This window comes from Salvia hispanica, chromosome 4, assembly GCF_029641045.1.
Source record: "Salvia hispanica isolate PSC_SH4W2 chromosome 4, Shi_PSC_v1, whole genome shotgun sequence".
Taxonomy (NCBI): Eukaryota; Viridiplantae; Streptophyta; class Magnoliopsida; order Lamiales; family Lamiaceae; genus Salvia; species Salvia hispanica.
The window spans coordinates 59,671,632-59,814,996 of record NC_142695.1 but is presented as its reverse complement, the minus strand read 5'-3'; the positions used below and the strand labels follow the sequence as shown (position 1 = coordinate 59,814,996).

Sequence of the window (143,365 nt, the reverse complement as noted above, 5' to 3'; positions counted from 1 at the left end):
TCCATTCCCGGGGCTTGTAGGGTTATTAGCCTCTCCTTACAGCGAATCGTCGCAAAGTTCGCGGTTAACCAATCCATTCCTAAGATTACGTCAACGTCTCTCATCGCTATAACTCGCAGATCGTAGGCAACTAGTTTAAGCTCTCCTAGCGTGATTTCTATGTTCGTGCAAAAACGGGAAATCTCTACTATCCCTCCTACTGATGAGGACACCATCATCCTAAGTTCAGACTTCCTAGTAGGCAAACTTAAGGTATGCACACATAACTCAGAGATGAACGAATGAGATGCGCCCGTGTCAAACAAAACAACAATAGGGGTATTGAGGATTTCGCCTATACCTGCTAGATTTCCACTCTCGGGCTTTCCTTGCTCGATCGTGGGCTGCTTCTGACTAATGGCGTACGCTTTAGCCGGGGCGGGAAGTCTTGGGTGGACAGGTTGCTGCAGCCGCAGTGGCTGATTCTGGTTTGCTCCCGAGCCTGTAGGTGGCGCCCTCGGCTGCTGACGGAAACTCTGATGGTTCTGCCTCGACCCGGTTCCTACGTTCCTACTCGGACACTCACTAGAGAAATGACCGTTCCCTCCACAGTTGAAGCACCTATTCGAGTTCGGTCCTCTAAACTGCCCGAAATGGTACTTGGCGCAAACGTTACACTGTGGTGGTCTGGCACGGGGGTCGCTTCTCGTATTGAACGAAGTTTGTCCTCCTCCGTACGGCGGCCTGTTCTGAGCGGGGCGGTATCGTTTATTGTCATAGTGAGTCCTACTCTCCTCCCATCTCCTCTTATCATGGTTAGGACGTGGCGGGGGTAAGGTCATGGCGGTGTTCCCCGTGCTCCTCTCCTTTGGCATTGCTGCCTCTACATCGAGTGCGAGGGCTAACGCCTCGGCGTACGTAAGGGTTCCACGGACTGCCAATGCCATCCTAATCTCGTGCCTAAGGCCCTCACGAAACTTATCGGCCAGCTTCTCATCGGTGTCGGTCTGTTCAGGCGCATAACGGGTCATGTCACAAAGTGCGCGGTTGTACTCGGTTACGGACAGACGTCCCTGGGTGAGGTTGTGAAACTCGGCGGCTTTCGCCTTGCGGTAACTCTTGAGTACGTATTTGTCGTAAACTTCAGTCTTGAATTCTTCCCAAGTCATCTCGTCTATGCGATCCTGGGGCATGGTCTTTAGCTTGGTATCCCACCAGAAATCGGCGGATCCGGTCAGCTGATGCGTCACACAGATCATCTTCTCCGCATCGTTGCACACTAAGATCTTGAAGATGCGTTCTAAGGCACGTATCCAAGTTTCAGCTTTTGCGGGTTCACCAATCCCGTCGAAGGTAGGAGGCTTTTGGTCAAGGAACAGCTTCACGACTTCCCTATCTACTCGTGGTGGTGGTGGAGGTGGTGGTGACGGCGGCCTAGGTTGCGTCACACTTTCTTCTACCGAAGCCTGGGAGGCAGGTTCCTCGTTCCTCAAGTTGCGTCTAGGCGGCATTCTGATTTATCACTCTCGAGTTGTTAGCGCACTTATTTAAACCTCAAGGTAGCGTTAGGGTACTTTGAAAGGAAAGAAAAAGAAATTTTTAACTCATTCACAAGTAGGGTCTAAAGAAAGACCACACACACAAAAAAAAGTTGTAAGGAAATTTGTCGTGCAAAAGAGAACATAATAAGGTTGCACCATAAGGCGGAAATCACTTGGAAGACAATAGAGCGAACAATTATATTCATGCGATAAGGATAGAAAAGAGTGAAGACGGCTCTTCGCCAGATTATAGAATGAAAGGTACGCATTCCCCATTAAATTTTCGAAAAGCGGTCTCAAAAGGTCTTGGTAGAATGAATGGAAAAGAGCGATACAATCACGAAAGAAAATAACAACATAAATAGGAGTTCTAGAACTCAAAAACATGGGGAAAGGAAAAAAAACAAAATTTCCATTTGGGCACTAGACATCTCCGCACTCGTCCTCTTCGGGTTCTCCCGACTCTCCGACACTCTCCGCGTTCGAACTCCTCTCCTCTCTCGAATGATCCCATCTCCTCGTCTTTCTTCTCGTCGTTTAGGGGCGAAGGGGTCGAAGTAAGAATCTCTTCGGCCTCTCTTATGATCCTTCGAGGGGCCAAAACGCGCATCCTAAGGATCCTTCTACGGGGAACGCGAGCAACGTGCGGCTCCTCATCGTCGCGATACTTCATCCGACGTTCTGCTCCTGGCGAGTACCTTTGCGTTGGCGGATGGAGTGGAGGTCCGTCAACGGCGGCAGACATGGCCGGAAGTAAGACTCCTATTAGGCCGACGAAATCTCCTCGAGGCGTGTATTTGGGCGGGCTAAACCAAGTGTAGGATACTGAGGCTTGAGCGGTCCACTCACTCCAAGGGGAAGGTAGTATATGGATAAGTCGCATGATTCCCTCGTGATGGGTAGTTCCGTACGCGTAAGCGTCCAGCCAATGACCGTAGAAATCGGTGACGAAGTTCAAGAGGAACTGCTCTTCGTCCCATTCCAGCTCTCTATAGCATTCTACCGGAAAGTTCCTATTCTTGGCGTAGCGGTGACGCATAAGAGCATGATATGGTTGAACCATCTACAAAAGGGGAAAAGGAACAAGTCAGCACCGTCACAAAAGGTGGAAAAGGATAGAAAGTGGGTGATCTCAAATGGTGCTGCGAAAGTGTATAAAAGTCAAAAGGTGATGGTTCAAAGCGTTGCGTCCAAGGTTCTCGTCCTTAAGATAACTATTCGTGCGTTCTCCATTCGCGTTTCGTCGAATCCCCATATACACTAACGGCCTTATACTAGTCATTCCGCGTTTCTATTGTTGGTACAACCGCTGTGATCGTATAGCTAAGGCATGCTAGGTTCAAAGTCCAAGTCTAAGTATCGCAACATTTCAACATAATCTCATGCAATCACATTCGCATTTCAAAATTCTCACAAGTTCTCATACAACACTCAACAATTCACCATTCAAGAAGCATCGCTTCACATTCATAATATCTCCAAGCTCATAGGGTTCATCATTTAAGAAGCATCGCTTCACAAGCACAACAATATTCTCAAACTTAAGGCATGCTTCTCACAAAAATAACACTTTCAACCAAAATTTCCAAGAGCATAAAGTTTCAATCATAGAAATATTTGTACCTCTTTCTTCGTGGTTGAACGAGACGAGTCGCGGTGTTGAACCTTTCCGTATTCAGTTTATTAACAAAAGATTACAAGGACAACTTAGACTTTCGAAAAGACTCTTGGGTACAGAGCGGAAAGAAACTGAGGCTCTGATACCAACTGTAACAGCCCGCCCTCCTAGGGTACAATAAATGCGGCGGCTGCTACCCAAATAGACTCCAAAGAAGTAAACATAGGCTAGGGTTTCATTCAAAGAGTGTTGACCAAAAGATTAGAAAGAAGTATCAGAGTATTTAAAACAATAACTTAACCTAGGAGTTTAAAAGAAGAAGGAAGGTATCATAAATAACGATCAAAACATCTGAAGAGTACGACGAAATATCCAAGACTAAATCACAAGAAAAGGCTAAGGCCTCAAACTGAAGGCAAGATGCAAAGGTTCCAAAAACAAATTCCAAAGTGTATCAAAATTCAGCGGAAGATGACCAAGAGAGAGAATAGCTATGTATGAAGACACAACTATGCTTGAAGTTCATAACCACCATCTTAATTAATTAACAAGCTCAACACCCGCCACCACTCGCCATCGTTCAACCTGCACATAAGGAAAACACATGCAGGGCTGAGTATTTTGAAATACTCAGTGAGCTCATTGCCAAAACGTTTTATAAGTTATGCCACCCTTACCAAGTGAACTCGAGTTATAAGCAGTTATAAAAGAAATATCACGAGTATCACAAATTATATTTTCATAGACTGGCCAGTCAAAATAATCTCCCATTTTCTCATCAAAATAACGATCACAATATTCCATGGTGCGACGAAAGTGTGGCCACACTTTTCGCCCACGAGATCGGGCGACTAGCAAGGACGGCTCCCGATCCCATCGTGTACACAGCCTGGTAGGGCTTGCGGCCCATACTCAGACCCGAATTCGTATAAGCATATCCAATATCACATTAAAACAAACATAGGCATGGCATAACAGTTAAACCACCCTTATAACACCAAACAACATTTTGATAAAATAATAGAGAGTTTTTAGAGTAAAGCCCACCTCGACTGCTTAGTTTTCAAGTAGTTTCGCTTTTCCGTTATCAGGCTTCGCAACCAAAGTTTCACCTTTTAATCACATAGGCACATATCACAAATTAGGTTTAATACTATTCTTACTCATGCATGTCTCAATACTCCTTTTTCCTCTTCCATTGATTTATCTTATCATTACTAATTAATCAAGATCATGTTCATCACACAAGAATATTTAACCATCAAACACACTCTACACAACACAACACACACACACCACATGTCACACACACACACGCCGCACACACATACACGACACACACACATACATATTCCCACACCCCTTTTATCTCTCTCACTCAACCAAAATGCATGAGGGTTCAAGAAGACCGATCAATCGGTTAGAAGAAGAAAAAGAAGAAGAAGAAGAAGAAGAAGAAGAAGAAGAAGAAGAAGAACTCATAAACAAAATACCTTTTTAGAGAAAAACAATCGGTAGAAACAAAGTAGAGACTTGGTTCTTCAAGAATCTTGGCGTTCAAACTCTAAATTGTTCTCAAAGGATGACAAAATATTGGTGTGTGGAAGAAGAAAAATTGGAGAGAGTGAGGAATGGTGGGGGCCGAAAATTTTGGGGTCTAGGGTTGGGGTCTTCTCTTATTTATAGTGCTCAACAAGATCTTTAGGTAATTAGAATAGCATATTTGGTAAGATTTTATTCTACACAATAATTAAAATAATATTGTGAAGTAGAGAAGAATAATTAACAAAAATAGATCCTAGGGCAAATCTCCCTAGTTTTCGAAAATTAGGCTCTCAAAATAGCCAAGGCTTTGTTTTGGTATATTTTACGGAGTAGAATAAAATATCACGGAGCAAAATAAAAATAAGGATTCTCCCAACTTGGGATGGTAATAGGCGTCCCTATGCCTATTTAAATAAGGCATGGATTTTCAAATATTGCCTAGAATAAGGTAAGGCAAGATCTCTTGAAGTATGGAAAGATTTGGTAGAATAATTGAATTCTAGGTATGGAAGGAACTCAAGTAAGGGATTAACTAAAATAAAATAATTCCTTCCTTCCCACAATAGGTGATTTTCGAAAATCACCAAGAAACAAAGGGGCTCGATTTTTCTCTCTTCAAAAGGAAATATTTGGGTCTTGGATTTAATTTGGATAAATATCCCAAGAATTAAATTAAATCCGGAAAAATAGAATTTCTTCCTCAAAAATTCAAGGGGGTCGAAAATCTCAAGAATTAGGGTGACAAGCATTTATGGAAATTTTCTCTAATATTCTCACTCACCCTTAGACAATTAATTTACCACATAATCTCATAATTTAATAAGTCACATGCCACATCATGAATTAATAAGTTTGACTTTTCAAACTTTCAACGCAAAACCCTAGATTCACTTTGGCCATAGCATCACACGCAATAAATGCATTCACGACTCCACGTCATCAACAATAAATTCTAGGGCTCTAAAATTAGGGTTCTAAATTCCGAGATGTTACAAAAAGAGTAGAAAATGCAAGGACCAAACTGCTTATAAAAGACCTTGTGATTGGACTCACCTTTCTTGCTTTGATTGCTTGCTTGATATGTGATTCAGCAGGCCATTGATCAAAGCAGAATTCGATGTTAGAGAAGCTTTCAATATGCTTAAAGCCTGCACAGCATCGAGAATTTCATCTACGCTTGTGGTTATGAATATGAAATATTTGTGGATGAATGAAACAATAATACAAGTAAATTTACCTCTTCCAAGCCAATTTCAATGTCTACTTCCTTCACATCACATACTGGAATCATCTGCTCATTGAGACTGCAAAGGATTGACGAAATATAGAAAGGTATTACAGTTAAATCATCCATCACCTGATATGTTCTTCCCCCTTTGATGTAATTTCCCTTGCCTTGAGGAAAATTATCAAACGAAAACAACGCGATGTTGTCATAGGAATCAGACAAGCTTTCCTCAGCGAGGGGTAAAATTTGGTTTGTGGACACATAACCATGAGGTAGCTGGGGTTTGAGTAACTTGTCCTTGACAAGACAAGTCTTGAAATACTCATCATCGATATGATCGGACACACTCTTGTACAAGTTGTCAATACTCATGATCAAAGACTTGCTTGCAAGAAGGGACTCAACTCCTCCCAGTGGGATGCTGAGCAAACTAAAGAGGAACTCGATGAAATCTTTCTTTGCTTGAACGAACAATAACTTATTTGTCGATTTGAGTAACGTGGCATTCAATATCATCTTCTCGTTGTTGGGGAGGTCTTCCTTTTTAACCTGAGGTATTGAAGTCCTAGATTCAGATTCTAATGTCCCAGAGTTCGTCTGCTTTGTTTTATCGAGCAAGAGGTCTGACAACGGCGTGTGTGAAATCATCGATGCTCTAAGCAAATCCATAATCTAACAAGAAATATATATCAACAAGTGACCACAAACTTGAACAAAGTTATCTAACTCAAATGCAAGATCAAGATCAAAACTCACCTCATTGAGCCCGAGAGCTACATTCAGTTGCTCTGCACTTTCAATTCCTGTGATGTTGAGAATGTTGATTGTTTGCACGAGCCCAATCGCATTAGGCACTATCTGCAAATCATCCGTGATGACAAAAGTTGTTGTTTCATCGGTGAAAAATCCACCTAGTCCCACCTTTGAACCTACAGCTCTTACCATTTTCTCACTACCACACATTTTGCAACTACTTTTATCATAGTAGATGCTTTTACTCCAAAATTTACTACTAGGACACTTCTTACAATAGAAATATTCCGGCAGACAATCACTTATTTCAAGCTTTGCTCTTTTATATGTTGATAAATCAAATGAACTCTTTGGATTGAGGAGACTCAGCTTAGCACCCTCTGTCCAAAAATCGGAACTATCAAGATTCACGACGCTATTGTAGATATTGTTTAGGCATCCGATGATAGGCGTCTCGTCTCCATAATGTTTCTTTAGAACTTTCACAATGCTTCCCAAGGGTAATGTCAAGAAGCTTAACAAAACATCTACAAAATCGCAGTCGGATTCTACAAATAGAACCTTAGTTTTCTCTTTGTTTACCATCACTTTGAGTGAGAACTTCACTTCTTTGGCATCCGACATTTTTATTGATTCTTCATATGAAAAAAATTAATATGACGGTTAAAGGAGGATGAAAACAATAAGGAAACTACTGAAATTTATTGAGACCATATCTTTTTACAAAATATGGCTATAAATGGATTCATATAGTAAGAGCATGTTTGGTCATAGAATATTAATTAAACTTTGATTCCTAAAATATTAAACTTTTGCAAACAATCTAGATTTTGATTACAATATAGAATTCCAAACTTTTGCATGTAAATTCCTAAATTTTTGCTAGATTCTGGATTTGCACGTCAGCTTTAAAATATACCTATAAATTATTAAACTATTCATTGTTCTGATTTTGCAAACAATCAAGATTTTGATTCCAATATAGATTAATGTAAAACATAATTCAACGAATGAACCTAAATCGTGACATCGTTTGATGTTCCATAATGCGTACATGAGTCATTAAACTATGTTAGCGCCAAAATCTTGATTAAATGCAAAATTAGAACAAAATAATTGGGTTTCAAAATTAAAAAGATAATTAGTTCATTAGTATACTGGGCTAAAGTTTTAATTTATAGGCAAATTATTTATATCATACTCCCTCCGTCCACGAAAATTTGTCCCAATTTTTCATTTCCGTTCGTCCCCCAAAATTTGTCCCATTTCACTTTTACCAGTTTTGGTAGTGGACCACATATTCTACTAACTCATTTCTACTCACGTTTTATTATAAAACTAATACTTTAAAAGTAGGAGCCACAATCTACTAACTTTTTCAACTTACTTTCCATTACATTTCTTAAAACCCGTACCCGGTCAAACCGGGACGAATTTTCGTGGACGGAGGGAGTAATTCATAATCATAATTGTCTAAACAAGAACAATTAGCTGCGGTTGTTTTTTGTTAGTTTTGCTAAAAACAAAGGTTTCGATCATGTAGAATGATGACTTACCTAAGCAGGCGATGGCTGAGCGCGGCGGAGGGGCTCTAGGGCTCGGCTGCGGGACGGCGGCAAGCGGTGGCGATTGGAATTTCAAAGTGAAGTGGAAAGGGCGCCTCCTCTTATGGGACCAATATATCTATAAATATATATGTGGAATTTAATTTCCTTATTAAATTAACAAAACCATTCAAATATATATGTGGATTTTAATTTTCTTTATTAAATTCAAATCTTTATTATTTTTTTAAAATGTAAAATAATTAATATGTACTCTAGAGCTTGAAATTTAGGGAGACGATAAAAAACATTGATTTAAGTTTGAAAAATATAGTATAAGATGAAGTTAATGTTTAAAATTATGATATACTCCCTCCGTCCGACAAAGATAGTCCCACTTTGACCCGACACGGGTTTTAAGAAATGTAATGAAAAGTGAGCTGAAAAAGTTGGTGGGATATGGGTCCTACTTTTAAAGTATTAGTTTTATAATAAAATGTGAGTAGGAATGAGTTGGTGGAATATGAGGTCCACTACCAAAAATGGTAAAAGTGAAATGGAAAAATGAGACAATCTTTGTGGGACGAAGGAAGTAATCAGCTATTAATGAAAGTTATGGCCTATGGGATTGACCATAAACTGACCAAACTTCACAATTACTACTTTTTCTTTGCCAATTTGCTCTTTAATTTTTATGGATTGTAGTGTTATTATTGATCTAATTTTAATTTTATGGTGTTCACAGTTCATTTGTACGTACATATTCATGGATACTGGCAATCTTATGAGACTATCTAAATCTCATTTTTTTGGACCAATTGGATCTGGTGATTCGAACCTTTGCAAAATATTGGGATTTGGATTAGGTCCTAGCATGATCTGGTACAGACCCGGCCCATTGTCATCCCTAATTCTACGTAATCAATTTATGATATAGTAAAAAATAGGAGTTCTTTGTCTTAAATCATAATTTTTGGTTGACTTTTGGTCAATTTCATAAAAAATTGCGATTTAAATGACAATTTTTCCATTTATTTAAAACTAGTAGTACAAATACAGTTCATCTTGGAGGACATTTGTAAACAAGAGAAAACTAACAAATTAAGCTTTCATTTTTATAAAATTATAAAATTAAAAGTATCAATAATAATAGTTATAGTGGAGAAATGATAAAGTAAATTTTGCGCACTCGTTTTAATCCCGATCTCTCTCTTCTTACCATCCACGTCCACTGCTCGAACACATCTCCACAATGTCTTTCCTCTGCCCAAACATCAGACCCCTTTGCCCTCATCGGTACACTCGTGTGCGAGCTTGTGGTTGTTGTTGGATGTGGTGTAGGTGAAGTGACATCCGTATCAACACGCCATTCAAATAGATATCAACTTTAAACTATGGACTGATATCCACTTCCACTATTTTGGAGACTAGGTCTGAATTTCTGATCTTTGTTGCAATGTGTTTGGTTGTTACCATTTTAAACTTCTTCAGATTGTACGTCGACCGGATATCTTCTGGGAGGGTCTCCAGATGTGGACAATTTATGATTTCGAGTTGCTCGAGGTCAACCATTGCATATTCTCCAAATTGCATTTTTCTCAGATTCCACAACTCACTTATGCACAAGATTTCAAGCTTGTTCCTCTTGAACACCAATTCTCGACCATTGTATGCATTCCGCAGTTTGAGGCGCCTTAGGCTGGACAACCCCATTAGTACTGGCATCGGGTTTTCATCAAGACAAGTATTTACCAAAGCCAAGTACTCTATCCCACAGGGGAAACTGTTGGCACTTGGTAGCCTAGCTAGGCATCCGTCGAGCCTCAGAGTGAGTATCTTTTTACGCCTATGTAGATCACGAATCTCGTCCAAACATTGCATCTTTTTGAAGCGAAAACCTCTCAAATTAAGGTGATAAAGGTTTCTCAACTTAGCTAGTGATGCAAAGAGCTTGCTTAGATCCGAGTTTTCATCAATTTCTTCAATACCCAATTTATGTAGACGAATCATCTTCTCCAAGTTCGAGACTTCATACGTCCAAGAATATATAGAGATGTAGGTTAGGGTCTCAAGATTTTGTAGCGCGTCTACTAGCAAAGGCGTTCTGCAAATCACATCAGACATGTTGAGAAGACGAAGGCTACCCATTTCCTTGATAATATCCGGCACCTCAACAGCAAAGTTTTGAGCTATATCGAGAACCTCAAGTTTTTTCAAGCCGCCCAACGAGTGTGGGATTTTGGTTAGGTAATTGTTCCTCAATCCCAAATACCTTAACTCCATCAATGTACCGATTGCTTCTGATAAAGTCTTCACCCCAAAATCTTCCATGTTGAGTATTTTGAGGAGTGCAAAACCCTTCCAATAAGACTGTTGTACGTCGTCCAAGTATCGACCACCGCCATGTAAGATGAGAGAAACAAGATACTTGTCTTGATTGAATTTGCATACGCCACAAATGAGGTGTAAGATTAGAGAAACAAGATTTCTATCTTGATTTGTGGACTGATTAAACTTGTCTCTGCCACATTGGATAACACGATGTCGAGGACTCTGTGAGGGTCGACTATTTCCATTGCTCCTTATGATCTCAAAGCCCATTTCCTCCTCTGCTTTTTTGATGGATAGCATGTGTAGTAGAGGATTCACGCGACACCTTTTCACTCTGTTGATTTCTGGGTACGGGTGCACGGCTTCAATAATGGATTGACTAACTAACCTGGCACATGGTGCAATTCCTGTTTTTTACTTCATTTGCAGCCCAAATATAGTGCAACTTCTCTTCTCTCAATATTGCATTTTCCTTAAAAAGGGACATATGCAAGAAACATGCCTTGAGTTCTTCGTCCAAGTTATCGTACATCACCTCCAATTGCTTCAATGATCCACTCAAATCAATTGAATCAAAAAGTGTTTCCCATTCAATCCCCGAGAGTCTTTGCTTTGCTTTCTGCCTTGCAACATCTACTATAGCTAGCGGCAAACCCCCACATTTTTTTAACATCTCCCTGCCCTTCCTCTCCAAGTCCTTTGAGAATTTGTTCTCATTACTTGTCAATATATTAACTGTTTTCAAAAACAATTTCCAGCTCTTATCAGCATCCAAAGCTTTCACCTCATGAGTATAAAACTGTTGTTGTTGAATCTGATTGCAACTGGTGATCAGCAATCTACATCTATGCCCTGATTAAATACCATGTTAAGAAGCTAATGCAATGAGGGAGACAAGAAATGCAATTGAAGTGTGAAATTTGGAAGTCCTACATTAGGCATGTATTTAAACTTCTTAAGAATACTCCAAATTTTTGTTTCGTAATGTATTTTGAGATTGTTCATAAAAGTGCTGTCTAAATTAGGTGTAGTACTACTATTTAGTCTATACTTCTACCAGTTTTGATATACACAATCAAGAAAAGGTTTTGTTGTGAATTAGACTATTTAAAGGGCGCTTCACATCCAAACTTATTAGGTCATGTTTGGTATACGATGGAATTAAATGATAATGCAATAGAATAAGGGCGGGAATGAAATGACAATTTTTTTGTATTTTATTTATATTTTCATTCAATTCCCTCATTCATTATGTCATACCAATCAAATTGATAGAATAAAAATAGGAATCACATTTCATTTCATCATTTCATTCCAATCTACTAAGCATGCCGTTAATAGTTATGAATTGCCCTTTAAATATGAAATTTCACAATCAAGAATAAGTTTGGTCGTGAATTTAAGGGAAATTCATGTCAATCAAGAATATATTTGGGTCATGAGTTTAGTATTGAATTCGCGAGTTAAGGATAAAAGGTTACTTTACTTTAGGCCAAAAAGTCACTACTTTTTAGAAATCTAAAAAAACTTTTTGGTCCTACTCATTATGTGCGTTAACTTTTTTTTTCTAAACAATATGTTTCAGTTCATATTTAACGCTTCCGTAAAAAGGGTCAACTGCATTTTTTGACCTAATTTATTGAGTTAAATATGAACCAAAGTATATTGTCTAGGATCAAAAGCTAGCACACTTAAAATGTATAGGACCAAAAAGGATTTTTGTGCAAATGTATGAGATCAATTTTGGACTTTATAACACGACTGACCATTATTTTTTGACATAATCATTTAGTATGAACCAAAACATATTGCTTAAGACCAAACATGTCTTTTTGACCAACTTTGGACTTTAGTCTTTGATATACTAGTTCAACCTATTATACATCTAAAATGATGTTAATTTTATGGGTGACAAGAAGAATATGTAAAAACAACTTAAATTATATAATCTAGTTTGATAGATATCTATGCCTTTATCTGAAAAGTAAAATAAAATTCAAGCATGCATCCAAACATAAGAAATAAAGAGAAACATACTTGTGTGTGAAAGGGATGCCATGTTTAGCAAGAGGGATTTCAAGCGCATTTCCGGCAGCACGTTGTCGAGAACTATAAACCATGGCGGCATTTCCACCAGGTGCCGGAGAAGCATCTGCTGTAGACTCTGGTTGCCCATCTCCTCCAGCAACAACGAATCTTTATCTCCGTCAACTTCCACCAACTGGCGTATCAGTTCCACAAGCACCTCATGTTTACTTGTGTAACTAGAAAGGCTTATCCATGCGCGGTGCTTGAATTTTCCAACGATGGCCGGATGCTTGTATACTTGTCTCGCAAGAGTTGTCTTTCCCACGCCAACCATGCCTTTGATAAGAATCGGTTTAGCAATAAGCCACATCTCTTCACTGAGAATCACTTTAAACACAAGCTGTTGCACGTCTTTCTCCAAGCCCACCACGACACCTGATCCATCTCCTTCTTCTCCGGCAGTTTGTGAACTACTCACCGCCTCTCCAATTCCAAACTCCAACATGCGCTTTTTTATCTTCCTCAGCCCGCGTAGGTCCTTGGAGATCATATAAGTTTTCAGCCACGTTATGTGTTCTGCTGAAACTTGAGCCATCTCAGCAAAGTCAGCTAGCAAACTATGTTGCCTGCTCTTCTCTTCAGATTTATTGTCTCTCAAGAAGTCCGACATCATTTTGAGCTCTTTTATTAACTCTTTCTGGGAATCTAGTGTTTCCGGTTGAATATAGATTTTGGTCCTCGGCATTTCAGCCAGAAAGCTCTCCAGTTCCCCTATCACCCCTAAGATGATGGCCTCTGACATGCTTATAGGCAAACTGAACGTACGAAAATTGACCACATTTACTTTTCTATTAATTTTTTCACAAAATTAGCTAGCAAGTACTCCATCCGTTCCCTCATAGTTGAGGCGAAACTTTTTGGCATGGAGTTTAAGAAAGATATGTTAAGTGTGTTAAATAAATAGATAAAAAAGCAATAGAGAGAATAAAGTACAGAGAAATAAGTTACTATATATGGAAATGACTCAACTATGAGAGAACTTCCCGAAATGGAAAAATGACTCAACTATGAGGGAACGGAGGGAGTACATAATTTACACTCCCTCCGTCTCATAATAGATGTCACACTTTCCATTTTAGTTTGTCCCATAAAAAATGTCTCATTTCCATTTATGAAAAAAGTTCACTCTCACATTAATACAAAAATTATATTCTCTCTCTATTTAACACACAAAACAAAATCTCCTAAAATCTCATGTCGTCGCACAAGTGTGACATCTTTTATGGGACGGAGGGAGTACATTTTTTTTTTCGGCAAAATGAGGTTTCGAGTAAAGTGGAGAGTGAATAAAGTAAAAAAAAGAATAAAAAAAAAAACTTATCTTAGGAACAACCCTAAAAGGAATACAAATCACTTAGCAAATATTAGTAAATATCAGATGCAGTACAAATTAAGTTCGTGGCTTGCATTTTAACTTGTGAAGAAAAGCACAAGATAAATTCTAAAATAACTCTAATAGATCCACTCGTGCTAAACTCAGTCTAATATTACAACTCTTATGTTTTGGTCAAGATTTATGGATCTAGATCCAGATTTATGTCACACTAGCTACTATTATAATAAATTGGTTATACTTATAAGTTACAAATATATTAGATCCAGATCCAGATTATTTCCATTTCAAATTTAATCCTAAGCGTACTCAAATCAACATAACATCGTAATTAATTAACTATCATTTAGATCAATATTAACACTATATTCCATAAGTAATTACATAATTCAAAATATGTCATAAAATAAAACTGATGATATAAACTCCAACCCTGAAATGAAAAACGGATGCTCTTTCTTGAAACAAAACTGAAATTAGTTTGCCCGTGTTATTGACCTTAGAGGTAGTGTGGTTAATTCCTAACCCAAACGTCTCGAGTTCGAGGGCACCTTGATGCACGTTTAAATTATTGTTTATTTATCATATGACTATCCATCTAGGACGAAGTCATGAGATTCAATCCCTAGATATAATCTTGAAAACCGAACAACATGTAAAAGCTTTGTGATCCTTATTCCTTGGTATAACTCTACTTCCAAATCAAATAACATTATAAATATAAATATATATGATCTAAACTAAATGGATCCGGGTTGAATCTGGATCTCAAGATTATAATCAAGATCCAAATCATATCTGAAAATGAAGCAACAAATAAAAAACCTTAAAAGCAAGTTCCCAAACTTAAAAGGCTTCTATTTGAGATTTATATGTAAATCTCCTCAACTCACCCAAGCAACACAAATTTATGAAGGAAATGATTTCAAAAATCTATACAAAACAACATAATCATGGTGAATTATGAAACGATTCAAAGAAAAGGAATTACCTTGCGATTATTTCTTCTAATCTTCGTCGGCGACTGTGAATTGAATGGAAAAGTGTGTGATATCTTTCACAGTCTGGATGCCGATTTCAAATACAAATTCGTTGACTTAATATGGTCAAATTGATAGGGGAGAATATAAAAATAACAGTAATAAACTATAATACTAGTAATCATGTGAAAGGAAGAAAATAAATGCAGCCCTGATTATTTATTACTCTCTCCGTTCCATAATAATGGAGGCATTTCTTTTCGGCACGAAGATTAAGAAAAATTATGTTAGGTAAGTTAAGTAAAGTGAGAATAAAGTGGAAAATAAAAAAAAATAGAGAGATGAAAAGAAAAAAAAAATAAGAGAGAGTAAAGTAGGTTTGGAAAAATGTATTGACTTTTACTAAAAAAAGAAATGACTTTATTAGTCTGAAACGTACCAAAATGGCAAAATGACAATATTACTATGGAACGGAGGGAGTAAGTGATATCGAAGTGCATAAATTAGTCATTAACTTTAATTTTAAAATTAATAAATTTCAATAATTAATTAATTAGAATAAATATTTTATTAATCATTATTTAAAATTATTGTGTTTTTTTATTTAAAATAATACTCCCTCCGTCTCGCTTTAGCAGTCCAAGTTACTTTTGAGCACTCGTTTTGTAAAAATGATAATAAATAGTTAAAGTGGAAAAATGATAAAGTAAGATAGCAAATGATGTAAATAAGACTCTGACATACTTGGATTTGACATGGTTTTAGAGGGTGGTTTTGTATGAATTTGATCATATTTTGTTTACTATTGGGCATGTTTATATCCACTTCTCTATTATGTTGGTATGTTGACCATTTTGTTAAGAATGTGTAGAGAAAGGTACAAAATATGTGGATGTGCAGCAGCCTTGGTTGAGACAGTATTAACTGGAGATTTTGAAGTCCAATGAGTCCCTAATGCATATCAATATCTTCATCTTCGAAAGAGCTTCGAGTGGGTATCTCGCACGCCTCAATCGGAGTTCGGTAGAAGAAGTTATGACCATTTTACAAACACTGCGCTGTCCAGGAAATTACACCCGGCCGGGTGAATTAACCACCCGGCCGGGTGAATTTTACTCTTTATAATTCTACCCGGCCGGGTATGAATTTTACTCTTTATAATTCTACCCGACCGGGTATGTTATTTTGGCCTATTTTCTTGCCAAAAACGCGATTTTTTATGGGGGATTAAAGGGAAAAATGCCTAGGGTTCATGAGCATTCTACACTTACCGCCTCCAACACTCACACACACCTCCAAGAACACTTTGAGAGAGAGAATTGAAGATTGAAGACTCTAGATCGGAAGATTGAAGACTTCATTCCTAGATTCATTCCACAGGAGTTCTTAGTATCCATCTCTTATGTCTTTCAGTGAATTCTTTGTTTAAACGTGGCTTTTGTGAAGAACATGAGTAGCTAAACATTTCTTGTAGAATTCTTGGTGATGATGCACTAATTTCATAGTTTTTATCCAATTAATTTTGTTCTTACCTTGCTCTTGTAGTTATTTGATTATTCTTGGGTTTATTCATTTCAATTGCTTGATCACCATTTGATTGTTTAGGATTAATTAGATTAATCTGGAGATGAAATAATTAATCTGGAAATAAGAATAATTCACACCTTAATGCAATAAAACTCGGGAGAGTTGAGGTTTTGAGTGAGGTCTTTGACCTAATCGAGCTTTTGGGAGTTAGGGGTTTTAGGATTAGAAGGGGACTTCAATCCTAGCACCTAATCTGCAGGTTTCTCACCTCGGGAGGGCGTTTAATCTTTAATTGTGGTCGACTTAGTAACTCTAGAGACACCATAAGGTAAGGTAATTTGATTGGATAAGAGCTTGGAATTGTGCATCGGATCCTTGAGTTCTACAATTTTCTCTATATTATCTTTTCACTCCGTGTTTATTTGCTTTTATTTGTTTATTTACTTACTATATTATATGCTTATTAGTGTTAGAAAAAAAAACCAAACCTTTCCTGATTCTCTAGACAGTAGTCAACATTTGTTCGTGGTAGTTAAGTTGATACAAATTTGTCTATGTGGGATACGATACTCTTGCTTGCTAATTGCTACATTGTCCCCGTACACTTGTGGGTACTACTTGTGTTAAAATAAGTTGAGTCAGACTCTTCTCTATATTATTCTCTCTCTTACTTTATCATTTCTCCACTTTAACTATTTATTACTCCCTCCGTCCCACAAAAATAGTCCCACTTTGACTCGGCACGGGTTTTAAGAAATGTAATGAAAAGTGAGTTGAAAAAGTTGGTGGGATGTGGGTCCTACTTTTAAAGTATTAGTTTTATAATAAAATGTGAGTAGGAATGAGTTGGTGGAATATGGGGTCCACTACCAAAAATGGTAAAAGTGAAATGGGACAAACTTTGTGGGACGGAGGGAAATGAAAAAATGGGACAATCTTTGTGGGACAGAGGGAGTATCATTTCTACAAAACGAGTGCTCAAAAGTAAATGGGACTGCTAAAGCGGGACAGAGGGAGTATTATTTTAAGCCTTAGAGCATCACCAAGGGAAGAGGTAAATGGAGAGGTAAAGAGGATATAACTACCATATTTACCTCTTCTTCCTAAAAGTTTATTCTCCAAGGGAAGAGGTATTTGAGAAGGTATTATACCTTCTTTCATTTTGAGAAGGTATTTTTACCTCTTTTTGACACAAAAGATAAAAAGTTATTATTTTTATTTGCCTCTCAATTTACCTTCTTCTCTTGAAATTCTTTACTTTATGAGAAGGTATAATTACCTTTTTGAGAAGGTAAATGAGAAATATACCTTTTCAATTTATCTTTCTCCCTCGGAAATGAGGTTATATTAGTTCTAAAGCAAATTTCGAAGCATATTCTAGTTTGCATTACACTTTATTTGTAGGATAAATATGCTTCTTTGTGTAAATTGAGGCCGAATTATAGTGTTTTATAATCTTTTCAGGAGAAGGAGAAAAGTGATAACGACATGTACTTCAGCTTGTTTAGTTCAGATTAGTTCATTTGAATTGGGTTTATATGTTATGCATTTACTTACTTGTAGTTAAACAGTTTGAATAGGATCTTCTAATAAGATGAATTGGTGTGACATTGTTAAGATTGTATAAAGAGTAAAAGTCAATTTTAGTATCAAACATATGAATAAAATATCAATTTAGCCTAAAATATTCACTTTTTAAAAAAAATGGGTCAATAACAATTGAAAATATCGCCGAAGTAGTCTTTTTTTTTTACAGTTCCGTCAAAAAAACTAACGGGTAACGCTAATTGCACAGTGACATGACTGTTAGTTTTTTGACAAAACCGTCAAAAAATAACCACTCCGACAAGGATTTCATTTGTTATGTACATATTTTCCAAAAAGTGAATGTTTTGGACAAAATTCGTATTTTGGTCATACGATTAATTTGGACTAAAATTAACCCTTACTTTTATATGAATTTATTTGTCTCTTGCTTCGTAAAACAACAAGATCCAAAGAAAAAAACCGACAAACAAAATCAAGAATAGGATAAGGATTAACAAATGAAATTAGGAAACTAAACAGACATCATCCTAAGCTAATAAGGTCTTGCTTCAGCTAAACATAACTGTGAAAGATAAAGCGGCCTTCTTGCTTGACGTTGGGGTCGAATTTGCTGGTAGTTGATGTGAGAGCTGATGAGCCGATAAGGATTAACACGAATATCAACTTCAAATTATGGACTGATATCCACTTCCACTATTTTGGAGACCAAGCCTGAATTTTTGATATTCGTTGCAATGTGTTTGGTTGTTACCATCTTAAACTTTTCCATACGCCTCATCGACCGAATTTCTTGTGGGAGGGTCTCTAGATGTGGACAATTCATGATTTCTAGCTGCTCGAGGTCAGCATCTTCACATTCTTCAAATCGTACTTCTCTCAGATTCCACAACTCACTGATGCACAAGATTTCAAGTTTCATCATCTTGAACACCAATTCTCGACCATTGTATGCATTCCGCAGTTTGAGGCGCCTTAGGCTGGACAACTTCATTAGTATCGGCATGGGGTCCTCATCAAGACAAGTATTTACCAAAGCCAAGTACTCTATCTCACGAGGGAAACTATAGGCAGTTGGTAGCCTAGCTATGCATCCATCAAGCCTCAGAGTGCGTATCTTTCTACGCCTATGTAGAACACGAATCTCATCCAAACAAGACATCATTCTGAAGCGAAACCCTCTCAGAATAAGGTGATTAAGTTCCTTCAACTTAGCTAGTGATGGAAAGAGCTCGCTCACATCCGAGTTTTCATCAATTTCTTCAACGCCCAATTTATGTAGACTAGTCATCTTCTCCAAGTTCGAGGCTTCATATATCCAAGAATATATAGACATGAAGGTCAACGTCTTAAGTTTTTGTAGTGCATCTACTTCCAAAGGTTTTCTGCAAATCACATCAGACATGTAGAGATGACGAAGGCCACCCATTTCCTTGATAATATCCGGCACCTCCACCATAAAGTTTAAAGCTATATCGAGAACCTCAAGCTCTTTCAATCCCTCCAACGAGTGTGGGATCTCTTCCACATAATTGTTTCTCAATCCCAAATACCTTAACTCGGTCAATGTCCCGATAGATTCTGATATAGTCTTCGCCCCAAAATCTTCTAGGTCGAGTATTTTGATGTGTTCAAAATTCTTCCAATAAGACTGGCCTGCGTCGTCCAAGTATCGACCACCTCCATGGAAGATGAGAGAAACAAGATACTTGTCTTGATTCGCAGAGTGATTAAACTTGACTCTGCCACAATGAATAACACGATGACGAGGGCTCACTAAGGGCCGATTATTTCCATTGTTCCTTAAGATCTCAAGGCCTATTTCCTCCTCTGCTTTTTTGATGGATAGCATGTGTAGTACAGGATTCATGCGACACCTTTTCACTCTAAACCTTTCTGGGTACGGGTGGACGACTTCAATAATGGATTGACCAACTAAACTGGCACATGGTACAATATCTGTTTCTACACCATTTGCAGCCCAAATATGGTGCAACTTCTCTTCTCTCATTATTGCGTTTTCCTTGAAAAAGGACATATGCAAGAAACAAGGCTTTAGATTTTCATCCAATTCAAGATACATCGGTTCCAACAACTTCAATGTTTTACTCAAATCAATTGAATCAAAAAGTTCTTCCCATTCAATCCCTAAAAGTCTTTGTTTTGCTTTCTCCCTTCCAACATCTATTATAGCAAGCGGCAAACCCCCACATTTCTTCAGCATCTCCCTGCCCTTCCTCTCCAACTCCTTTGTGAATTTGTTCTCAACACTTGTAATTTTATCAACTGTTTTCAAAAACAATTGCCAGCTCTTATCAGAATCCAAAGCTTTCATCTCATGAGTGTAAAACAGCCATTGTTGAATCTGATGGCAACTGGTGATCAACAATCTACATTTATGCCCTGATTATATACCATGTTAAGAACTTAATGCAATATGGGAGACAAAGAAGGATATTGAAGTGTGAAATTAGGAAGTCCTACATTGTGCGTGTATATATACTTCTGAAGTATTAGTTTTTGTTTCATAACATATTTTGATTGAGTTATTTATGGACCGAAACATGTCAGAACCAAAAGCTAACACACTTAAAATGTGTAGGACCAAGAACTTTAGTCTTTGATATATTAGTTCAACCCAATTATATATCTAATATGATAAGTTTCGTGGGTGACAAGTAGAATTATATTAAAACAACTTAAATTATAATCTAGTTTGAAAGATTTCTATGCCTTGTAAAAGCATTTCAGAATCTATTTCTATCTATAAAGGTGAATAAGTTTAAGCATGCAGAGTTGATTCTAACATAAAAAGTTAAAGAAGCATACTTGTGTCTGAGAGGGATGCAAGGTCTGGCAAGAAGGATGTGAAGCGCCTTTCTTGCAGCACGTTGTCGAGAACTATAAACCACAGCGGCATTTCTTCCAGGTGCCGGAGAAGCATCTGTAGGAGACTCTGGTTGTCCATCTCCTCCAGCAACAACGAATCTCCATCATGTGTCACCAACTGGCGTATCAGTTCCACAAGCACCTCATGTTTACTTGTGTCACCAGAAAGGCTTACCCATGCACGGCCGTGCTTGAATTTTTCAATGATGGCCGGATGGTTGTATGCTTGTCTCGCAAGAGTTGTCTTTCCCATTCCAACCATGCCTTTGATAAGAACAGGTTTATTAAGAAGCCACTCTTCTTCACTAAGAATCACTTTAAACACAAGCTGTTGCACGTCTTTCTCCAAGCCCACCACGACACCTTCGTCTCCAGCACTTTCTGAACTACTCACCGCCTTACCAACTCTAAACTCCATCATGCGCTTTTTTATCTTCCTCAGATCATCTAGGTCCTGGGAGATAAAAGTTCTCAACCAAAACTTGTGTTCCGCTGAAACTTGAGCCTTCTCAGCAAAGTCAGCAAGCAAATATTTTAGCCTGCTCATCTCTTCAGATTTATTGTCTCTGAAGAAGTCCAACATCATTCTGAGCTCTTTTATTACCTCTTTCAGGGCATCTAGTGTTTCAGGCTCGTAATCAATAAAGTCATCGGTCCTCGGCAACTCAATCAGATAGCTCTCCAGTTCCCCTATCGCCCCTAAGATGATGGCCTCTGACATGCTTATTGGTAAACTGCACGTACGAAAATTGACAACATTTACTCTGCAATGGTTATCTCAGATTTTGCTTCAGTTTTACCAAATGGATATTTTGGTAATATTAACTCTGAAGATAAGCACTAGTAGAAAGCTAAAATCAAAAATTTTAAAACAAAAAATCAAAACTATTGCTCCATGTCTCTGTCCCAACTAAGCTAGTCGTATACCTGTTTGAGATATCCTAACTAAACTGAATCATTTCTTTTTTAACAAACAAAAGATACATCCAATCACTTACTGTATTTCATCATTTACTTTACTCCCTCTCCATCTCTTCTACTTTTCAACACAAATTATGAATATCTTGAATATCTATGCTCAAAAGTTTTGACTCAAATTAATTGGAACGAAAAGAGTATTTAAAAACCAAATTCGGTTGGGGTGTTTCAAGCTCTCCACTAGGCTCAGGATGACAATGGGTCAGATGTAGATCTACTCTTGCAAAACTCAATCTAATACAAGTCTTTTATGTTTTCGTTAAGATTTACCGGATCTTAAAAAATAAGACTCGGGTCGAGATCCAATTTATCCATGTGTCCCCCTAAATGTGGACTTGGATCCCAATGAAATAGTTTGTACTAGTAGTTTTGAAGTCTTACGTTAAAGTCATACTCCCTCCGTCGCCCCGATTAAGAGTCACACTTGCATTTTTGCACTCGTTTTTTAAAAATGATAATAAATAGTTAAAGTGGAAAAATAGTAAAGTAAGAAAGAGAATAATGTAAAAGAGACTCTTCTCTACCTTATTCTTTCTCTTATTTTACTATTTATTGACTTTAACTATTTATAATCATTTTTATAAAACGAGTGCAAAAACGCAAGTGTGACTCTTAATCGGGGACGGAGGGAGTATTATAATACTATAGTTATAAGTTTCAAATATATTAGATCCCGATTCATAAGATTTGTAGGGTCTGCGAATATATTAGATCCAGATCCAGATCTAGATCCGGATTATTTCTATTTCAAAAGTAATCTTACACAAATCAGCATAATATCATAATTAAGTAATTAATTTATTATCTGTTAGATCATTATTAACACTATATTCCATACAAATTACATAATCCAAAATATGTCATAAAATGAAAGCTGATGATATAAACTCCAAGTCTCCAATTATGAAATGAAACACAAAAGCATATAATCTACTTAAAATAAAACTGATAATTTTTTTACTGAATTAAGATTCTAGAGTTTCCCTTTAATTTTTTTAGATACTTTAATACACTTAATCAAAAGCTTTGTGATCCATATTCCTCGGTATAACTCTACTTCCAAATAAAATCAACATTAAAATATAATCTAAACTATATGGATCCAAATCGTATCCTGAATTTGGTCCTTCAAATGAAGCAACAAAAAAAAACCTTAAGAATATAAAGCAAGTTCCCAAACTTGAAGGGCTTTTGATTGAGATTTTGTATATGCAGCACAAATATATGAAGGAAAGGATTTAAAAAATCTATGTAAAACAACATATAATCATAAACATAGTGAATTATAAAACAATTCAAAGAAGAGAAAATACCTTTTGCGATTATTTCTTCTTATCTTCGTCGGCGACTGTGAATTGAATGGAAAAGTTTGTGAGATATTATCTACAAATTCGTGGACTTAATATGGTCAAATTGATTGGGAATAAAAGAAATTGATTGGCTCAGAAGTATAATATTATAAACCATGTGAAAGGAAGAAAATAAATGCAGGCACCATTATTTATTAACTAATATCGAGTGCATTAATTAGTCATTGACTTTAAAAATTACCAAATCAAGATGATTCAGCCACACCTAAGCCAGCATAATTATAATTATACCATCGACCATGAATTAATTCATCAAACAGTAAATTTCATTGTGATTAGGTAAATATTTTTTTCTACACCATTTATTGATCGATGAAACCTCTAAACTTATATGTTTTTAGATATAACTTGTCACACGTCGCGGTCCATGTGTATAAACTTTCCAAGGTTGACTGCTATCAAAAACTGGTATATTTAGAAAGCCTTAGTTATGGAGGAAGAAATCATCTCTTAATACGACTTGGGAAAGACCCAACAATAAAAAGGAGTTATTTGAAGACACACAACATTGGAAAAGAAGCACAAAATACAAGCAACAACTTCAAATTATGGATCAACTAATTCCAAGGAAAATATACTCAATTGAATGGTAGAGTGTAAATCTTTCTAGAGTTGAAAGAGATTTAAACTCAATTCAGACAAGTTTTAGCAAGTTAATTATTTAGGAGTAATAAAAAATTAATCAATCAACCACTACCTGGGATAGAACAATAAACTAATAATAAAAAAGTTTAGTCAGCTTATATTGGGGTTTTCGATGGCATAATTTAATCTAAAGTCTCCTCGAAATTTAGTGTGAAGGATTAATCATCTTAATGAAGTATGCAGCATCAAGTTGCATGCCAGCTATTTTGTTAATTCTTTTGTCCTAATTAAATACTACTAGTAGGATTTGATCAAGTCTCTCCAACTTCGAAGAAGAATCTCACTCTTTTCAAACAAAATATTACTCACTCCAGCCTCTAAAAATGAAATATTTTAAAATGACAGTAATTTTAATGTAAAACGATTAAAAAAAATTAATAGCAAGAAAAGTGTATTAAAAGATTATGGATTCTACTTTATAGGAGAGAATTTTTTCTTAAAATAGAAAGTTTTTTAGGATAAATTAAAAAGGAAAAGATATCTATTTTTAATAGACGAATCGAAGGAGTACTATTGTTAACATAAGAAGTGTCAAATATTAGTTCTAAAGATTCCATCATTTTGAAAGTTGAGTCATTATTATCTAAATTCTTTGGCTTTCACAGCTCTTAGATTAAGAAGACAATGGTGCAATGACATGCAGTGAGCTAAAGTTGCAAAATGGAAATAAATGTTATTTAAAGATAAAAAAAAGTAAATTAATTTCGATTAAGATAAAAAAATCAATTATTTGAAAATTTAAAGATGACTAGTCTATTTAAAAAATAATAATTTAAATTTAAAATGAACTCCAAGAGGCCTTTCACTTCAGTTACTACTTTACCATCAGACCACTCACACTTACAAACTCTTCTTCTTCCTTTTTGGATGAATGAATACAGATTTAAAGGCTGCAATATTATAAATTTGAACAGCTAATCTTTTATATGAGGCATTACACACTATCGTCCCTCAAATATAATTATGCAACTCGCTTGAATTAATTGAACTAATCAAACTTACCTAATTCAAACGTGCAACAAGGTGATGGTATAGGCTTACTACCATCTTCATAGATCCAATATTGTTGCATGCTAGACAATGTAAAGTCCTCAATAGATAAATTTACACCGAAATAGAATTTAAAAAGAAATAATATAATGAAATTATGAAAATTATTGAAAAAACTAGAAAATCTATCGAGTGATCAAAAACCATATATGAGTTTGACTTGTCAACCCGTTTTGCAAGCATCGTGCAATTTTTCATTCATTCCCACACAAATGCATTTTGGGCGTTGTCGATTGATGGAATTGCTTATCACCCCTAACACTTGCTGACAAAGTAGGAAATATTAAAGAATATGATGTCAATTAACTATTTTAATTCAAAACAAAGTGATTATACTTATTTTGAGATGAATTTAATTTTTGGACTTGGTAAAGTCTCAATCTTCTGATTATGCCCCAATTCGAATAGGACTGACTTGATTTTAAATAGGCCGGCCCAATTGACATCCCTAATTTCTACCCATAACATAACAGATTAGGCCTATATCATGGCCCAAGCCCAGCCAACCAAAATTATAGACGTGTAATTCTCATCACTTGATTTTTTATTTACAGTATAATTTAATTTTTTGATAAATTCCCAATTTGATTATGCTCCGATTCGAATAGGACTGACTTGATTTTAAATGGGCCGGCCCAATTGACATTATCTATTTCTATGCAATTCACCCAAAACAGGTTAGGCCTATATCATGGCCCAAGCCCAACTAACTAGAATTATACACGTGTAATTCTCATTGTGAATTTTATTTACACTATAATTCTCATTTGGGGAGGCGCCACCACCATAACTCCGGCATCATCTGCTGAAACAATAAATTTCATTGTGATAAGTTAAGTCTTTGATCTACATCATTTATTGATCTATACCTCTTGATTCAGATGTTTTAAGCATGATTAATCAACAATAACCATACACAATTGTACTTGTTTAGATAATTATGATCATAAACCCTAAACCCTAAACCCTAAAAAAATGGCTCAAGAAATGAGTAGTTTCCTTATTGCATTCATTCCCCTTTGAATTTATTATCAAATTTCTTAGTATTACTTTTACATTTTACAATCCTAGCTATGCTAAAAGATTCTTGGATGTGTAAAATCACCAAAAATGTCTAATGTTGAAGAAGTAAAGATCTCAATGAAGGTGATGATAAATAAGGAGAAAACTAAGGTGCTATTTGCCGAATCCAATGGCGATTTTGTAGATATTTTGTTAAGCTTCTTGACATTGCCATTAGGGCGAATTGTGAAGGTTTCGGTGAGGTGAATCTTAATCTTTCATTTGACAATTTCCATCAATTTTGTGGTTACTTGTTCATTAGTGTTTCTTGTTAGATTATGGATTTGCTCAGAGCATCTATGATTTCCCAGACTCCGTTGTCAGATGTCTTACTCAATAAATACATTCTATATTTCGTTGATCCTTTGCAGTCTCGATCAACAGATGATGATTCCTGTATCTGATGTGATGGAATTGGAGATGGAAATTGGCTTGGAAGAGGTAAGTCAATTTGTATTCTTGTTCCATTCATCCACAAAATAAAATGAGTTTGTATTTCTGTCACAAGTTAAGATGGAATTTCTAATATCGAATTCTGCTTTGACGAAAGGTCTAGTGAATTGCTTACCAACAAACAATCAAAGGTTCCCTTCCGACTTTCATAGTATTTTAAGCCTTATACTAGTTCAAAAGCAAATTTCGAAGTAGAGGGAAAAAAACAAGATCCAGGGAATAAAACCGACAAAGAAAATCCGGAATGGGAATAGGATTAACAAATGAAATAAGGAAACTAAAGCAGCCTTCTTGCTTGACGTTGGGGTCGAATTTGCTGGCAGTTGATGTGAGAGCTGATAGCGAGCTTGTGGTTGTTGGATGTGATGTCAGCGAACTTCGACCGAATTATGGACTGATATCCACTTCCACTATTTTGGAGACCAAGCCTGAATTTTTGATCTTTGTTGCAATGTGTTTGGTTGTTACCATCTTAAACTTTCGCAAACGACGCATCGACTGAATTTCTTGTGGGAGTGTCACCAGATGTGGACAATTCATGATTTCTAGTTGCTCGAGGTCAGCAATTTTAGCTTCATCAAATCGTACGTTTCTCAGATTCCACGACTCACTGATGCACAAGATTTCAAGTTGACTCATCTTGAACACCAATTCTCGACCATTGTATGCATTCCGCAGTTTGAGGCGCCTTAGGCTGGACAACTGCGTTAGTATTGGCATGGGGTCCTCATCAAGACAAGTATTTACCAAAGCCAAGTACTCTATCCCATAAGGGAAACTATCGGCACTTGGTAGCCTAGCTATGCATCCATCAAGCCTCAGAGTGCATATCCATTCACACCTATGTAGAACACGAATCTCGTCCAAACAAGACATCATTCTGAAGCGAAACCCTCTCAAAATAAGGTGAGTAAGTTCCTTCAACTTAGCTAGTGATGCAAAGAGCTCGTTTACATCCGAGTTTTCATCAATTTCATCAATACCCAATTTATCTAGACTAGTCATCTTCTCCAAGTTCGAGACTTCATATGTCCAAGAATATATAGACATGAAGGTCAGGGTGTCAAGATTTTGTAGTGCATCTATTTTCAAAGGCATTCTGCAAATCGCATCAGACATGTAGAGATGACGAAGGCTGCTCATATCCTTGATAATATCCGGCACCTCCACCATAAAGTTTAAAGCTATATCGAGAACCTCAAGCCTTTTCAAGCCCCCCAACGAGTATGGGATCTCTTCTACGTAATTGTTTCTCAATCCCAAATACCTTAACTCCGTCAATGTCCCGATAGATTCTGATAAAGTCTTCGCCCCAAAATCTTCCATGTCGAGTATTTTGAGGAGTTCAAAACTCTTCCAATAAGACTGGCGTACGTCGTCCAAGTATCGACCACCTCCATGGAAGATGAGAGAAATAAGGTTTTTGTCTTGATGTGTGGAGTGATTAAACTTGGCTCTGCCACAATGAATAACACGATGACGAGGGCTCTCTAAGGGTCGATTATTTCCATTGTTCCTTAAGATCTCAAGGCCTATTTCCTCCTCTGCTTTTTTGATGGATAGCATGTGTAGTAGAGGATTCATGCGACACCTTTTCACACTATACATTTCTGGGTACGGGTTGACGACTTCAATAATGGATTGATCAGCTAAACGGCCACATGGTGTAACTCCTGCTTCTACACCATTTGCATCCCAAATATGGTGCAACTTGTTTTCTCTCATTATTGCATTTTCCTTACAAAAGGACATATGCAAGAAACAAGACTTGAGTTGTTCATCCAAGCCATTATACATCGGTTCCAACAACTTCATTGTTTTACTCAAATCAATTGAATCAAAAAGTTCTTCCCATTCAATCCCTAAAAGTCTTTGCTTTGCTTTCTCCCTTCCAACATCTATTATAGCAAGCGGCAAACCCCCACATTTTTTTAACATCTCCTTGCCCTTTCTCTCCAATTCCTTTGTGAATTTGTTCTTAACACTTGTAAATTTATCAACTGTTTTCAAAAACAATTGCCAGCTCTTATCAGAATCCAAAGCTTTCATCTCATGAGTGTAAAACAGTTGTTTTTCAATCTGATGGCAACTGGTGATCAGCAATCTACATTTATGCCCTGATTAATACCATGTTAAGAACTTAATGCAATATGGGAGACAAAGAAGGATATTGAAGTGTGAAATTAGGAAGTCCTACATTGTGCGTGCACATATGTTTCCGAAAAATTAGTTTTTGTTTCTTAACGTATTTTGATTGAGTTAAATATGGACCAAAACATATTGTCAGGACCAAAAGCTAACACATTTAAAATGTGTAGCACCGAAATAGGGTTTTATGTAATTTTATGACACCAATTTTGTACTTCTGTCTTTGATATATTAGTTTAACCAATTATATACTACTCGCTTCGTCCCACAAGAATATACACTTTGTGTTGGGCACGAGTTTTAACACACAATTGGTAAAGCAAGAGAGGTAGAAAGAAAAAATAATTAAAATATTGTTAGTGGATTATGGGTCCCACCATATTAGGGAGAAAAAAGTTCCAGAATTAGAAAGTGCATATTCTAGTGGGACTAATTTAAAAGAAAAGAGTGCATATTCTTGTGGGACGGAAGAAGTATCTAATATGATGAATTTTGTGGGAGACAAGTGGAATTATATTAAAACAACTTAAATTATAATCTAGTTTGAAAGATTTCTATGCCTATTAAAAGTATTTTAAAATCTATTTCTATCTAAAAATGGGAATTAAGTTTAAGCATGCAAAATTGATTCTAACATAAATAGTAAAGAAGCATACATGGCCTTGAGTGCCGTGCAAGGTCTTGCAAGAAGGATTTGAAGCGCATTTCTGGCATCACGTTGTCGAGAACTATAAACCATTGCGGCATTTCTTCTAGGTGCTGGAAAAGCATCTGTTCGAGACTCTGGTTGTTCATCTCCAACAAATGTCCATCAAGTGTCACCAACTGGCATATCAGTTCCACAAGCACCTCATGTTTACTTGTGTAACTAGAAAGGCTTATCCATGCGCGATGCTTGAATTTTCCAACGATGGCCGCATGGTTGTATACTTGTCTAGCGAGAGTTGTCTTTCCCATACCAACCATGCCTTTGATAAGAACAGGTCTATTAATAAGCCACATCTGTTCACTAAGAATCACTTTAAACACAAGCTGTTGCACGTGTTTCTCCAAGCCCACCACGACACCTTCGTCTCCTTCTTCTCCACCACTTTGTGAACTATTCTCCGCCTTACCAACTCCAAACTCCATCATGCGCTTTTTTATCATCCTCAGCGCATCTAGGTCCTCGAAGATACGATATGGGCTCAGCCATGTTATGTGGTTCGCTGAAACTTGAGCCATCTCAGCAAAGTCAGCTAGCAAATTTTTTAGCCTGCTCGTCTCTTCAGATTTATTGTCTCTGAAGAAGTCCGACATCATTCTGAGCTCTTTTATTACATCTTTCAGGGCTTCTAGTGTTTCAGGCTCGTAATCAGTAAATTCATCGGTCTTCGGAAACTCAATCAGAAAGCTCTCCAGTTCCCCTATCACCCCTAAGATGATGGCCTCCGACATGCTTATTGGCAAACTGCACGTACGAAAATTGACAATATTTACTCTGTAATGGTTATCTCAGATTTTGCTTCATTTTTCCCAAATGGAAGAAAAGAACTAAGATAAATTCGAAAACAACTCTTTTAAGTAGGAAGATAAAATAAAAAAATTTTAAACAAAAAATCAAAACTAGTACTCCATGTCTGTGTCGCAACTAAGTTAGTCGCATTCCTGTTTGAGATGTATAAACTAAACTGAATCATTTCTTTTTTTAACAAAAAAGAACATCAAATCACTTCTACTGTATTTCATCATTTAATTTACTCCCTCTCCATCTCTCCTACTTTTCAACACAATTTATGAATATCTTGAATATCTGTGTCCAAAGGTTTTGACTCAAATTAGTTGAGACGAAGGAAGTATTTAAAAACCAAATTCCGTTGGGGTCAGTGGCGGATCCAGGATTAAAAACGGTGGGGTGGAATAAAATAATAAAATAATAAAATATTAAATATATTACTTCAATATGTTTTTTTAGCAAAATGAAAGTCTATTACAATTCAAGTAGCTCTAGCATCTGTTAACCGAGACAACTAATTTCTACGGGTATGCATATCTTGAAAACGTTTCAAGATTCTTTCATTAGAAACACGAGCAAAGATGGATCTTTCATTGTATACTACCATACTGTTATTCAACCACTCATCTCCTATCCTATTCCGCAAGTTGACAAATTTCATTGCTGAAAATACTCTTTCAACAGATGCAGTCACTACGGGTAAGATCAATACCAAACTCAATCAGACAATAAACCAGATTGGGCTTTTGTTTATTAGAGTTTAATTTAATTGAATAGGTAGATACCAGATTGGGCTTTTAATTCTTTTTTAATTGGGCTTGAGTTGAGTTTTAAAATTTTATTTCAATTGAGCTTGAGGCGATAATGGTTATTTTTTTTTGGTCAACGGGGCAACAGAGGGGGCGGATATGGAAAATATATATCCAGGATAGGGGAAAATTATTCGCCACTAGTTGGGGTGCTCAATCTCGCCACTAGGCTGAGGATGACAATGTGTCAGATGTAGATCTACTCTTGCAAAACTCAATCTAATACAAGTCTTTTATGTTTTCGTTAAGATTTACAGGGTCTTAAAAAGTAAGACTCGGTCGAGATCCAAAATATCCATGTGTCCCAATGAATGTGGACTTGGATCCAAATGAAATACTTGTACTAGTAGTTTTGAAGGGGAGAGAAAGAAGTATGTTAATCTAAATTTTAATGGATCTGGATCTCAAAAATGATATATAATCAAGATCCAAATCATATTTGAATTTGGTCCTAAAAATGAAGCAACAAATAAAAAACCTTAAGAATATAAAGCAAGTTCCCAAACTTGAAGGGCTTTTGATTGAGATTTAATTATATGCTATGTAATATAGGAATAGTAAATCTCCTCAACTCATTTCACCCATATGCAGCACAAATATACGAATTAAGGAAAGGATTTCAAAAATCTAAGTAAAACAACATATAATCATAAACATGGTGAATTATGAAACAATTCAAAGAAGAGAAAATACCTTTTGCGATTATTTCTTATTATCTTCGTCGGCGTCTGTGAATTGAATGGAAAAGTTTGTGAGATTCTGGATGGGATTTCAACTACAAATTCGTGGACTTAATATGGTCAAATTGATTGGCTCAGACAAGTATAATATTATAAGCCGTGTGAAAGGAAGAAAATAAATGCAGCCACCATTATTTATTTAGTAATTAAGTACTCCCTCCGTCCCGATTAAGAGTCATACTTTGACCGGGCACGAATTTTAAAAAATATAAAGAAAAGTTGATTGAAAAAATTAATGGAATGTGGGACCCATTTTTTTTATATTGGTTTTATAATAAAATGTGTGTGAATTGAATTAGTGGAATATGACTATTTATGGTGATAATGAGGTGTGACTCTTAATTGAGGACACACCGAAATGGAAAAATGTGACTCTTAATCGAGAACAGATGGAGTGATATCGAGTGCATAGATTAGTCTTTAACTTTAAAATTTAACAAATTAAGATTACTCAGCCACACCTAAGCCAGCATATTTATAATTATACCATCGACCATGAATCTCGATTGTTCCTATTTTTGTACAGATGATGCCAAGCACATCCTGCTTAATCCAATTTCTACATTCTACACCTATTGTAGAAGACTGAAGCATACGTGATGAGTTTGACTTGTCAACCCATTTTGCAAGCATCGTGCAATTTTTCATTCATTCCCACTCAATTGCATTTTGGGCAGTGTCGATTGATGGAATTGCATATCACCCCTAACACTTTGACGTGGATCCATGTATTTTGTGATCCATTTCCCAAGGATTTATCCAATTTGTAGGCGATTGATCTAATATTTTTGTGAAGTAGATTTTCTATTGTATCAATAATGGCAACCCAACAAGAATTTAGGAAACTAAGATGATCAAAACAAAAAGTAACATTGGATAGAGTGGAAATTGTGATACATAGTCATTGATGAGGCAAGCTAAGACACTTACAACATACTAACATACATCCATGGCTAGATCTTCAAGGGAACCACAAACCTCAAAGCATACCTCTACTTGATCCATGCTCGAACTAGCAATTGATGGATTCAAGCAACCTAAATCTAGGAATTGGATAGAAACCCTCTCCAAGAGGAAACAAAGCTCTCAAGCATATAATTCTGCAAAAACCTCCAGGAAAAAAAATGACATCAAGAGGTATTTATACTATGGGTCCAAAAATAGAAAGTTGGCCCACAAAATCTAAAAATCGGCATAATCGCCCGGTCGGGCATTTTTCACATGCCAAAATGCCCGGCCCGGGCGTTTTCCCTGTCCCCGGGCGATTTTCACAAGCGAAACGCCCGGTCGGGCGTTTTTCCCGAAGCTCCCGGCCTTCTCTGCGCGACTTCCGTAAAACCGCCATAACTCCCTCATTCGGACTCCGATTGGGATGTGAAAGATACCCACGCGAAGCTGTTTCCAAGATGAAGACAATGGTGGTAGTTTCATAGCTTTCGGATATCATCTCAATAGGACGATTTCCAGTTGAATCCAACTGGTCGGCCCTCGTTCTTCAGCACGATCCTCAACTTTGGCTTATCCGTCCTCCTAGGCTCCTCCCGCTTGGACTTTTGAATGAAAGTTGCGAGTCCATCCCGAAGCCGCCTCGTCATGGGTCCAACACGTGAGGTCGTATCACACTTGGTGACAAAGTAGGAAATATTAAAGAATACGATGTCAATTATCTATTTTAATTCAAAGCAAAGTGATCATACTTATGTTGACATGAATTTAATTTTTTTACTTGATAAAATCCCAATCTAATCATGCCTGACATCTCTAATTTCTAACTATTATGCAATTCATCCATAACAGTTTAGCCTATATCATGGCCCAAGCCCAACTAGCTAGACTTATACACGTATAATTCTCATTACAGTGTAATTATCACCTCCACTCCTCCTATTCCACTCCTACTCCACCTCTCACAACTCCGGCATCTTCTGCTGAAACAATAACTTTCATTGTGATAAGGTAAGTCTTTATTCTAGTATCATTAATTGATCGATACATCTTGATTCAGATGTTTTAAACATAATTAACCAACAATAACCGTGGACAATTGTACTTGTTTAGATAATTATGATTATGATCATAATCCGTTTATGTTTATGGCTTCATTTGTACAAAATGGCTCAAGATATGAGTGGTTTCCTTATTGCATTCATTCCCCTTTGATCTTATTATCAAATTTCTAACTATTAATTTTACATTTTACAACCCTAGCTTTGCAAAAAGATGCTTGAATGTGTAGAATCACCAAAAATGTCTGATGTTGAAGAAGTATAGATCTCACTGAATGTGATGATAAATAAGGAGAAAACTAGGGTGCTATTTGCGAATCCAATGGCGATTTCGAAGATATTTTGTTAAGCTTATTGAAATTGTCATTAGGGCATAAGAGAACACCTGTTATAGGATTTCTCAATCTTTCATTTGACAATTTCAATCTTTGTCAATTTCCATCAATCTCAATCTTTCATTTGACACTTTCCATCAATTTTATGGTTACTTGTCAGATGTCTTAATAAAATAAAACAAGACAGATGAACTCGACAGAGTAGAATATGAGCCTGAGACTACACTTGCTCTTGGTTATCTCCATGAATACTGAGGAAACTTACCAGCTGGTTCCTATCAAGCGTCATTTTCTTTAGACGATTTCCTGAAGGCCAGGGAAAGTTTAACAAGGGACCAAGAACGTATCAGGTGATGGATGATATAACTGTAATACATTCTATATTTCCTCGATCCTTTGCAGTCTCGATAAACAGATGATTCCTGTATCTGATGTGATGGCATTGGAGATGGAAATTGGCTTGGAAGAGGTAAGTCAATTTGTATTCTTGTTCCATTCATCCACAAAATAAATGAGTTTGTATCTATGATCACAAGTTAAGAAGAAATTCTTGGTTGCAGGCTTTAAGCATATTGAAAGTTTCTCTAACATCAAATTCTGCTTTGACCAAAGGTCTACTTAATTGCTTTCCAAGCAAACAATCAAAGGTTCTCTTTCGACTTTCATAGTATTTTAAGTGTTATACTAGTTCTAAAGCAAATTTCGCAGTAGAGGGAAAAAAAAACAAGATCCAGGGAATAAAATCGACAAAGAAAATCCGGAATAGGAAAAGGATTAACAAATGAAGCAAGGAAACCAAAACAGACTCCATCCTAAGCTAATAAGGACTTGCTTCAGCTAAACATAATTGTGAAAGATAAAGCGGCCTTCTTGCTTGATGTTGGGGTCGAATTTGCTGGCAGTTGATGTGAGAGCTGATGAGCGATGTGGTGTAAGCGAAGTGACCTCCTGTTAAGAGGTTTGAACTCTCAACAAGGATACGAACGATAACGTGGAGTCGCAAGGACGTAGAATCTCGACGATCAACCCAAATTGACAGATTAGTAGAGAAAATAAAAGACAAAAAATAAGGCAAAGTTATTATTTCATAGAAGGGAATAGAGAAACAACACGGCCTTTAAATACTAAGGACCCTAGGGTTGATTCGACCTACGATTCGGGAAAGAATCAACAAAGAAAACCCGAAAAGGAGCTTTAATTATGCTCGACCCAAAAATAGTGTTTAATTTGAAGGAAACAATCTAAGCAGAAAATAATCCAGGATATGAACTAAATAAAGTCTTCTAGATGCTTTGGCTTCTTCCGAGCTCGTTAGAGTCATGATGGCCTTGCATCTGTTGATTTCTCTGGAGCCAATCTCTCCACGGTGTCGTAGACGCTTCCGGCTCCAGCTCCGGCAATGACGACTCTTCTAACTCGGCTGCAACCACTGATCTCATATCCACTTCAAATTATGGACTGATATCCACTTCCACTATTTTGGAGAGCAAGCCTGAATTTATTATCTTTGTTGCAATGTGTTTGGTTGTTACCATCGTAAGCTTTCGCAGATAACTCATCGACTGAATTTCTTGTGGGAGTGTCTCCAGATGTGGACAATTCGTGATTTCTAGTCGCCAGAGGGAAGCAATTTCACTTTCTTCAAATCGTACTTTTCTCAGATTCCACAACTCACTGATGCACAAGATTTGAAGTTCTCTCATCTTGAACACCAATTCTCGACCATTGTATGCATTCCGCAGTTTGAGGCGCCTTAGGTAGGGCAACTCCATTAGTATTGGCATTGGATTTTCATCAAGACAAGTATTTACCAAAGCCAAGTATTCTATCCCATAAGGGAAACTATCGGCACTTGGTAGTCTAGCTATGCATCCATCAAGCCTCAGAGTGCTTATGTTGTAACGCCCACGTAGAACACGAATCTCGTCCAAACAAGATATCATTCTGAAGCGAAACCCTCTCAAAATAAGGTGATCAAGTTCCTTCAACTTATCTAGTGCTGGAAAGAGCTCGCTTACATCCGAGTTTTCATCAATGTCTTCAATACCCAATTTACATAGACTACTCATCTTCCCCAAGTTCGAGGCTTCATATGTCCAAGAATATATAGACATGAAGGTCAGGGTCTCAAGATTTTGAAGTGCATCTACTTTTAAAGGCTTTCTGCAAATCACATCAGACATGTTGAGAAGACGAAGGCCACCCATTTTCTTGATAATATCCGGCACCTCCACCATAAAGTTTAAAGCTATATCGAGAACCTCGAGCCTTTTTAAGCCCCCCAACGAGTGTGGGATCTCTTGTACGTAATTGTTTCTCAATCCCAAATACCTTAACCCAGTCAATGTCCCGATAGATTTTGATAAATTCTTCACCCCAAAATCTTCCATGTCGAGTATTTTGAGTAGTTCCAAACTTTTCCAATAAGATTGGCGTACGTCGTCCAAGTATCGACCACCTCCATGGTAGATGAGAGAAACAAGATACTTGTCTTGATTCGTAGAGTGATTAAACTTGGCTCTGCCACAATGAATAACACGATGACGAGGGATCTCTAAGGGTCGATTATTTCCATTGTTCCTTAACATCTCAAGGCCCATTTCCTCCTCTGCTTTTTTGATGCATAGCATGTGTAGTACTGGATTCATGCGACACCTTTTCACCCTACGGAATTCTGGGTATGGGTGGACGACTTCAATAATGGATTGATCAGCTAAACTGGCACATGATTTATTTCCATTTCTTAATCCACTTGTAGCCCAAATATGTTTCAACTTTTCCTCCCTCATTATTGCATTTTCCTTAAAAAAGGACATATGCAAGAAATACGACTTGAGATGTTCTTTCAAGCTATTATACATCGGTTCCAACAACTTCAATGTTTTACTCAAATCAATTGAATCAAAAAGTTCATCCCATTCAATCCCTAAAAGTCTTTGCTTTGCTTTCTCCCTTCCAAAATCTATTATAGCTATTGGCAAACCCCCACATTTCTTCAGCATCTCTTTCGCCTTCTTCTCCAAATCATTTGAGAATTTGTTGTCATCACTTGTAAATTTATTAATTGTTTGCAAAAACAATTGCCAGCTCTTATCAGAATCCATAGCTTTCATCTCATGAGTGTAAATCCATAGTTTTTCGAAAATCTGATGGCAACTGGTGATCAACAATCCACATTTATGCCCTGATTATATACCATGTTAAGAACTTAATGCAATAAGGGATACAAAGAAGGATATTGAAGTGTGAAATTAGGAAGTGCTACATTGTGCGTGTACATATACTTCTGAAGAATTAGTTTTTGTTTCGTAACGTGTTTTGATTGATTTAAATATGGGCCGAAACATATTGTCAGAACCAAAAGCTAGCACACTTAAAATGTGTAGGACCAAAATGGTTTTTTGTGCAATTGTACAAACCAATTTTGAACTTTCGTCTTTGATATATTAGTTCAACCAATTATATATCTAATATGATAAGTTTCGTGGGTGACAAGTAGAATTATATTAAAACAATTTAAATTATAATCTAGTTTAAAAGATTTCTATGCCTTGTAAAAGCATTTCAAAATCTATTTCTATCTATAAAGGTGAATAAGTTTAAGCATGCAGAATTGATTCTAACATAAGAAGTAAAGAAGCATACCTGGCTTTGAGCGGCGTGCAAGATCTAGCAAGAAGTATTTGAAGTGTATTTCTTGCATCACGTTGTCGAGAACTATAAACCATGGCGGCATTTCATCCAGGTGCCGGAGAAGCATCTGTTGGAGACTCTGGTTGTCCATCTCCTCCAGCAACAACGAATCTCCATCGAGTGTCACCAACTGGTGTATCAATTCCACAAGCACCTCATGTTTACTTGTAAAACTAGATAGGCTTATCCATGCGCGGTGCTTGAATTTTTCAATGATGGCCGCATGCTTGTATGCTTGTCTCGCAAGAGTTGTCTTTCCCGCGCCAACCATGCCTTTGATAAGAATAGGTTTATAAATAAGCCACTCCTCTTCACTAAGAATCACTTTAAAGACAAGCTGTTGCACGTCTTTCTCCAAGCCCACCACAACACCTTCGTCTCCTTCTTCTCCAACACTTTCTGAACTACTCACCGCCTTACCAGCTCCAAACTCCATCATGCGCTTTTGTATATTCCTCAGCGCACGTAGGTCCTTGGAGATATCATTAGGCATCAGCCGCGATTTGTGTTCCACTGAAACTTGAGCCATCTCAGCAAAGTCAGCTAGCAAATTTTTAAGCCTGCTCACCTCTTCAGATTTATTGTCTCTGAAAAAGTCCGACATCATTCTGAGCTCTTTTATTACCTCTTTTAGAGCTTCTAGTGTTTCAGGCTTGTAATGAATAAAGTCATCGGTCGTCGGCAACTCAATCAGAAAGCTCTCCAGTTCCCCTATCACCCCTAAGATGATGGCCTCTGACATGCTTATAGGCAAACTGCACGTACGAAAATTGACAACATTTACTCAGAGTTTGTGGCCTACATTTTTACTTCTACTACTATCTATACTGGTTATATCAGAATGGATACTTTGGTAATATTAACTCTGAAAAAAAGCACTAACATAAATTCGAAAACAACTCTATCAAGTAGGAAGCTAAAATTAAAAATTTTAAAACAAAAAATCTAAACGAGTACTCTTGTGTCCGTCCCAACTAGGTTAGTTCGTATTCCTTTTCGAGATATCCTTACTAAACTGAATCATTTCTATTTTGAACCAAAAAAAAAATTCCAATCAGTTCTATTGTATTTCATCCTTAACTTTACTCCCTCTCCATCTCTTCTACTTTTCAACGCAATATATGAATCACCGTGTCCAAAAGTTTTGACTCAAAGTAGTTGGGACGGAACCAAATTCCGTTGGGGTGCTCAAGCTCTCCACTAGGCACAGGATGCCAATGGGTCAGATGTAGATCTACTCTTGCAGAACTCAATCTAATACAAGTCTTTTATGTTTTCGTTAAGATTTACCGGGTCTTCATGTTTTGGCTAAGATTTACTGGGTCTTAAAAAATAAGAGCCGGGTCGAGATCCAAAATATCCATGTGTCCCCATGAATGTGGACTTGGATCCAAATGAAACAGTAGTTTGTACTAGTAGTTTTGGAGGGGTCGGTTCAGTTTGCAAGATTGTATCTCAAGATTAAATAAATATGTAGTGTGTTTGATTCATGAGATTGTATCCCTCAACTCAATCCAAGATGGATAATCAAGTGATAATTAATTATGGCCAACCCCATCCAACTAAAATAGTCTCATAATTCTAGATTATATCTTGGTATTATTTTATCTAGCAAACCGAACACCACCTATAAGTTTCAAATATATTAGATCCCGATTCATAAGATTTGTAGGGTCTACGAATATATTAGATCCAGATCCAGATCTAGATCTGGATTATTTCTATTTCAAAATTAATCTTACACAAATCTGCATAATATCATAATTAATTAATTAATTATCAGTTAGATCATTATTAACACTATATTCCATACAAATTACACAATCCAAAATATGTCATAAAATGAAAACTGATGATATAAACTCCAACTATGAAATGAAACACAAAAGCATATAATGTATTTAAAATAAAACTGATAGGCTTTTTTAATGAATTAAGATTCTAGAGTTTCCCTTTAATTTTATTAGATACTTTAATACACTTAATCAAAAGCTTTGTGATCCATATTCCTCGGTATAACTCTACTTCCAAATAAAATCAACATTAAAAATATAATCTAAAACTATATGGATCTGGATCTCAAAAATTATAATCAAGATCCAAACCATATCCTGAATTTGGTCCTAAAAATGAAGCAACAAATAAAAAACGTTAAGAATATAAACCAAGTTCTTTTGATTGAGATTTATATGCTATGTAATAGAGTAAATCTCCTCAACTCATTTCACCCAATCATGGAGCACAAATATATGAAGGAAAGGATTTCAAAAATCTATGTAAAACAACATACACATAATCATAAACATGGTGAATTATGAAACAATTCAAAGAAGAGAAAATACCTTTTGCGATTATTTCTTCTTATCTTCGTCGGCGACTGTGAATTCAATGGAAAAGTGTGTGAGATCTTTCAGAGTCTGGATGGGATTTCAACTATATATTCAAAGGAAGGTAAAGATAATACCTTTTTTTGTGAATTTTCTTCTTATCTTGGCCTGTCTCGGTTCGATCTTTGGATTCAATCAGAATCTTTTTTGATATATCTTCGAGCTATTGAATGGTATAGTGTAAATCTTTCTAGAGTTGAAAGAGATTTAAACTCAATTTAGTCAAGTTTTAGCAAGTTAATTATTTGGGAGTAATAAAAAATTAATTAATCAACCACTACCTGACGAAAAACAATAAACTAATATTAAAAAAAGTTTAGTCAGCTTATATTGGGGTTTTCGATGGCATAATTTAATCTAAAGTCTCCTCGAATTAATCTATCTTAATGGTGCATGCCAGCTATTTTGTTAATTCTTTTATCCTACTTAAGTACTCCCTCCATCCTAGAGAAGTTGGCATACTTTGAAAATGGCACGGGATTTTAGGAGGTTTTGTTTTGTGTGTTAAATAGAGAGAGAAAATATAATTTTTATATTCATGTGAGAGAGAACTTTTTCCAAAAAGGGAAATGTGACATCTTTTATGGGACAAACTAAAAAGGAAAGTGTGTCAACTTCTCTGGGACGGAGGGAGTACTACTCTACTATTACTAGGATTTGATCCGGTCTCTACAACTTCCAAGAAGAATCACACTCAATGGAGATATTTTCAAACAAAATATTAGAGCATCATCAACTAGATATTTTCAAACAAAATATTAGAGCATCATCAACTGAGGACGTCCACCGGGCGTCGGACCGGCGTGGCCGACGTCCCACGGACATCTGCACGGCGGACGGACTTCCCAGGCGGACACGGGAGTTCCGCGGTCGAAGATTCCATTGCGGAAGACACCATTTTTTCTGAAGAATTCGCCGCGATATACCTGATCCATGCATAATATCATGAAAAATGGACACAAATTTTTGACTGTTACTTAGTATCGGCAATAGGTCTGAAAAAGTATCTAAAAATATCAAATTTAGATATTTGTACCCTGTCGAAGTAAGGAACCATGGCATATACGTTTGGAATAGATTCCATTTTGAGAGAGTTGAAAAAGCACTATCTCCTTGAAAGGTTCTATACATCTGCCCTTTCTCAACGCATTTCTTTAGACAAAGACTCCGATAAGTGATTGTCTGATAATGAGCAAGGAATACCCGTCTTTCTGCTAAAGAGGATGTATTGAACTCATAATTCAATAGATACTTTTTATGAATGTCAACTAAGTATCGTAAGTAAATTGCTCCCGGTTGTTCAATCATTTGATAACCAGAGTCATTCTTTGATAAATGATCACTATGAGTCAGACTCAATAGAATGGCGCGACGTCCGTCGCGAAGGCTACGGGACGTCCGCCACTGTGGCGTGCGGACGGAGCGGCGGACGACGGATAAAATTTAATTTGTTTTTTTTTCAAATTCTATATAGACTGCTCGTTCAACTTCATTTCATTCGCACCACTTGTATTAACAAGTTTCTATCTCTCTCTATATTCATTTCTTTGGCGAAATATGTCGCATTACGATAGTGATTCCCCCGTCACGAGTGAGTCACAAACGCAGAATATTTCTTTCCCCCCCCCCCCCCGTGTATTCCATCTCGATTAGGGGAAAATGCTAGCAGAAGTGCACTGATGTCCGGGATGATGCCCGTAATGTCGATGATGATACAGCAACCCCAAATGGGGGGATGACGCAGCAACCCCATATGGGGGGATGATGCAGCAACCCCAGATGGGGGGATGATGTCTGGGTATTACAATATGCCCGGGATGATGCCCGGGTACTACAATATGCCCGGGATGATGACGAACCAGATGCAACAGATGCCCCAGGTGCAACAGATGCCGGGGATGATGCCCTAAATGCAACCAGGGGGATGATGCCCAACTGCAACAGGGAACCACTGCCGTTGCGGGAGGGAGCAGGCAGGGTGTCCCTCAACCACACGGGGACAACGTCTATCGTCTCTATATGGATTTCTTGTGCAGTGATTCTCCCGTCCGTACTTCGCTGGAGACTCGTACTGCCCTGGAGACTCAGTTCCCGGACTCCGAGTTGTTATCTTTTGATGATTTGGGGATCTCTCCGCGGAATACGCCAGCCACGCAGCCAGCAGCGCCACCGGCGAGGACTCAGAGGCCGGGGAAGAGCAAGGCCACTAACTCGCATGCGGCGACCGATAGTGTGGCGGAGGAGGAGGTAGGCGACAGGAGAAAGAGGACCGCCTGGAAGGTTGAGGACTGCGTCGCGCTGGCAAAGGCATGGATCAGTGTAGTCGAGGATCCATACGTCTCGGCCAACCAGGTCATCGACAGAACGTGATACCGCATTAGCCAAAGCTACCTCGAATGGAAACCGGCCAACGGGAAGGCACACGATGTAGAGCAATGCCGGAAACAGTGAGAGTGGCTGAGGAAACAACTCAACCGATTTGTCGGCCTCTACCAAAAGAACCTCCGGTTAGCAACCGGCGACATGACCTCCGAAGATGTGAAGCTTCTGTCTCACCAGCAGTTTCCCGACAGTGAGAAGGGGATTGGAGAGTTCAAATATTGGGATGTTTATCTTGAGGTGGAGAATTCCCCCAAGTTTATGGCAGGTGTTGAAACTGGGTGGCCGAAGTGGACGAAGATCAACGCCTCTGGCGAGTACAACAGCAGTGCCAGTTCACACGAACTCCCCGAAGCCAAGGCAGAGTTCCCGACACCTCAATCGTCTTCCCGATTGGGCATAAGGCCGCGAAGCGGTTGGCTAGGGGTAGTTCCAGTGCCTCGCAAGAGGTCCAATCGGAAGTTCCTTCGCATATCACTCCCCAGCTGACCAATATCGCCGAACTGCAGATGACGCAGTTCATGATCGAAACAACGGAGAAGTGGCATGCAGCGACGGATCCCATGTACAACGAAGAAATCTGAGGTTGCCACCCATGCCGACACCACAACCGCCGAAGGGGAAGATGAGTCTGATGCCGGGGAATGAGATGGGGGAACAATTTGTCGAAGCTTGAGTTTTTTTTTGTTGGTTAAGTTTTTTTTTTAATAATTATTTTTTTTAAAAATAAAGTAGTTGCATTTTCTCCGTATTCGTGCCGAAATTTTAATACCGTACATTGTTTAATTCCGTAAATTGTTAATTGGGTGCATTTGTGATTTTTTTAATTGCAGGAAGTCCGCGCGGGAAGGCTATTGGATGTCCGCCACTGTGTAGGGAAGGCTATGGGATATCCTTGATGACGTGGCAGGAGGTGCTTTTGGGATGTCCTTCGGGAAGGCTATGGGACATCCGCATGCATTGAGGATGCTCTTACTCACTCCGAGCCTCTAAAAATAAAATATTTTAAAATATCGAAAATTTTAATGCAAAATCGATAAAATTGAGATTAATGGCAAGAAAAGTGTATTAAAAGATTATGGATCCTACTAATTTATTGGAGAAAAAAAAAATTCTTAAAATAAAAAGTTCGTTTTAAGGACGGAACTAAAAAGAAAAGGGTATCTATTTTTAATAGAAGACTAAGGTGCTATTTGCCGAATCCAATGGCGATTTTGTAGATATTTTGTTAAGCTTCTTGACATTGCCATTAGGGAGAATTGTGAAGATTTTGGACAAACTTCTTAAACACACTCTACAATAGCGTAGCGAATCTCGATAATTCCCATTTTTGGACTGATGATGCCAAGCATATCTTGCTTAATCCAATCTCTTCATTCGACACCGATTGTAGAAGACTAAAGCTTGATATTAGTATTGATTGTTGTCTTGAAAATCTATTTTGTGAGCAGTGCTCTAAGCTTGTTGATGTGTAATTTTAGGTCTATCAACACATAATAATTTTGCACTCAAGTTCAATTAATTAACCCAAATATTAGCACTTTACTGCAAGATTACAGCTTCGTGTATAGTAATTTAAGGTGTCGATCCACAGGGAAGGCAAGTTTGTCTAACTCGAACAAAATAAAAAACATTTAAGAAGTAGGTTTTTGATTGGAGAAAGATTTTAAAACAAATTAAACAAAGTTTAAATTTCAAATTACACAAGAGAGAGACGAAAGTTACTCCAAACAATTGTAGACAACAAGAGGATTTATCTTTTATATTCGATTCTATCTCATAACATTCGGGACAATTAAGAGCAAACTATAGTGTAGTCACTAAACATGCTAAACACAAATGGTCAAAGAATAGCTAAACACATATTCTTAAAACCAAGTTCCACAATTCTAAAAAATCCTACGGAAGCGCGAGATTCAAAGAACGATTTCAAAAATGCTCAACATCCAATATCAATTTGTCATCTAAACGAATCCAATTGAAAATCCAAGACTACTTTGATCCATCTTATTTCAAGCTAAAGAGGCATAAAAATAAGATTGCAAAACTATCACTAAAGATGCACCTTGAGATAGATTAATTCAAAGAAAAAGTAGTAAAAGCGAGTATGAAATAAAAACGAACAGAGGATAAATCACAAAATTACATTGCCTAACACATGTTTGGAGCAACACAATATTCTTAGCCTAACATGATCAAACTAAGAACAAAGATAATGGAGATGAAAATCCTTGAAACCATGGAGCTTGAAGATGATGAATTTGACTTTGGAGAATTCTTCTTTTTCCAACTCCTTCACCAACAACACACGTAGCACTTCAACTCAAAATTCTCACCCATTTGTTTTCTTACCCAAAATCGTACACCGCTTAATCTCCCAATATGATGTGTGGAATTCTCTCCAGATTCGTTCCCCCCTTTTCTCTCTCTTCGTCTTCTTTTTTTTATTCCCAGCCAACCGCCCAAGAAACTGCAGAGATGCAGTTAGAATTGCTCTACCCGGCCGGGTATATTTCGAAACTAAAAATTCACCCGGGCGGGTGTCAGAAAATCTACCCTCTCTGGACTCCGAACGCGTTCTGGAACTGACCCGGGCGGGTGTTAAACTGTGCTAAATTGACCCAGGCGGGTGTTGAGCGCTGAAATCCTTATGCATCCTGAAACTGACCCGTTCGAGTGGTAGTTGGTGCAAAATCTCGCCCGGACGGGTTCAATACGCCCACGCCTTGAAGAAATGGCCCGAGTGGCGGTGCGATGGCTGCCTGGACGAGAGGTTGCTGCTGCTTCAGCTCTGAATTTGGAACTCTTTCGCAGTGCACGCCAACTGTTTGGTGAAATGACACAATGAGAAAAAATACTTGTCTTTTACATAGCAGACCAAGTGTTTGATGGAATGTTTAAGTGAGCTCCAGTCAGCTTTTTACATCCTAAACTTCAATAAAAACATGATTTGATGAGTTATAATTTACATAATAATGTGTATTCCAAGGGGAAAGATATAGAAAATATGCTTCGCATCACTTGTATTCACGGGCATGGTTTATGATGAACGTGCTGTTTGAGTTTGCGGATTTGTTATACAAAGAGATGCAAGTCGGAAGCTATCTCAAGCGGATCGTAGCAACGGTTTATTTACTGTAAATACGGCAACATTCATCATCAGTGATGATCTGCAGATAGTGTCTGACGCAAAAGGGCTCGTGCAAACTTTAAGCATACTTAACATAACAGGAATAGAAGGTGCGGAGTTCGTGAATGTGACTTTTGGACTCAATAAGGTGAATCACAATCTCTCATTGGACAATTTCCATCAATTTTGTGGTTACTAGTTCATAAGTGTTTCTTGTTAGATAATGGATTTGCTCAGGGCATCTATGATTTCCCAGACTCTGTTGTCAGATCTTACTCAATAAAACAAGACAGATGAACTCTATAGAGGTAGTAATAGAGCTTGAGACTACATTTGCTCTTGTTGAAAAGGAAGAGAATTCCAACTCTAATAAGATGATATTGAAGGTCACGGTACAGAAATCGACAAATAAGTTGTTGTTTGCACATGCAAAGATGGATTTCATAGAATTCCTGTTTAGTTTGCTTGTTATCCCACTTGGAGGAGTGGAGTGGCTTCTGTTAAACAAATCTTCTATCAAAAGTATTGACAACTTATACAACAGCATTTCCTGTCTCATAGACGACAACCATTTCAAGTCTTCATGTATGAAAAACAGGCTAATCAAACCCAACCTACCATATGGTTATACATCTGCAAACCCGATTCTACCTCTCACTGAGGAGGAAACCTTTCCTGATGATGCCTGTGAAGACATCTCAGTGTTTTCTCATATAATTTTTCCTCAGGGCCGGGGAAAATATATCAACGGACCAAGATCATATCAGGTGATGGATGATCTAACTGTAAAACCTTTCCATGTTTCCTCAATCCTTTGCAGTCTCGGCCTGCAGATGATTACAATATCTTATTTGGAGGAAGTGGAGATAGAAATTGGCTTGGAAGAGGTAAATTCACTTGAGTTCTTGTTTCATTAATCCACAAAGCGATATGATACTTTATATTTATGATCGCAAATTGAGATGATATCTCGGTACAGGCTTTAAGCATATTGAAAGCTTCTTTAACATCGAATTTAGCTTTGACCAATGGTTTGCTGAAACACTTATAAAATGAGCAATCAGAGCAAGATATCCGAGTCCCATCCCATGTTTTCAATCCCTTTCAGTAATAGCTTTGTTCCTTGCATTTTCTACTTCTATTAGTTACCACCTTAAACTTCTTCAGATACTCCATTGACCTAATTTCTTCCGGTAGGGTGTCCAGACGAGGACAATTCTTGATTTCTAGTTCCTTGAGAACCTGCAATCCACCTTTTCCGACTTGTAGTTTTCTAAGATTCCACAACTCGCTGAAATCATCTGCTTATTGAGACTGCAAAGGATTGATGAAATATAGAAAGGTGTTACAGTTAAATCATCCATCACCCGATATGTTCTTCCCCCTTTGATGTAGTTTCCCTTGCCTTGAGGAAAATTCCCAGACGAAAACAATGCGATGTTTTCATATGAATCGGACAAGCTTTCCTCGGTAGGGGTAAAATTTGGTTTGTGGATATAATCATGAGGTAGCTTGGGATTGAGTATCTTGTTCTTGATATCCGAACTCTTGTAATACTTATCATCGATAAGATCGGATACACTCATGTACAAGTTGTCGATTCCTTTGAAAGACAACTTGCTTGCAAGAAGGAACTCAACTCCTCCAAGTGGGATACTGAGCAAACTAAATAGGAACTCTATGAAATCTTTCTTTGCTTGAACAAACAATAACTTATTTGTCGACTTGTGTACAGTGGCCTTCAATATCATCTTCTCGGAGCTGGGGGTGTCTTCCTTTTTAATCTGAGTTAGTGAAGTCCTAGATTCAGATTCTAATGTCACAGAGTTCATCTGCTTTGTTTTATTGAGCAAGAGGTCCTAAGCAAATCCATAATCTAACAAGAAATATATATCAACAAGTGAACACAAAATTGAACCAAGTTGTCAAACTCAAATGCAAGATCAAGACTCACCTCATCAAGCCCAAGAGCTACATCTCTGCAGTTTCTATTCCTGTGATGTTGAGAATGTTGATCGTTTGCACGATCCCGATTGCATTAGGCACTATCTGTAAATCATTGGTGATGACAAAAGTTGTTTCATAGGTAAAAAGTCCACTGCTACGATCAGTTAGTGGCAGCTTCAAACCTACAGTTCTTACCATTTTCTCACTACCACACATACCACAACTAGTTTTATCGTAGTAGATGCTTTTACTCCAAAATTTAGTGCTTGAGCAGTTCTTACAATAGAAATATTCAGACTGAGAATCACTTATATCAAGCTTTGTGATAGGATGTATCTTCCTATTACTGGTACAAGAGCACACGCACAAGAAATTTATAGAGAATGAGAATTGCCCTAGTTGAGGTGCTAGGGTTTCCAAGGTTTTGGGAAAAGAAATTTTATTTCATAATTCTCAATGACTCGATCTATTGGGAATTCTATAATTTATAGAATTCCCCCTACTTGATTCGGACTTACGACTCGGAAAAGAATCAAGTAGAAAACCCGAGAAGATTGACTCAAATCTTAACAAAATCGTTTAATAATTAAATAAGCATGAAATAAAGAAACAAATCTAAAAGTATCTTCTAATGCGACGTGTAGTCGCGGTATTTCGCGGGCTGGCCCGCGTTTCTCTTTGGTCTGTCCTTCTTCGAGCTTGGTCGTCCTTTTGCCCCATGCTGATCTGCTCCACGAACGGCTTGCTGGGCAGCTTCTTGTATCGGTTGAGGGGTGACTGTGGTGGCTGGACTTGGTGAATTCATGGAGTCCCTATCAACTCCCTCTCCCATAGGAGCCACCTTGTCCTCAAGGTGGAGGTTTGGATAATGAGTGCGCAGCTGGTTGACCGGTTCCCATGTTGGCGAAGAAATAGGGTCTGATGCCCAGTAGACCAACCACTGGTCTTGTGGAATGTTATTCACCAAAACTGTTCGAGTCCTCTGCTCGCACCGGATAATCAATCGGTCTGCCGTGGTTAGTCAATGGCGGAACCGAGGGAAAAGCACTCTTAGATAAGGGGGGTATGAAACGACGGAGCAGAGAAACGTGGAACACGTCATGAATCTTACTGTCCACCGGCAGTTTAAGACGGTATGCAACAGCCCCTATGCGTTCTATCACCTCAAAGGGGCCATAAAATCGCCTCCCCAACTTAGCCGAAATCGGCTTCCCTACCGAGTGTTGCCTGTAAGGCTGAAGTCGGAGCAGTACCTTATCACCCACGTTGAAGTGGACGTTCTTTCTATGCCGATTAGCGAAGTCAGCCACTTCGCGTTGGGATCGCGCCAATCGATTCTTCAAGGATCGCAAGACAGCCTCCCTTTCTAGCAGCATATCCTGAACAAAGGTATTATGAGACGGCCGTGGGTATGTAGCAAATAAATCCGGTGGGTCTCGACCATACAAGGCCTGGAAAGGAGACATCCCAATACTCACGTTGACACTGCAGTTCATCGCTAACTCCGCCCACGGAAGCAACGGAAACCAACCTCCTGGCTTCTCAAATGTAAACGCTCGAAGATATTGCTCAAGAGCGCGGTTAGTGACCTCGGATTGGCCGTTTGTCTGCGGGTGATAGGCTGTTGTAAACTGGAGTTTGGTACCATTCAATGTAAGAAGCTCGTGCCAGAAATCACTCATAAAGATGGAATCCCGATCTGATAGCAACTTTTCGGGGAACCTATGCAATTTGATCACAGTATCAACAAAAAGGCGGGCTACTCTCGGTGCGTCAAAACCTGTCTTAAGCGCCCCAAAGTGAGCGTACTTGGAGAGCCGATCCACTACGACCATTACGGCTGTATATCCATCTGAAGGGGGTAGGCCGACTATAAAATCCATGGAGGCTGCCTGCCATACTTTGATCGGAATAGGTAACAGCTGAATGAGACCGTTAGGCTTATCGCGGATGTACTTCATCGATTGACAGACAAAACACGCTGCCACGTAGTCCGTGATATCAGATCGCATCCCCTGCCAATAAAAAGACTTAGCCACTCTCGCAAAAGTCCGCTTCATGCATGGATGTCCAGCCGAAGGGGCTGCGTGGCACTCCTCAAGGATCGCCGATCGAATAGTTGAATCGCGAGCCAGGTATAGGCGATGTTTATGATAAATGAAGCCTTTAAATGCTGATACATGGGTAGGTGCTTGGTTCGCAACGAGCGCAGAGTGCAGCGCAAGTAGTTCGGCTTTGGAGCCGTTTTCCTGGCGCAAGACCTCAAGCAAGACCGGGGCTGGCCGGGTAAAGAGAGTTAGGATGTGTGGTTCCACACGGCTGATTTCCTCGTCCCGGCGTGACAGAGCATCGGCTACCTTGTTTGAGGCACCCGACTTATATTCAATAATGAAATTAAATCCCATAAGCTTGCGAATGTAGAATTGTTGGTCTGGTGTTTGCACGATCTGAAAGAGTAGGTCCTTTAGACTGCGTTGGTCACTACGGATGATAAACTCCCGCCCGAGTAGATATTGACGCCACTTTTGAACGGCCTCTACGATTGCATACAACTCTTTGTGGTATGTGGAGGCTAACCGCCTACGAGGGCCTAATTTCTTGCTGAAATAGGCAATAGGGTGGCCTTCTTGCAACAAAACTGCCCCGATCCCAAAGTCCGAGGCATCCGTTTCGACCACAAACGGCAAGTTAAAATTGGGCAGCCGTAGCACTGGGGTTGAACTCATAGCCTTCTTCAATTTATCAAAGCTGAGTTGCGCCTCTTCGGACCACCCAAACGAGTCCTTCTTTAAGAGCTCCGGGAGAGGTGCTGCTATGACCGAATAATTTGCCACGAATCGCCTATAATATCCGGTTAAACCCAAAAACCCGCGAAGTTGTTTCACAGATTTGGTGTTGGCCAAGCCTGCATCGCTGCAATTTTCGTTTGATCCGCTTGAAGTCCACCCGAAGCAATAATATGACCAAGATAGTCAATAGTAGTAACTCCGAAAGCACACTTGGTTTTCTTCACAAAGAAAGAATGATCAGTCAGAATCTGCAAAACTATACGCAGATGCATCGCGTGCTCCACCGCGGACTCACTATATACCAATATATCATCAAAGAAGACGATTACAAACTTCCGCAGATGAGGCTGGAAAATGTTATTCATAGCAGCTTGAAATGTGGACGGCGCGTTAGTGTGACCGAATGGCATGACAAGGAATTCGAAGTGGCCATCGTGGGTTCGAAAGGCCGTTTTATGCACATCATCTACGTGCATCTGAATATGGTGATAGCCGCAACGCAAATCCAATTTTGAAAAAATTCTGGCCGCATGTAACTCGTCAAAAAGCTCATCTGCTGTGGGAATAGGGAAGTGATCAGGAGTCGTGGCGGCATTTAGTGCTCTATAATCGACGCAGAAACAGAATGTACCATCTTTCTTCCGCACAAGGAGCACCGGCGACGAGAACGGGCTGGTGCTATGCTGAATTACTCCTTGGGCTAACATTTCTTGAATCTGCTTTTTTATTTCGGCCTTTTGAAAATATGGGTACCGATAGGGTAGAACATTTACCGGCTTAGCAGAACTCGGGATGAGGATGCGATGGTCCCAACGCCGAGGCGGTGGAAGCCCCTGTGGAACCTCAAAAACTGGCTGGAATTCCTGAATAACCGCAGCAATGCATGGATCTAGTGGTGTTGTGGTTGCTGCGGCGGTCTCTGAAGTAGGCGGTAAGAAAATAATTTCGAACACCTCCGAATCAAGTTCTGCGCCCATCAAGGAGAACAAGTTGTTGTAAGATATCCGACGAGGCTGTCCTCCTTCGCCCTGTAAGATAACCTGCTGGTCCTCCCAATCAAATTTCATAGTCAGGTTGCGGAAGTTTTTAGTCACGTCTCCCAACTCCTGCAACCACTGCACACCCAAAATAACATCGGGCCCTTCTACTTGTAAGATAAACAAGTCTATGTTGAATTTATGGTCCTGCAACGAAATCGGAGTATGAAGACAAGCATAAGAGCATTTCAAGCTCACGCCATTACCAACAAATACACGAAACGGAGAAATAGGGTGAACAATTAAACTTAGCTGTTCAGCGACGGCGGGCTTGATGAAGTTATGGGTACTGCCGCCGTCAATCAGTACAGTCACTTTTGATTCATCGATGTATCCTGTCAGTCGGATTGAGCGTGGGCGTATGGCAGGGCCGATCACATGAATACTAGATACATCCCCTGTAATCACCAAAGTCTCACCCCCATCATCATTTGGTTCGCTTGTCTCTCTAGGCTGTTCCTCTGCGTCCGATAGATCGTCGGCATCATCCTCGCCCATAAGCGCATAAAACCGTTTGGCGCAAACATGAGCGCGGGAATACTTTTCTGGGCACCACCAACAAAGGTAAGCGTGTCCTTTCGGCACGCTCTGCTGCAGATATCCGGACAACAGGCGGTGTACCTGGTTGCTGCCCCTCACGATTCATTTTCTGTGGAGGAATCTGGACTCTTGGGGTGTCAGAGGGTCCCTTGTAAGGTCGCTGGTCCTGTTTCGACCAGGCTGGTTTCGGTGGCAACACCTGGTTCGACAGAGCAGCGTGGCAAGCCTCAACCTGTTGTGCTAAGGCGAAAGCCTCTTGGAGAGACTCTGGTTGTTTCGTCAGGAGTTCATGCTTAAGAGCGGGTTTGAGACCAGCGATAAATAGTGATGTGAGCGTCGCATCGCCCACGTTCGAAACCTTCATAAGATCGGACTCAAATGCTGTTTGATAGGCCTCGACTGACGTCGTCTGCTGCAGATTAGCAAGTCGACCTATGTAATCCTCATACAAGTCTGGAGCAAAACGTTGCTTAACGTCCCTTAAGAAGTCATGCCACGTTCGTCCCTCGTTATTATCCTCCCAATAACTCATCCAATCGGATGCCGGATGATCAAAAAGGAACGATGTCAGATATAAACGGTCCTCCAGCGGCATAAAGGAGTGATTGTAAAACTTCTGAATCTTTCTAATCCAATCCGTTACGTTTTCGCCATTAAAACGCGGAGGATCCGACTTCAACTTTGGCCATGTTTCCGGATCGTAGCTCGTGGGTGGGATCGTAAGGGATGGTGGGTTTCGCCAACCTCGTGTAAGGGATGGTGGGATTCGCCAACCTCGTGTCTGTGGCTTGGCAGGCGGTTTATCCTGAGTGATAACTGCACCGGTTCCCTTCATAATCGCCTCGGTGAGTTTAGTAAGCGAGTCGTTGATATTTTTGTTCATCACAGTCTGTTGCCTAGCGAAATTCTCTTGTTCGTATTTATGGTTCATCATTGTTTTGTCCGTTTTTGCAACACGGATCTGTATATCATACATCAATTGCCCCAGTTCCTGCATCGTATACTCCACCGGCGGCGGCACCGTGCCATCGTCTGTTGCGGCGGATGCCATCACCTTCGTAGGGGGAAGAGTTCGTCAATGAAGCACCACTTGATAGGATGTATCTTCCTATTACTGGTACAAGAGCACACGCACAAGAAGTTTATAGAGAATGAGAATTGCCCTAGTTGAGGTGCTAGGGTTTTCAAGGTTTTGAGAAAAGAAATTTTATTTCATAATTCTCAATGACTCGATCTATTGGGAATTCTATAATTTATAGAATCCCCTACTTGATTCAGACTTACGACTCGGGAAAGAATCAAGAAGAAAACCCGAGAAGATTGACTCAAATCTTAACAAAATCGTTTAATAATTAAATAAGCATGAAATAAAGAAACAAATCTAAAAGTATCTTCTAATGCGACGTGTAGTCGCGGTATTTCGCGGGCTGGCCCGCGTTTCTCTTTGGTCTGTCCTTCTTCGAGCTTGGTCGTCCTTTTGCCCCATGCTGATCTGCTCCACGAACGGCTTGCTGGGCAGCTTCTTGTATCGGTTGAGGGGTGACTGTGGTGGCTGGACTTGGTGAATTCATGGAGTCCCTATCACTTTGGTTCTTCTACATGATGATAATTCAAACGAACTCTTTGGATTGAGCAGACTCAGCTTAGCACCCTCTGTCCAAAAATCGGAACTATCAAGATTCACTACGCTATTGTAGATATTGTTTAAGCATCCAATGGCAGACCTCTCGTCTCCATAAGTGTATATTAAGAACTTTCACAATGCTTCCAAAGGGTAATGTCAAGAAGCTTAACAAAACATCTACAAAATCACTGGATTCTGCAAATAGCACCTTAGTTTTCTCTTTGTCTATCATCACATTCAACGAGAACTTTACTTCTTCAGCATCCGACATTTTTATTGCTTCTACATGTACAAGAATTTGATATAATAAAGGTGGATGAATACAAAAGGAAACTACTGAATATTTATAGAGCCAATGCTTTTTTATACACAAAATGGCCATAAATGGATTAATATCACAAGGGGTATTTGCTTGTACATTCCTAAACATTCGCTATATTTCTGGTTTTAATTCATCTATAAAATTATCAAACAATTCATTTGTTCTGATTTTGCAACCAATTGCGATTTTAATTCTAATATAGCTTGATATAAAATATAATTCAGAGTTGTTTTACTGCATAAAACGTCACATCATTTTCGTCTACGTTCCGATAATGTCATGTAAATAAGTCATTAAACTATGTTAGCACAATTTATGCAGCAATTTCCCCAGTGATTCATATATTCATACATTGATTATTAATTTGTACTAAGAAAATTTTCTACTAGGATTTCAAAATCCCTCTATTTCCAATTCTTGTTTTTAGGGACGGACGAAAAAGGAAATAGGTGACAAATTTTTAGGGACGATGGGAGTTGAAAATACCAAAGAATATACAGCAATCGACTAATTCTCACTTAAAAATAAAGTTATTATAATAGTTATTTTGAGATGCATTGCAATTTGTTGACACCATAAAATTCCAATATGATAACGCCCCAATTCAAATAGAGCTGACTTGATTTCAAATGTGGCGACCCAATTTCATATCTCTATTTATTACACCATTGCAATCCACTCGCACTAGGTTGGGCCTATATCAAGGCCCAAGCCCAACTAGCCTCTGACTTGTCAAACCTTTTGTAATTAATCTTTTTATTATTGCCGATTAAATTCTTCGCCTATGAGTGTGATTTTAATGATATGAAGGCATTTTGAACAACTAATTCATAGACTTAATATGGTTGCATTACATGGAGAAATAATTTTAAATAGTGCAGCTGGCTGGCTTAGACCATCAACAACTGTACTGGAAAACTTAAAATGCATTAGAAAAATACCTCCAATGGTAATGCAAAACCAATCTCATTATAGGTTTTTGAAGAAAAAATATTTATCTTTAGGTTTGCACTAAAAGTATATTAAAAATACTTTTTATAGTTTTAGTTATTACATTCAAGTTTAAATCAATTCATATTTATCAAAATAGAAGAAGAGAAGATAGAAAAAGTAAAATACAGATATTGAAAAACTTACAGAGACATTTCAGCGGCGTGAGGAAGAAGAAGCTTGAAAAAATAACATAATTCAATCTTATTTATATTTGATTAGTTACTAAATAGTGGGCTTGCCCATATTATTGTTATATTATTCAACATAATTAAAAAAAAATCTATTATTTTAAGAGCCGTTACTTTTCAATACAGAATCAAAATGTGAGTATTAGATAGATTAAAAACTTACCGGTACATATATATATATATAGAATCAATATTTTTTCAGAATTTTATTAGATAGATTAATTACTTAGCGGTACATATAAATCTATGGAATCAATTATTTTTATGATGCAATAAAAAATAAAAATACTTATCCTGAACTTCGAAATGCACTAGTTGACCATTTGTGAGAACAATATGCAAATTTCGAACATTGAGTTTTAGTTATTTCACGTGTATGTCGTAGTATGTTTATGTACTTGTGGTATTTTTAAATGAATTTTAATTTTGAGTTTTAGCTATTTTATGTGTACATTGAAATATTTTTTTATAGTATTTTTATTGTATTTAATGTTTTTGAATTTTATAATTTATTGTTTGATAAATAATAGATTTCATATTTAGTTATATTAATTAATAAATCTTATATTTTACTTATTTAATTTAATTTAAGATATTGACAAAGTGTCATGGGGTTAGTGTGTAATTTAGATAAGATATATAGGTGTGAGTGAAAAGTATAAAAAGTTAATGGGTGAGGAATATTCTTTTAGGTTTGAGTTGTAGTATAAATGGTTGGAGCAAAATCAATATTTAGTGTGACATTTACACTAAAATAGGTTTGAGTTTAGTGTAATAGTTGGAGATGCTTTTAGAAAATAATGATAAAATAATTAAATCATGGTTTCCAACAAGCAATTACTCCTCTGTTTCGCCATAGTTCAGTCATTTTATCATTTCGGAAAGTTTCTTCATAGTTCAGTCATTTCCATATTTGGTAACATTTTTCTCTTTCTTACTTTACTCTCTCTTACTTTATTCTCTTTACTTTATTCACTTTATACTTTATTCTCTCTACTTTTTCCTCTCTCTTACTTTTTTATCTATTTATTTAACACACCTAACCAATGGTGGATCCAGGAACTAATTATCGTGGGGTCGAACCATATAGTAAATATTTAATATAAATATTTATATAAAAAATATATTTTAATTTAAATATCGTAACTCATACTAGTATCGATATTCTAAAATAAAATATTCACCCTATCGCCTAAAAATAGACTATATCGCCACTCTATAAATAGACACTTCTAATTTTTTTTTAACTATTTTTCTCTTTTTTGAGACATGCCTTATTTTTCGCAAACAATATTTCAATCACTTTTATTTCTATATCTCCTCTATTTTACTAATTGTGCATTAAAAATCTCATGCCATCCCAAAATGTGTTAATGGGACGAAGAGTGTGTAATTTTTCCGTAACATTTCCAAATTTGAAATTTCAAAACTAATTTTAATATGAATAATAAGGTTGAAAACTTAATTACTCCCTCCGTCTCAAAAGAATATACAATTTGGTTTCGGCTATTCGGCACAAGTTTTAATACAAAATGGGTAAAGTAAGACAGAGAGGTAGATATAAAAAATAATTAAAGTATTGTTAATGGAGAATGGGTCCCACCTCAATAGAGAGAAAAATTTTCTGAAATTGGAAAGTATCTTCTGGGACGGAAATAGTATAAACTAAAATTAGATGAAATTGAGATATATTTATTTTATATTATATTTATTAAAAGTATTATGTGTTTATTTTAAATAAGTTGATTTATAGATACATAAAAATAATAATACTAGTACTTGACTACTTGTATATAACATTAATTGAAATTTTAGATTTGAATATATATTAAATGACTTTCGAGAACTAATATACAAATTAAGAAAGAAAGAAAAGTTAAAAGCCCATTCTACATTTAGTTAATTCAATTTAATCTAAGTTCAATTATGCAGTCACGTGTCATCTTTATTGATGCCTTTTAATTTATTTAATTTTAGTTTACAAGGTAAATATAGGGAAGATAATTATCTCTCTTCACCCACTACACAACCTTCACCCAATACACAACCTACCCATTTCCATTTCTCTCTCTTCAAAGAAAAACGAAAAGGCAGGCTCTTCTTTACTCCATTTCTTCTTTCTCGACTTTCGCCTCCCCTGCCGCATCAAACGTCGCCCTCCCTCATTTTCTTCCTTTCTCTCTGCTCAATCTCATTATCTCACACTAGTGAGGTGAGGTCGGAGACGCGAATGCCGTAGGGTCGGAGGCCGATGGAAGGAGCTTCCCGGCGGCACTCCGAGGCTGGTGGTGGGGTCGGCCGACCCCGCCCGACCCCACCTGGATCCGCCGCTGCACCCAACATTCATTTCTAAAACTCCGTGTCCAAAAGTTCCGCCTCAACTATAGCGAAACGGAGGGAGTAGTTAATTAGTTTTCACATTAATAAACCTTTTTACGAATTTCTGACGGTGCAATTTAATCAAAGTCAAATTTATGTTCATAAAATAAGACTGATTGTCACACCTAATCCAGCATAATTATAATTTAGAGGAAAGTTTTGTAATGCTCTCGCAAATCTAAAATTAATTTGTTGATGTGAAACAATGAATGAATCAATTCATATTAGAGCATCCACAACAGTAATAGGTCAGCCACTCTCTCTCCCTGCCACGTCAGCAGCACTAAAAATTCACCTACCACATCAGCATAGGCCAGCCATAAGCCAGCCATAGGCCAGCTGCAATAAAAATAATTCAAACACAACTACATTTTACGGAATAAAATTAACGATTAAATTATGGATTAAAATTAACGATTAAATTACGGAATTAAATTTACGAGACATATACGGGAAAATTCATTCATTTCATCCAAAAAAAAAAAGGGCTTCCACACACGAGCCCCGCCACTCTCTACTACTCGTCGTCGCCGCTGCCATCCTCGCCGCCGCCACCTGGGGTATCTGAGCCCGCGTCTGAACCCCCCACCAGTGCCCTCGAGGCATCCAAATCCACCCACATGTTCTCGAGCATCGAGTAGAGGAACCTCTTCTCCGTGGGTCGGTTGCGGCCTTCCACTCTTGGAAGACCGCGAACATACGTTCCTCCGTCTTTGCACCCGAGAATAACCTATACGCGCGTGGGGGTGGGGTGGCCGAGATGACCTCTTGGGGCGATAGGGGGGATCCTCCCCCGCTGCCCGTTGCGCCCGCTTTTGGCCAACCGGGCGAGGGCGACGAGCAACGGATGGAGGGGACGGAAACTCCTAGCATACGGGGGGAGGTTGTGGGATCCGCCGCTGCTGCCGCTGTAGTCGCCGGAATAGTTCAGCCTCTGCTTCTTCGGCCACCCAGCGTCGCACCCCGCCCGGAACTTCTCGGAGTCCTTCAGCAACACATAGCATTCCCAGAAGAGGAACTCCTTATACTTCCCCGACAAGGGGAACTGACTCTCCGCTATCCTCCGGGCGTCCTCCTCATTCTGCCCACTAGTCAGCTGGCGGAGGGCGTTGGCGTACAACCCCGAAAAACGGCTGACCGCGACCCTAATGCACTCCCACCCCTTCCGACACTCATCCCCGCTGAAGTCCTTCCTGTGCGGACAGTTCCTTCTGTACGCAGCTCTAATCTTCGCCCAGCGGATCGTCGCACACCGTTAAATCCATGCCTTGGCCACCCCGGCCTACTCATCCTCCGTACACTTCCTCCGGGTGGGGGTGTCGTCAACAGTGGGTTGCGACGACTCGCCGACCGCCTTGACCTTCCCCTTCGTCTTCTTCTTCTTCTTCGGCGCGGCCCAACCCGCTGGAACGGGAGTGTCCAGATCCCCGAGATCGATCCCCATATCATGCAATGACAGAAGGTCATCGCCAGTGAACAACGTCTCCACTGGGGTCGATGTGTGAGACGAAGCCGTCAAAAAATCAAGAGAGGGACGATAGACCGTGTCCCCCTCCCCCCCCCCCCCGGCCCCTGCATACCGGGAAGCATACCGTGCTGCATCCCTCCCTGCCACATCATCCCCATCATCCCCATCATCTGCTGCTGCATCTAGGGCATACCTCCCCACCCCGGCGCTGACTGCCCGCCGCTCCCCTGGCTCCCTTGCCCCCCGCCCGGCATCCCCCACGGCATACCCCCTGCATCCCCCCGGCGCTCCACCCATCATCCCCATCAACTGCCCCCAAGGGACGTTAAACCATCTGCCTGCCCATCTGGCCCCACCCAGATCCCACGGGCAATGGCGGATCTAGAAATTAAATATCGTGGGGTCGAACCATATTATAAATATTTAAATAATATTTATATTAATTATTTTTATAATAATATATTTTAATATCAATAATTTATGGGAGCATGTATATTCTTAAAACCACATACTTCCTTCGTCGCACCCTTTGAGTACGGATTTAAGAAAATGATGTTTAAAGAATTAAGTAAAAATAAAATAAAATAGAAGATGAGATAAAGCAAAGAAGCAAAAAGATAAAGTAAACAAATAATTATGTTATATTTTGCCAAAAAGAAAGACTTATATTATTTGGAACATCCATAAAAAATACGAGTCACTTATTGCGGGATGAAATGGGTATACTTTTTTCCGTAACATTCTAAAATTTTAAAAATAATATGTATAATAAGGTTGAAATTTAAATTATAAAATTGAAATTAAAAGAAATTAAGAAATATTTACTTCATATAAATATGTGTTTATTTAGATAAATTTATTTAGTGATATGTTTAATGGAATTCTGAGAACTAATACAAATAAAGAAACAAAAAATTCAAAGGCCATTTAACAATTAAAATACATAATTTAAGATATCTAATCTTTTAAATTTAACAAATGATGTCATTTAATTCTAGGTTCCTAGGTAAATATTGGGAAGAAAAATCAATAATGACAACATCTTTCTCTCTCCTCACCCACAACTTCTTTCTCTCTCTGCAGCCAAAAAAAATTGATGCCTCCGCCATTGATGCCGCCTCCGCCATCTGCCACCTGCGACATCTGCTGCCTCCGCATTTTGGACTTCGTCCTACTTCACCTTCTTTCTTTCTCTCTGCATCAGGTGAGGGCGGAGACGCGAACACCGTAGGGTCGGAGCTCGAAGAAAGGAGCTTTCCGGCGGCACTCCGGGCAGGGTGGTGGGGTCGGCCGACCCCACTCGACCCCACCTGGATCCGCCACTGCCCACGGGTACCGTGGGAGTATGAGAGCCGCTCGTCGCCGGACTGGACTCGTTGTTGTTGTCCATCGCTCGATGATGCTCTTGTACAGAAAGTTAGAGAGAGATAAAACTCGTTAAAACAAGTGGTGCAAATGAAAATGAAACTAAAATCGCGTATATATAGGTATTCAAAAAATAAAAAATAAAAAAACGAAAATAGGCGCAGGCCGATCGGCACGCCACAATGGCGGCCAGCGCATCGGCCAGCGCCCCTGAATTGGCTAGCCCACGCCGATTTTCTGGCCGATTCGCCGCTGGCCGACTGCAATGGTTCGGCTAGCGACGCGAATCGGCTAGCCGACATTGTGTATGATCTTATGCTTCTCATAAGAGCATCTCCAATGGTATTTCGGCCAGAAATCGGCCAGCAGTTTCTTCCCCTGCCACGTCAGCAGCACTAAAAATCCACCTGCCACATCAGATTTAGGCCAGCCATAGGCCAGCCGCAATAAAAATTATTCAAAATATACTACATTTACGGAATTAAAATTACGATTAAATTACCGAATTAAATTTACGAGACATATACGGAAAAATTCATTAATTTTATTTAAATAAAAAAAAGTACATTAACTAAAAATCATAAAAATAACATAATAAAAAAAAATCTGGGGTCCCACACACGAGCCACCTTGAATCTGTTTCTGTTTTAGGTCTTAAGTTTGTATTGGGCTAGTTGTTGTTGTCCATCGCTAGATGTTGCTCTTGTACAAAAATTTAGAGATAGAGAAAATCGCGTTTATATAGTTTTTTAAAAATTAAAAAAAAGAATTAAATTTTTTTTAAAAAAAGAATTAAAAAAAGAAATAAAAAAAAAAACAAAATTCGGCGCTGGCCGATCACTGGCCGATCGGGCCGCCACAATGGCGGCCAGCGCATCGGCTAGCGCATCGGCCAGCGCCGAGCGATCAGCCAGCCCAAGCCGATCGGCTCGCCGATTTCGCGCTGGCCGCCTCCAATGGTTCGGCTATCCGATCGGCCAGCGCCGCGAATCGGCTAGCCGGTCGCTAGCCGACCATTGGAGATGCTCTAAGGGTATATTAATGCCCAACAAAAGCACTTAATTAATGCTCCCTCGTCCCCCTTTAGTAAAGGAGATTTTGGAAAAATGAATTAAATTCGCTAACTGAAAGGTCGGGATTTTGCACGCGTGTCGTAGGCACGTGTCCCTTCCTATTCAACAAGATTTATTAGTTCCCTCTTTCTAAAATACTATTAATTAGCATATGGTAAGTTAGGGTGTCGAACCCACGTGGAACGGTAGCATCCGTTATGTATTTCCACACTTAGAAGGATTTTGGCGATGCCGCCACGCTCTAAATTGGGGGTGGGAACTGAACTACGAAATATAAATAAAACTTAAGCTAAGATTGAGAACTAAACATGCAAATAAAATACAATAAGAAGAAAGCAATTAAATTGGAACGCAGACTGGGCAATCTGATAAACTGGGCAACTTAGCAGTGGCGAGAATTAGAACTATTTCGGAAATAAAACAGAGCAGCAACTTGCATGAGCATCCTAAGTTTAGAAAGCAAAAGGAACTAAGTTAAAAGCTAAGGAAGAATAAAACTAAAAGGAACTCCTAAAGGAAAGCTAGAAAACTAGGAAAGTGACATGTTCAAAAGGTGAACTTTAAGGCCCTAACTAATGTGACTTAAAGCTTAAATGAAAAGCATGTGGTGTGCAGATATTATCTAATCTAAATGGCTGCCAAAAGTGAAAAGAAAGCATGTACTTGTTGTCTCCCTAAACCCTATTACCCAAGGTGTAAAACCAATGGATAAAAGCCTACAACTAATGGTCCTTTCACTTAACTTCTTCTAAAAGCTGATATCTCTCCTAAGTCTACACTAAGGCCACGAAAATTAAGTGAGAGGAATGACTACTTGGCTGCTACATAATTAAAAATGCAAGACAAACACAAGATCAACAAGTAAACTACCTAAACATGCATTGAAAACACCAAACTAAAAGCTGAAACTTAAAGCACTTAAACATGATAGAAAGAAGCTTCAAGAACTCTTAAACATGGTGAAGAGAAACTGATTTTAAAAGCTTGAAAAAGGTTTTAACTAAACAAGAACATAACCAACACTAGAACTAAACAACAAGCTAAACCGGAAATCAAACAAGAACTAAACTTTAAAACACATTCAATACATAAACACTAAGAGCAATTACTACTTGAAATGAGCCTTTAAAACAAGTCCAACAACAACAACAACTAAGATTTAGAAAGGAGCAAAAGTACTACAAAGTTAAGAACAAGCTAACTAGAGAAAGCAAACACTACTACTAAATTACTACTACTTCAACCCATGGTGAATTAAAGATCTTGGCAGCCTTGAAGTTGAAATCTCTCTTCTTAAGGAAGAGAGAAAAGTTTCCTAGAGAGAGAAATAGCTAAACTAAACTAAAGCTAGAGTGATAAAGTGATAAGTGGTTGGTGACTAAGTCTTTTTAATACATATATCCAATAAAAGATATTTTCCCTCTTTTTTTACTCTCCAATGGCTGATATAGGCGTGTGTAGAAAGTGAGAATTGTCCTTGACAAATGTGTGGAAGTGGCTTTAGTCAGTTTCCCGTCAGGTTCAAACTGGCCAGTCCAACAGCTTGGCCAGTTTGGGTCTTCTTTGCCTTCTTCCTTCACTTTCTTCCTCTCCTTGTCATTTTACCCTCTTTCTTGCATGTTTTCCTCTCCATGCCTTCATTAAGCAGCTTTCCAACTTAATGCTCCATTCCCTGCCAAATAATATCTTTTTTCATGCAAATATTCAACATATAGTGCAAATAGTGATCAATTCCGAGCGACGAAAACTAGCCTATCACTAACCTGTCGAAATATGAGACTGGGATACGAATTTTATCAAGGAACCAAGAACTTATCAGGTGATGGATGATTTAACTGTAATACATTCTATATTTCCTCGATCCTTTGCAGTGTTGATCATCAGATGATTCCCGGATCTGATGTGATGGAATTGGAGATAGAAATTGACTTAGAAGAGGTAAGTCAATTTTTTTTTTCCATTCATCCACAAAATAAAATGAGTTTGTATATATGTTCACAAGTTGCGATGAAATTTTTGGTAGCAGACTTTAAGCAACGTATGACCAAAATATGAATTTGCCCAAAACATTTACTTTTCTAAATATGTCCATAACAAATGAAAATGTCACCAAATTAATTTTTTTTTTGGCGGTTCCATCAGAAAACTATTGGGCAACGCTAATTGCAAAGTGGCATGACCGTTTTTTGACGAAACTGTAAAAAAGGACCACTCCGACAAGAATTTCAATTGTTATGTAGTACCTGTTTTTCAGAAAGTGAATGTGTTGGACCAAATTCGTATTTTGGTCATATATTTAGGCCATAATTGACATTTACTCTCTTTCTAAAACAACAAGATCAAGAGAAAATAACCGACAAATAAAATCCGGAATAGGAAACTAGAACAGACTCCATCCTAAGCTAATAAGTACTTGCTTCAGCTAAACATAATTGTGAAAGAGAGTATTTGAATTCTTTTTCTTGCGGTTGATGTGAGAGCTGATGAGCGAGCTTGTGGTTGTTGGATGTGGTGTAAGCAAAGTGACCTCTTGTTAAGAGGTTTGAGCTCTCAACAAGTATACGAACGATAACGTGGAGTTGCAAGGACGTAGAACCTCGACGATCAACCCAAATTGACAGATTTGTAGAGAAAATAAAAGACAAAAAATAAGGCAAAGTTGTTATTTCATAGATGGGAAAAGAGAAATAACACGGCCTTTAAATACTAAGACCCTAGGGTTGATTCGACCTACGACTCGGGAAAGAATCAATAAAGAAAACCCGAAAATGAGCTTTAATTATGCTCGACCCAAAAATAGTGTTTAATTTAAAGGAAACAATACAAGCAAAAAATAATTAGCAAAACTATATTATGGAAACTAACTAAATAAAGTCTTCTAGATGCTTTGGCTTCTTCCGAGCTCGTTGGAGTAGTGATGGCCTTGCATCCGTTGATTTCTCTGGAGCCGATCTCTCCATGGTGTCGTATGACGCTTCCGGCTCCAGCTCCGGCAACGACGACTCTTCTAACTCGGCTGCAACCACTGATCTCGTATCCACTTCAAATTATGGACTGATATCCACTTCCACTATTTTGGAGAGCAAGCCCGAATTTTTGATCTTTGTTGCAATGTGTTTAGTTGTTACCATCTTAAACTTTTTCAGATAACTCATCGATTTAATTTTTCGTGGGAGGGTCTCCAGATGTGGACAATTCATGATTTCTATTTGCTCGAGTTGATCAACTTCAAATGCTTCAAATCGTACTTCTCTCAGATTCCACAACTCACTGATGCACAAGATTTCAAGTTGCCACATATCGAACACCAATACTCGACCATTGTATGCATTTCTCAGTTTGAGGTGCCTTAGGCGGGACAACTGCTCTAGTATTGGCATGGGGTCCTCATCAAGACAAGTATTTACCAATGCCAAGTACTTTATCGTACGAGGGAAACTATTGCCACTTGGTAGCCTAGCTATGCATCCATCAAGCCTCAGAGTGTGTATCTTTTCACGGCTACGGAGAACACGAATCTCGTCCAAACAAGACATCATTCTGAAGCGAAACCCTCTCAAAATAAGGTGCTTAAGTTTCTTCAAGTTAGCTAGTGATGGAAAGAGCTCGCTTACATCTGAGTTTTCATCAATTTCTTCAACACCCAATTTATACAGACTAGTCATCTTCTCCAAGTTCGAGGTTTCATATGTCCAAGAATATATAGACATGAAGGTCAGGGTCTCCAGATTTTGTAGTGCATCTACTTTCAAAGGCTTTCTGCAAATCACATCAGACATGTTGAGAAGACGAAGGCCACCCATTTCCTTGAGTATATCCGGAACCTCCACCATAAAGTTTAAAGCTATATCGAGAACCTCAAGCCTTTTCAAGCCCCCAAACGACTGTGGGATCTCTTCCACATAATTGTTTCTCAATCCTAAATACCTTAACTCGGTCAATGTCCCGATAGATTCTGATAAAGTCTTCGCCCCAAAATCTTCCATGTCGAGTATTTTGAGGAGTTCAAAACTCTTCCAATAAGACTGGCCTACGTCGTCCAAGTATCGACCACCTCCATGGAAGATGAGAGAAACAAGATACTTGTCTTGATTCGTAGAGTGATAAAATTTGTCTTGATTCGTAGAGTGATTAAACTTGGCTCTGCCACACTGAATAACACGATGACGAGGGCTCTCTAACTCTAAGGGTCGATTATTTCCATTGTTCCTTAAGATCTCAAGGCCTATTTCCTCCTCAGCTTTTTTTATGGAGAGCATGTGTAGTAGAGGATTCATGCGACACCTTTTCACTCTATACCTTCCTGGGTACGGGTGGACGACTTCAATAATGGATTGATCAGCTAAACTGGCACATGGTGTAGTTCCTGTTCTTACTCCATTTGCAGCCCAAACATGGTGCAACTTCTCTTCTCTCAGTATTGCATTTTCCTTAAAAAAGGACATATGCAAGAAACAAGACTTCATATCTTCATCCAATTCAAGATACATCGGTTCCAATAACTTCAATGTTTTACTCAAATCAATTGAATCAAAAAGTTCTTCCCATTCAATCCCTAAAAGTCTTTGCTTTGCTTTCTCCCTTCCAACATCTATTATAGCTATCGGCAAACCCCCACATTTCTTCAACATCTCTTTCGCCTTCCTCTCCAACTCCTTTGAGAATTTGTTGTCATCACTTGTAAATTTATTAATTGTTTGCAAAAACAATTTCCAGCTCTTATCAGAATCCAAAGCTTTCATCTCATGAGTGTAACAATCTTCTTCAATCTGATGGCAACTGGTGATCAACACTCTACATTTACACCCTGATTATATACCATGTCATGAACTTAATGAAATAAGGGAGACAAAGAAGGATACTGAAGTGTAAAATTAGGAAGTCCTATATTGTGCGTGTACATATACTTCTGAAGAATTAGTTTTTGTTTCGTAACGTATTTTGATCGAGTTAAATATGGACCGAAACATATTGTCAGGAGCAAAAGCTAACACTTAAAATATGTAGGACCAAAATGGTTTTTATGCAATTGTACGAGACCAATTTTTAACTTTATATTAGTTCAACCAATTATATACTATCTAATATGATAAGTTTTATGGGTGACAAGTAGAATTATATTAAAACAACTTAAATTATAATCTCGTTTGAAAGATTTCTATGCCTTGTAAATGCATTTTAAAATCTATTTCTATCTATAAAGGTGAATAAGTTTAAGCATGCAGAATTGATTCTAGAGTAAAAGTCAATTTTGGTCCTCAACATATAACCAAAATACGAATATGGTCCAACACATTCACTTTTTGAAAAACACGTCCTTTTTTGACTGTTCCTTCAAAAAACTAACGGTCATGTCCCTGTGCAATTAGCGTTGACAGTTAGTTTTTTGACGCAACCGTAAAAAAAAGGACTACTTCGTCGACATTTTCATTGGTTATGGATCTATTTTTCAAAAAGTGAATGTTTTGTACCAAATTCGTATTTTGGTCATATGTTTAGGACAAAAACTACAAAAAATTTAAAGAAGCATACTTGTTGAGTCTGAGATGGATGCAAGGTCTAGGAAGAAGGATTTGAAGTGAATTTCTGGCAGCACATTGTCGAGAACTATAAACCATGGCGGCATTTCTTCCAGGTGCCGGAGAAGCATCTGTTGTAGACTCTGGTTGTCCATCTCCTCCAGCAACAACGAATCTCCATCAAGTGTCACCAACTAGCGTATCAGTTCCACAAGCACCTCATGTTTACTTGAGTAACTAGAAAGGCTTACCCAAGCACGGCCGTGCTTGAATTCTTCAACGACGGCCGCATGCTTGTATACTTGTCTCACAAGAGTTGTCTTTCCCATACCAACCATGCCTTTGATAAGAAAAGGTTTATTAAGAAGCCACTTCTCTTCACTAAGAATCACTTTAAACACAAGTTGTTGCACGTCTTTCTCCAAGCCCACCACGACACCTTCGTCTCCTTCTTCTCCACCACTTTGTGAACTACTCACCGCCTTACCAACTCCAAACTCCATCATGCGCTCTTTTATCTTCCTCAGCACATCTAGGTCGTCGGAGATATAATATGTCTGCCACGATTTGTGTTTCGCTAAAAGTTGAGCTATCTCAGCAAAGTCAGCTAGCAAATTTTTTAGCCAGCTCATCTCTTCAGATTTATTGTCTCTGAAGAAGTCTGACATCATTTGGAGCTCTTTTATTACCTCTTTCAGGAATTCTTGTTTTTTAGGATCGTAATCAAAAAAGTAAACGGTGGTCTTCGGCAACTCAATCAGAAAGCTCTCCAGTTCCCCTATCACCCCTAAGATGATGGCCTCTGACATGCTTATAGGCAAACTGCACGTAAGAAAATTGACAATATTTACTATGTAAATGGTTATCTCAGATTTTGCTTCAGTTTTACCAAATGGATATTTTAGTAATATTAACTCTGAAGAAAAGCACTAAGATAAATTCGAAAACAACTCTATTTTGCATAGAAATGAATTCAGAATTAGCATATCTAGACAAATGGATTGATCTAATCTATTAATCCACTAGTTTACTTTGATAGAATTAATCAATTTTGAGCTTCACCATCTTATCATTCAAACAGTCATTCCTTAAACGAGCCCTAATTAAATTTAACATTGCACGAGAATTTTTGCAATGTTGTTTTGTCAGTTAAATAAAAAGAGAATACAGTAGGTAAATATTGATAGTAATGTACCGTACTTGATATTCATCGCTCCACAATCTTCTTTGACAGTGCTCCTATCTCCGAGTGGATGGACATCTGTGGCGATGTCCTCAACATTCATCGCTCCACAATTTTTCTTGACATCTGTGGCGATGTCCTCAACATTCATCGCTCTACAATCTTCTTTGGCAGTGCTCCTAGCTCGGAGCTGACGTCGATAGTATGTGGCTATTAATACTCCCGCAACGCCAACACCAACGCCGATCACAACCCATTGATGCACTGATTTCGGCATTCGAGTTTGGAAAGCTATGCGCAGGAGCGAGGATACGGTTTTTTGACTTTGCAGAGGATTGTTGAGTAAGGAGTGAGAACCTTTTGAGAAAAGCGAAAATATGTAGGAATAAAATATTTGTGGTACCTAAATGATCAACTCTTGCATAAAATTCAATTACACAAACTGTGGTAAATGATGACCATTATTTGAGCACACCAAATCATACAACCATAAATCATTATATAGAACAATTCGAAATAGAACTGAAATATGTAGGGGAGTGTTATATTGCTAACTCAATGCTTAATTACTAACTACAACTCAATAATAGCCATTAGATATTCAAATTAAAGGCCTGGATCATTAACCACAAAATGTCAATACGATCAACAAAAATCGTTAGTAAGGCTATAGGATTAATTCCAATAAAAATCAATAGGGGTATTAATGTCAAGTTAGTTATAACTAACTTTAAAAGAAATCCCAAAACTTTAAATTCATATAACATATATCAAATTAAAGATAATTTTATAAGGATTCCAACGATATACTACATGCATATATTCCGACGTCAAAATTTGAAAAAAAAAATTTAGAATTTTCGTATTTTTCGTACACAGGTTAATGTCAATGCAGCTAAGATAATATGTCAATATAAAGCATATACAATGTCAATCCTAAATTTGTGTTAACATTCTCAAAGCATTGTGTTGATATTTTCAAAACACTATATTGACATTTTCATCCAAAACCCTAATTTGGCGTTTTTTTTTTATCTTTTTTCGATTTAATTAATAAAAACGAAAATTACACGTGACAAATTGTAGACCACACGTTTTTTAAAATCATGTGGCCTTAAATTAGTTGTAGTTAGCAATTAAATGATGAGTTAGGAATTGATCACTCCCCGAAATATGTATTTGTTTGGCCTTAAGAAACACCCCAAAAATCCAATCTTCAGACAAACTTTTAACAATAGAATCCTCAAATGCAACATTATCCAATCTTCAGACAAACTTTTAACAATAGAATCCTCAAATGCAACATTACAATAAATCAATAATCCATATCCAATGTGTCAAAAAATAAAGACAGTCAATTTTGGTCATAAACATATGACCAAAATACGAAATTGGCCAAAAAATATTCACTTTTTTAAAAATTGGGTCCATAACACATGAAAATGTCGTTTTTTGACGGGTCAATTTTTGGTCATATACATATGACCAAAAGGCTAAAGTAGTCAATTTTTTACGGTTCCGTCAAAAAACTAACGATCAACGCTAATTGCACAATGACATGACCGTTAGTTTTTTGACGGAACCATAAAAAAGACCACTCCGTTAAGGATTTCATTTGTTATGTACTTGTTTTCCAAAAAGTGAATGTTTTTTTACCAAATTCGAATTTTGTTCATATATTTAGGACCAAAATTGACTCTGAATCTGGATCCAGATTCCGATCCAAATCTGAATCTGGACCAAAATATTTATACTTATTCCGATCCTGCATCAGATCAAATCTAATTTGGCTCTAATAATGAATATGGATCCACAGATTTGTACTATCCAAGATCCATTAATACTCAAAATCTAAAATTTAAGGAGAGTTACATAGATCTGATCATAGTCCAAATTTTTGAAGAATCAAATTCTAAACAATTAATGAAACTGGATCAAAATCTAAAAAAATAATGGGGGAAAAAAAAAGGAAAGAAGAAAAAGTTCCCAAATCTAAAAAGCTTTTAACCTTTAATTTATCTATTGTAGTTAAGATTCCTATGTTATTGAAGTTGGAAAATCTTCTTAACTCGTTTCACCCAAGCTCTTTGTACAGGCTTTAATTTGAAAGCTCAGTTTTATGAAGCAAATGAATTCAAATAAAACAACACAATTATGAAAATATTCAGAGAAGAAAATACCTTTTGTAATTATTCTTCTTATCTTTGCGGTCTGGATTCAATTTTCCGATTTAATTCTTTTCCTTATCTTCGCATATGAGTGTGAGTTTAAAGATATGTAGGAATTTTGAAAAACTAATTCATAGACTTAATATGGTCAACCCAATTATGATTACATGGAGAAATAATTTTAAATAGTGCAGCTGGCTGGCTTAGAAAACAGTGATAATATAATTAAATCATCGTTTCCAACAAGCAATTAATTAGTGTCCACATTAATAAATCCTTTTACGAATTTCGACGGTGCAATTTAATCAAAGTCAAATTTATGATCATAAAATAAGATTGATTGTCACACCTAATCCAGCATAGTTATACTAGTAATTTAGAGGAGACTTTGGAAATGCTCTCGAAAATCTTAAATTAATTTGTTGATGTGAACATGAATGAATCAATTCACATTATGCTCCTCGTAAGGGTATATTATTGCCCAACTAAAGCACTTAATTAATGCTCCCTCGTCTCCTATTAATTAGAGAGATTTTAAGGAATTAAATTAGCTGATCTTTCGAAATATGGGATCGAGACATGCAAATTTTATCAAGGGACCAAGAACTTATCAAGTGGTGGATGATTTAGCTGTAATACATTCTATATGTCTTCGATCCTTTGCAGTCTCGATCAACAGTATCTGATGTGATGGAATTGGAGATGGAAATTGGCTTGGAAGAGATAAGCTAATTTGTATTCTTGTTCAAACATCCACAAAATAAAATAAGTTTGTATCAATTTTCACAAGTTAAGATGAAATTCTTGGTTGCAGGCTTTAAGCACATTGATAAAGTTTCTTTAAGATCGAACTCTGCTTTAAGCACAATGAAAGTTTCTTGGTTGAGGTTGTATTAGATTGAGTTTAGCAAGAGTAGATCTACATCTGACCCATTATCATCCTGAGCCTAGTGGAGAGCTTGAGCCCCCAAATAGAATTTAGTTTTTAAATACTCACTCCATCCACTTAAATTGAGTAAAACTTTTGGGCACAGACATTCATAAATTGTGTTGAAAAATAAGAGAAATAAAACAAAGTAGGAGATATGACCAAAATACAAATTTGGCACAAAACATTCATTTTTTCTAAAAACGGGTCCATAACAAATGAAAATGTCGCAAAAACTTTTTTTACGGTTCCGTCAAAAAACAAATGGGCAACGCTAACTGCACATAGGCATGACCGTTAGTGTTTTTACGAAATTGTCAAAAAAGGACCACTTCTATAAGGAGTTCATTTGTTGTGTACCTGTTTTTCAAAAAGTAAATTGTTTGGACCAAATTCGTATTTTGGTCATATGCTTAGGCCAAAATTGACCTTTACTCGTGTATATTTGTCTCTTGCCTCCTAAAACAACAAGATCCAGAAAAAAAAAAAAACAACAAAGAAAATCCGGAATAGGAAAAGGATTAACAAATGAAATAGGGAAACTAAAACAGACTCCATCCTTAGCTAATAAGGACTTGCTGCAGCTAAACATAATTTTGAAAGATAAAGCGGCCTTCTTGCTTGACGCTGGGATCGAATTTGCTGGCATGATGAGCGAGATTGTGGTTGTTGGATGTGGTGTAAGCGAAGTGACCTCCATTTTAACACAAATATCCACTTCAAATTATGGACTGATATCCACTTCCACTATTTTGGAGAGCAAGCCTGAATTTTTGATCTTTGTTGCAATGTGCTTGGTTGTTACCATCTTAAACTTTTGCAGACGACGCATCGACTGAATTTCTTGTGGGAGTATCTCCAGGTGTGGACAATTCATGATTTCCAGTTGCTCGAGGTAATCAATTTCATACCCTTCAAATCGTACTTTTCTCAGATTCCACAACTCACTGATGCACAAGATTTCAAGTTTTCTCATATTGAACACCAATTCTCGACCACTGTATGCATTCCGCAGTTTGAGGCGCCTTAGGTTGGGCAACTCCATTAGCATTGGCATGGGGTCCTCATCAAGACAAGTATTTACCAATGCCAAGTACTCTATCCAACGAGGGAAACTGTCAGTACTTCGTAGCGTAGCTATGCATCCATCAAGCCTCAGAGTGCGTATCCTTGTAAGCCTACATATACCACGAATCCCGTCCAAACAAGCCATCATTCTGAAGCGAAACCCTCTCAAAATAAGGTGAGTGAGTTCCCTCAACTTATCTAGTGCTGGAAAGAGCTCGCTTACATCCGAGTTTTCATCAATTTCTTCAACACCCAATTTATACAGACTAGTCATCTTCTCCAAGTTCGAGGCTTCATATGTCCAAGAATATATAGACATGAAGGTCAGGGTCTCAAGATTTTGTAGTGCATCTACTTCCAAAGGCTTCCAGTAAATCACATCAGACATGTAGAGATGACGAAGGCTGCTCATATCCTTGATAATATCCAGCACCTCCACCATAAAGTTTAAAGCTATATCCAGAACCTCAAGCCTTTTCAAGCCCCCCAACGAGTGTGGGATCTCTTCCACATAATTGTTTCTCAATCCCAAATACCTTAACTCGGTCAATGTCCCGATAAATTCTGATAAAGTCTTCGCCCCAAAATCTTCCATGTCGAGTATTTTGAGGAGTTCAAAACTCTTCCAATAAGACTGGCCTACGTCGTCCAAGTATCGACCACCTCCATGGAAGATGAGAGAAACAAGATACTTGTCTTGATTCGTAGAGTGATAAAATTTGTCTTGATTCGTAGAGTGATTAAACATGGCTCTGCCACACTGAATAACACGATGACGAGGGCTCTCTAAGGGTCGATTATTTCCATTGTTCCTTAAGATCTCAAGGCCTATTTCCTCCTCTGCTTTTTTGATGGATAGCTTGTGTAGTAGAGGATTCATGCGACACCTTTTCACTCTATAAGTTTCTGGGTACAGGTGGACGACTTCAATAATGGATTGATCAGCTAATCTGGAACATGGTGCAAAATATGTTTCTACACCATTTGCAGCCCAAATATGGTGCAACTTCTTTTCTCTCATTATTGCATTTTCCTTAAAAAAGGACATATGCAAGAAACATGCCTTCAGTTCTTCATTTAATTCATGATACATCGGTTCCAATTTCTCTAATGTTTTACTCAAATCAATTGAATCAAAAAGTTCTTCCCATTCAATCCCTAAAATTCTTTGCTTTGCTTTCTCCCTTCCAACATCTATTATAGCAAGCGGCAAACCCCCACATTTTTTCAACATCTCCTTGCCCTTCCTCTCCAACTCCTTTGTGAATTTGTTCCCAACACTTGTAATTTTATCAACTGTTTTCAAAAACAATTGCCAGCTCTTATCATAATCCAAAGCATTCATCTCATGAGTGTAAATCTCTTCATAGTCAATCTGATGGCAACTGGTGATCAACAATCTACATTCATGCCCTGATTATATACCATGTTAAGAACTTAATGCAATAAGGGAGACAAAGAAGGATGTTGAAGTGTGATATTAGGAAATCCTACATTGAGCGTGTACATATACTTCTGAAGAATTAGTTTTTGTTTCGTAACGTATTTTGACTGAGTTAAATATGGGCCGAAACATATTGTCAGAACCAAAAGCTAACACACTTTAAATGTGTAGGACCAAAATGGTTTTTTATGCAATTGTACGAGACCAATTTTGGAGTTTAGTCTTTGATATATTAGTTCAACCAATTATATGTCTAATATGATAAGTTTTGTGGGTGACAGGTAGAATTATATTAAAACAACATAAATTATAATCTAGTTTGAAAGATTTCTATGCCTTGTAAAAGCATTTCAAAATCTATTTCTATCTATAAAGGTGAATAAGTTTAAGCATGCAGAATTAATTCTAACATAAAAAGTAAAGAAGCATACTTGGCTTTGAGAGGCGTGCAAGGTCTAGCAAGGATTCGTAGAGCATTTCTGGCCGCACGTTGTCGAGAACTATAAACCATGGCGGCATTTCTTCCAGGTGCCGGAGAAGCATCTGTTGGAGACTCTGGTTGTCCATCTCCTCCAGCAACAACGAATCTCCATCAAGTGTCACCAACTGGCGTATCAGTTCCACAAGCACCTCATGTTTACTTGTGTAACTAGAAAGGCTTACCCAAGCACGGCCGCGCTTGAATTTTTCAATGACGGCCGCATGCTTGTATACTTGTCTCGCAAGAGTTGTCTTTCCTATACCAACCATGCCTTTGATAAGAATAGGCATATGAATAAGCCACTCCTCTTCACTAAGAATCAGTTTAAACACAAGCTGTTGCACGTCTTTCTCCAAGCCCACCACGACACCTTCGTCTCCTTCTTCTCCACCACTTTGTGAACTACTCACCGCCTTACCAACTCCAAACTCCATCATGCGCTTTTTTATCTCCCTCATGCGATTTGTGTCTCAGCAAAGTCAGCTAGCAAATTTTTTAGCCGGCTCATCTCTTCAGATTTATTGTCTCTGAAGAAGTCCAACATCATTCCGAGCTCTTCTATTACCTCTTTCAGGGCTACTAGTGTTTCAGGCTCGTAATCAATAAAGTCATCAGTCCTCGGTAACTCAATCAGAAAGCTCTCCAGTTCCCCTATCGCCCCTAAGATGATGGCCTCTGACATGCTTATAGGCAAACTGCACGTACGAAAATTGACAATATTTATATCAGATTTTGCTTCATTTTTACCAAATGGATATTTTAGTAATATTAACTCTGAAGAAAAGCACTAAGATAAATTCGAAAACAATTCTATTATGTAGGAAGCTAAAATCAAAAATTTTAAAACAGAAATTCAAAACTAGTACTACATGTGATGTCCTAACTAAGATAGTCGTATCCTTTTTGAGATGTTCTAACTAAAATGAATCATATCTTTATCTAACAAAAAATAAATAAATAAATCCAATCATTCTACTATATTTCACCTTTTAATTTACTCCCTCTCTATCTCTCCTACTTTTGAACACAATTTAGGAATATGTAAGGTCTACGAATATATTAGATCCAGATCTAGATCTAGATTATTTCTATTTCAAAATTAATCTTACACAAATATGCATAATATCATAATTAATTAATTATCAGTTACTAGATCATTATTAACACTATATTCAATACAAATTACATAATCCAAAATATGTCATAAAATGAAAACTGATGATATAAACTCCAACCATGAAATGAAACACAAAAGCATATAATCTACTTAGAATAAAACTGAAATTGAATAAGTAAACTTAAAGTGGTGTAACAAGACAGTGATCTAAGAAACAGGAGTTGATGTGAACGAAATTAAATGATGTTCCAAACCAAGCACTGATCTAAGAGTTTTCCCTTTAATTTTATTAGATATTTTAATACACTCATATTCCTTGGTATAACTCTACTTCCAAATCAAATCAACATTAAAAATATAATCTAAATTTAAATGGATCTGGATCTCAAAAATTATAATCAAGATCCAAATCATATTTGAATTTGGTCCTAAAAGTGAAGCAACAAATAACAAACCTTAAGAATATAAAGCAAGTTCTCAAACTTGAAAGGCTTTTGATTGAAATTTATATGCTATGTAATATAGTAAATCTCCTCAACTCATTTCACCCAATCATGTAGCACAAATATATGAAGGAAAGGATTTCAAAAATCTGTTTAAAACAACATATAATTAATTATGAATCAATTCAAAGAAGAGAAAATACCTTTTGCGATTATTTCTTCTTATCTTCGTCTGAGATCTGGATGGGATTTCAACTACAAATTCGTGGACTTAATATTGGTCAAATTGATTGGTCAAATTAATATCTTCGTCGGCGACTGTGAATTGAATGGGAAAGTGTGAGAGGTCTTTCAGATTCTGGATGGGATTTCAAGTTCAAATTCGTGGACTTATGGTCAAATTGATTGGGAAGAAAATTAAAAAAAATTGATTGGCACAGACTTTACATAAATTAGTCTCTTTAACTTTACGTAAATTAACAAATTAAGATGACTCAGCCACACCTAACCCAGCATAATTTAATTAATTGGGAGCAATAAAAAATTAATCAATCAACCACTAACTGACAAAGAACAATAAACTAATAATAAAAAAAAGTTTAGTAAGCTTATATTGGGGTTTTCGATGGCATAATTTAATCTAATGTCGCCTCGAAATAATAACTATGGTGGATTAAGTGTGAAGGGGAGGAGCTTGGAGTATCAATCATCTTAAACTCCTATGCAGAATCAAGGTGCATGCCTGTCTCTCCAACTTTCAAGAAGAATAATCTCGATGAAGATATTTTCAAACAAAATATTACTCACTCCACGCAAAAAAAAAAAAAAAAATTTGAAATGACAAAAATTTTAATATTATAAAATTATTCAAATAAGAGATTGATAGAAGAAAAGAAAAATAGATTATGGGTTCATGTCTTATTAGAGAGAGAAAATTTTAAAATAGAAATTTTTTATTTTTATGATGAATAAAAAAAGAAAATTTTTATTTTTAGGAGATGGATAAAAGGGATACTATTATTAAAAAAATGTCAAATATTAATTCTAAAGATGCCTTCGTTTTGAAAGTTGAGTATATATAAATATTACTACCTTGTAATTCAAATCACATTATGAACTTTTTGCTAAGTTTGGTTGTTACCATCTTTAACTTCCTCGTATGCTTTATTAATTGTTTAGCATACAAAAATAATACAAAAATAATATGCCATCTGCTCCTAAAAAAAGAGACAATATTTGAAACGATGTGAGTTTTAATGCACAATTGATAAAGTAAGAGAGAAATAGAAAAACAAAGTGGTTGTAGTATTATTGGAGAATATTTTTTAAAATAAAATTGATTTATTTTTAAGGGACGTTCTAAAATGACAAATATGCTTTATTTTTAAGGGATGGAATGTAACACCCCAAGTTTTTGACATCTTTTAAGATCTTACAGAAGAGACGCCGAATGGCTAGACAAATTTTTTTACAGATAATCGTTAAGACGATCAAAGGAGAATTGGACATTTAAGATTGATCAAGAGTATTTTCAAATTTCGTTTAGTACAAGAGAAGTTAAGCCCAAAATAAATAATGGATCAAGAACATGTTTCAGATTATACAAAAAAAAAATGTATATAGATTACGGGCCTCTTCTTATCCAGCCAAAATGTCTTTTCTTCGGCCCACTCGAAACTCGGCCCAATAGCTTGAAGATCAGCCGCATAGGGCCTCAACCGATCAGCTCCGAGACCCCACTCCATATGTCCCATTTCAGCTACCAGTTTGAGTTGTAACAGCCCCCGCAGGAAGAAACAAACTCCATTAAAAGTCATAACAAGAAGAGAACAAATATAGTTGTGATCCTCAGGAATCAAATCTGCAGCCAAAGTACTACACAATTAATATCAAGGAGGAACCAACAAGGATAAAATAAATATGACAAACCTCTTGCCTGCCAATAGATTTTTAGCTCCAACCTCAGCCCCTCTTGCACCGACAGCTTCAGTGTGTCCTACACATCAAACAAAATCAGTTAGGGGACAGCTCCCTAAAGTTATGTAGTACTTACCCAAAATGAGCTTGATATGCCTAAAGAAGGCTTGAAAAGGGGAGTCAACTCCTAGCTCAAAATAGTTGATCCCCACCTGCACAAAATCTGCTCCCAACAGACTTAGCAAGAAGCCAATAGAGCAGATTTGCTCTCTGCACACACCCCTTGACCAAATCCCAACCAACTCCAGAATTTAGTATATATATATATATATGTGCACAGCTCTAATCGTTTCCAGAGTTACACAAATCCTTCTCACCACCTTTAAACACCAAGAATTTCGAAGGAGCAAGGAGAGTGAAGGGAGTGGCAGTGAGCCTAGAAGTGTCTCAACAAACAAGAGGAATCCACAAGCAAGGTAATCAAAATACTCCCCTCTGCATCATATTAAAACCTCATGCTCAAGAACTTAGGGCTTTAGGATTTCCACATCACACATTTTGGTACAAGAAATATTATAAGCTGCTTTAGCCCAAGATCAGTAACAGTTTATCATGGCTACTGCCTAAGGAAGATCAAAGCTTTAGCACCCCATAGTCAAGAATTTCTTTACCACAAAGCTATTGCCAGAAATGAACTCAACATAATGAACTAGATAATGAGAGTTAGAAAGCTTAGCTTTAGGCCGACAACCGAAGGGCTGTCCGGCGACGAAGCGGCGGCGACGGAGGCTGTGGCCGACCGCGAGCAAAGGAGCTCCGGAAATCCGTCAGGACGACGCGAATTCGACGGAGAAGAGGAGGATGGGAGAGGCGGCAGTAGCGCTGGTCTGAGAAGCGGACCGAGCAGCGCCGGCTGCAGTTGGAGACGTCGGCGACGGCGACGGGAGACAGCGACGAGCAGCTTCCAAGCTCTCGGACAGCAGCTACCCCGAGCGCTACACGAGGACGAGCAGCCTGGAGCGCTGCGTCGCGGCAAGAAGGAGGGAGGCGATGCCTTTCGGCTCTCCGGTCTAGGAATTTCAGATTGGAAAGGGAGTTCGCCGGAGAAGAGCAGTCGACGGCGGAGAGAAAGGGAAGAGAAGAGGGATGGGATGTTTAGGGATTTTTGTTTTGATTTAGGGGATGAATTTGTGGGGGAAAGGAGACGGCGAGGAGGCACTGCGACTCCGGCGATGGAGCGCCGGCGATTCGAAGAGGCGACGCAATTCCGGAGAAAGGAGAGAGAAGGAGTTAGGGATTTCAGTGATTTTGGGGGAGGAGGACCGATGAAGTGAGTATAAGTGGGTTGCTCATATTGTTGATTTAATTGGGCTAGTTGTTTAATTGAGATTTGGGCCAGGGAGGATTTAATTTAGTTGAGGATTGGGGCAAGAATGGTGAGGGAAATTAAAATAGACCCAAACAAAATTGTAAGTGGGCTGCTCCTTTTAATTTGATTGGAATTTTGGGCCAGATTAAATTATTTATGATTGGGCTGAAATTTATGGAATTTATTTGGGAGCCCAGTTAAATGCGCAATTGTTTGCAAGTTTCGAAGACGAAAAATGTTGAAGGGTCTGCTGTTAAGGAAATAGAAAGAAAGAGGGAGACGACGTTCTCAGGTCACAGAAATAATTAAACCTAATAAAGAAGTTCTATTAATTAAATTTCTCAATTTAATTAATATGCAAGTTCTAGAATTTTTCAAGTAGTAAGCAAAGAATAAAAGAAATTAATTAGGGCATGCATTCCTAAGTATGAGATTTTGTCTCGAGTCTAATTAGTATGTTGTTATGTTATGTTTTTCACAAAGGACTATCTCCGCAAGTTAAGATCAGAGCGAGAAATTCAAGTTAAGGAAATTAAGCTAATGAGGTGGGCTTTCTGTTAATGTTACAGTTTTTACGAGAAATATATTTTTAGTGAGCTTTCAGTTTAAAGTATGTTACAGTTTTTATGAGAAGTATTATGTTTAAAGTACAATTTTTATGAAAAGTGCTATTGTGATATGATATTACGTGAGCCTTATACGAATGCGCTTTCAGTTATTTATGTTCCCCGAATGTTTTGAAGTATGAATGCTTCCAGTTATTTACATTCTCACTTTAAGTGAATGCTTTCAGTTATTTAAGTTCTCAGTATGTTTTTGTCTTGCCAAGTTTTGTTTTGAACTTTGCCTATCTGTTTGTCTAGCAAGGGCGACGTCCCTACTAGACCAGGAGTTCGTGAATTTCGGTTCACCAGGAATTAGTGAATGCGGGTTTGTAAGTGGGACGAGCCCATACATTCCGATTCACCAGGAGTTATTTCAGATATGGCATTAGTTCCAGGAAAAATAGACTACAGTCAAAGATTTTACTTAGAAAATGCTTTTAGTGTCCTCGGGCCTTTTAAGATAAAACCCCGAGCTCACTCAGTATTGGCTTGACAAAACCAGTTTTCTTTTCAGTAAAATATTTTTCGGCACGTGTCCACTGAGTACACCAAGTACTCAGCCCTGCATATGTTTTAAAAATGTTCAGGTTGAGCAGTGATGACGGCGGGCGGTGTTGAGCACAGACAAATGAAGATCCTTCGATAGAATAGCACTTGGATGCGTCGTGTCTCCATACACGATGCCATCTGCTCTTGACTCTTCCGCTGCAGATTAAAAGTCGAGTTTACATTCTCTGTATTATGCACTCTGATATATATTATTCCAAGTTATTTCAGTTCAAGTTCAGCTATGTCACAGTTTTCCCCTTTCTTCCCCCGCTTCTTTTATCCTCCCCTAGTTGCGATCAACCGGACTTTCTATCCTTAGAAAGTGCGGTCGTGACATGGAAGGAGTGTTAAATGGGTGGCTTAGACAAGTAGATTCAGCCACTTGCTATTGTTATTAGTAGATAGATTTATAATTTTATAATGTGTAATCAAATTAAATCCCAAATTGATATAAAGTCCAAATTTTGATACAAATTAAACTTTTGCTGCCATTATGATGTTGAATATTGGTGGACTATATTTTGTTGGATTTGTGTATTTATTCAGTTGGGCTGACCCTGATTGATTTAATGCAGAGGCCCAATGTTTGAGGTCCATCACTTACCTAGCTGCACCGATGGCTGCCACATGGATGTTTCACCCGGATCTTGAGTTGGGGCCGTTGGATCCAGGGTTGTGTATTAAGTGAGCATCGCCTCACTTCAGTCACTTATTCTAGACACTTCTCGCTCTCTCTCTCTCGTTCCTGAGACTCTCTCTGCAATCTCTCTTCATTCTCTGTCTTCACTTATCAGGCTATTTCGCCGGTGAACTCCTCAAATCTTCAGTTTCCTCCGATTAATCCTTGTTTTAGTAGGATCTATCGATATAGATCTTGAGTTTGGAGACTTTCTCAGTTTCCTTCGGAGTGTTCGGTCAATTCTAACCTAGGGTTGGAATCTGACGAAGTTTGGTGTTGAAGAAGTGAGAACTTGTGAAGACCTTGTGAGTTCTGTGAGTTTAGGGTTGTGAGCTGAATAGGCGGATAGATTCTGGTGGTTGTGAGCTGAATAGGCGGTTTGGTGGCAGTCGGTGTAGCTAGGGTTTCTGACCTAGAGTTTGACGGTTTCCCATCTTGTGACTTGTGGTAGAAGCGTGTGGGGAGGTCCTTGTTAGGTTTGGTATACTGAAAAGCATGTTTCGAGCAAGTTTCGCTCGAATAGAATCTTGCTTGTATACGTAAAACTCTATAATCCACTTTTAACCCGATTCAGTATTATTCGAGCAGTTTCGCACGAATAGAATCAATATATTATTACATTGTGTTTGCTTGTGCATTTAGAAGATGTTTTATAAACATTTGAATGTATAAGAAGCAAACAAAGTCTAAGTCTTTTGCTTAGTAGACTGGTTGTGGGCGTCGTCCACTTTAAGGTAACACAGTCGGTTCTATGCAATGCTTTGCAAAAGAAAAAGAAGAATTTCACAACCCAGATAGGCTTAGACTACCTATCGTGAAAGGTTGCAATGTCAGTCCGATTATTTCTAAGCCTTTCTGAAATAAGATGACGTTGGTGTGGTAAAGCACTGAATGGATCTAACAGCAAGACGTGTCTTTATGCTATCTACTGAAAGACTAGGTCTTGATAAATGACTATTTCTTAATCTACATACGTTAGCATTGAGCATACGGTATTGATTATGCACTACTTTGACTTATCAAATGGTGCGGGTTTTTCGCAACCCAATAATCCTGATATATTGGGTAGTGGTGATTAATATGTACCGGTGCTAGGATTGCTATTGTGTTGAATCGTGCGTGAGGTGAGTCTCATTTGATAATGTCCTCAAGAGGAGCTTGAACAAGGTTTTATTATTCGGAAAACTGGCCAGTTGGAGTTTTATTACTCTATGAATAATAAATAAGTGTTTCTTGCTAAGTCCACTCTTGGAAATTAATAAGATGTTAATTAATTAAGTCCATAGCAGACATTAATTAATTAATGGACATTTATATTTTAAGCGCGGGAAATAAATAATATAAATAATGGAAACCCGGATTACTTGTAATTTCGGATTTGGATGGGGAGTGCAATATTACTTCTGTAGTGGCTGCTCGTAATATTCCAATATAAGCTTGTATTAAATTGTGGGTTCAATTTAATTAGTAAAAAGCTAATTGGGCAAGCCCATATCCAAAACCTTCTATAGATTCCTGTCTGGGCCCAAAAGGAACTTAATATAAATAGGAGAATAAAGGAGACAGAATGATCACAATTTTGATTCTCAAAATTTTCGAAAATTTTGAACTCTCCAGCTGAAGGAGATTTCGAATTCTACTACTATTCCCAAAAGAATTTCTTCTGTCTTCTTTATTTAAGTCCTAGTATTCTAGTGAGATCAGCCCACACTGATATTGGAATACAGTTTGGGAACCAGAGAGAAGATCCGTGGTCTAGTATTGAAAATCATCACGTGGAGAAGGCGCAAGCAATCGTCGATTATTTGGAGAATCAAATCGGTAACTCTAAACCGTAGAATTCATGTTTAGGATTTACTTTATTTGAGCATGAATTATTTGCGTTCTAGCATGCAATTATCTGTTTAACATGTGAATTGATTGATCCCATAATCGGTCAAATAGATCCTTATCTGATTTATTTGTTTTGTACAAGTCTTCCGCTGTGCAAGGGGCTCCAAACCCCAACAGTCCTTGGCCTGGTAGTCACTGTTGTGACCTAAGCTATATCCTTACTTGTTCTTTCTTGGTTACTGGTTGTCTATTTCTCTTGTTTAGATCCGAGAGGATCTTGTTTTTGGTTTACTAATACTTCTACTTAGTGTGCAGATAGTCGAAAGAGCTGGAGCCTCAAATCTGGTAGAAGACTTGAGAATAGCTAGGGTTTCGATTAGTCAGCTCTATAATAAGTAGACTTGTATTCGTGTTTTTCCTTTGTATCTTGGCTTGCATTTCTGAGATTAGTCATCTCAGATCAATATCAATAAAAGAGGTCACGGTAATTAGTGAATCCCGAGTGATTTGATCCCGATACATGAGTCATACTTTGATAACCATATATGAAATTAACCCCAATCACAGTAGTACATTTAATTGTATAATCTTTTATTGAAAGCGGTTACATAATAACTCCAAGATTCATGTCTTCAAATTGTCACGGCCTCGACAAGCACCATCTTTACCCATTCTTTGCATTTGTTGGGATCGGAATAGCAATCCGTGTCCGAATAGAGAAGATGTACGACACGAGCAAGATTGACAACACGCGTGAGGATTGGCATGGATGCCGGTGTTGGCTCAAGGCATTCTTGATTCATATCTTTCCATGCGTTCTTCACTCGTTGTTTAAGTTGAGCACGACCATCATCCTCCGACACGCCATATTGTTTCATGTAGCAATGTATTGCTGAGGGTTTCTCCTCATACTACATGAATTAAATCCATAAATAAGAGACAATGCAAATGTAACATATGCATAACACGTGCATATGTTATAGTACGTGCTTAGCGCCTAAGCACTAAAGCGCGCACACACATGCTTAACACAACCTATAAGAATTTTTTGATTTTATATACGATACACACACACATATATATGTACGACATACCTCGTCTCCAACTAAGTCATCCATTAATCGACCAACTACGGATGATGCTCGGACTATCAGAGGTTCCGTTGTAATCCAATCGAAATCTCTTTGACTAACTTGATCTCCCATACCCACCAAAGAAGTTGTTGATGCCATCATGTAACCAGCGGACTCGAGGGACACCTTCATATACTCGTCTAGTGTTGGAATATAATCGTTATACAACCATTTCGCCTCCTCAAAATATGCCATTGCTAACTTTTTCATCTGCAAACAAATTCAAAAAACTCGTTAAATAAAATGTGGGTAAATTGTCAGAAAAACCATGAAATTTGGTCACGAATATTGTTTTTAATATTAATGTTGCGGGATTCGTTAAATTTTGACCAAACTTCATGACTTTTTGACAGTTTAGTTTACTATGGAAAGATGAATACTTCTTGTATTGCATATTGGACGCGGTATGATTCTTCGATTTTCTCCATTTCATCTTCTATCTCAGTATAAGTATCAATAAGGCTTCGGTAGCACATTTGGATGTATGGTGGTGAATCCTCCAACGTCTCATTAGCATCCCAACTGAAACAAGAAAATAAAACACATTTGTTAGGTCAAATTTATTCAAAACAATTGTAATAGTAAGTAAAAACTAACTGAAAATTTGCATCCAACCATTGAACACTGTCTGTTAGAATCTGTAGTTCATCTAGCGTTGCATATTCATATGTGTCGTCAAGAATCGAAGCCATACAAATGGCTTTCAGTAATATTCTTCTTGCTTCAGCATAGCTTGGCTCAAAGAAGACTCCTACCATCCACAGGTACAATTCTGTAACCCTATCTCTTGCATAAGGCATTTTATTCTTCACGTCCAATTTCTTCCACCACCTATTTCAATTAAATGGAATATAAATTTAAATAACTGCAATCAAATTATAGAATTATAATAAAATGAAATCACAATAATTAAATATAAGTACCTTGTAGCATCACTGAGCTCTCTCTGGTGCATCTTCTGCACTAGGTTGAAATCCAATTTCGCAAAATTCAGTAGTATTTCATTATGTGACTCGTCTTCTTGGTACCCGGAAATGAACTTTCTGGCACCTAATCTTGTGACACTCAAGGGGTTTGGAATCCTCAGAGCTTCGTGAATACGTTTGGAGAGAGACACATCAGCCTCCATATTTTGGAGTGAAGCATGAAGATGAGATGAACAAAACCCTATTGCTTTGTCCAGAATTTCCTCGTCGTGTTTGAGAAGATGAGCCGCCTCGTATAAGCTCAACAAACCTTCAACGTTGTTTTTCAATGACGCCCCATAATTTCCTTCACCATCAGTGAATTTGCGAAACACATCTGTTGAAGTAAACTGTCAGTAATCATATTTCACAACGAAAGGTGTGGTTGTAGCATGTAAGAATCTTACCACATGGGACGTTGTAACCTTGTTGTCTAAGCAAACGAAAGCGAAGAGCCACAATGCATAGATCATCATTGTCTTTGCTATTTTGCTGCATGTAACTGTCATGAATATATTTCAAGGATTCTTCAATTTCTTTTTCGAAATGATATTCCACTCCCAAGCGCTGGATCTCATCGATGAGTTCCAGTTTAGACGATGAATCATTTGGAGTTTGAGTTAGCATTTTTCTGACCAGTTCTTTCTGCTTTGCGAGCTCTTCTTTTTCAGCATCAGTGATTTTCTACAAAAATAATAAGTACATTAGAATTATACTATAACACACTATATGAAATAACAATTGTTTTGTATTTAGATATATACCGTGTTATTGGAATCATATTTAAGAAAGAAGTCTCCCCAAATGGAAGGATGAAATGTCGCAGATTTACGAATTTCATCTAAGCTCTTGCCGTTCTTGATTGGAACAAGTGGTGAACACATTTCCATCGTGTTACTCTTTGTTTCTAAGAAAATGCTTGTGTGTGTGAGTGAGAGAGATAGATAGATAGCCGATGATTTGGTGTTTCATTTGAAGAATGTGAAGGTATTTATAGGTCTTCGTCGGCGTAAACTCTACTCAAAATAACTTTTTTTATTGCTTCAATAGATGCTTATTTTCATAGTGTTTCTTTCTTGGCTAGCGGTAGTTTTGTGGCGTTCTTTCTTATTAATTTATCAATAAATTAGGTGCATGTGTAAAAGATATGATTGTTTAGATAAAAAAAAAACAGATGAATTGTTCTTTCTTATTAATTTATCAATAAATTAGGTGCATGTGTAAAGATATTATTGTTTAGATAAAAAAAAACCTGTTTATTTTGGCGTTCCATGCCTTAATTTTTATATGTTCACGTCTCTCTGTCGGAGCATTATAGTATTACTACATTGTCAGGTGTTTATTTGGGGTCCAGCACCATCTTATTGACTGTTTTATTACTATCTAAATTATTATGTGTCATTCTTGTTCTTGTCTCAACCGAATTTAGATGTATAACAAAGATCAAATTGTTGGTGATTTAGGGATTACAAGAAGGAATACAAGAAGAACTGAAACGAAAATTACAACGGAAAATTCGAAACTAATGAACCGTAAAAGGAAATAGCCGAGTCGAGGAGGCCTCTTTCCGCAAGACGAGATACGCCCCGGTAGTGCTCTTCGGATTGGCGTTTCGTCCCCAAAGATAAAACGGCTACGTCTCTGATGAAGCAGCACCGCTATCAGCAGAGCTCCGGTGAACTGGATGGAGGAGAGGGCAGAGCTTCGACAGAAGAACAATGCAGAGAGAGAGAGCTTATGATGCAGAATGCTTTCTAGTGTTTTTAGTGTGTAGAATGCATGGAATGGCTAGCCTATTTATAGGCTCGGTCCACTGCAAGGGGTCAACGGCCATAATGGTCGTCATTAAAGCTAGACCGTAACGGTCGTCGGTTACGAGCTGTAACGTTCGGGCGTTACAAGCCGTTACGCGCTTAGAGCTAGAGAGGCTGAGTCTAGAAGCTTCTAGATTCGTTCACGACGTGGACTCTCACGTGTCAGCCACGTTGGCTTACCGCGTCATACTGACGAGGTGGCATCCCGCTTGGCTCGCTGACGTGGAAACGGTGGTGGTCTAAAAAGAACTAGACCCACTAGACTTGGGCCAAGCCCGCAACTAGGCCCAAGCACCAAGCCCACGACCAGGCCCAAAGAACAGTTGCCAAGATCCAAGATCCAAGTCCAATGACAAGGACAAGGGCACGGGCACGGGCACGAGCACGAGCACGGGCGCGGGCGCGGGCTCGGGCTCGAGGCTCGAGGCTCTCGGCACGCGGCTCACGGCGGGGCGGGCGGCGCGCGCGTGTGCGCGCGTGTGGGCTCTTACAGCCCATCTTAGTCCACTATAATTATTACATGTAATAATCCTTCTTATTAAATACTAGTTTAATAAGGTTGAAACTTTCAATGTGGGATAATTAACTCTCTTAATTATTCCCTAATCTCCTCTCATAGCTCATTAAGTTTGCAATTTTTGCACAATTTTAAACAATTATTTCTCACTCACCGGGAATCGAATTTGAGAAAATAAATATACCACGGTCATCTACTCCGAACGTAGATCGACACTATATCATTTAATTTTACAAAATTAAATGTCTCCTTGAAATTATAATTGGTCAAAGTCCATTGACCGGACATAGATTCCAACAATCCCCCACATGAGTGGAAATAGCCAAATGCAAATGCATGCAGACACAAGCTCAACCCTCGAGAGGTATATAAGCATAAGGATAGGTAGCTTTTAGCTTTGAACCTTCCATAGTCAACGCCATCGGATACACAGGTGGCCTAGTAGCGCGATGCTTTGAACTAGTCCTCCACGGCGTGCACCGAGACAATGGTGTTAACACTTAAACACCTCAACCTCATCCGTTCTCACGTTTTGTGTCCTTTGCGGCCTTGGACACCACTTTGGATTCATAAGTGTGTAATTTGAAGCGGCCACACTTCACACTTACATAGGTGATTCCTACTCGAGTATCTTGCCCTACTCGGTCTCTTAGAGAACTCAATCTCCTTGAGATCCTTAGAAATCATTAAAAGTCATAGACTTATCCTCACCACAAGGCAAGTTTTCAACACTCTATTGCTCTTTAGGGAATAGATGTAGATGAGTGTTTCACACGAACTCTCATAGCTTAGTTTTCCCATTGAACCAAGTTCTTGGGATCTCCAGTCATCATGGTTGGGTTACCACTATGACAATTCTTTAGTTTGTGGATTTCAAACCCATTCCCTCTAGCAACTTATTCATTTGATCACGATTTAACCCTTTGGTTAGCGGATCCGCTAGATTATCTATTGACTTCACGTAGTCAATTGTAATCACGCCTGTTGTGATCAAATGTCTCACGGTATTATGTCGTCGTCGAATATGTCGAGACTTGCCGTTATAGAAGCCATTGTTCGCCCTCCCGATAGCGGCTTGGCTATCACAGTGAATCAACACTGGAGGCACCGGCTTACACCAACCTGGAATATCCTCACGGAAGTTCTTAAGCCATTCGGCTTCTTCCCCAGCTTTATCTAAAGCTATGAATTCTGATTCCATAGTTGAACGGGCTATACATGTCTGTTTCGTGGATTTCCACGAGACAACACCACCCCCAATAGTAAAGACGTATTTACTTGTTGAAAGTGAGTCCTTATTGTCGGATATCCAATTCGCATCACAGTACCCTTCAAGTACCGGGGGGTATCTCGAAAAGTGTAGCCCATGATTTTGAGTATGTTTTAGATATCTCAAAACCCTTACAAGAGCTCTCCAATGCTCTTTGCTTGGATTACTCGTGTAGCGACTCAACTTGTTCACGGCTCAGGCAATGTCCGGTCGAGTGCAATTAGTTAAGTACATAATGCACCCAATGACCCGTGCATATTCTTCTTGTGCAACGGGTTCGCCCTTGTTTTTGCTCAAGTGAACATTGAGTTCAATTGGAGTCTTAACCGGCGCGCCATCATAGGCATTGAATTTCTTCAATATCTTCTCAATATAATGAGATTGGGTTAAGATGATTCCATCGGATGTTCTTAGAATTTTCATTCCAAGAATTACATCGGCTAGACCCATGTCTTTCATGTCAAAGTTTCTCTTTAACATGGCTTTTGTCTCGTTAATCACTTGAGTGGTACTCCCCATGATTAACATGTCATCAACGTAGAGACACACTATAACGTACCCATTATTAGTGCTCTTAATATAGACACATTTGTCACACTCGTTGATTTTAAACCCATTTGATAACATCACATTATCAAACTTCAAGTGCCATTGCAACGGCGCTTGTTTTAATCCATAGAGGGACTTAACCAGTTTGCATACCTTCTTTTCTTGTCCGGGCACTACAAACCCTTCGGGTTGTTCCATATAGATTTCATCTTCTAGTTCACCATTTAGAAACGCAGTCTTGACATCCATTTGATGAATCTCAAGGTTGTGCAATGCAGCAATCGCGAGAAGCACTCGGATAGATGTAATCCTCGTTACAGGTGAATAGGTATCGAAGAAGTCATGTCCTTCCTTTTGTTTAAAACCCTTTACTACCAATCGGGCTTTATACTTATCCACTGTTCCATCGGCCTTAAATTTTCTTTTAAGCACCCATTTGCACCCTAAAGGTTTGGCACCTTCGGGCAAATCAACCAACACCCAAGTGTGGTTTAGCAAAATTGAGTCAATTTCGCTTTGAACAGCTTCTCTCCAATGTAACCCGTCTGGGCCATCGAATGCTACTTTTATTGACGTTGGCTCTTCATCCAACATAAAAGCAATGTAGTCAGGACCAAATGTTTTTGGTGTTCTGACCATACTACCACGTCTTAGTACTGCATCACTTGGATCATGCCTCACTCGCTTGCGCGATTTAGGCTCTTCATCCGCGGATTTAGAACTAGTGGCTTCATCCACTGTTTTAGAACTAGTGGCCTCATCTTCAATTCTTGTCTCGGAATTGATTGGGACTTCTTCTTTGTCCTTGCAAGGAAATGTATTTTCGAGAAATACGGCATTCCTTGACTCGATTGTTGTTCCTACTGTAATAGTCGATATTTCAGACTTGTGAACAACAAATCTATATGCACTACTGTTAAGTGCATATCCAATGAAGATACAATCGATTGTTTTAGGGCCAATTGTAACTTCTTTGGGCGGGGGAACCATCACCTTGGCCAAACACCCCCACACTTTGAGGTATTTGTAGGATGGTTTCCTACCTTTCCACAATTCATAAGGAGTGATGTCTTTTCCTTTGAGTGGAATTTTGTTTAGGATATAGTTGGCTGTCAAAATAGCCTCCCCCCACATGTTCTGGGGTAATCCTGAACTTAGTAGTAACGCATTCATCATCTCTTTTAGAGTTCAATTTTTGCGTTCCGCTACACCATTAGATTGTGGTGAGTATGGAGCAGTTGTTTGATGAATTATACCACTTGCGTTGCATAACTCCTCAAACGGGGCTACATACTCGCCTCCTCTATCACTTCGAATCGCTTTGATTTTACAACCAAGTTGATTCTCAACTTCGTTCTTATACTTTTTGAACGCTTCGATTGCTTCATCTTTACTTCTTAAAAGATAAATATAGCAATATCTTGTGCAATCATCTATAAAAGTGATAAAGTACTTTTTACCACCTCTAGTTTGCACCATCTTTAAATCACATACATCCGTGTGAATTAATTCAAGGGGTTTTGTTTTTCGTTCAACTGAGTGAAACGGTAACTTAGTCATTTTTGCCTCAAGACATATTTCACATTTGTCTTGGGTATCTACTTCAATTGCCTTTAGTAAATCTAAATTTACTAATCTTTTTACGGCTTTTGAATTTACATGTCCCAATCTACAATGCCACAAATTTGAAGACTCGGTCAAATAAGATGAAGTAGATGCTTTATTATTATTGTTAGCCAAAGGCTTTGGAACAAGGCGCGTAGCCACACTAAGCTTGAAAAGTCCGTCGGTTACATAACCTTTTCCGAGGGACTTCCCAAACTTGTACAAAACAAACCTATCAGACTCGAATACAAGTTTAAACCCCTTATTAACTAGTATTGATCCTGACACTAGGTTCTTGCGGATGTCCGGGACATGTAGCACATCCTTCAAAGTGATCGTGACTCCAGATGTCATCATGAGTATCACATTGCCAATGCCGAGGACCTTGGACGATGCTTGATTCCCCATGTTGATCTTCCTCCCTTCAACAGCAGTGTAGGAGGCAAACTTGCTCCTATCGGAGCAAACATGAGCAGTAGCGCCGGTGTCGATGTACCAGCCGCCCTTGTTGTCAACAATGTTGACTTCTTCAGTGACCACGGCAACGAGGTCATATTCATTCCAGTCCTTGAACTCTTTCTCAACGACGTGGGCTGCCGGCTTCTTCTTCTTGCTGCGGCAGTCTTTGGCAAAGTGGCCAACTTTGCCACACTTGTAGCACTCGCCTTCAAATTTCTTTGCAGGCTACTTTCCCTTCCCTTTGTCTTTCTGATTTGGGCGGGGGCGTTTGTTGGAGGGTCCGCCCCGCTCCAACAAGTTGGCTTTGGCATCAAGTGGGCTAAAGCCCTTAGCCTTTTGGTCGATCTTGCGCACATCCGCTTCAATGCGCAGCTTCACGATCAAATCTTCAAGACTCATCTTCTTTCGCTTGTGCTTGAGGTAGTGCTTGAAATCCTTCCAACTAGGAGGAAGCTTCTCAATGAGTATGCACCGCACAAAGTTGTCGGGCAAATTCATCCCTTCAGCCACGAGTCCGTGGATGATCATTTGGAACTCTTGAACTTGTTCCATGACCGGTCTAGAGTCGACCATTTTGTAGTCCATGAACTTGGATACTACAACATGTTCCGTACCGGCAGCATTGTCTACACTATACTTCTTTTCTAGGCTTTCCCACATCTCTTTTGATGTGGTTACAAGGGAGTATACATTGTACAAACTATCATCTAATGCACTTAGAATAAAATTTTTACAAAGATAATCTCCTTTGCGCCATGCTTCATAGTCCGCCATGACCTCAACACTTGTCTCTTGATCACTTGGCGCGGGCGGCTCGTTCTCCGTGAGGAAGTTGGCGATGCCCAATGTTGTCAAGTAGAACAACATCTTTTGGTACCACCTCTTGAAGTCAGCTCCTCCAAACTTAGGTGGTTTTTCGGCGGGTGGCATCATTCTTGGTGCCAAAGGTGCCGCACTTGGTCCTTGGAAGGAACCAATTCCGTTGCCCCCGAAGGAGCCAACAACATGGTTGGGCATAGAGCCCCCACCATTCATGTTGGGCGTAGAGCCCGCCATGGTCGCATTGGTCCCGAAGGAACCAAAGCCCGTGTTGAACCCGAAGGTTCCAACACTCGCATGAGACCCGAACGCCCCAGCAGTCGCGTGAGACTCGAAGGTCCCCGCATTCATGTGAGACCCGAAGGCCCCAACACTCGATCCATTAAAGGATCCGAAGGAACCACTAAATATGGAACCAACCGACCCACTCGAGGTAGATCCACCAGTGAGCCCCTGGGTAGTAGTATGCACCCAAGGGGTTGTTGATGAAGATGGATAGAGCCCGGAAGTTGGCATCATCGTGGTGGATGCCATGGTGGAGGAAATGATGGCGGCGGTGGTGGCCGGAGTGGTGGAAGCGGCGGTGTTGGATTCAGTTGACATCTCCAGCAAAGGTGATTATAGTTTCGAAAGTATTAGTTTCAGTTTTAGGTCCAGATCCCTTCAAAAGCAAGTTATATCTCGTCTTGCGATTGTTGGTGATTTAGGGATTACAAGAAGGAATACAAGAAGAACTGAAACGAAAATTACAACGGAAAATTCGAAACTAATGAACCGTAAAAGGAAATAGCCGAGTCGAGGAGGCCTCTTTCCGCAAGACGAGATACGCCCTGGTAGTGCTCTTCGGATTGGCGTTTCGTCCCCAAAGATAAAATGGCTACGTCTCTGATGAAGCAGCACCGCTATCAGCAGAGCTCCGGCGAACTGGATGGAGGAGAGGGCAGAGCTTCGACAGAAGAACAATGCAGAGAGAGAGAGCTTATGATGCAGAATGCTTTCTAGTGTTTTTAGTGTGTAGAATGCATGGAATGGCTAGCCTATTTATAGGCTCGGTCCACTGCAGGGGGTCAACGGCCATAATGGTCGTCATTAAAGCTAGACCGTAACGGTCGTCGGTTACGAGCCGTTACGCGCTTAGAGCTAGAGAGGCTGAGTCTAGAAGCTTCTAGATTCGTTCACGACGTGGACTCTCACGTGTCAGCCACGTTGGCTTACCGCGTCATACTGACGAGGTGGCATCCCGCTTGGCTCGCTGACGTGGAAACGGTGGTGGTCTAAAAAGAACTAGACCCACTAGACTTGGGCTAAGCCCGCCACTAGGCCCAAGCACCAAGCCCACGACCAGGCCCAAAGAACAGCCCAAATACCAATTGCCAAGATCCAAGTCCAAGGACAAGGGCACAGTCCAAGGACAAGGACAAGGGCACGGGTTCGGGCTCGCGGCACGCGGCTCGCGGCGGGCGGCGCGCGTGTGCGCGCGTGTGGGCTCTTACAGCCCATCTTAGTCCACTATAATTATTACATGTAATAATCCTTCTTATTAAATACTAGTTTAATAAGGTTGAAACTTTCAATGTGGGATAATTAACTCTCTTAATTATTCCCTAATCTCCTCTCATAGCTCATTAAGTTTGTAATTTTTGCACAACTTTAAACAATTATTTCTCACTCACCGGGAATCGGATTTGAGAAAATAAATATACCACGGTCATCTACTCCGAACGTAGATCGACACTATATCATTTAATTTTACAAAATTAAATGTCTCGTTGAAATTATAATTGGTCAAAGTCCATTGACCGGACATAGATTCCAACACAAATTTAACCACAAGATTTTGTAATCTAATGGACAATAAAATATTTTGTTAGTTATTTTATGGTCATTTCCATAATGATGTACATTCAATGTAATTATTGTTTTACTGATGTATAAATACACGTTGTCTTCTTTTCTAAACTATTTTGATCTCCATTTGCTACCAAAATTGCATCATCTGATTGAGTGAAATCAGTAAGAAGCTTTTCTTCGAAAATTTTGAGAATGATCAAGGTGGAGAAACTGTCTTCTTTCTGACATGAGATCTCTCTACTAAGGACTGCTTCTTGCAATGAGACATAAGCAGTCGTGCCTGTTAACTGTTGGGTTACAAACTCATCTCACATCGGGTGTTGGAGGAAAGTTGGAAGGTGTATATAATTCATATCCAACCCCAATTAGTTTGATCCCTTTTTGTAGTGATCCAAAAGCAAATTCGTCAAAGCAGACAATATCAAACTAATGTTGCCGTCGACGATCCTAACTCTTTTGCAGTTGAATCCATATTCTCACAATTCATGAACTCGGATTTCAATCTATTGAATGTCCTTCCGTCGGGAGATCACTTATAACATTCATCAAATCATCCATTAAATGTGCCATAGAATCTGGCACACCTAGATACGATACATGGAAAGGTGTGATTTATAGTGAGGGGGAGAGAATTTCCTTCACTGTCAGTGAATTTGCAAAACACATCTGTTGAAGTAAACTAGTTAGAAATCATATTTCTCAACGAGAAATTAAAGGTGTGGTTGTAGCATGTAATCATATTCATGCGACACCTTTTCACTTCTTTGGTTACTTGGTACTGGTCCAGGACTTCAATGATGGATTGACTTGATAAATCGTATGTACATGTGTTTCTTATTCTTGTAGCCCAATCTGAACTTCGTGTTTTTAATCCACTTACGGCCTAAAGTTAGCGGACTGAGACATACTTTTATATATTGGTTCAATAATAAAATATGAGTGCTATGGGTTAGTGGAGCGTAGGGTCCACTTACCAAATATAGTAAAAGTGAAATAAGACATTTATTGGCGGACGGATAAAAAAGGAAAAATGGAACATTTAATAGCGCACGGAGGGAGTAGTAAAATTAGGGAATCAATCTTTTGAGTATAATGTTGATGATTTTTGAATCTTTAATGCCACATATCACTTTCAATGACAATTCATAAAATTCTCAAAAACTTACCCTCCATCCCTGAAAATTTGCCACTTATTTTCATTTCCGTTCGTTCCTAAAAATTTGTCACCTTTCGCTTTTACCATTTTTATAGTGGGTCTCATACTCCACTAACTCATTCTCATTCACATTTTATTATAAAACTAATATATAAAAGTAGGACCCACATACTACTAACTTTTTCAATTCACTTTTTATTACATTCCTTAAAACCCGTGTCGGGTCAAATGGTGAAAAATTATAAGGGACAGAGGGAGTATAATTTATACTCCATGCATCTTTTAAAAATAAAAATTATTTATTTTTCTATGCGTCTCTTAAAAATAGAATTTTCCATTATAGAAAACTTCTTAATATCTAATGAGAAGAGGCTCATTTTCCACCAACACATTTGTTTCTATCTCTCTTACTTTTGCATTAATTTTGCATTAAAACTCATGTTGTATCAAAAGTTTCTATTTTTAAGCAAACGGAAAGAATATAACTTTCTCAATTCAAATTATTTTTTCACATTCCATATATATTTACAAGGATTCTAACAAAATCTATATAGCATACGTCCGGACGAAGAAATTTGCACGAAAAATGTTATTTTAGTATATCTGTAATAAGGAATGCGTTGTATTGCTAACTTTCTTAAATTGCTAACTTTGTTAATTCATCAACGCAGTGTATTAATATATCAACATGTTGACATTAAAATGTCTTAACACAATTTTGTGTTGACATTTTAATATACTATGTTAATATTTTAAATATCGATGTTAACACAGTGTATTTAAATGTGAACTAAGTTAACAGAGTTAGCAATTTAAAAAAGTTAGCAACAAATCATACCTCTCTATAATGATATGCAGTATAATGTTTTTAATTGATAAAGACGCCACCGCTTACCACCTGGACGCTGCCCGCCATCGTTTGATGATTCAATAAGTTTCATTGTGATTAGTAGGGATGTCAATGTAGCCCGCAACCCGTGGGTTGGCCTGAATAGCCCGCTAATTTATAGGGTTAGGGTTGAAAATTTCTAGCCCGGTAAAAATAAAACCCGATAAGCCCGCACCCAATTATCTAGATATTAGTAGGTATTAAAATATCTAGATATTTTAAGAGAATTCTCTAGATTATAGATATTTTGTAGAATTCTCTAGAATTAGGATGTATTAAAATATTTAGATATTTTAGTAGAATTTCCTAGAATGTTAGGAAAATATCTAGATTTTTATGGAGAAAAAATCTAGATATAAAATATTATAGAGAATTCTAGAACATGAAGTGAATACTAGACATGAAGAAAAACAAAACAAAACCCAAGGTTGAATTATGCAGTCTTCAGTCTTCTCTTGCCTGAATCTGCAGAGCTCCGCTCCAATGGAAGATGGAAGAATAGTATGTGGAATATGAGATGGAAGAATGTGTAGAGGGGAAAAGATTGGAGGTTCTGAGATGAATATTATGAATTAGGTTATGGGGTATATAGAGGCTAGAAAAGGATTTATAATTGGTAAAAAGTATCCTCCAAGTAATGGAAAAGATGGTAAATTCGAATTCTCCAATTAATAGGAGAGATTTGGCAACAATTTCTTTCCTTCCTTAATTTCCGCCTAATTTTGACTGCACTGCGCAACGCTCGTAAAATGGCCATAACTTTCTCTACAAAACTTCGATTTAGATGTTCAAGGTACCCACGCGAAGCTCTTTCGAAGATGAAGAGAATGGTATGTATTAAGTACTGATTGGACCTCAAACTCGTTGGCAGATGGTCTCGAACAGAGGCTGTTGTACCTTGGCCTTTTTGTACCCCTTTTTCTATCTTTTTCTATCATTTATCAACAAACACATTAAAATACCAAAATATATAATATATGCAATTTAAGAACATAATTTGCAAGATTGACATTTAAAACGAGCCAAATCTAGGCCTTAAAATCATGCAAATCCCGTGTTTATCAATCCCTATAAATAGGGGAGAGTTGTAACATTTTGGATAAGTTGAGAAGTTGTGAAGTTGAGAAAGTTTGAGATATTGAGTGTTCTTTCCTTCCCCACATCAAAACATCTCCTAAACCATTTCCTACATATTCCACCCATCCTTCTCTCAAATATTTCCTCCAAACTAAATTATTCCTCCAACATATATCCTACATATTTCCAACAAAGTGGTACCAGAGCCATAAGTTCCTACCTGTAGTATGGCTAACTTGCGGTCGTTCCAAGTCCCCATGCTCAATAAGAGCAGTTTCGATAATTGGAGTATCAAGATGAAAGCGTTATTAGAAGCCCACGACGTTTGGGAGATCGTGGAGAATGGCTACGAGGAGCCACAAGACGAGACCGATCTATCCCAACAACAAAGGGATAGATTGCGAGATGCGAGAAAGAGAGACAAGAAGGCTCTCTATCTCATCTACCAAGCTCTAGGGGACGACGATTTCGAGAAGATCTCGAGTGCAAGCACCGCCAAAGAAGCGTGGAAGAAGCTTCAAATCTCGTGTGTTCGTGCGGAGCGAGTAAAGAAGGTACGCCTCCAAACTTTAAGAGGGGAATTTGAATCTTTACATGTGAAAGAGTCCGAATCAATTTCGGATTATTTTTCAAGAGTCATGGCGGTGTCAAATCAAATGAAAAGAAATGGTGAAAAATTGGAGGATGTTAGAATCATGGAGAAAATATTGCGCTCTCTAACCCCTAATTTTGAGCACATAGTAGTTACAATAGAAGAAACAAAAGATTTGGAGGAAATGACCATCGATCACTTATTGGGTTCGCTACAAGCATATGAGGAGAAACAAAAGAAGAAACAAGAAATTGTGGAGCAACTTTTGAAGTTGCAAGTAAGCCCAAAGGAGAACGAAGAAAGCTCGAGCAATGGTGGTGGCCCACAAGGAAGAGGTCGTGGACAAAGACAAGATCGAGGCCGTGGTCGTGGTCGAGGATATGCTCGTGGACGTGGACGTGGACGAGGACGAGGATATTTTTCAAACAATGAAGAAAGAAAGGAGTTCCCAAATATGGGACGAGGAAGGAGCAATCCATAGTCGAGGTACGATAAATCTTCTATAGAGTGTTATAATTGTCATAGATATGGGCACTATGCTTCCGAGTGCAGAGACACAAAATCAAAAGTTGAAGAGAATGCCAATTATGTGGAGAATACGGATGAAGAAAATGGATGTATTCTTCTAGCTTATAAAGGAGATGCTGGAAGAAAAGATGATATGTGGTACCTCGACACGGGAGCGAGCAATCATATGTGCGGGAACATAGCATGTTCGTGGAGCTTGATGAATCAGTAAGTGGCAACGTCTCCTTTGGTGATGAATCTAAAATTCCTGTTAAAGGAAAAGGCAAGATTCTAATTCGTTTAAAAAATGGAGCTCATGATTTTATTTCAAACGTATATTACGTGCCCAATATGAGAAACAATATATTGAGTCTTGGACAACTCTTAGAGAAAGGTTATAACATTCACATGAAAGATTATAGCCTTTCAATAAGAGATGACAAAAATGATTTAATTGCCAAAGTGCCAATGTCCAAGAATAGGATGTTTCTATTAAATGTTCAAAATGATGTGGTGAAGTGCCTTCACTTGGATGTCTAAGAAGCAGCCCATTGTCACATTATCAACATGCGAAGCCGAATATGTGGCAGCCACCTTCAGTGTTTGTCATGCAGTATGGCTCAGAAGTTTATTATCGGAGCTCGGGTAGCCACAAAAGGAGCCAACAACTATTTGTGTGGATAACAAGTCGGCGATTGCGCTATCCAAAAATCCAGTATTCCACAACCGAAGCAAGCACATCGACACCCGCTACCACTACATCAGAGACTGCGTTGCAAATCAGGAGATCCAAGTCGAGTATGTGAAATCGCAAGATCAAGTTGCCGATATTTTCACAAAGCCCCTCAAGTACGAAGACTTTATCAAGATCAGGACATTGCTCGGAATGACAAATCAAGTTTAAGGGGGGTGTTGGAATAAATAATTAAACTTGACTTTGTAGTAGAATTATCTAGATATTAGTAAGTATTAAAATATCTAGATATTTTAAGAGAATTCTCTAGATTATAGATATTTTGTAGAATTCTCTAGAATTAGGATGTATTAAAATATTTAGATATTTTAGTAGAATTTCCTAGAATGTTAGGAAAATATCTAGATTTTTTCATGGAGAAAAAATCTAGATATAAAATATTATAGAGAATTCTAGAATATGAAGTGAATCCCTATAAATAGGGGAGAGTTGTAACATTTTGGATAAGTTGAGAAGTTGTGAAGTTGAGAAAGTTTGAGAAATTGAGTGTTCTTTCCTTCCCCACATCAAAACATCTCCTAAACCATTTCCTAAATATTCCACCCATCCTCCTCCCAAATATTTCCTCCAAACTAAATTATTCCTCCAACATATATCCTATATATTTCCAATAGATGTCAATGTAGCCCGCAACCAGTGGGCTGGCCCGAATAGCCCGCTAAATTTATAGGGTTATGGTCGAAAATTTTTAGCCCGGTAAAAATAAAATCCGATAAGCCCGCACCCGATTAACCCGCAACACGTTAGGGCCAGGCCTGAAAACCCGATGGGCTGGCCTGATAACCCGCTAAAATTTATATTTTTCAATTTTTTACTCCTAATTCAACACTTCGTTGACTAATTTTATGACATAGATAACTAAAAAAAGATAACTTTCAATTTTATGGTAAATATATAAATTATATATTAAATTTTTATTAATATAATAATTGTTAAATAAATTAATCTCACTAAAAGAATATTTAAATTTTTAACATGCATTAAAATTTCACGAAATATCAAAAATATTAGTATTTTATGATTGAGTTTAAGCATATATATCAAATTTATCATAATTAAATATTTTATATTTTATAAATATAACTAATTTTCATCATGATTTATTGGATTGTTCGAGCCTTAACCTTATCGGTAGCAACCCGATTAACCCGTCGGGCTAGCCGAAACCCGAGCTTTTAGGGTTAGGGCCGAACTTTTACAACCCGAAAGAAATCACAACCCGGCAAGCCCGCACCGATTGACCTGCAACCCGAGTAGCGTTGGCCCTAAACCCGATGGGCCAGCCCGATTGACATCCCTAGTGATTAGGTATGTCGTTAGAAAGATAGAGACATGTTTTGGTTTGTTGTCTAAAACATTACATCGTTCATAGAGACGATGAAGCCTAACATAGTTAGGTAGGTCGATATATCATTAACATTCTCCTTTAAGAAAAAGAGAATACAAGTAATAAAATTAAACATAAAATCAAATTAAATCTCAAATTGATATACAGTCCAAAGTTTGGTATTCATTTTGATATAAATTAAACTTCAGCTGCCATTATGATACATGAGTCATACTTTGATAACCATTTATGAAATTAACCACAATCATAGTAGTACATTTATTTGTGTAATCTTTTATTGAAAAGCAGTTACATAATAACTCCAAGATTCATGTCTTCAAATTGTCACGGCCTCGACAAGCACTAGCTTTACCTATTCTTTGCATTTGTTGGGATCGGAATAGCAATCCGCGTCCGAATAGAGAAGGTGTACGACACGAGCAAGATTGACAACGCGCGTGAGGATTGGAATGGATGCCGGTGTTGGCTCAAGGAATTCTTGATTCATATCTTTCCATGCGTTCTTCACTCGTTGTTTAAGCTGAGCACGAGCATCATCCTCCGACACGCCATATTGTTTCATGTAGCAATGTATTGCTGAGGGTTTCTCCTCATACTACATGAATTAAATCCATAAATAAGACACAATGCAAATGTAACATATGCATAACACATGCATATGTTATAGTACGTGCTTAGCGCCTAAGCACTAAAGCGCGCACACACATGCTTAACACAACCAATAAGAAATTTTTGGTTTAGTTTATATACTACACACACACATATATATACACGACATACCTCGTCTCCAACTAAGTCATCCATTAATCGACCAACTACGGATGATGCTCGCACTATTAGAGGTTCCTTTGTAATCCAATCGAAATCTTTTTGACTAACTTGATCTCCCATACCCACCAAAGAAGTTGTTGATGCCATCATGTAACCAGCAGACTCGAGGGACACTTTCATATACTCGTCTAGTGTTGGAATATAATTATTATACAACCATTTCGCCTCCTCAAAATATGCCATTGCTAACTTTTTCATCTACAAACAAATTCAAAAACCTCGTTAAATAAAATGTTGGCAAATTGTCAGAAAAACCATGAAATTTGGTCATGAATATTGTTTAGGGTTTAGGGATTAGTTAAATTTTGACCAAACTTCATGATTTTTTTGACAGTTTCGTTTACTATGGAAAGATGAATACTTCTTGTGACGCATATTGGACGCGGTATGATTCTTCGATTTTCTCCATTTCATCTTCTATTTCAGTATAAGTATCAATAAGGCTTCGGTAGCACATTTGGATGTATGGTGGTGAACCCTCCAAGGTCTCATTAACATCCCAACTGAAAGAAGATAATAAAAACACATTTGTTAATTAGGTCAAATTTATTCAAAACAATTGTACTAGTATGTAAAAACTAACTGAAAATTTGCATCCAACCATTGAACACTGTCTGTTAGAATCTGTAGTTCATCTAGCGTTGCATATTCATACGTGTCGTCAAGAATCGAAGCCATACAAATGGCTTTCAGTAATATTCTTCTTGCTTTAGCATAGCTTGGCTCAAAGAAGACTCCTACCATCCACAGGTACAATTCTGTAACCCTATCTCTTGCATAAGGCATTTTATTCTTCACGTCCAATTTCTTCCACCACCTATTTCAATTAAATGGAATATAAATTTAAATAACTGCAATCAAATTATAGAATTATAATAAAATGAAATCACAATAATTAAATATGTGTACCTTGTAGCATCACTAAGCTCTCTCTGGTGCATCTTTTGCACTAGATTGAAATCCAATTTCGCGAAATTCAGTAGTATTTCATTATGTGACTCGTCTTCTTGGTACACGGAAATGAACTTTCTGGCACCTAGTCTTGTGACACTCAAGCGGTTTGGCATCCTCAGAGCTTCGTTAATACGTTTGGAGAGAGACACATCAGCCTCCATATTTTGGAGTGAAGCATGAAGATGAGACGAACAAAACCCTATTGCTTTGTCCAGAATTTCCTCGTCGTGTTTGAGAAGATGAGCCGCCTCGTATAAGCTCAACAAACCTTCAACGTTGTTTTTCAGTGACGCCCCATAATTTCCTTCTCCATCAATGAATTTGCAAAACACATCTGTTGAAGTAAACTAGTTAGTAATCATATTTCTCAACGAGAAAGGTGTGGTTGTAGCATGTAAGAATCTTACCACATGGGTTGTTGTAACCTTGTTGTCTAAGCAAACGAAAGCGAAGTGCCACAATGCGTAGATCATCATTGTCTTTGCTATTTTGCTGCATGTAACTGTCATGAATATATTTCAAGGATTCCGCGACTTCTTTTTCAAAATGGTATTCCACACCCAGGCGCTGGATCTCATCGATGAGTTCCAGTTTAGACGATGAATCGTTTGGAGTTTGAGTTAGCATTTTTCTGACCAGTTCTTTCTGCTTTGCGAGCTCTTCTTTTTCAGCATCAGTGATTTTCTACAAAAATAATAAGTACATTAGAATTATACTATAACAAACTGTATGAAATAACAATTGTTTTGTAATTAGATATATACCGTGTTATCGGAATCATATTTAAGAAAGAAGTCTCCCCAAATGGAAGGATGAAATGTCGCAGATTTGCGAATTTCATCTAAGCTCTTGCCGTTCTTGATTGGAACAAGTGGTGAACACATTTCCATCTTACTGTATATATGTTTCTAAGAAAATGTTTGTGTGTGTGAGTGAGAGAGAGAGAAATAGATAGATTGCCGATGATTTGGTGTTTCATTTGAAGAATGTGAAGGTATTTATAGGTCTTCGTTGGTGTAAACTCTACTCAAAATAACTTTTTTTATTGCTTAGTTCTCCTTCTCAATAGATGCTTATATTCATCGTGTTTCTTTCTTGGATAGCGGTAGTTTTGTGGCGTTCTTTCTTATTAATTTATCAATATATTAGGTGCATGTGTAAAGATATGATTGTTTAGATAAAATAAAAAACAGAAGATTTGTTCTTTCTTATTAATTTATCAATAAATTAGGTGCATGTGTAATGATATTATTGTTTAGATAAAAAAAAACCTGTTTATTTTGGCGTTCCATGCCTTAATTTTTATATGTTCACGTCTCTCTGTCGGAGCATTATAGTATTACTACATTGTCAGGTGTTTATTTGGGGTCCAGCACCATCTTATTGACTGTTTTATTACTATCTAAATTATTATGTGTCTTTCTTGTTCTTGTCTCAACCGAATTTAGATGTATAACAAAGACCAAATTTAACCACAAGATCTTGTAATCTAATGGACAATAAAATATTTTGTTAGTTATTTTATGGTCATTTCCATAATGATGTACATTCAATGTTATAATTGTTGTAATGCAAATGCAAGATGAAGTACTGTCAATGTTATATATCTTCGAATTAATTCGAATCTGTTGAAATATATCCGTATCAACTTCCCAATGTTGAAATACACGTTGTCTTCTTTTCTAAACTATTTTGATCTCACATAGGGTGTTGGAGGAAAGTTAGAAGGTGTATATAATTCATGTCCCCTTTTTATCCCTTTTTGTAGTGACCTAAAAACAAATTCGTCAAAGCGGACAGTATCAAACTAATGTTACAGTCAACGATCCTAACAATAATATCCTTGTTGGTGTGGAAAAATGTGTTGACTTTTACTAAAAAGGAAAATGATTTTATTACTATGGAATGTACCAAAATGACAAAATGACTCTATTACTATGGAACGGAGGAAGTAGTATTTAGGTGTCTTTTACTTTCTACATTCAATTCTTTTTCTTATTAAAATATAGTAGTATTCAGGTGTCTTTTTCTTATGATGCAAAAACTTTAGAATTAAGAATGTAACGAATGACAAATTTTCTTAAGAATATACCAACCGTTATATCTGAATTATATTTGAGAAAGAATTCTCCCCAAATGTTGGATTTCCGAATTTCATCTAAGCTCTTGCCATTCTTGACCGGAACCGGTGGTGAACATCTTTCCATCTTACTCAGAGCTTCTAAGCAAATGTGCTTGTGTGTGAGAGATAGAGAGGAGAGTAGATGATTGGTGCTTTATTTGAAGAAAACATGAAGAAATTTATAAGATTTTGTTGTCCCAAACTCTACTTTTTTTCAACACTCTTAACAATATTCCAAAACACGAAATCCATATGCTTAGTTTGTCGTATTTCCATCTCATAGTATCCTTGGGAAGGAATATGCCACATGCATAAGTGAATCACTTATAACAAAATTATCATTAATATCACATTGTATAGCACGAGATAACCCTAAATAAGATAATTATTTTGACGTTAATTATGCATGTATCCCATTTTCTCAATAAATTATTTGGTCATTAGCATTTGAATTGACATTCAATTAAGTGTGTTATCGAAATTCCTAAAACGGACGTTGCTTCTCATTGAAAACAATGAGTTTATTTATTGCAGGCTAACTATTTTTTTAATATTTATTCTATACTAATTAAAGTCTATTTGGATTTGACTATTAGAGTATCATATAAAGAAACTCTCTCAATATATAACAAAAAATAAACAGAGTTTTCCAACAAATATTTATCAAATGCTTCATGATGCAATATCCATAAACTTGAATTTTCGGCAAAAATAATATTAAGTTGCAATAGTTCTTCCAATATATTGTTAATTGAATATGTAACATACTTGCATTAATAAACAAGGTTTGAACATTAGCATTATAACCATTGGAATCTTTCCAACGACAAGTTGTAGCGCAACTTCAGTTTTGACTAAGTGAAGATAGCGACTTTTATTTTTAATTTTCCTCTTGATTGTGTAAAATAAATTGCTACATTTATTAATAGGGTTTTTGGCTTTTTAAATCAAAACCTTTCCCCGAATTCCGGTTTTTCCCATGAACTATGAGATTTGTTTTTAAAACTACGAACTTTCATTTCGTTAGGATTTTCCCAACCCGACCCGAATAGCACATTTTCGACCCGAATAGCATAATTCAAAATGTTAAAGTTGTGTTTTGTTTATTCAAAAGTTGTCATTTGTTATGTAATAATTGTGACTGTATGTATTATTGTGTCAAATAGGATCCAAGTAAACAATTTAGTGACAAATAGGATTAAAATTGACATGTAGACAACCCGGGTTTCGTCGTTGACCCGCCCGGGGAAAATCCTAACGAAATGAAAGTTCGTGGTTTTAAAAACAAATCTCATAGTTCATGGGAAAAACCGGAATTCGGGGAAAGGTTTTGGTTTAAAAAGCCAAAAACCCTTATTAATATTAGTAGTCTTTTATGTAACAACCTAGTTTTGAAATGGTTCCCATTAGGTTATTCCATCAATTGGAAAGTGACGTACATCAATTGGATCACTTATAAACTACTGTCCCTCAATATATAATTTTGCAACTCGCATGAATTAATTGAACCATCAAATTTACCTAATTCAAACATGCAACAAGGTGATGGTATAGGCTAACGATCATCTTCATAAATCCAATACTGTTACATGCTAGACAATGTAAGGAATTTCAGTACAAAACGCCTCAAATAGCAAGAAATCGTTTGCTCCTCTTTTTCCTCGACATCACAATGCATATCGTAAAGTCCTCAACAGATAAATTAGATATAATGAAATAGAAATTAAAAAGAAATACTATAGTGAAATTACGGAAATTATTAAAAAAACTCGAAAAAATGACGAGTTGTTAAACGATGCCAGGTGATCAAAACCATGAGTTTGGCTTGTCAACCCGTTTTCCAAGCACCGTACAAATTTTTATTCATTCCCACACAATTGCATTTTGGGCGGTGTCGATGGATGGACTTGTATCACCCCCTTATACTTGGTGACAATGTAGGAAATACTAAAGAATATACTGTCTATTTAACTATTTTAATTTTAAACAAAGTGATTATACTTATTTTGAGATGAATTTAATTTTTTGACTTGGTAAAGTCCCAATCTGATTATGCCCCAATTCGAATAGGACTGACTCTATTTTAAATGGGCCATCCCAATTGACATCAATAATTTCTACCATTACTATGCAATCCACCCATAACAGGTTAGGCCTATATAATGGCCCAAGCCCAACCAACCAGATAGAGATCATGATCTCCATAATCTCTTGAGATCATTTTCATTGTTGTGGAGATTGATGAAAGATTACTTTAAATGTTGAGGATTTGTGATAGGGACCTCGAGCCCCAAGCCCAAACGACCAACTAAGCCGTGGCCCGACATCTTTTATTGTTAGCTTATTATTTATTTCCTTGTCTAGCTATAGTATTTTTGGAACACAAACCTTGCTCCTCAAGCAAGATATCTACCGTATTTTAGCATAGGATTTATATAAATCTTTTCGGGTTTTCTTCTTGATTCTTTCCCGAATCGTAGAGTCGAATTAAGCAGGGTCCGGACTCTATAAATAAAGAGTCCATTAGAGAGTCAGAAAATCATTCAAGAACAAAGAAATAAAAATCTTTTCTTGAAACCCAAGTTTCGAAACGCTAGTTGACGCAACTAGGTTTCTTTGTCGTTTTCTTCACAATTTCGTGTGCTCGAATCGCTTCGATAGGATTCAAATCCTATCAATTTGTTTCCTTGTTTAGTTGTATGCTGATTCACTTTCCTAGATTAGAGTGCGTATGAGTCCTATAAACAGCTCTTCTTTAAAAGAGCTAGATATCTCGGGAAATTAAGTGTATTAGGACGGTATCAACCGAAGGCCTCTTTGTAAGATTATCTTGGCCTCTTCGAAGGATTGTTCTTCTTTTATATTGAATTCCAGTTCTTGTTTTACTTCCGCCTCCCACTCCATATTACAACTAGAATTATACACGTGTAGTTCTCATTGCTTGATTTTTTATTTACAGTATAATTCTCTTTTGGTTACTTGTTCATAAGTGTTTCTCGTTAGATTTGGATTTGCTCAGGGCATCTATGATTCCCAGACTCCGTTGTCAGATGTCTTACTCAATAAATACATTCTATATTTCCTCGATCCTCTGCAGTCTCGATCAACCTGTATCTGATGTGATGGAATTGGAGATGGAAATCGGCTTGGAAGAGGTATGTCAATTTGTATTTTTGTTCCATTCATCCAAAAAATAAATAGATGTGATGGAATTGGAGATGAAATTCTAGGTTGCAGGCTTTAAGCATATTGAAAGTTTCTCTAACATCGAATTCTGCTTTGACCAAAGGTCTACTGAATTGCTTTCCAAGCAAACAATCTAAGGTTCCCTTTCGACTTTCATAGTGTTTTAAGCCTTATACTAGTTCTAAAGAAAATTTCAAAGTAGAGGGAAATAAACAAGATCCAGGGAATAAAACCGACAAAGAAAATCCGGAATAGGAAAAGGATTAACAAATGAAATAAGGAAACCAAAACAGACTCCATCCTAAGCTAAAAAGGACTTGCTTCAGCTAAACATAACTGTGAAAGATAAAGCGGCCTTCTTGCTTGACGTTGGGGTCGAATTTGCTGGCAGTTGATGTGAGAGCTGATGAGAGAGCTCGTGGTTGTTGGATGTGATGTCAGCGAACTTCGACCGAATTATGGACTGATATCCACTTCCACTATTTTGGAGACCAAGCCTGAATTTTTTATCTTTGTTGCAATGTGTTTGGTTGTTACCATCTTAAACTTTTTCAGACGATGCATCGACCGAATTTCTTGTGGGAGGGTCTCTAGATGTGGACAATTCATGATTTCTAGTTGCTTGAGGTAACCCGTTGTAAGGTCTTCAAATCGTACTTTTCTCAGATTCCACATCTCACTGATGCACAAGATTTCAAGTTCACTCATCTTGAACACCAATTTTCGACCATTGTATGCATTACGCAGTTTGAGGCGACTTAGGTTGGGCAACTCCATTAGTATTGGCATGGGGTCCTCGTCAAGACAAGTATTTACCAAAGCCAAGTACTCTATCTCACGAGGGAAACTATCGGCACTTGGTAGCCTAGCTATGCATCCATCAAGCCTCAGTGTGCGTATCTCGTTACGCCTACGTAGAACACGAATCTCGTTCAAACAAGACATCATTCTGAAGCGAAACCCTCTCAGAATAAGGTGATCAAGTTTCTTCAAGTTAGCTAGTGCTGGAAAGAGCTTGCTTACATCCGAGTATTCATCAATTTCTTCAATACCCAATTTATATAGACTAGTCATCTTCTCCAAGTTCGAGGCTTCATATGTCCAAGAATATATAGACATGAAGGTCAGGGTCTCAAGATTTTGTAGTGCATCTACTTTTAAAGGCTTTCTGCAAATCACATCAGACATGTTGAGAAGACGAAGGCCACCAATTTTCTTGATAATATCCGGGACCTCCACCATAAAGTTTAAACCTATATCGAGAACCTCAAGTCTTTTCAAGCCCCCCAATGAGTGTGGGATCTCTTCCACATAATTGTTTCTCAATCCCAAATACCTTAACTCAGTCAATGTCCCGATAGATTTTGATAAAGTCTTCACCCCAAAATCTTCCATGTCAAGTATTTTGAGGAGTTCAAAACTCCTCCAAAAAGACTGGCCTGCGTCGTCCAAGTATCGACCACCTCCATGGAAGATGAGAGAAACAAGATACTTGTCTTGATTCGTAGAGTGATTAAATTTGTCTATGCCACAAATGAGGTGTAAGATTTGAGAAATAAGACTTTTGTCTTGATTTGTGGAGTGATTAAACTTGGCTCTGCCACATTGAATAACACGATGACGAGGACTCTCTATGGGTCGATCATTTCCATTGTTCCTTAAGATCTCAAGGCCTATTTCCTCCTCTGCTTTTTTGATGGATAGCATGTGTAGTAGAGGATTCATGCGACACCTTTTCACTCTATACATTTCTGGGTACGGGTGGACGACTTCAATAATGGATTGATCAACTAAACTGGCACATGGTGTAAATCCTGTATTTACTCCATTGGCAGCCCAAATATGATGCAACTTATCTTCTCTCATTATTGCATTTTCCTTAAAAAAGGACATATGCAAGAAACAAGACTTAAGTTGTTCATCCAAGCCATTATACATCGGTTCCAACAACTTCAATGATTTACTCAAATCAATTGAATCAAAAAGTTCTTCCCATTCAATCCCTAAAAGTCTTTGCTTTGCTTTCTCCTTTCCAACATCTATTATAGCAAGCGGCAAACCCCCACATTTTTTTAACATCTCTCTGCCCTTCCTCTCCAACTCCTTTGTGAATTTGTTTTCAACACTTGTAATTTTATCAACTGTTTTCAAAAACAATTGCCAGCTCTTATCAGAATCCAAAGCTTTCATCTCATGAGTGTAAAACTGTCCATGTTGAATCTGATGGCAACTGGTGATCAACGATCTACATCCATGCCCTGATTATATACCATGTTAAGGACTTAATGCAATAAGGGAGACAAAGAAGGATATTAAAGTGTGAAATTAGGAAGTCCTACATTGTGCGTGTACATATACTTCTGAAGAATTAGTTTTTGTTTCGTAATGTATTTTGACTGAGTTAAATATGGGCCGAAACATATTGTTCAAACCAAAATCTAACACACTTTAAATGTGTAGGACCTAAATGGTTTTTTATGCAATTGTAAGAGACCAAGATTATACTCCATATAATCTAGTTTGAAAGATTTCTATGCCTTGTAAAAGCATATTAACATCTATTTCTATCTATAAAGTTGAATAAGTTTAAGCATGCAGAATTGATTCTAACATAAAAAGTTAAAGAAGCATACTTGTGGCTGAGAGTATTGCAAGGTCTTCCAAGAAGGATGTGAAGCGCATTTCTGCCGCACGTTGTCGAGAACTATAAACCATGGCGGCATTTGTTCCAGGTGCCGGAGAAGCATCTGTTGGAGACTCTGGTTGTCCATCTCCTCCAGCCACAACAAATCTCCATCAAGTGTCACCAACTGGCGTATCAGTTCCACAAGCACCTCATGTTTACTTGTGTCACTAGAAAGGCTTACCCAAGCACGGCCGCGCTTGAATTTTTCAATGATGGCTGGATGGTTGTATGCTTGTCTCGCAAGAGTTGTCTTTCCTATACCAATCATGCCTTTGATAAGAATTAGTTTCATAATAAGCCATATCTCTTCAGTAAGAATCACTTTAAACACCAGCTGTTGCACGTCTTTCTCCAAGCCCACCACGACACCTTTGTCTTCTTCTTCTCCAGCACTTTCTGAACTACTCACCGCCTTACCAACTCCAAACTCCATCATGCGCTTTTTTATCATCCTCAGCGCATAGAGGTTCTCGGAGATATCATAAGGCCCCATCCGCGATTTGTGTTTCGCGGAACCTTGAGCTATCTCAGCAAAGTCAGCTAGCAAATATTTTAGCCTGCTCGTCTCTTCAGATTTATTGTCTCTGAAGAAGTCCGACATCATTCTGAGCTCTTTTATTAACTCTTTCAGGGTTTCTAGTGTTTCAGGCTTGTAACGAATAAAATTATCGGTCCTCGGCAACTCAATCAGAAAGCTCTCCAGTTCCCCTATCACCCCTAAGATGATGGCCTCTGACATGCTTATAGGCAAACTGCACGTACGAAAATTGACAACATTTACTCTGTAATGGTTATCTCAGATTTTGCTTCATTTTTACCTAATGGATATTTCAGTAATATTAACTCTGAAGAAAAGCACTAAGATAAATTCGAAAACAACTCTATTAACTAGGAAGCTAAAATAAAAAATTATAAAACAAAAAATAAAAAATAGTACTCCATGTCTCCGTCCCAACTAAGATAGTCATATCCTTTTTGAGATGTTCAAACTAAAATGAATCATTTCTTTATTTAACAAAAAAAAAACATCCAATCAATTCTACTGTATTTCATCATTTAATTTACTCCCTCTCTATCTCTCCTACTTTTCAACACAATTTATGAATATCTTGAATATCTATGTTCAAAAGTTTTGACTCAAATTAGTTGGGACAAAGGAAATATTTAAAAACCAAATTCCGTTGGGGTGCTCAAGCTCTCCACTAGGCTAAGGATGACAATGGGTCAGATGTAGATCTACTCTTGCAAAACTCAATCTAATACAAGTCTTTTATGTTTTTGTTAAGATTTACCGGGTCTTAAAAAATAAGAGTCGGGTCGAGATCCAAAATATCCATGTGTCCCCATGAATGTGGACTTGGATCCTAATGAAATAGTTTGTACTAGTAGTTTTGAAGGGGAGAGAAAGAAGTCTTATGTTAAACTCATATTATTATACTCCCTCCGTCCCTAGATATTAGACCCCTATTCCACTTTGGGATGTCCCAATACACTTGAACCATTTCTATTTATAGTAAAAATTTACTCTACTACCAACCACTAAACAACTATCACCTAAATTCTTGTGCCCAAAAAGAAAGGGGTCTAATATCTTTGGACGGAGGGAGTACTATAGTTATAACTTATATAAGCTTCAAATATATTAGATTCTGATTCATAAGATTTGTAGGGTCTACGAATATATTAGATCCAGATCTAGATCCGGATTATTTATATTTCAAAATTAATCTTACACAAATCTCCATAATATCATAATTAATTAATTAATTATCAGTTAGATCATTATTAACACTATATTCCATACAAATTACATAATCCAAAATATGTAATAAAAGAAAACTGATGATATAATCTCCAACCGAAATGAAACACAAAAGCATATAATCTACTTAAAACAAAACTGAAATGGAATAAATAAACTTTAAGTGGTGTAACAAGACAGTGACGAACTATTCTGTCACCAATTAGTGATTAACGCTTTTCAGTCACTTAGCCGTCACTACTTCTTGAAATTTTCGCTGTTGTCACTAATTCCGTCACTAAGCATTTTTTTAGTGTCATTCAAACAGTCAAATCTTATATTTTATCAATCTATCATATCACTCCTAATAAACGATCCCTACATATATGTAATAAAGATTCAAATAGTCAATCTTGTATTTTTGTAGTGGTGTCAACATCAAATATCCACATGATCATAAATCAAGCCCTAATTAAATTTAACACTGCACGAGAATTTTTGCAATGTTGTCTTGTCAGTTAAATAAAAAGAGAATAAAATAGGTGAATAATGATAGTAATATACCGTACTTGATATTCATCGCTCCACAATCTTCGTTGACAGTGCTCCTAGCTCGGAGTGGATGGACATCTGTGGTGATGTCCTCAACATTCATCGCTCCACAATCTTCTTCGACAGTCCTCCTAGCTCTGAGACGACGTCGATAGACATCTGCGGCGATGCAGATTCCAATCACCACCCATAGAAGCATAAATTTAAGTACATAGTATGTGGCTATCAATACTCCCGCAACGCCAACACCAACGCCGATCACAACCCATTGATTTGGGCTCTCAGCGTTAAGATGCACTGATATCGGCATTCGAGTTTGGAAAACTACGCCGCAGGAGCGAGGAAACAGTTTTTGACTCTGTGCAGAGGATTGTTAAGTAAGGAGTGAGAACCTTTTAAGAAAAGCGACAAAATATGGGAATAGAATATTTGTAGTACCTAAATGATCAGCTCTTAAATAAAATTCAATTACACAAACTGTGGTAAATGATAACCATTATTTCACCACACAAAGTCATACAACCATAAATCATTATTACCATGTATGTCCCAGTCATCAATGTGTGAAATGAAACATAGAACAATTCGAAATAGGAGTATGCATTAGTTTGGCCTTAAAATCACCCCAAAAACCCAATCTTCACACAATCTTTTAACAATAGGATCCTCAAAAGGCGACATTACAATAATCCATATCCAAAATATGTCATAAAGTAAATAGTTAAAAAGGTCAATTTTGGTCATAAACATATGACCAAAATATGAATTTAGCTGAAAATACACATTTTAAAAAATGGGTCCATAACATATTAAAATGTTGCCAAAATAGTCCTTTTTTTACAGTTCCGTCAAAAAACTAAAGGGCAACGCTAATTGCACAATGGCATGACCGTTAGTTCTTTGACAGAACCGTAAAAAAAGACCACTCTGACAAGTGAATGTTTTGGATCAAATTCGTATTTTGTTCATATATTTAGGACCTAAATTGACTCTAACAATGAATTTGGATCCAAAATCTAATCCAGATTCCAATCAAAATCTGAATCTAGACCTATATATTTATACTGATTCCGATCCTAATGCAGATCAAATCTAATTTGGCTCTAATAATGAATCTGGATCCACTTATTTGTACTAGATCCAAGATCCATTAATACTTAAAATCTAAAATTTAAGGAGAGTGCTTAGATCTGAATCATCTGATCATAGTCCAAATTTTTGAAGAATCAAATTCTAAACAATTAATGAAACTGGATCAAATTCTAAAAAAACAATGGGAAAAACAGTAAAGAAGAAAAGTTCCCAAATATAAAAAGCTTTTAACCTTTTTTGGTTTATTGTAGTTAAGATTTCTATGTTATTGAAGTTGGTAAATCTTCTTAACTCATTTCACCCAAGCTTTTTGTGTTGAAAGCTCAATTTTATGAACCAAATGAATTCAAATAAAACAACACAATTATGAAAATATACAGAGAAGTACCTTTTGTAAATTATTCTTCTTATCTTTGCGGTCTGGATTCAATTTTCCGATTTAATTCTTTTCCTTGTCTTCGCATATGAGTTTGAGTTTAAAGATATGTAGGAATTTTGAAAAACTAATTCATAGATTTAATATGGTCAACCCAATTAGGATTACATGGAGAAATAATTTTAAATAGTGCAGCTGGCTGGCTTAGAAAATAGTGATAATATAATTAAATCATCGTTTCCAACAAGCAATTAATTAGTGTCCACATTAATAGCATCCTTTTACGAATTTCGACGGGGCAATTTAATTAAAGTCAAATTTTATGATCATAAAATAAGATTGATTGTCACACCTAATCCAGCATAGTTATAATTTAGAGGAGAGTTTTGAAATGCTCTCGAAAATCTTAAATTAATTTGTTGATGTGAAACAATAAAGAAAGAGTAAAGGTCAGATGTGGTCCCTAACATATGGTCGTTTTATCAATTTGGTCCTTAACATTAACTTTTTGATTATTTTGTCCCTAACAAATAAATTCGGACCTGAATCGGTCCTCACTTAACAGAACCGTCAAAAAATAGACGATGACCAAAATTTGACTATATTAAATTACTAATGGTAATTAATTATACCTAATTATAATTCTTTTCCTATTATAAAAATTGGAAAAAAGATAGTATCAGTTGCAAAATGAAATGAATAATTTATAATTTAATAGGAATTAAGAATTATAATTAAGTATAATTAATTACCATTAGTAATTTAATATAGTCAAATTGCAATTATCGTCTATTTTTTGACGGTTCTGTTAAGTGAGTACCGATTCGGGTCCGAGCTTATTTGTGAGGGACCAAATAATCAAAATGATAATATTAAGGACCAAATTGATAAAATAGTCATATGTTAGGAACCACATTTGGCCTTTACTCAACGATGAATGAATCAATTCATATTATGCTTCTCATAAGGGTATATTAAAGCCCAACTAAATCACTTAATTAATACTTCATTCGTCCCCATTAATTTCCAAAACATTTTAGAAAGATAGAGCTAGACCTATTTTGTGATAAAGAGAAGTAGTAGTACTATATTCTCATTTTTTCAAAAAAACTTACAACATGAATAAAGAGTTCCAAAATATTTTTTTAGAAAGATAGAGCTAGACCTATTTTGTGATAAAGAGAAGTAGTAGTACTATATTCTCATTTTTTCAAAAAAACTTACAACATGAATAAAGAGTTCCAAAATATTGTTCTATCCTAATTAAAGTCTACTTGGATTTGAGTATAAGTGTTACTTTGCACTCTTGCAAAGTTGCAGTTAACATTTGGCTCTTTCCAACGACAAGTTGTAGACTAAGTGATTGTGTAAAATAATTGCCACATTGATTAAAACTAGTAGTCTTAACAACCTAGGTTTGAAATGTTATGTTGCATCAATTGGAAAAGGACAAACATCAATTGGATCACTATATATACTATTGTCCCTCAAATAAAATTTTGCAACTCGCATGAAATAATTGAACAATCAAAATTACCTAATTAATTAATGCCTGCCACAAGGTTATGGTTACATATTTTCTCATACAACTGGTCTTTCTTTCCTTTCAATTGCCTCTCAACTTTCAGAGCAAGCTAACACACATCATCATAATTCGAATATTAATGCAACTAGACAATGTAAGGAATTATATTTCAGTTTAAAACACCCCAAAATAGCAAGCAACCGTGTGCTCCTCTTTCTCCTCGACATCACAACGCATCTATAGGCAATCAAATTCATTAGTACAGTCCTCAATAGATTATTCACTCACAGAAAAATACAACGAAAAAGAACTTAAAATATAACAAAATTATGAAAATTATGGAAAAAAGTCAAGAAAATGATGAGCCTCTTAAAATGATGTCAAACGGTCAAAACCATGAGTTTGACTTGTCAACCCATTTCGCAAACACATGCAATTTTATAGTCATTCCAACACAATTGTCATTTTTGTCAGTGTTATTAATAGAATTACATCACCCCGAAAACTAGGTGACAAACTAGGAAATATTAAAGAATATGCTGGCAATCAATAATTTTAATTCAAACTAAAGTGATTATAGTAATAGAATTACAATTTTTAACCCGATAAAATTTCAATTTGATTGTGCCCCAATTCGAATAGGGCTGATTGATTTCAAATGGGGCCCATCTAATGAAGATCTCTAATTATCACTTCTATGCAATCCACCCATATCAGGTTGGGCCTATATCACTACTATGCTATCTCAAGCGGATCGTAGCAACGGATTATTTCCTTTAAAATGAGTTTGTATCGATGATAACAAGTTAAGATGAAATTCTTGGTTGCAGGCATTAAGCATATTGAAAGTTTCTCTAACATCGAACATTGCTTTGACCAAAGGTCTACTGAATTGCTTACCAAGCAAACAATCAAAGGTTCCTATCGACTTTCATATTATTTTAAGCCTTATACTAGTTCTAAAGCAAATTTCGAAGTAGATTCTAGTTTGTTTTACCCTTTATTTGTAGATAAATGTGCTTCTTTGTGTAAATTGAGGCCGAATTATATTGTGTTTTATAATCTTTTCAGGAGAAGGAGAAAAGTGATGATGACATGTACTTCAGCTTGTTAAATTCAGATTAGTTAATTTGAATTGGGTTTATGTTGTACAGTTACTTACTTGGAGTTGAACAGTGTGAACAGGATCTTCTAATATGGTGAAATTGATAGACATTGTTAAGATTGTATGAAGAGTAAAAGTCAATTTTGGTATTACACATATGACCAAAATATGAATTTGACCAAAAACATTCACTTTTTGAAAAAAACGGGTCCATAACAAATGAAAATATCGTCGAAGTAGTCCTTTTTTTACCGTTACGTCTTAAAACTAACGGTCAACGCTAATTGCACAGTGGCATGACCGTTAGTTTTTTGACGGAACCATAAAAATAGGACCACTCTGACAAGTATTTCATTTGTTATGGACCTGTTTTTAAAAAAGTGTGTTTTGGACCAAATTCTTAGTTTGTTCATATGTTTAGGCTAAAATTAACCTTTACTCGTGTATGAATCTATTTGTCTCTTGCTTCCTGAAACAACTAGATCTAGATAAAACAACCGACAAAGAAAATCCGGAACATGTAAAAGATTAACAAATGCAATAAGGAAACTAAAACAGACTCCATCCTAAGCTAACAAGGACTTGCTTCAGCTAAACATAATTGTGAAAGATAAAGCAGCCTTCTTGCTTGACGTTGGGGTCGAATTTGCTGGTAGTTGATGTGAGAGCTGATGAGCGAAGTGACCTCCGTATTAACACGAATATCAACTTCAAATTATGGACTGATATCCACTTCCACTATTTTGGAGAGCAAGCCTGAATTTTTTATCTGTGTTGCAATGTGTTTGGTTGTTACCATCTTAAACTTTCGCAGACTCATCGACCGAATTTCTTGTGGGAGTGTCTCCACATGTGGACAATTCATGATTTCTAGATGCCCGAGGTCAGCTATTTCACATTCTTCAAATCGTACTCTTCTCAGATTCCACAACCCACTGATGCACAAGATTTTAAGTTTTCTCATCTTGAACACCAATTCTCGACCATTGTATGCATTCCGCAGTTTGAGGCGCCTTAGGTTGGACAACTCCATTAGTATTGGCATGGGGTCCTCATCAAGACAAGTATTTACCAAAGCCAAGCACTCTATCCAACGAGGGAAACTATCAGCACTTGGTAGCGTAGCTATGCATCCATCAAGCCTCAGAGTGCGTATCCTTTTAAGCCTACATATACCACGAATCCCGTCCAAAGAAGACATCATTCTGAACCGAAACCCTCTCAGAATAAGGTGATCAAGTTTCATCAAGTTAGCTAGTGATGGAAAGAGCTCGCTTACATCCGAGTTTTCATCAATTTCTTCAACACCCAATTTATACAGTCTAGTCATCTTCTCCAAGTTCGAGGCTTCATATGTCCAAGAATATATAGACATGAAGGTCAGGGTCTCAAGATTTTGTAGTGCATCTACTTTTAAAGGCTTTCTGCAAATCACGTCGGACATGTTGAGAACACGAAGGCCACCCATTTCCTTGATAATATCTGGCACCTCCACCATAAAGTTTAAAGCTATATCGAGAACCTCAAGCCTTTTCAAGTCCCCCAACGAGTGTGGGATCTCTTCCACATAATTGTTTCTCAATCCTAAATACCTTAACTCGGTCAATGTCCCGATAGATTCTGATAAAGTCTTCGCCCCAAAATCTTCCATGTCAAGTATTTTGAGGAGTTCAAAACTCTTCCAATAAGACTGGCCTGCGTTGTCCAAGTATCGACCACCTCCATGGAAGATGAGAGAAATAAGATACTTGTCTTGATTCGTAGAGTGACTAAACTTGGCTCTGCCACAATGAATAACACGATGACGAGGGCTCTCTAAGGGTCGATTATTTCCATTGTTCCTTAAGATCTCAAGGCCTATTTCCTCCTCTGCTTTTTTGATGGATAGCATGTGTAGTAGAGGATTCATGCGACACCTTTTCACTCTATAAGTTTCTGGGTACGGGTGGACGACTTCAATAATGGATTGATCAGCTAAACTGGCACATGGTGACATTCCGGTTTTTAATTCATTTACAGCCCAAATATGGTGCAACTTATCTTCTCTCATTATTGCATTTTCCTTAAAAAAGGACATATGCAAGAAACAAGACTTCATATCTTTATCCAATTCAAGATACATCGGTTCCAACAACTTCAATGTTTTACTCAAATCAATTGAATCAAAAAGTTCTTCCCATCCAATCCCCGAAAGTCTTTGCTTTGCTTTCTCCCTTCCAACATCTATTATAGCAAGCGGCAAACCCCCACATTTTTTTAACATCTCCCTGCCCTTCCTCTCCAACTCCTTTGTGAATTTGTTCTCCTCACTTGTAAATTTATCAACTATTTTCAAAAACAATTGCCAGCTCTTATCAGAATCCAAAGCTTTTATCTCATGAGTGTAAAACTGTTGATGTTGAATCTGATGGCAACTGGTGATCAACAATCCACATTTATGCCCTGATTATATACCATGTTAAGAACTTAATGCAATAAGGGAAACAAAAATGGATATTGAAGTGTGAAATTAGGAAGTCCTACATTGTGCGTGTATATATACTACTGAAGAATTAGTTATTGTTTCGTAACGTATTTTGATTGAGTTAAATATGGACCGAAACATATTTTTAGAACCAAAAGCTAACACACTTAAAATGTGTAGGACCAAAATGGTTTTTTATGCAATTGTACGAGTCCAATTTTGAACTTTAGTAGTGATAAACTCTTAGTTTAGCAAGTGTTTTGGATGTTTAAAAGTACATATTCTAGTGTTTTATAGCACATTACTTGAGTTTTCATCTGTTATCCCCTATTTTAGTGTTTTGATAAGTTTTGTCGAGTTTTGTAGTCACAATAGGTGAAAACGGACGAAAACGGCACCAAAAACCTTTGATCAGGTGTTTGCAGTACAGAAGACCGGGCGTTTGCAGCATGATCGTGAGGCGGGGAAAACGCCCGGGCCCGGCGTTTTGTCACTTAAAATCGCCCGGCCAGGCAATTTACCTATTCGCTGTTGTTTTCCTATTTTTCGCCCCGGGTATAAATAGGACCTAGGGTTCGACTTCAGCATACTTTCCGCATGCCCCAGAAGCCGTCTTGACAATTTGAGAGAAAATTGAAGCGACGAAGAGTTGGAATCATCAACGGTTTGAAGATGAAGACGATTTGCCATTCAATTCACCCTTGGGTGTATCTTCATTAGTTTTCCTATGTTTAATTCATCTTCTATGGATTTTTCTTGTGAATTTGCATTGAATATGAGTAGCTAAATCTTTTGTAGAGTTTTGGTGAAGACTACAATGAACGCTTTTGATTAATTCAAGGACTTTTGATTACCTATGCTCTTGTGATTTCTTTGTTTCATTCTTGAGCTTTTTCAATTCAATTGCTTAGCTACCAATTTGGTTTGTTGACCTATGAGTAATCGAGAGATACCTAATTATGATTGATAAAAAAATAAACAATATCTATATAATTTGCATTCGAGAGAAGGAATTCTAGCGTGAGGGCTTGAGCCTTTTGTTTTACGGAGTTACTTGTGAAGTATTAGAAGGAGACTTCAATATTAATGGTTAATCAACGGGTTGAGTGCACTCAAGAGAGGGCTTAGCCTAGACTAGCGGCTTTCCTAGTAATCCTGGAGACTTCAATTGGGTAATCGAAGTTGTTGAATTGTTCGCATTGTGTTTGTTGTAGTTGGATCCAAGGCTCTACCTTGTTCTCTTATTTGAAACTCATCTTTTGTGCGTGCTTTTAGCTTGTTTATGTTTAATTGTTTTCCAAAATCAAACCTAACTTTCCGGATTGTCTAGGTAGTAGTTAAAGTCGGTTTGTGGTACTTGAGTTTGCACAATTTGTCTATGTGGGATGCGATACTCTTACTTGTTTATTGCTACACCAGTGTTACGGACTCAATTCCCACATCGATTGTGAGAACAACTGGTGTGGGGTATATAGACTAAATTGGCTCTCTCACCTAACAGGCTAGTCTTTTGGGCTGAGTTCTCATGTTTGGTCCGTATCAATTGGTGCTTTCATTGAGAGCCCAAATGGCTCGGAGTGGTTTCCGGGCAACGAACTCGCCGTGACCAACGAGTACGTTTGGGGCCGACTCGGAGTGGTGGCCTGAGAAAGAACCAGCCATGACCAACGAGGACGTTGGCCCTTAAAGGAGAGTCCAATGTTACAGACTCAATTCCCACATCGGTTGTGAGAACAACTGTTGCGGGGGTATCTAGTTTGAAAGATTTCTATGCCTTGTAAAAGCATTTTAATATCTATTTCTATCTATAAAGTTGAAAAAGTTTAAACATGCAAAATTGATTCAAACATAAGAAGTAAAGAAGCATACTTGGCTTTGAGCAGCGTGCAAGGTCTAGCAAGAAGGATTTGAAGTGTATTTCTGGCATCACGTTGTCGAGAACTATAAACCATGGCGGCATTTCTTCCAGGTGCCGGAGAAGCATCTGTTCGAGACTCTGGTTGTCCATCTCCTCGAGCAACAACGAATCTCCATCAAGTGTCACCATTTGGCGTATCAATTCCACAAGCACCTCATGTTTACTTGTAAAACTAGAAAGGCTTACCCATGCACGGCAGCGCTTGAATTTTTCAATGACGGTCGGATGCTTGTATGCTTGTCTAGCGAGAGTTGTCTTTCCCACACCAACCATCCCTTTGATAAGAATAGGTTTATAAATAAGCCACATCTCTTCACTGAGAATCACTTTAAACACAAGCTGTTGCACGTCTTTCTCCAAGCCCACCACGACACCTTCATCTCCTTCTTCTCCACCACTTTGTGAACTACTCCCCACCTTACCAACACTAAACTCCATCATGCGCTTTTTTATATTCCTCAAAGCACGTAGGTCCTTGGAGATAGCATAAGGGCTCTTCAGCCACACGTGTATCGCTGAAACTCGAGCCATCTCAGCAAAGTCAGCTAGCAAATTTTTTAGCCTGCTCATCTCTTCAGATTTATTGTCTCTGAAGAAGTCCGACATCATTCTGAGCTCTTTTATTACCTCTTTCAGGGCTTCTAGTGTTTCAGGCTTGTAATCCATAAAGTCATCGGTCTTCGGCAACTCAATCAGAAAGCTCTCCATTTCCCCTATCACCCCTAAGATGATGGCCTCTGACATGCTTATAGGCAAACTGCACGTACGAAAATTGACAATATTTACTCTTTAATGGTTATCTCAGATTTTGCTTCAATTTTTCCAATTGGATATTTTAGTAATATTAACTCTGAAGAAAAGCAATAAGATAAATTTGAAAACAACTATATTAAGTTGGAAGCTAAAATAAAAAAAATTTGAACAAAAATCAAAACTAGTACTCGTATTCCGATTTGAGATGTCCTAACTAAACTGAATCATTTCTTTTTTTAAAAAAAAAAACATCCAATCATCTCAACTATATTTCATCATTTACTTTACTTCCTCTCTATCTCTCCTACTTTTCAATACAATCTATGAATATCTTGAATATATGTGCCCAAAAATTTTAACTCAAATTAGTTGAGAAGAAGGAAGCATTTAAAAATCGAATTGCATTGGGGTGCTCAAGCTCTCCACTAGGCTTAGGATGCCAATGGATCAGATGTAGATCTACTCTTGCAAAACTCAATCTTTTATATTTTCATTAAGATCTACGGGGTCTTAAAAAATAAGACTCGGATCGAGATCCAAAATATCCACGTGTCCCCATGAATGTGGACTTGGATCCAAATGAAATAGTTTGTACTACTCCCTCCGTCTCTAATAATTAATCACCATTTGACCCAGCACGAGTTTTAAGAAATGTAATAGAAAATGAGTTGAAAAAGTTGGTGGCATGTGAGTCCTACTATTATATGTTTTGTAATAAAATGTAAGTGTGAATGAGTTAGTGGAATGTAATGACCACTACCAAAAATGGTAAAAGTGAAAGGTGACAAATTTTTAGGGACGGACGAAAATGGAAATACTACCTCCGTCCCCCAAATATTGACACACTTTGAAAAAGTGAAAGGTGACAAATATTGAGTTGAAAAAGTTGGTGGGATGTGGGTCCTAAGTATTAGTTTTATAATAAAATATGAGTAGAAATAGTTAGTGGAATATGAGATCTACTACCAAAAATGGTAAAAAGTGAAGTGTGTCAAACTTTCAGAGACGGATCGAAATGGTAAACTGTGTCAAACCTTTAGGGACGAAGGTAGTAGGTGACAAATTTTCAGGGATGGAGGGAGTAGTAGTCTTGAAGGGGAGAGAAAGAAGTCTTATGTTAAACTCATATTATAATACTATAGTTATAAGGGGTGACATTATATTGCTAACTATTTAAATTGCTAACTCTGCTAACTCATCAATGTTGTGTTTTAAAAATGTCAACACGGTGACATTAAAATGTCAACACATAATATCAACATATTATATTGAAGTTCAACAAAATTATGTGTTGACATTTTAATGTCATCGTATTGACATTTTTAATACATTTCATTGATGAGTTAGCAAGTTAGCAACTTAAGAAAGTTAGCAATTGATCACACCCCTAGTTATAAGTTTCAGATATATTAGATCCCGATTCATAAGAATTTTAGGGTCTACGAATATATTAGATCCAGATCTAGATCCTGAATATTTCTATTTCAAAATTAATCTTATACAAATCTGCATAATATCATAATTAATTCAGTTAGATCATTATTTACACTGTATTCCATACAAATTACATAATTTAAAATAAGTCATAAAATGAAAACTGATAGATATAAACTCCAACCATGAAATGAAACACAAAAGCATATAATCTAGGGGTGGTAAAATGGGTAGCGGGTAATGGGTAATTCCCATCTCGACCCGCTACCCATCGGGTATCGGGTAGCAGGTACCCGATGATAACGGGAAATGGAGCGGGATCGGATAGTGTGTTTTAGAGTTTTGCGGGTAGCGGGTATATCCGTTACCCGCCCGGATATACCCGTTAATCCCAATAATACCCGTTATTATTAGTATTAGTCATATACCATCTTTTAATACAACCTCTGTTCCATATTAATAGAGGCGTTTCAAATAGTTAAAGTAGAGAAAAAAAATAAATAGTTAAATAATAATAAGCCATATACGCATTCATTTTGAAAATTAAAAATAAATAGTTAAAATGGAGAAAAAGTAAAGTAAGAGAGATAATGACGTAGAAAAGAGTATTTATATTATTATTTTTCCAAAATGAATAAAGAAAATGAAACGCTTCTATTAAGACAGAACAGTGGGAGTACTTTATATAATCTAAGAGTTCTTTTAAACGTTTTTATATTCCAACGAACATACAATTAAAAACTCAGCGAAACTAGCTATATCCCCTCACTTTTATTCTCAATCTATTTAAAGCTTACCATCGATATTAATAAAGTAGATTAGAGAACATTGACGGCTATTATGGTTTTTAAATTTTTTATTAGGATATAGGGTCGGGTACGGGATACCCTACACGGGTATCGGGAAATCCCGGTATGTCTCGGGGCGGGTATTGGGACAACAAATTTGGCTAAAATCGAGTATGCGTACCCGACTTGTCGGGTGCGGATACCCGCGGGTAACCCGTTTCCCTTTAATTTTATTAGATACTTTAATACACTTAATTAAAAGCATTGTGATCCATATTCCTTGGTATCTCTACTTCCAAATCAAATCAACATAAAAAATATAATCTAAACTATATGAATCGGGATCTAAAAAATTATAATCAAGATCCAAACCATATAATGAATCTGGTCCTAAAAATGAAGCAACAAATAAAAAACATTAAGAATATAAACCAAGTTCTTTGATTGAGATTTATATGCTATGTAATATAGTAAATCTCCTCAACTCATTTCACCCAATCATGCAGCACAAATTTATGAAGGAAAGGATTTCAAAAATCTATGTAAAACAACATATAAAATCATAAACATGGTGAATTATGAAACAATTCTGATGCAAAACGTGTAGAGAAAATTGACTGAACGGAGAAGAAATTCAGAGAAACCCTAGTTTCAATGAAAAACGAAATATTATTATCAAAATTCAACTGCGGCCCAAAACAAAAGCAGCGCTATTTATAAGCGTCTAAAAAACCCTAGAAGTTCAAAAGGAAATAAAACAGAAAATTAAAAATTAAAATTAAACCCGAAAAAACAGTAAATTGCAGTTTTCGCCCCCTAAACGATGTCAGATGGCCAAAATCCATCGTCCATCATCGCGACTAGGTCGCGATGAGTTCGATCCCAAATTGCGTTCCGCATGTACCGTGCGAATTTCAAATCATTCTGACACCGTAGGTTTTTGCTCGATTTCTATGTTGAAACTGCATCAAATTCAAAGAAGAGAAATTACCTTTTGCGATTATTTCTTCTTATCTTCGTCGGCGACTGTGAATTGAATGGAGAAGTGTGTGAGATTCTGGATGGGATTTCAACTACAAAATCGTGGGCTTAATATGGTCAAATTGATTGGGAATAAAAAAAAATTGATTATCTCAGAAGTATAATATTATAAACCATGTGAAAGGAAGAAAATAAATGCAGGCACCATTATTTATTAACTAATATCGAGTGCATTAATCAGTCCTTGACTTTAAATATTAACAAATGAAGATGACTCAGCCACACCTAAGCCAGCATAATTATAATTATACCATCGACCATGAATTAATTCATCAAACAGTAAATTTAATTGTGATTAGGTAAATCTTTATTCTACACCATTAATTGATCGATGATACCTCTAAACTTAGATATTTTTAGATAATTACGATCATAATCCGTTTATGTGTATGGTTTCAATTGTACAAGAATTCTTGGCTCGAAAATCAGTAGTTTCCTTATAATTGCGTTCATTCTCCTTAGATTGTTACATAAAATTTCTCTCTTTTACTTTTGCATTGTACAACGCTAGCTTTGTACCATGATATCTTCAATCCTCTTCACCATGATTTCCTCAATCCTTTGCTGATTTGGCTACTGATATAATTTGTATAGACTTTCCAAGGTTGATTGCTATAAAAACCTGTGGAGGAAGAAATCATCTCTTAATACGACTCAGGAAAGACCCGGCAATAAAAAGGAGTTATTTGAAGACGCACAACATTGGAAAAAGAAGCATAAAATACAAGCAACAACTTCAAATTATGGATCAAATAATTCCAAGGAAAATATACTCAATTGAATGGTAGAGTGTAAATCTTTCTAGAGTTGAAAGAGATTTAAACTCAATTTAGACAAGTTTTAGCAAGTTAATTATTTGAGAGTAATAAAAATTTAATCAATCAACCACTACCTGACGAAGAACAATAAACTAATATAACAAAAAAAGTTTAGTCAGCTTATATTGTGGTTTTCGATGGCATAATTTAATCTAAAGTCTCCTCGAAATAATAATAATTATAATGAATTAAGTGTGAAGGATTAATCAACTTAATGAAATATGCGGCATCAAGTTGCATGCCAGCTATTTTGTTAATTCTTTTATCCTAATTAAGTACTACTAGTAGGATTTGATCAAGTCTCTCCAACTTCGAAGAAGAATCTCACTCAATAAAGATATTTTCAAACAAAATATTACTCACTCCAGCCTCTAAAAATGAAATATTTTAAAATGACAGTAATTTTAATGTAAATCGATTAAAAAAAATTAATAGCAAGAAAAGTGTATTAAAAGATTATTGATTCTACTTTATAGGAGAGAATTTTTTCTTAAAATAGAAAGTTTTTTATGATAAATTAAAAAGGAAAAGATATCTATTTTTAATAGACGAATCGAAGGAGTACTATTATTAACATAAGAAGTGTCAAATATTAGTTCTAAAGATTCCTTCATTTTGAAAGTTGACTTATTATTATCTAAATTCTTTGGCTTTCACAGCTCTTTGAATAAGAAGTCAATGGTACAACGAAATGCAGTGAGCTAAAGTTGCAAAATGGAAATAAATATTACTACCTTGTAATTCAAATCACATTATTAACTTTTTGCTAAGTTTGGTTGTTACCATCTTTAACTTCCTCATATGCTTCATTAATTGTTTAGCATACAAAAATAATATTTCATCTGTTCCTAAAAAAGAGACAACATTTAACACGATATGAGTTTTAATGCACAATTGATAAAGTAAGAGAGAAATAGAAAAAAAAGTGGTTGGAGTATTATTGGAGAATGGAACCCATCTCATTAAAGAGAAAAATATTTTTTAAAATAAAATTGATTTATTTTTTAAGGGACGTTCTAAAATGACAAATGTGCTTTACTTTTAAGGGACGGAAGGAGTGTTAAATGGGTGGCTTAGACAAGTAGATGCAGCCACTTGCTATTGTTATTAGTAGATAGATTTATAATTTTATAATGTGTTATCAAATTAAATCCCAAATTGATATAAAGTCCAAAGTTTGGTATTCATTTTGATACAAATTAAACTTTAGCTGCCATTATGATATGTTGAATATTGGTGGACTATATTTTGTTGGACTTGTGTATTTATTCAGTTGGGCTGACCCTGATTGATTAAATGCAGAGGCCCAATGTTTGAGGTCCATCACTTACCTAGCTGCACCGATGGCTGCCACATAGATGTTTCACCCGGATCTTGAGTTGGGGTCGTTGGACCCAGGGTTGTTTATTAAGTGAGCATCGCCTCACTTTAGTCACTTATTCTAGACACTTCTATCTCTCTCTCATTCCTGAGACTCTCTCCGCCTTGTGAAGACCTTGAGTTGGGGTCGTTGGATCCAGGGTCGTTGGAATCTGACGAAGTTTGGTGTTGAAGAAGTGAGAACTTGTGAAGACCTTGTGAGTTCTGTGAGTTTCTAGTGGTTGTGAGCTGAATAGGCGGTTTGGTGGTAGTCGGTGTAGCTAGGTTTTCTGACTTAGAGTTCGACGGTTTCCCATCTTCTGACTTGTGGCAGAAGCGTGTGGGGAGGTCCTTGGCCTGGTAGTCACTGTTGTGACCTAAGTTATATCCTTACTTGTTCTTTCTTGGTTACTGGTCGTCTATTGCTCTTGTTTAGATCCGAGAGGATCTTGTTTTGGGTTTACTAATACTTCTACTTAGTGTGCAGATAGTCGAATGAGCTGGAGCCTCAAATCTGGTAGAAGACTTGAGAATAGCTAGGGTTTCGATTAGTCAGCTCTGTAATAAGTAGACTTGTATTCGTGTTTTCCCTTTGTATCTTGGCTTGCATTTCTGAGATTAGCCACCTCAGATCAATATCAATAAAAGAGGTTACAGTAATTAGTGAATCCCGAGTGATCTGATCCCTATATGATACATGAGTCATACTTTGATAACCATATATGAAATTAACCCCAATCGTAGTATTACATTTAATTGTATAATCTTTTATTGAAAGCGGTTACATAATAACTCCAAGATTCATGTCTTCAAATTGGCACGGCCTCGACAAGCACCATCTTTACCCATTCTTTGCTTTTGTTGGGATCGGAATAGCAATCCGCATCGGAATAGAGAAGGTGCACGACACGAGCAAGATTGACAACGCGTGTGAGGATTGGCATGGATGCCGGTGTTGGCTCAAGGCATTCTTGATTCATATCCTTCCATGTGTTCTTCACTCGTTGTTTAAGCTGAGCACGAGCATCATCCTCCAACACGCCATATTGTTTCATGTAGCAATGTATTGCTGAGGGTTTCTCCTCATACTACATGAATTAATTCGATAAATAAGAGACAATGCAAATGTAACATATGCATAACACGTGCATATGTTATATAGTACGTGCTTAGCGCCTAAGCACTAAAGCGCGCACACACATGCTTAACACAACCAATAAGAAAATTTTGATTTAATTCATATATATATACACGATATACCTCGTCTCCAACTAAGTCATCCATTAGTCGACCAACTACGGATGATGCTCGTACTATTAGAGGTTCCTTTGTAATCCAATCGAAATCTTTTTGACTAACTTGATCTCCCATACCCACCAAAGAAGTTGTTGATGCCATCATGTAACCAGCAGACTCGAGGGACACCTTCATATACTCGTCTAGTGTTGGAATATAATCATTATACAACCATTTTGCCTCCTCAAAATATGACATTGCTAACTTTTTCATCTGCAAACAAATTCAAAAAACTCGTTAAATAAGATGTGGGCAAATTGTCCGAAAAACCTGAAATTTGGTCATGAATATTGTTTAGGGTTTGGGATTAGTTAAAATTTGACCAAACTTCATGATTTTTTTGACAGTTTCGTTTACTATGGAAAGATGAATACTTCTTGTGTCGCATATTGGACGCGGTATGATTCTTCGATTTTCTCCATTTCATCTTCTATTTCAGTATAAGTATCAATAAGGCTTCGGTAGCACATTTGGATGCATGGTGGTGAACCCTCCAAGGTCTCATTAACATCCCAACTGAAAGAAGACAATAAAAACACATTTGTTAATTAGGTAAAATTTATTCAAAACAATTGTACTAGTAAGTAAAAACTAACTGAAAATTTGCATCCAACCATTGAACACTGTCTGTTAGAATCTGTAGTTCATCTAGCGTTGCATATTCATATGTGTCGTCAAGAATCGAAGCCATACATATGGCTTTCAGTAATATTCTTCTTGCTTTAGCATAGCTTGGCTCAAAGAAGACTCCTACCATCCACAGGTACAATTCTGTAACCCTATCTCTTGCATAAGGCATTTTATTCTTCACGTCCAATTTCTTCCACCACCTATTTCAATTAAATGGAATATAAATTTAAATAACTGAAATCAAATTATAGAATTATAATAAAATGAAATCACAATAATTAAATATATGTACCTTGTAGCATCACTAAGCTCTCTCTGGTGCATCTTTTGCACTAGGTTGAAATCCAATTTCGCGAAATTCAGAAGTATTTCATTATGTGACTCGTCTTCTTGGTACACGGAAATGAACTTTCTGGCACCTAGTCTTGTGACACTCAAGCGGTTTGGCATCCTTAGAGCTTCGTTAATACGTTTGGAGAGAGACACATCAGCCTCCATATTTTGTAGTGAAGCATGAAGATAAGACGAACAAAACCCTATTGCTTTTTCCAGAATTTCCTCGTCGTGTTTGAGAAGATGAGCCGCCTCGTATAAGCTCAACAAATCTTCAACGTTGTTTTTCAGTGACGCCCCATAATTTCCTTCACCGTCAGTGAATTTGCAAAACACATCTGTTGAAGTAAAATGTTAGTAATTGTATTTCTCAACGAAAGGTGTGGTTGTAGCATGTAAGAATCTTACCACATGGGACGTTGTAACCTTGTTGTCTAAGCAAACGAAAGCGAAGAGCCACAATGCGTAGATCATCATTGTCTTTGCTATTTTGCTGCATGTGACTGTCAGTAATATATTTCAAGGATTCTTCAATTTCTTTTTCAAAATGATATTCCACTCCCAAGCGCTGGATCACATCAATGAGTTCCAGTTTAGACGATGAATCGTTTGGAGTTTGAGTTAGCATTTTTCTGACCAGTTCTTTCTGCTTTGCGAGCTTTTCTTTTTCAGCATCAGTGATTTTCTACAAAAATAATAAGTACATTAGAATTATACTATAACACACTGTACGAAATAACAATTGTTTTGTAATCAGATATATACCGTGTTATCGGAATCATATTTAAGAAAGAAGTCTCCCCAAATAGAAGGATGAAATGTCGCAGATTTGCGAATTTCATCTAAGCTCTTGCCGTTCTTGATTGGAACAAGTGGTGAACACATTTCCATCTTACTGTATATATGTTTCTAAGAAAATGTGTGTGTGTGTGAGTGAGATAGATAGATAGATAGATTTGGTGTTTCATTAGAAGAATGTGAAGGTATTTATATGTCTTCGTTGGTGTAAACTCTACTCAAAATAACTTTTTTTATTGCTTTAATAGATGCTTATTTTCATAGTGTTTCTTTCTTGGCTAGCGGTAGTTTTGTGGCGTTCTTTCTTATTAATTTATCAATAAATTAGGTGCATGTGTAAAAGATATGATTGTTTAGATAAAAAAAAAAAACAGATGATTTGTTCTTTCTTATTAATTTATCAATAAATTAGGTGCATGTGTAAAGATATGATTGTTTAGATAAAAAAAACAGATGATTTTTGGCGTTCCATGCCTTAATTTTTATATGTTCACGTCCCTGTCGGAGCATTATAGTATTACTACATTGTCAGGTGTTTATTTGGGGTCCAGCACCATCTTATTGACTGTTTTATTACTATCTAAATTATTATATATGTCTCTCTTATTCTTGTCTCAACCGAATTTAAATGTATAACAAAGACCAAATTTAACAACAAGATCTTGTAATCTAATGGACAATAAAATATTTTGTTAGTTATTTTATGCTCATTTCCATAATGATGTACATTCAATGTAATAATTGTTGTAATGCAAATGCATGATGAAGTACCGTCAATGTTATAATGATGTATAAATACACGTTGTCTTCTTTTCTAAACTATTTTGATCTCCATTTGCAACCAAAATTGCATCATCTGATTTGGTGTTTCATTTGAAGAATGTGAAGTTGTATATGATACCTATCTAACCCCAATTAGTTTGATCCCCTTTTTGTGGTAACCCAAAAACAAATTCGTCAAAGCGGACAATATCAAACTAATGTTGATATCGACGATCCTAACAATAACATCCTTGTTGTTGAAACAAGGAAACAACTAACTCTTTTGCAGTTGAATCCACATTCTCACAATTCATGAACTCGGATTTCAATCTGTTGTATGTCCTTCCGTCGGGAGATCACTTATAACGTTCATTAAATCATCCATTAAATGTGCCATAGAATCTGGCACACCTAGATACGATACATGTAAAGGTGTAATTTATAGTGAGGGGGAGAGAATTTCCTTCACTGTCAGTGAATTTGCAAAGCACATATGTTGAAGTAAACTAGTTAGTAATCATATTTCTCAACGAGAAATTAAAGGTGTGGTTGTAGCATGTAATCATATTCATGCGACACCTTTGCACTTCTTTGGTTACTTGGTACTGGTCCAGGACTTCAATGATGGATTGACTTGATAAATCGTATTTACATGTGTTTTTAACCCTTGTAGCCCAATCTGAACTTCGTGTTTTTAATCCACTTACGGCCTAAAGTTAGCGGACTGAAACCTACTTTTATATATTGGTTTAATAATAAAATATGAGTGCTATGGGTTAGTGGAGCGTAGGGTCCACTTACCAAATATAGTAAAAGTGAAATAAGACATTTATTGGCGGACGGACGAAAAAGGAAAAATGGAACATTTAATAGCGCACGGAGGGAGTAGTAAAATTAGGGAATCAATCTTTTGAGTATAATGTTGATGATTTTTGAATCTTTAATGCCACATATCACTTTCAATGACAATTCATAAAATTCTCAAAAACTTACCCTCCATCCCTGAAAATTTGCCACTTATTTTCATTTCCGCTCGTCCCTAAAAATTTGTCACCTTTCACTTTTACCATTTTTATAGTGGGTCTCATACTCCACTAACTCATTCTCATTCACATTTTATTATAAAATTAATATATAAAAGTAGGAGCCGCATACTACTAACTTTTTCAATTCACTTTTTATTACATTCCTTAAAACCCGTGTCGGGTCGAATGGTGAAAAATTATAAGGGACAGAGGGAGTATAATTTATACTCCATGCATCTTTTAAAAATAAAAATTATTTATTTTTCTATGCGTCTCTTAAAAATAGAATTTTCCATTATAGAAAACTTCTTAATATCTAATGAGAAGAGGCTCATTTTCCACCAACACATTTGTTTCTATCTCTCTTACTTTTGCATTAAAACTCATGTTGCATCAAAAGTTTCTATTTTTAAGCAAACGGAAAGAATATAACTTTCTCAATTCAAATTATTTTTTCACATTCCATATATATTTACAAGGATTCTAACAAAATCTATATAGCATACGTCCGGACGAAGAAATTTGCACAAAAAATGTTATTTTAGTATATCTGTAATAAGGAATGCGTTGTATTGCTAACTTTCTTAAATTGCTAACTTTGTTAATTCATCAACGCAGTGTATTAATATATGAACATGTTGACATTAAAATGTCTTAACACAATTTTGTGTTGACATTAAAATGTCTTAACACAATTTTGTGTTGACATATTAATATACTATGTTAATATTTTAAATATCGATGTTAACACAGTGTATTTAAATGTGAACTAAGTTAACAGAGTTAGCAATTTAAAAAAGTTAGCAACAAATCATACCTCTCTATAATGATATGCAGTATAATGTTTTTAATTGATAAAGACGCCACCGCTTACCACCTGGACGCCGCCACGCTGCCCACCATCGTTTGATGATTCAATAAGTTTCATTGTGATTAGTAGGGATGTCAATGTAGCCCACAACCCGCGGGCTGGCCCGAATAGCCCGCTAAATTTATAGGGTTAGGGTCGAAAATTTCTAGCCCGGTAAAAATAAAACCCGATAAGCCCGCACCCAATTATCTAGATATTAGTAGGTATTAAAATATCTAGATATTTTAAGAGAATTCTCTAGATTATAGATATTTTGTATAATTCTCTAGAATTAGGATGTATTAAAATATTTAGATATTTTAGTAGAATTTCCTAGAATGTTAGGAAAATATCTAGATTTTTATGGAGAAAAAATCTAGATATAAAATATTATAGAGAATTCTAGAATATGAAGTGAATCCCTATAAATAGGGGAGAGTTGTAACATTTTGGATAAGTTGAGAAGTTGTGAAGTTGAGAAAGTTTGAGATATTGAGTGTTCTTTCCTTCCCCACATCAAAACATCTCCTAAACCATTTCCTACATATTCCACCCATCCTCCTCTCAAATATTTCCTCCAAACTAAATTATTCCTCCAATATATATCCTATATATTTCCAACAAAGTGGTACCAGAGCCATAAGTTCCTACCTATAGTATGGCTAACTTGCCGTCGTTCCAAGTCCCCATGCTCAATAAGAGCAGTTTCGATAATTGGAGTATCAAGATGAAAGCGTTATTAGGAGCCCACGACGTTTGGGAGATCGTGGAGAATGGCTACGAGGAGCCACAAAACGAGACCGATCTATCCCAACAACAAAGGGATAGATTGCGAGATGCGAGAAAGAGAGACAAGAAGGCTCTCTATCTCATCTACCAAGCTCTAGGAGACGACGATTTCGAGAAGATCTCGAGTGCAAGCACCGCCAAAGAAGCGTGGAAGAAGCTTCAAATCTCGTGTGTTGGTGCGGAGCGAGTAAAGAAGGTACGCCTCCAAACTTTAAGAGGGGAATTTGAATCTTTACATATGAAAGAGTCCGAATCAATTTCGGATTATTTTTCAAGAGTCATGGCGGTGTCAAATCAAATGAAAAGAAATGGTGAAAAATTGGAGGATGTTAAAATCATGGAGAAAATATTGCGCTCTCTAACCCCTAATTTTGAGCACATAGTAGTTACAATAGAAGAAACAAAAGATTTGGAGGAAATGACCATCGATCACTTATTGGGTTCGCTATAAGCATATGAGGAGAAACAAAAGAAGAAACAAGAAATTGTGGAGCAACTTTTGAAGTTGCAAGTAAGCCCAAAGGAGAACGAAGAAAGCTCGAGCAATGGTGGTGGCCCACAAGGAAGAGGTCGTGGACAAAGACAAGATCGAGGCCGTGGTCGTGGTCGAGGATATGCTCGTGGACGTGGACGTGGACGTGGACGTGGACCAGGACCAGGACCAGGATATTTTTCAAACAATGAAGAAAGAAAGGAGTTCCCAAATATGGGACGAGGAAGGAGCAATCCACAGTCGAGGTACGATAAATCTTCTATAGAGTGTTATAATTGTCATAGATATGGGCACTATGCTTCCGAGTGCAGAGACACAAAATCAAAAGTTGAAGAGAAGGCCAATTATGTGGAGAATACGAATGAAGAAAATGGATGTGTTCTTCTAGCTTATAAAGGAGATGCTGGAAGAAAAGATGATATGTCGTACCTCGACACGGGAGCGAGCAATCATATGTGCGGGAACAAGAGCATGTTCGTGGAGCTTGATGAATCAGTAAGTGGCAACGTCTCCTTTGGTGATGAATCTAAAATTCCAGTTAAAGGAAAAGGCAAGATTCTAATTCGTTTAAAAAATGGAGCTCATGATTTTATTTCAAACGTATATTACGTGCCCAATATGAGAAACAATATATTGAGTCTTGGACAACTCTTAGAGAAAGGTTATAACATTCACATGAAAGATTATAGCCTTTCAATAAGAGATGGCAAAAATGATTTAATTGTCAAAGTGCCAATGTCCAAGAATAGGATGTTTCTATTAAATGTTCAAAATGATGTGGTGAAGTGCCTTGAAGCATGTTATAAAGATAAGTCTTGGCTATGGCATCTTCGATTTGGGCACCTAAATTTTGGTAGCTTGAAATTGCTATCAAATAAAGAAATGGTACGAGGATTACCACCCATCGAGCACCCCGATCAACTCTGTGAAGGATGCTTAGTTGGGAAGCAATTCAGAAAGTCGTTCCCAAAGGAGTCAAGTTCGAGAGCACAGAAGCCATTAGAGTTAATTCATGCAGACGTGTGTGGACCAATCAAGCCAACCTCCCTCGGTAAAAATAACTATTTCCTGCTTTTCATTGATGATTTTTCAAGAAAAACGTGGGTATACTTCTTGAAGCAGAAGCATTTGACGCATTCAAGAAGTTCAAGGCTGCCGTCGAGAAAGAAAGCGGTCTACAAATCAAAGCAATGAGAACCGACCGAGGTGGAGAATTCACATCTAGGGAGTTTCAAGAGTTTTGCAAAGAAAACAAAATTCGGCGGCTATTGACGGTTCCAAGATCCCCCAGCAGAATGGAGTTGCCGAACGAAAGAACAGGACTATCGTCGAGATGACTCGAAGTATGCTGAAGACGAAGAATTTGCCAAAAGAGCTATGGGCAGAAGCAGTGGCGTGCGCCGTATACCTGTCTAACAGGTCTCCAACAAAAAGTGTCTAGGGAATGACTCCTCAAGAAGCTTGGAGCGGGAGAAAATCAGGGATCGCCCACTTGAGAGTGTTCGGGAGCAAAGCTTATGCACATGTACCGGATCAAACGAGGAGTAAACTCGATGATAAAAGCAAGCCATTCATCTTCATCGGGTACGACTCTAACACTAAAGGCTATAAGTTATATGATCCAACTTCGCAGAAAACCATGATTAGCCGAGATGTGGAGTTCGATGAAGAAGGAGTATGGGATTTCGGCTCAGACAGTGACTTCACCTTCATACCACCATTTGGAGAGCAAAGAACAGGTGAGCAGACCGGAGATGTCACGACCACAACTCCCTAGTGCTAGTGAGCGTAGCTATTTCGCGACTAAACGATTCTCAATAATCAAGGGACAACAATAAAAGGATGAAATCACTTAAAACAAAAGTATCAAAGGCATATGGGTACATAGTCAAAACGTGTTCAGAGTATCAAGACTAAGTTCATAGCTTTCTAGCACAAAATTCTAGATTTGCAGCGGAAGAGTCCAAGAAAAAATAGCACGTATGAAGACATGCTACTTTGGGCTACCTAACTACTTATTTAAAAGAAAAGCTTGTCCCAACACCTTCGCCTGCTTGTCCACGTTCAACCTGCACATTTGAAAATAACATGCAGGGCTGAGTATTTGATATACTCAGTGGGCACATTGCCAAAAATGGTTCTATCTTTAATTGTCAATGCCACAGTTGAGTGATCACGGGGTTTTACTTAAAAGACCCAAGTCACTAAAATACTTTTCCTTGAGTAAAGATTTGATTGCGCAATCACATAACATAGATATACCATATCTGAAACTGATGTGAACCGGGAATGTGGCCACATTCCACGACGGTCACTGGACCGGCCAACTCCTTTGTTAGCTCACGATCCCCTTATGTGTACACTAGTCCGAGTAGGGTTTGCGGCCCTACTGGGACCCGAATTCGATTTAACTTAAATTGGCATAGCCAAGCAGATAGGTAATCATAAAACAAAAATGGCATGACAACATACTTGAGCAAAGATTCACATTTTCATACTAAAATCACGTTTTGAAAGAATGCCCACCTCAAAAGCTAAAGCTCCTTTCGAAATTTCCTTAACTTGGTCTTAGATGACGTTCGAAGACGTCCCTTTAGGAAATAAAATGATACTTAATTAGATTTTGAGATATCCGTTAAGCTTAAACATGAATGCATCCTAAGTGCGTGATCATTTTATTCTTCCTCTAAAAATTTTCTAGAAGAGTTCTAGAATTCTTGAATATTAATTAAATCAGTAGATTTAATTAATTTAAAACAATTGCTTAAGTAGAGGGTGCTACCTCCTAAGCCATTCATTTAAGGTACTAAGTTAAGCTCGAGGTCTATTCACCGTTAGCGTATCGTTTTTTTTTTCTTAAATTTAATCATTTGAGCACTCTTGCTACTTTCCGGAAAAATTAGACTTATCTTCGTGGAATTAATTAGCGGACTATTATTTAATCCATAACATGGGAGAGTCCAAGATTTAAATTCTTAGCCCATACTTTATTTTAATCAGTGGCCCAACCTATTACTAAAGAGGCCCAACAAAAACAAAATAAGGGAGGCCCAAATACTCCCTCTTCTCAAAACCATCGGCCTCTCCCTCTAACACAATCCCCAAATCAACACACACAACCCTAGACCTTCTCCCTCTTCTCTCTCGGCGGTATCGCCGCTCCGGAGCACCGTTCGCCGCCTCTTCGTCGGGTCGCCGCTGTCTCGCTGTCAACGCTGCTGTCTCGCCGTCAATTATTGACCGGCGGCGAGCCCTTGCTGCTGTCGTCGCGCGAGAACTTGGGGAAAATAGCGCCTCCGCAATTCCCTCTCCGTTCATCCCTCGTTCGTTCTCGGCGACTCAGCGTCGTCGCCGGCATCTCCGGCTGAGGCAGACGCTGCTTGGTCCGCCTTGAAGACCAGCGCCGCTGCCACCGCTTCGCGAGGCCTCGCTGCCGGGATCTCAACGCCCCAGAGAGGGCGTCTACTTCTGCCATCGTCGCGTCCAATCGACGTCACAGTTCCAGCCACGGTTGCTGCCTCCATCGCGTGGTCAGCCCCTGCTGCCCGTACGAAGCCGGCAGCCACCGTCCTTCGCCGAGACACTCTTGAACCGCCACGGCAGTCCCCAAAACAACTCCAAACAGCCCCGACTAACCCCGAAGATAAGTTCTCTACTCCAAGTTGCGTTCTTTTCTGTATTTTCAATTAACCGCCGTGGGGGTGTTCAATCTGGTTTGTTCGATTGGTTAATTGAGTTGATTTTTGGAGGGAACACTAGCTCCCTGGAACGAATTTCTACATATGTGTGCTACTGGTTTCGAGCATAAAGGCAGCCTATTGTACTTCTTGTTCCATTTATGTGTTAAAGCTCTAACAAGGCTACTACTGTTATGAGATTCCTATAGCCATGGTTCTATGTTCTTGAGCTAGCATGATGTTCTAACAAGGGCAGAGGGTGTGCTTGTGTTATATTGATTGTGGTTCTTAATTTGTGGTGCCTCTATATGATGACATGAGAATTTGATTGGGAGAAAAGGATGGAGGTGTATTATCTCTGAAATTCGAAGGAGTGGCTGACTTGCTGCTGCTCACTACTTGCTCTACCCTCTAACTCTCTGTTTTTGCTTAATTTTGATGGTATGCAGAAGGGAGTTGAATGTGTTGTGGAGGGGATTTTTATAGATTGGTTGTGGTGTACTCGTGAGCGTTAAATGAGGCTGCTGAAACTCTTGTTGTTATGCTGCAGAATATCTCCCTTTTCTTTGATCTTTTGCAGCAACTTTAACTGAAATTTGGTGGTATACTAAGGGTATAAGGACTGTGCATTCATGTTATTTGTTGTTTTCCCTTTTCTTTTTGCAGAGGCTTAATGGGGAATCAGGAGCTGCAGCTGCCCTTGCCCTTTTTGGCAAGAAAATTTGGTCTATTTTGGAAAGGTTGCTGCTCCCTTCCCTTTACTTAGGAGACGGTCAGTCTCAGCATTTGCAGGGTCCTTATTTGATCTTGTTCCTTCATGTTACAGGTGCTCAAAATAGGTGTTAGCTCGATCTTGACTTACTTCAACCCAAGGGGCCGAGAGAAGGGTTTGGGGCCTGAGGAGGAAGTCCAACAGTAGAAGCTACACTATATAGTTTCTCTTCTAAGCTTTAGGCCCATACTTGTATATTTTGTATAAGTATTCAAATTTCCTTTTTCTTAAACTCTTACTTCCCATGTGTTTCATTATGTAAGCTAGAGTGTATTTTGATAGTAGTTGCACTTTCTTAGCTAGAAAACGAACTCTTCATCTTCTTTCTCGTTAGTTATGGCTCGTAAATAAAAATGGAGTAGTTTTGGTTCATTCCAACTCTATTTATTTACTATTTTTTTTGTAACTAATCGGCACTTAAATAAACACAAAGTAACGAGTTCTTATTTATTTCATCGTAACAAGAGAGTGACACATTTCCATGTTGGTGAACCCTTACAACTTAAGCCGAAACGAAAATCAACGAGCGGGTATTACATTCTACCATCCTTAACGAAAATTTCGTCCCGAAATTTTGCTTATGTTACTCAAACAGTTCTGGGTACTTTTCCTTCATTTTGTCTTCCAATTCCCACGTAGCTTCCTCGTGACCATGATGCTTCCATAAAACTTTCACTGTTACAACGGACTTATTCCTCAATTCCTTGACCTTCCTATCCAAGATTGTCTCTGGCTTCTCTTCATAGCTTAAGTCTGATTCCAAAACCATCTCCTCTTGGTGAACTATGTGTTTTGGGTCGAACACATATTTCCTCAATTGAGACACGTGAAAAACGTTGTGCACGTTCCCAAAACTCGGTGGGAGTGCCAATCTGTACGCCACAGGACCCACTTCTTCTAGAATTTCGTAGGGTCCGATGAAACGTGGTCTTAGCTTGCCCTTGACGCCAAATCTCGTAATTCCTTTAGATGGAGATACTTTTAGAAAAACTTTGTCTCCCGCCTTGAACTGCAGGTCGGTTCAGCGAGCATCCGCGTAAGACTTCTGCCTGTCTTGAGCTTCCTTGATCTGGCGAACGATCTCTATCATTTCCTCTACAGAATCCGGTCCAAGCATCTTTCTCTCACCGACCTCATCCCAATAAAGTGGTGATCTACATTTCCTCCCATACAGTGCTTCATATGGGGCCATGTTTATAGTCGCCTGATAACTGTTATTGTAAGCAAACTCTATAAGTGGCAATACTGGCTCCCATTTTCCTCCGCGGTCGAGCACTACGGCCCTCAACATATCTTCTAAGGTTTGGATTGTCCTCTCAGACTGCCCATCTGTCTGTGGATGGAATGCAGTACTGAAATTCAATCTAGTGCCTAGCTCTTGCTGCAGGCTTATCCAAAATCTGGAAGTAAATTTTGGATCCCTGTCTGATGTGATCGTCACCGGTATTCCATGTAACCGTATGATCTCTTGCACATAGATCTGAGCTAACTTGTCCGATCCGTAAGTGATACGAACTGGTACAAAGTGGGCGCTCTTGGTGAGGCGATCTATAATCACCCAAATAGCAGTATTCCCTCGTTGTGACTTTGGCAATCCTGTCACGAAATCCATTGCAATGTGCTCCCATTTCCACTCGGGAATTTCCAGGGTTGCAATTTCCCATAGGGTCGTTGATGTAGAGCCTTCACTTGTTGACATGCTAGGCACCTTTCTACAAACGACGCTATGCTCCTCTTCATGCCATCCCACCAAAAATGCTTCTTCATATCTTGATACATTTTCGTACCTCCTGGGTGGGCGGTATAGGGTGTCTCATGTGCTTCACTCATGATCTCATTTCTGAGAGCCTTGTCATTGGGCACACATAATCTTCCTTCAAAAGTGAGGGCGTTATCCGCTTCTTCGCGGTAACTCACCTCTTTTCCCGTCCTCACTTTAAGTCGAATTTTCTCTAATGCTTCATCACTCCTCTGAGCCTCAACAATTCTGGCTCTTAAGTCTGGCTCAATCACTAGAGTGGCGATTCTACTTTCCACCGTCTCTGGTGCTCTTACTACCTCCAATCGCATCTTAGCGAATTCCCGTATGAGTTCCTCATTTTGTGTAAGGAAGGTGGCCACTTGGGGTGTAGTTTTCCTGCTCAAGGCATCTGCCACTACATTCACCTTGCCTGGGTGGTAATTTATACCACAGTCGTAATCCTTGACTAACTCGAGCCATCTGCGTTGTCGCATATTTAAATCCTTCTGCTCGAAAAAGTACTTAAGGCTCTTGTGGTCCGTGAAGATCTCACATCGAACTCCGTAGAGGTGATGTCTCCAAATCTTCAAGGCATGTACCACTGCCGCTAGTTCCAAATCATGAGTGGGGTAGTTTAACTCGTGTGGCCTGAGTTGGCGTGACGCGTATGCGATCACCTTGCCATTCTGCATCAATACGCATCCAAGTCCGACTTTTGAAGCATCGGTGTACACTACATAGCCTGCTTCTGGTGCTGGCACGGCTAGGACTGGTGCGATGGTCAGCTTTTCTTTTAATAGTTGGAAACTTGCTTCGCACTCCGGCGTCCAATTGACCTTAACTCCTTTCTTGAGCTGCTGAGTCAATGGTCTGGCTATTTTAGAAAATCCTTCAATGAACCTCCGATGGTATCCAGCCAAACCTAAGAAACTTCGAATTTCACTCGGTGTTGTCGGTGACTGCCAACGTTGTACTGCTTCCACTTTTGCAGGGTCCACTCGGATCCCTTCTGCCGTTACTATGTGTCCTAGGAAGTTCACCTCGTTGAGCCAGAACTCACATTTGCTAAACTTAGCATAGAGCTTCTCGGCTCTCAACGTCTCTAAGGTGGTTCTCAGATGTTCCTCGTGTTCCTTCTCGTTCTTCGAGTAGATGAGTACATCAATAAAGACTAGGACGAACTTGTCCAAGTATGGGTGGAACACGCGGTTCATTAAGTCCATGAACACTGCCGGGGCATTTGTGAGCCCGAAAGGCATCACTGTGAATTCGTAATGGCCGTATCTGGTGCGGAATGCTGTCTTGGGTACATCGTCATGTCGGACCTTCAGTTGGTGATAGCCTGATCTCAAGTCCATTTTTGAGAATACACCGGCCCCTCGAAGTTGGTCAAAAAGGTCATCAATCCTCGGTAGAGGATACTTGTTCTTGAGCGTCAGCTTGTTCAACTTCCGGTAGTCGATACACATTCTCAGTGTTCCATCCTTCTTCTTTACGAAGAGCACTGGTGCGCCCCATGGTGACACACTGGGTCGGATGAAGCCTAGGTCTAGTAGTTCCTGTAACTGTATCTTGAGTTCTTCTAACTCTTTAGGCGTCATTCTGTATGGTGCCTTCGATACTGGGGCCGATCCTGGTTCGAGATCGATTGTGAATTCTAATTGTCTGTCTGGCGGCAATCCAGGTAGTGCGTCTGGGAAGACATCTGGAAATTCTCGTACCACTGCTACATCTTCAATCTTACGGTCCTCTTTCTCTTCTCCATTCAGGTACACGAGGTATGCAGGGTATCCTTTTCTTATCATAGTGGTTGCTTGTAGTGCAGAAATTATGGACTTTCGTCGCCTCATGAAGATTCCGTGGAAGATTGTGGGTTCCTTCCCTGGGTATTGCAGGGAGATCTGCCTTTCCTTACAAAGAATGGTAGCGTAGTTTTCGGCTAACCAATCCATTCCCAATATGATGTCGACGCTCCACATCAACATCACATGCAAATTGTGAGCCACTAACTTAAGGTTTCCCATAGTGAACTCTACGTTTGAGCAAGTTCGTGTGATGTCTATAAGGCCTCCTACGGGTGAGGACACCCTCATCTTATGTTCGATTGCATCAGTAGGTAGTTCTAAAGTATCCACGCAAGGTGCTGATATGAACGAGTGTGATGCACCAGTATCAAACAAAATGGCAATAGGTATGTTGAGGAGAGTTCCCATACCTGCCAGATTGCCCTGCTCCTGGTTCCCTGGCTCCGTCTTAGGCTGCCTCTGTCTCAGTGCAAAAGCTCTGGCCTGAGTGGGAAGCCTTTGCCGTAACTGCCGCTGGTGTTGTGGAGCTTGGGGTAGGGCCGCTTTTCCTTTCGGCTCAGCTTGAAGTGCCCGCAGTTGCGGACGCTGCCCCTGATAGTTCTGTCCCCCTCTGACTCCAGCGTTCCTATCCGGGCATTCTCTGGAGAAATGTCCACCCTTGCCACAGTAGAATGCACCTATCCGTCCCAGCCTTGCACTCCCCATGATGATTCCTTGAGCACTTAGCACAGGGAGGGGCTCTAGTTCGGTACTCTACCACCTGGTTCGAAGCGGCTTGCTTTCCACCATTCTGTGGTGGCCTCAGAGCAACTTGCTGCCTTTTAGTCTCATTTGGGGCACGATCTCCATCCCACTTCCTTTTCTCTCGGAAGTTGTGCTGTTGTTGAGGTGGTGTTGCGGCAACAGGCACAATTGACCTCTCTTTGGGCATGGCTGCCTCAATATCCAAAGCTCGACTCAGTGATTCGGGGTATGATAACCCTCCAAGGCTTGCCAAGGCCATCCTTATTTCGGACCTCAGACCGGCACAAAATTTATCAGCCATCTTTTCATCAGTATCAACTTGATCAGGTGCATAGCGAGACATGTCACAGAACATTCGGTCATACTTAGTAACGGACATCCATCCTTGTTTCAGGTTATAGAACTCCACTTCCTTGCTCTTTCGGTAACTCTTCGGGATGTACTTGTCATACATTCCAGTCTTGAATTCATTCCAAGTCATCTGAGCCAGCTGCTCCGGGGTCATAGTTTTCTTCCGTGCTTCCCACCAGAAATCAGCTGATCCTGTCAGTTGGAAGGTCACACAAGTCAAGCGTTCCTGGTCATTGCAGTGCAGGAAGTTGAAGATACGCTCCATGGCACGTATCCAGTTCTCGGCCGTAGCCGGATCCCCTAAGCCATTGAACACTGGGGGGTTCTGTCTCAGAAAAAGTTCCTCTACTCGCCGCTCCTGTGGAGGTGGAGGCGGCGGAGGAGGTGGTGGGGTCATCCCTCTTCCCGCTCCATTTCCTCGTGGTACATTTTGTGGCGCCTCGCCATTCCTTCTTGGCCGTCCGGCACGTCTCCTTGGTGGCATTCTGTTCTAAGGATAACAAGGTTAACATGGATTTATACTCATCGAATGTCATGATCGTACCCACTAGCTTCATTAAATGCACCATTCTTTTGAACATAAGGAGTAAAATAACAAATATCGAATAACATAGCCAAGAAACATCACATGTCATAAGTC

The 143,365-nt window shown here is 37.9% G+C and overlaps 12 protein-coding genes, 2 long non-coding RNA genes and 2 pseudogenes across 15 annotated transcripts; 3 read left to right on the top strand and 13 right to left on the bottom strand.

Annotated features, from left to right (window-relative positions):
- Positions 1-5,732: 5,732 nt before the first annotated feature.
- Positions 5,733-7,288, bottom strand: LOC148929798 (uncharacterized). The gene is made up of 3 exons (XM_089057027.1): positions 6,668-7,288; positions 5,921-6,583; positions 5,733-5,831 (listed from the first exon to the last, which is right to left on the bottom strand). The coding sequence occupies exons 1-3, from the start codon at positions 7,286-7,288 to the stop codon at positions 5,733-5,735; spliced, it is 1,383 nt and encodes a 460-aa protein (XP_088913153.1).
- A 2,312-nt stretch (positions 7,289-9,600) lies between these two features.
- Positions 9,601-10,809, bottom strand: LOC148929797 (putative disease resistance protein RF9). Its single transcript, XM_089057026.1, has one exon. The coding sequence runs from the start codon at positions 10,807-10,809 to the stop codon at positions 9,601-9,603; it is 1,209 nt and encodes a 402-aa protein (XP_088913152.1).
- A 12-nt stretch (positions 10,810-10,821) lies between these two features.
- Positions 10,822-13,378, bottom strand: LOC125197195 (putative disease resistance RPP13-like protein 2). The gene is made up of 2 exons (XM_048095907.2): positions 12,577-13,378; positions 10,822-11,391 (listed from the first exon to the last, which is right to left on the bottom strand). The coding sequence occupies exons 1-2, from the start codon at positions 13,367-13,369 to the stop codon at positions 10,919-10,921; spliced, it is 1,266 nt and encodes a 421-aa protein (XP_047951864.2). The 5' UTR covers positions 13,370-13,378; the 3' UTR covers positions 10,822-10,918.
- A 5,037-nt stretch (positions 13,379-18,415) lies between these two features.
- On the bottom strand, positions 18,416-22,038 carry LOC125195633 (disease resistance protein RPP8-like). The gene is made up of 2 exons (XM_089056190.1): positions 20,842-22,038; positions 18,416-20,415 (listed from the first exon to the last, which is right to left on the bottom strand). The coding sequence occupies exons 1-2, from the start codon at positions 21,620-21,622 to the stop codon at positions 18,686-18,688; spliced, it is 2,511 nt and encodes an 836-aa protein (XP_088912316.1). The 5' UTR covers positions 21,623-22,038; the 3' UTR covers positions 18,416-18,685.
- A 4,435-nt stretch (positions 22,039-26,473) lies between these two features.
- Positions 26,474-30,044, bottom strand: LOC148929796 (putative inactive disease susceptibility protein LOV1). Its single transcript, XM_089070187.1, has 2 exons — positions 29,279-30,044; positions 26,474-28,582 (listed from the first exon to the last, which is right to left on the bottom strand). Exons 1-2 carry the CDS (start codon positions 30,042-30,044, stop codon positions 26,847-26,849), a joined length of 2,502 nt encoding a protein of 833 aa, XP_088926313.1. The 3' UTR covers positions 26,474-26,846.
- A 4,980-nt stretch (positions 30,045-35,024) lies between these two features.
- On the bottom strand, positions 35,025-40,247 carry LOC125195632 (putative inactive disease susceptibility protein LOV1). Its single transcript, XM_089070186.1, has 3 exons — positions 40,028-40,247; positions 37,638-38,440; positions 35,025-37,176 (listed from the first exon to the last, which is right to left on the bottom strand). Exons 2-3 carry the CDS (start codon positions 38,425-38,427, stop codon positions 35,444-35,446), a joined length of 2,523 nt encoding a protein of 840 aa, XP_088926312.1. The 5' UTR covers positions 38,428-38,440; positions 40,028-40,247; the 3' UTR covers positions 35,025-35,443.
- A 4,938-nt stretch (positions 40,248-45,185) lies between these two features.
- On the top strand, positions 45,186-46,632 carry LOC148929795 (uncharacterized; annotated as a pseudogene).
- A 17,611-nt stretch (positions 46,633-64,243) lies between these two features.
- On the bottom strand, positions 64,244-74,788 carry LOC148929794 (uncharacterized). The gene is made up of 6 exons (XM_089057025.1): positions 74,048-74,788; positions 71,837-73,585; positions 68,026-68,365; positions 67,077-67,647; positions 66,839-67,019; positions 64,244-66,113 (listed from the first exon to the last, which is right to left on the bottom strand). The coding sequence occupies exons 1-6, from the start codon at positions 74,553-74,555 to the stop codon at positions 64,354-64,356; spliced, it is 5,109 nt and encodes a 1,702-aa protein (XP_088913151.1). The 5' UTR covers positions 74,556-74,788; the 3' UTR covers positions 64,244-64,353.
- Positions 74,789-77,138: 2,350 nt separating this feature from the next.
- On the bottom strand, positions 77,139-78,871 carry LOC148929793 (uncharacterized). The gene is made up of 2 exons (XR_016137852.1): positions 77,587-78,871; positions 77,139-77,518 (listed from the first exon to the last, which is right to left on the bottom strand). It is a non-coding gene; the product is annotated as an uncharacterized LOC148929793 (long non-coding RNA).
- A 4,370-nt stretch (positions 78,872-83,241) lies between these two features.
- On the bottom strand, positions 83,242-85,597 carry LOC148929792 (bicyclo-germacrene synthase-like). The gene is made up of 7 exons (XM_089069603.1): positions 85,472-85,597; positions 85,115-85,391; positions 84,666-85,044; positions 84,358-84,573; positions 84,123-84,264; positions 83,704-83,952; positions 83,242-83,520 (listed from the first exon to the last, which is right to left on the bottom strand). The coding sequence occupies exons 1-7, from the start codon at positions 85,595-85,597 to the stop codon at positions 83,242-83,244; spliced, it is 1,668 nt and encodes a 555-aa protein (XP_088925729.1).
- Positions 85,598-96,875: 11,278 nt separating this feature from the next.
- LOC148929791 (uncharacterized) lies at positions 96,876-97,845 on the top strand. The gene has a single exon (XM_089069736.1). The coding sequence runs from the start codon at positions 96,941-96,943 to the stop codon at positions 97,784-97,786; it is 846 nt and encodes a 281-aa protein (XP_088925862.1). The 5' UTR covers positions 96,876-96,940; the 3' UTR covers positions 97,787-97,845.
- A 2,385-nt stretch (positions 97,846-100,230) lies between these two features.
- LOC148929790 (bicyclo-germacrene synthase-like) lies at positions 100,231-102,589 on the bottom strand (annotated as a pseudogene).
- Positions 102,590-107,216: 4,627 nt separating this feature from the next.
- On the bottom strand, positions 107,217-112,296 carry LOC148929789 (putative inactive disease susceptibility protein LOV1). The gene is made up of 6 exons (XM_089057024.1): positions 112,084-112,296; positions 110,945-110,949; positions 109,641-110,445; positions 109,545-109,575; positions 108,619-109,265; positions 107,217-108,546 (listed from the first exon to the last, which is right to left on the bottom strand). The coding sequence occupies exons 1-6, from the start codon at positions 112,294-112,296 to the stop codon at positions 107,464-107,466; spliced, it is 2,784 nt and encodes a 927-aa protein (XP_088913150.1). The 3' UTR covers positions 107,217-107,463.
- A 4,462-nt stretch (positions 112,297-116,758) lies between these two features.
- LOC148929788 (putative inactive disease susceptibility protein LOV1) lies at positions 116,759-121,219 on the bottom strand. The gene is made up of 2 exons (XM_089069608.1): positions 120,433-121,219; positions 116,759-118,532 (listed from the first exon to the last, which is right to left on the bottom strand). The coding sequence occupies exons 1-2, from the start codon at positions 121,208-121,210 to the stop codon at positions 116,800-116,802; spliced, it is 2,511 nt and encodes an 836-aa protein (XP_088925734.1). The 5' UTR covers positions 121,211-121,219; the 3' UTR covers positions 116,759-116,799.
- Positions 121,220-127,468: 6,249 nt separating this feature from the next.
- LOC148929787 (bicyclo-germacrene synthase-like) lies at positions 127,469-131,225 on the bottom strand. 2 transcript variants are annotated; one of them, XM_089069602.1, is made up of 8 exons: positions 131,214-131,225; positions 129,684-129,767; positions 129,327-129,603; positions 128,878-129,256; positions 128,570-128,785; positions 128,330-128,471; positions 127,920-128,168; positions 127,469-127,747 (listed from the first exon to the last, which is right to left on the bottom strand). In XM_089069602.1, exons 3-8 carry the CDS (start codon positions 129,544-129,546, stop codon positions 127,469-127,471), a joined length of 1,485 nt encoding a protein of 494 aa, XP_088925728.1. In that variant the 5' UTR covers positions 129,547-129,603; positions 129,684-129,767; positions 131,214-131,225. The 2 variants fall into 2 exon arrangements, with proteins under 2 accessions (XP_088925728.1, XP_088925727.1); XM_089069601.1 differs by lacking the exon at positions 131,214-131,225 and having other exon boundaries at positions 129,684-129,809.
- Positions 131,226-136,775: 5,550 nt separating this feature from the next.
- Positions 136,776-138,417, top strand: LOC148929786 (uncharacterized). Its single transcript, XR_016137802.1, has 2 exons — positions 136,776-138,052; positions 138,139-138,417. It is a non-coding gene; the product is annotated as an uncharacterized LOC148929786 (long non-coding RNA).
- Positions 138,418-143,365: the final 4,948 nt, after the last annotated feature.

Excerpts from the sequence above, each read along its gene's own strand:
- LOC148929787 (XM_089069601.1), bottom strand. The coding sequence starts at position 129,809 with ATGGAAATGTGTTCACCACTTGTTCCAATCAAGAACGGCAAGAGCTTA. Across the intron at positions 129,257-129,326 it reads AGGTTACAACGTCCCATGTG|ATGTGTTTTGCAAATTCACT; the intron begins GTAAGATTCTTA and ends TTACTTCAACAG. Across the intron at positions 128,786-128,877 it reads GAGCTTAGTGATGCTACAAG|GTGGTGGAAGAAATTGGACG; the intron begins GTACATATATTT and ends TAATTGAAATAG.
- LOC148929789 (XM_089057024.1), bottom strand. The coding sequence starts at position 112,296 with ATGCCGATATCAGTGCATCTTAACGCTGAGAGCCCAAATCAATGGGTT. Across the intron at positions 109,576-109,640 it reads TGCAATACTCTCAGCCACAA|ATAGAAATAGATGTTAATAT; the intron begins GTATGCTTCTTT and ends TCAACTTTATAG. Across the intron at positions 109,266-109,544 it reads TGTTAATATGCTTTTACAAG|GGCATGGATGTAGATCGTTG; the intron begins GCATAGAAATCT and ends GTATATAATCAG.
- LOC148929798 (XM_089057027.1), bottom strand. The coding sequence starts at position 7,288 with ATGTCGGATGCCAAAGAAGTGAAGTTCTCACTCAAAGTGATGGTAAAC. Across the intron at positions 6,584-6,667 it reads TAGCTCTCGGGCTCAATGAG|ATTATGGATTTGCTTAGAGC; the intron begins GTGAGTTTTGAT and ends ATTTCTTGTTAG. Across the intron at positions 5,832-5,920 it reads TTGAAATTGGCTTGGAAGAG|GCTTTAAGCATATTGAAAGC; the intron begins GTAAATTTACTT and ends GATGCTGTGCAG.
- LOC148929794 (XM_089057025.1), bottom strand. The coding sequence starts at position 74,555 with ATGAGGGAGATAAAAAAGCGCATGATGGAGTTTGGAGTTGGTAAGGCG. Across the intron at positions 68,366-71,836 it reads AATAGTGGAAGTGGATATCA|GTTCTCACTCCTTACTCAAC; the intron begins GTCCATAATTTG and ends TTTTCTCAAAAG. Across the intron at positions 67,648-68,025 it reads TGTGGAGCGATGAATATCAA|TTTGCCTATAAGCATGTCAG; the intron begins GTACGGTACATT and ends TCTTACGTGCAG.
- LOC125197195 (XM_048095907.2), bottom strand. The coding sequence starts at position 13,369 with ATGTCAGAGGCCATCATCTTAGGGGTGATAGGGGAACTGGAGAGCTTT. Across the intron at positions 11,392-12,576 it reads GGCATCCCTTTCACACACAA|GGCATAGATGTAGATTGCTG; the intron begins GTATGTTTCTCT and ends GTATTTAATCAG.
- LOC148929791 (XM_089069736.1), top strand. The coding sequence starts at position 96,941 with ATGGCTAACTTGCGGTCGTTCCAAGTCCCCATGCTCAATAAGAGCAGT.
- LOC125195632 (XM_089070186.1), bottom strand. The coding sequence starts at position 38,427 with ATGTCAGAGGCCATCATCTTAGGGGTGATAGGGGAACTGGAGAGCTTT. Across the intron at positions 37,177-37,637 it reads TGCACGCCGCTCAAAGCCAG|GGCATAAATGTGGATTGTTG; the intron begins GTATGCTTCTTT and ends GTATATAATCAG.
- LOC148929797 (XM_089057026.1), bottom strand. The coding sequence starts at position 10,809 with ATGGGCTTTGAGATCATAAGGAGCAATGGAAATAGTCGACCCTCACAG.
- LOC148929796 (XM_089070187.1), bottom strand. The coding sequence starts at position 30,044 with ATGTCGGAGGCCATCATCTTAGGGGTGATAGGGGAACTGGAGAGCTTT. Across the intron at positions 28,583-29,278 it reads CTTCTTGCAAGACCTTGCAC|AATCAGGGCATAAATGTAGA; the intron begins GGCACTCAAGGC and ends TAACATGGTATT.
- LOC148929788 (XM_089069608.1), bottom strand. The coding sequence starts at position 121,210 with ATGTCAGAGGCCATCATCTTAGGGGTGATAGGGGAAATGGAGAGCTTT. Across the intron at positions 118,533-120,432 it reads CTTCTTGCTAGACCTTGCAC|AATCAGGGCATAAATGTGGA; the intron begins GCTGCTCAAAGC and ends AACATGGTATAT.
- LOC125195633 (XM_089056190.1), bottom strand. The coding sequence starts at position 21,622 with ATGTCAGAGGCCATCATCTTAGGGGCGATAGGGGAACTGGAGAGCTAT. Across the intron at positions 20,416-20,841 it reads TGCATCCCTCTCAGACACAA|GGCATAAATGTAGATTGTTG; the intron begins GTATGCTTCTTT and ends GTATATAATCAG.
- LOC148929792 (XM_089069603.1), bottom strand. The coding sequence starts at position 85,597 with ATGGAAATGTGTTCACCACTTGTTCCAATCAAGAACGGCAAGAGCTTA. Across the intron at positions 84,574-84,665 it reads GAGCTCAGTGATGCTACAAG|GTGGTGGAAGAAATTGGACG; the intron begins GTACTTATATTT and ends TAATTGAAATAG. Across the intron at positions 83,521-83,703 it reads ATGACTTAGTTGGAGACGAG|TATGAGGAGAAACCCTCAGC; the intron begins GTATGTCGTACA and ends TAATTCATGTAG.